This window comes from Macrosteles quadrilineatus, unplaced genomic scaffold, assembly GCF_028750875.1.
Source record: "Macrosteles quadrilineatus isolate MER2022 unplaced genomic scaffold, UCM_ALF_1.0 Scaffold_8__2_contigs__length_117827958, whole genome shotgun sequence".
Classification (NCBI taxonomy): Eukaryota; Metazoa; Arthropoda; class Insecta; order Hemiptera; family Cicadellidae; genus Macrosteles; species Macrosteles quadrilineatus.
Window position 1 is genome coordinate 19,332,399 of NW_026542601.1, and position 123,605 is coordinate 19,456,003.

Consider the following 123,605-nt stretch of genomic DNA (forward strand, 5'->3'; position numbering starts at 1 on the left):
TCTTATCAAATTTGGTACAAACGTGTAAAACTACGAGTTCGCGAACCGGTATTAATGGACCATGGGGAAAAGTGTCTTACGGTGGGTTTCATGTAGTAAAAGTTGGTTTTTCTCATTTTTGTATGAAAATTGAGAATACCTTTAATACCTAAGTCCAATAATAAATGGAAATTCGCTTAGTTTGCAGGGGGGGGGGGGGCATATAGTAGAACTCCGGTTAACCGAAACCCAGGTTTACCGAAACGGTTCCATAAAATAATACATGGCTAAAATATACGTAATGTAAAATGCTTTAGTAACTTCAGTTGTTTAGTTTAAAGCATTTTCTAACACATTGTAACATTTTAACTGAAATAAAATACTGTATTATATAGATAGACATGATATATAATCATCTTTCACTCATATTTGGGTCAAAATATGCACCTAGGTGGCGTCTCCATCTTATTTGATGATTGAAATAAAATCAAAACATAAGGAATAGCAGTGGACCAAGGACTGGCCCCTGAGACACTCCAACTTCATTATAGGTCAGACTTCACAATGAGGTGAACGATAGGGTTTTTTCAGATATACCGTCTGAATCATCTCCGACTGAGTCTAACCTATCATAAAAAACAAAACAATTAAAGTGCCAGCCCTACATTCCAAAACAAGACACACTTATGAAGGAATAACAATTGATCCATCATTTGATCATCCTTGCTCAGGTCAAAGAAAATGCCCATAGTACCGGGTGTTTCAAAATGAATAGCTGGGTTTTAACGCTTTATAACTTTTATACTATTATTAAACTTACCGCCATAAAATATGCATCAAATGAAAAAGCAGTTCAAAGAGTTTATGCCTTCCAAAGACACATCATTTAACAAAATTGATCCAGCAGAACTGTAGATTTAATTGTACAAAGTTAAAAAGTAATCTCAAATTTTTTTCACCACTAGAAATTCGGAGGTTGCTTGACATTTTTGCAAATAACTTTTAAATGGTGAGGAAATCGACCAAAGTGGAAGGTATTCCGAAAGAGAATAAAATTTCCGACAATCTACTGCTATGCATTTCATGAAAATACTCAATAAATGTGGCCTAAATTTGGCTTAAAATAAAAAAGTGTGAAACTTAATGTTTGCTATGTTTATTGTCTACATTGAAGACGGGGATTTTCAATTTTTTCATTTTTGAGGCAATTTTTGGTACCTTTCTTGAGTATTTTCAAAAAATGCATAATAGTAGATTGTAGGCAATTTTATTCTCTTTCGGTATATTACCTTCCATTTTGGTCGATTTCCTCACCATTTAAAAGTTATTTGCAAAAACATCAAGCAACCTCCGAATTTCTAGTGATGAAAAAAGTTGGAGATTACTTTTTAACTTTGTACAATTAAATCTACAGTTCTGCTGGATCGATTTTGTTAAATAATGTGTCTTTGGAAGGCATAAACTCTTTTGAGTTGCTTTTTCATATGATGCATATTTTATGGTGGTAAGTTTAATAGTATAAAATGTATAAAGCGTTAAAACCCAGCTATTCATTTTGAAACACCCGGTATATTCTCCTGAGTCCAATGAATATACTAAATTCAAGACAAGATGGAGGTTTGGTTTTTGGTGAATCCTATTACTTTTCATTTGTGATATGATTGTATTTTTATTAAGAAATCCCAATAATTTTTATACAGTATAATACCGTTGACTAATTGCTAAAGTCTAATCAATGATGTTTACTGTAAATACAGAGTGAACCACTTACCTGTGCCACCATCGTTATCTCAGAAACTATTAGATTTCGAGAAAACATTAAATTGGGAACTTTAATAATTTTTAATGACATTAAAAATAAAAATATGAATTATTATTCAACTTTTTCTAAAATGGCATTTTCCAATATGGCAGCTAACTTTGAATTTCTTAGGAAAATCCTTCCTACTATAACTTACAATTGGATAACTACTTCAGTAATCAAAGTCAATGGTAAAATGTACCATGTTTGAGCCTTGAGTGTTTCTTAAAAAATGCCGACCCTGTACAAAGCATGGGTATTCTGCTAGTACCCAAAATCAAAAAAAGGAAGGAAACCCTAAATATATTTTTGTAATACTATGGTGGCTCTATAAATGGAAAATTGCAAACAAATGTCATTATGAATTTTTAATTTTGCCTCTCGGTATTACTGTCCTAAAATTTTGCTTGAGGTCTAAAATCATAAATTAATTTTCTTGTTTACCTTGTTCAATGAGGACTACTTTATCATTCATTGTTAAAATCATGTTAAGTATCACCAGCCAAAGATTTTAAAATACTTCCAGTCAACAGCGAGACTTGTTAAATTAACCTACCCTCAAATGGTAAATTACGATCCAATGAAAAATGCTTTCCCTGTTTTAGGATGCTGGAATTTATCAACCATTCCCATTGTTCCTGAAGAAAATAATAATTTATGCTCAAGGGTTATCAACACAATTTAACAACTGGGTAGTGAAGTATTATTTATTAAACATAAAAACAGACGAGTACATGCTAACTTCGAGAGAAAACTGATAAAATTATAAATACATACTGAAATGATTAAAAATTATTTACAATGTACATAGTACACAAATATATGTACAGATTGCATTTGTAAAATGCAAATAATAAAATGTACACTTCACAGCCTTCGTATAACGATGATAGATATATACAAGAACCTCCGTCGAAAAGCTCCGGATGAAAACATAAATAAATCTAATAATCCACACTAAATAATAGTTCATCATATAGTGAAATATACTAATAAAATATGAAGCTTACAACACTGGATCATCAGTCCATAATAGTCACTTTATCACTATACACTGGTTTTTAACATTAAATCACAGATTTGCCAAATGTTCCACTGGCGGACCTTAGTTCCTTGGATGTCGGAACCTACAACTGTTGTTGCGACAGAACCCTTTCTTGAGGAAGTTGTTGCAGATAGGCATCCTGGAGTTGCCTCCGCCTCCGCCTCCCCAACTGCCATCAGCTGAAACATGAGAAAACTCTTGGTTAGAGAATCACTGTGTGGAACATGCTAAGTCAAATGTTTCACACAAGAAGGGTTGGATCTTGTTTGATAGTCTTGTTTTAAAAATGAATAGAGTTATCTAAAGTCAAAAGATAAACGATAACTTGAAAAATCAAACTAAATGAAACAAGTAAATTGGTCAAATTTGTTTAGTAAAGGAAAGTGAAAGTATTAGGCCTACTGCAATTTTAAAACAAGCACCAAATTTAATTTTAAACAAATTAACTAAAAGTAATTTAATTTGACAGTTAATTAAAAAGTATGTTTCGTTGGTGAACTAAAAAAAGGTGGAAAAACCCAGAGGATTTTAAAAAATTTCCATAAGAGAACTGATTTTTTTATGTTTATATCCTTCAATACCATTGCCATATTTCCTGTTCAAACAGATTACAAAGTTGGAAATGTTAAAAACAGTATTTAAAGTGTCTTGTTTGAATCAATTGGTCTAAGACATGCCTATTTGATCCTCGTCAAAATCAGGATAATCAAAGTAGCCCAAAGCTAGTTTTTGGACAGGATTTTTTTGTATGTACTGCTTTTATGTTTCTACAATATAAATGCCAATATTGGGTTGAATAATATCGATTGTCTAGTAGTTGGTTTAATGCCAGCATCCACATGCACCATCACCTTGTCAGCTCTACCATCACCGTAGGAATGTCCCTCTCGGGGTGTTGTGACTTACAATACTTACGATTGCGGCCGCCGCGGCCTCGCCAGTTGTTGCCTCGGTGAGGAGGTCCGTTGCTCTGGTTGTGGTGGGGAGGTGGCTGGTCTCCGTCGTTGTACCAGTTGTTTCCACCCTGCCAGCCCTGGGGGGGTCCTTGTGGCACAGGGGGTCCAGGGGGGAACGGTGGTCCCGGCATCTGAGGGAAACCACCGGGGAAGTGCATCTCCTCGGGCATGGTTGGGTTGGGTCCCATCATTGGGAATGGGCCCATCTCTGGAGTAACTCCGGGAGGAAGCATCATGGGTCCTGGTCCCATAGGCATGCCTGGTGGTCCCATCAAGGGCTGGGGCGGTCCCATCATCATATCACCTGGCATCGCCACCACCTTGCCATCTCCAGTCTTGAAACAAGAGAACAAAGTTAGGAGGGACTCCAGGTTTAAAAGGATAAACAAAGATATCAACATTATTTTATGATTCCATTTGAAGAACAGTACTTAAATTGATTGTAATACAAACCCAAAAACCACAAAGTAGGGATCTAACTTGCTGATTTATGTTTTAAAAGTCTGACTAATTATTGTATTTTTCTTTCTTTTCAAGAAAAATTTGAAAATTACACAAGAATCCAGACTTGCTAAAAAATTTCCAAATTTGTAGTATACAGCAAGGAAAAATGTATTCAAAGTTGATGGATTTTATTTTTTGAAACACATTTTTATGTAAGAATCACATGCATTACTTACAGTGTACACACATTTTTAAGGTATAAATATTTAAATCACTCTATCTATAGTTAGACTAACAGAAACAAATCACTGTCACTCACCCTCCAACAGTCATTGCCGGGCCCCATAGGTGGACCTGGAGGCATGAATGGTGCGCCAGGCCCCATTGGTGGGAAAGGACCTGGAAAGTTTGGTCCAGGTCCTGGAGCAGGGACGGGAGTAGGAGGGAAGGGTGTGGCGGGGATAACTGCTGCGGGTGCAGGGGGAGGTACAGGTAGAGGTGCAGGGCCCTTGGGTTCTGGCCAGGGAGTGGTGGTGAAGTCATTGATGGAGTCTGTACTGCCTGTGATATCTTCTAGAGGGATGCAAGCAGGGTCTGTAGTTGCGTGGATCTCAAGGTCTGGTTCAGCTGGGGCGTCTGGGATCCTACAGACATAATCATCAGTTTATAACAACACAGTAAAAACAAAATAAGTACAATAATACACAAAAAATAGTTATTTGTGCAACTAGTGAGCAATTGCACTTTGCACTCGAGTTGCACATTATATTTTTCCTACAGTTACCATAAAACAAATAAATTGGTAAAGAAACGTACCTTCACATTGCAAATCTGGAGTGAAACAAAGTAATTAGAGTGAATTGGCCGCTTTGCTTTCTCAAATCAGTGAGAGAACATGTACATTGTTAGGTAACTGTAGGAAAAAACATTGTACATTCACTACAAAATCATTTTGCTATCAATAACACTTCTCAGTGAATCCGTTTATTGAGGAAAACGGTTTAGCAATACATTGCGAAAGAAGGAATGGATTCACAACTAACCTTATGATGAACTGGTAATTTTTAAATAAATACTTTATCAATATTTGTTTCACAAAAACAGTATTCATTCACTAAAAATACAAAAATTTGATGAAGTATTTATTTTTGAAATAAATAATTTTAAGTTTAACATGTACTAATAGACCTAAATGATACTAATAAATACAATATTTTGTAGGTATCGAGTTATTTCAAACATTAAGAATTTACCTATTAAGTTATTTAACGCTTGGACAAACAAAATGCCATCAAGGGATTTTGTGGTGGAAAGGATTAACTGCAGGTTTAACAGAGGTTTTACTGACAAAAATATATGAAAATACACAAATAATAACAGAAACACATATGTAGAATTTGTGTAGATACTAGCTCCTTCTTCAGTAGAAGAGCCTTCCATCATAGACTAAGCAACACAAGCGAGTATTATTTATCTATGCTTCCATGTTCTTGTAGGTTGTGGAAGGAGAAAGAAGAACATCATCTTCCTCCTTATACTGTACAACCTACCAGAATAATACATCCATTTTTGTCAGCAAATACCCCTAAGAGGTGTGTATCTTTTGACCGTAAATATGGCTACTTACATTCTCTTGTTGAAGTATATCGCAGCAGGTACAGTCTTCTCCCTGGCGTACTGTATCTCCTTCTCCTGACTGTTCTTGCCAGGAGCCACCACAGGAGCTGCTATGTCTATGGGGATTAGAGCTCGCCACCTGGTCTTCTCTTCCATCACATCATCCACAGCTGCAACATGTTACACATTATTAAGTTTATTTAAAATATACAATAGTGTGTTATAACCTGACATCTCATCTCTATGCCAGCTGTATCGAACTTTTGCGAAATGTAACAAAGTTGAATAAGCCACTCACAGAGCTGCTGTCAAAATTCTTTTTCCTCAGTTGTGCTACTACTGTATAACATTTTCATTTGAAGTAACATAAAAGTTGCTTCAGTTTACAGTTAAGTTGTCACCTCAATTGGGCACAGAATGTGCGCGTTTGTCACAATTTAGTAACCCTGTCCGTGGAAAAATCGAACCATGAAAATTGTATTTTAAAACTCTGTTTTGTTACAAGATTCTTTTCATAACTTTTTAAAAAATAAATGAAGAACAATTATGCCCACAATTTTAAAAATGTGACTGGTTTAAGTATTTATCACATTAAATTGTAATAGTAAATAGGAGGTTTAGAGCTAATAAACAAGTGATGTATAGTAAATGGTGCAAGACACTGCACCTAATTTTTCTTAAATAATAATTTAACATTCTTATATGTATTACTTACCAAGCTTGCGAACCAATTGGAAGTTCTCCCTTTCATGCTCCCTCTCCATGAGTTTCATGTCACTGAAGTTCTTGGTGACATTGACTGAAAATACAGTAAACATATTATGACTAATCTAAATCCACATAAAAACTTACAATACCTAGGTGCTATGTATCTCCGTCAAATAGTTCAACGATAAAAGGGTTTTTGACGGAGGTACATCATAACAACTTTATTGTCTTAACATAATAGTCCAAGGGCCAGTATTTTCATAAATTCATAAATAAAGTCATCAATTCCAACATGAATTTAAGTCAAAAAACTTACATTTGTTACTTGTCGTTTACATATTTTGGGTAAATAAACTAATTCAAAAGAGCATATTTTAATAGTAGCAATTTTTTTAATATGTCAAAGTCATAATATTTTATCTCAATCAATTGAGCTCTATTTCTTGAGCTCAGAGAATACAAAACTCGTCTTTTTAAATTAAATGCCGAATTGCGCTCAAGTGACTGTCAATCTCAATAACGAATTTCAATGATCACATCACATGTAACATGATTTCTCTAATCTGTTGTCACCCATACACATAATAAGGGAAGGGACACAAACTCATTCTAACAAGGGAGAGAGAGAGAGGGGGGGGGAATTTTTTTCTATTTTTATATCTTACCTCTTTCTGTTTCATCAAGTTCAAAGTATTTGATTGTCTCCAGCGAGTCTTCCTTCCATGTGACAGACTTCTTCTGTCTCCGAGACTTTAGATGGACCAGCACTCCCTTCAGTGGTCCGTTCTGGCCAACTCTCACATTCACCTTCTCATCATCTGTGCTGGACATGGCTGCAAACACAACGGAATTGTTAAAGTTGTAAAGACTAAGTTTTGGATTAGGAAATTATTTAGTTAATCTTAATACTCTTGACTGTATGATAAATTTGTACATTGGTGAATTACTCAGAAAGATTAGCAATAGTAAATGAGAAATAAATTGAACTTACATTTCTGATCATCGCCTAAATCATCTGAGCTCTTATCAGGTTCGGCGAACTCCAAATTTTCATCATCTTTGTCTGCTTTCTCCTCTTCCATGGAGGTTTCCAAAGTATCTTGATAAAACTGTGAATACAATTTTCAATATTAATAGCGATAAATTAATGAAGTCTAGGCTGGACAAAGCAACCAACACCAATAAAATGGAACGCAGATCAATTTGACCTTACTTAGAATGCACTCATTATTTTAAAAATGGGATAAAATATCATTCGTACAGTGTTGAGACTGAAAAAGTATGAAAGTAAAACCACTATACACTACCAAAGTCAGTTGGTGGCCTGTTTGCTGCCTGAAAACCTGATTCAGTTCATTAGTTTGGACAGTATAACAACAGATGATAACTATTATGAATGTTGTGTTCTACACTGGAAACAGAATATGGAATGTAAAAAGTGCTTGTACCAACTTCCCATCTCGAGTCATCAGAAATTCATTTATATTTCTAATCCTGAGAAGTTTCTGGATAAAAGAGAGGATCTCAAAATAAGAGGCGATGCCTGTCTAATATGAGTGGTTCTACCAAACAGATTGGAAAAGGTGATGAACAATGAGGATGTTTGTGAGAAGTAGATAAAAATTGAAATTAGAAACAGAATAGTTAGGATGATAAAATACCTTAAAAGTAGGTTTGAGAGAAGAAGGACTGTCTTCAGACTTAGGAGAGTTAGAGGGGCTGCTCTTATGATCTTGGGCGTCCTTTTTGGGATCTGACGGGCCTTCCCTGCTAACACTGCCTTTTCTCTTGCGCTTTCGAGGCTCCTTCATTTTATTGGCTTCCAGCATAGCGTCCATGAAGACGTCGCTTTCTTGTAGGAACATGGCTGCAGAAAACAAGAGCGTTTAGTATACAAATTCAAAAACGTAACTTTTCTAAAAAGAATCCTGTATATAGAACTCGATATCTGAAACCCAAATAATTAAGAGTCAGTTGATCACTCCATGTGTAAGACTCCAGTGTTCCTGAAACATTGTAACACGTTCACAAGTTAATAATTATGACAAGGGGGGGAGGGGGTAGAACTTTCTCTGCTTTACAATTTTTACAAGGTATATCAAGCAACAAAATAATCACACTTATTAAATTACCAACTTAATGTTTAAAGCATAGCAAAGAATTAGGGCAACATGCATTGAAAATAATGATCAAAAAATGTTTTTACCTGTAAAAATAATAATATACTGTACCTCAAGAAGAATTTTTCTTCATACGTATTACAACACTGATTGTACAGGTTACCTTTGAACGTCATCGAATCCATGTACAATTGTATTACAAAACATTTATTACAGTAGATAGCGGAAAAAGCAAGCACGTTGTTTCTTGAATATTGCGACGGAAACCCGCCTTCTTCAGATGAGCTTAGGTTTGTCAAGTACATATAGGGAATCCTTGGAAGAATTTTGCTTAAATTGTTCTTACAAGCAAATATCACATCTTCAAAGGTTGTGAAACTGAGTATTTGTCCTCTCTTTAAAACCAGTATTCTGGTATGATGGTTTGGTTATCGTTAGACAAAGTGATTTATACCTCCCCTATCCTAATCCAATGTACCTCCTCTTTCCTATACTAAACCGATGGAGTAGTTGACAACAAACTGCCAACTGCCAGAGATGTTAACTGGACTGATGCCAAATAAATTTTAAATTGAAGCTGTTTGAGTGCATAGACACCTCCTACGACCAAATAATGTCAACTCTTACTTTGTGAATGGCAAAAACCTCTTATCGGCCTTCCCCACATTAAATAATGTGATTACTCCAATCTTATCTGTTGAAGTTGAGTTGGTTTGATGGTACAAACACTGGTGCCCACAAGGATTCGGAGGATGTATATTGAGTTCAGAGTTCAATCAGCATTATATAAACATTGTAATTCCCTCCCTCAAGATTTTTCAAGGTAGTAGACATGGATCTACACACTCTTCAAACTGCATAAGATTCATGAGCATACTATGATTTTTTCTATGGCCAACTACTAAGTTGGATATCAACCAATGTTTAATACGGTTGAAATTGCAACAATCGTATTATGTTTGTAAGTTGTAAAAATTGCTTGTGTGTGTTGATTTAAAACCAAAAGTCGCATTTTAATGGAATTTTTTTATAAAAACAAATATACAGGTTTGCTGTATCTGATGTAGCATATAATAATTGAATATTCTTACACTTGTATCAGGCAATAATGTCTTAAATAATGTATGCTATTTTAAATCGCTTGACCTATAAAATTAAACACCATTGTTTTACACCAAATTGGTTACCAGTACCAAGGATTTAGAAAGGCAATCTGTATTTAGTTGGAAAACGTAGTACGAATTCCAACCTATTGTGTAATGCCAGTAGCAGTGTCAAGCCCTAAAACTATACTAGAAGGTGCAGAAGTGGCAGAATGGAAAACACTCTGCTAATAACAGGGAGTGCCATAGCATGTCCTTATTATAACAAGTATTTTTTTTAAGTGATTTTTTTACGAAACAGGGTAATTAAAAGCTTTGGTTTATTTACAGAAAAACATCTAAGTGAAGAACTCCTTAATTTATTATTATTTAGTTTGGCTGGGAATATTTTAGGAGGGATTAAGCCTTAAACTGTAAATTTTACATATATACCTTAAGATTCTTGTTAAAGGTCATGGGCTGTTTTCTAAGAGTAGGTAATGCCAATTGGACATCGTAAACAATTGAAATTCAAAATTATTTGATATTTTTAAGTTAACTTTTTTTTAAAGAAGTTGGTGTTCTCTTTTAACCTTGCATTTACCCGTCCACATAGACAACTGCCTGTGCGTGGAACGTATCCAGCAAAGCAAGGGGTGAGCCGGTACAGTACAAAGGTGAACTGTACTGATAAAATGTTTTCGGCAGTGATCAGGATCGGAACCCACGACATCGCTGCCTTGGGCCCAAAGTCGGTGACGCTACCGACTGAGCTGTCTGGTATTCACAATTTGCAAATGGCTTTGATTGTGGTTTCACGAGGCACTTTGGTCGATGTTCATGATTGTTTTCAAGCAATCGAAACTGTTTATGATGTAGTGAATTTAATACATTTTTCTAATAGTTAAAGATTTTCTTCAGATAAGCAGTATTTTTTTAAAGAGACTAGCGTTTTCTGTGTCTGAAGGGCTCAATACAGTAGATAAATAATGTTATTTGAAGGGGGTGAAAGCATGTCTCATTGAGGTGCAATAGTATTATCATAATCAGTATTTAGCTCTACAGAAATACCTAATAAATACTTTGGCCACAATTCCAATGTTTATTTTAACAATCACCGTTTATTCGACCTGCTACATTTTGATCCCGATATTGCGCTCTAAAGGTGTGTGCCTATTGGTAAATATGGCACTGAATGATAGTGGAAAGTGAATTGTAGTAATGTCAGGCCTTATCAATATTTTACTTTCTGCAAGCACTGACCCGGGTTTGATGTCTCGAGACATCTTGATGGTTAACTAGGGGGGGTGGGGGGTGGGACGCACACTCAGTGCTGGGGTTTACCTTCCGGGCACTTACAGGTGAACTGACACCCTCTTGTAACACATTACCTCTGTCATGCTCCCGCTCACAAAATACGTTATATCTTAGTTTCAGCTGTAATCTAAATTAAACTGCAAAAATTATAGAATAGATTTTGTATCTAAATAATCTTTTTGTAAGCAATATTACAATGGTATTTATAATGACGTAAAACTATATCAAAATCTCCGTACTTTCATGAGGCTTACAACAATGAACCCTCATTTGAATCAAGCAAGTATCAATAGTTCAATCAAGATACGTCAGTTTTTATGAATGAAAACATGGCAGCCACGTAGGAAGTGTATGGCAGTATGTATGGTTCATACTTAGGTGGTTGGACTGATAAAAGACTAGTTCTGGGCACTACAGCATATGATCCAGTTGTAGTAATAAAGACCCCCTCTTAACCCTTAGACCCTTTTCCTTAACTTTATGAAATAAGAATGTTTGATTTTTTTAAAGCTTGAACTATTGATATGGATACCAATACATAACCGTCCTCTACAGACACCACTTATTTTTTTATCTACAATTTTATTGAACTTATTGCACAGATGTTTTTATGCATCTGAATCAAATCAAAACGTTCAATGCCTATAAGAAATCCGTCTTTACTTGCAAATGTGGAGTAAATAACCAATGACACCTATTTGATCAGAAGATCTTGTGTGTTGATGCTGATCAGTCATCTACCGCACATTGGCAAGCACTCAAAAAACGCTAACATTGAATGCAGAATACTTAACACCTACTATAACCACAGCACTCTTGTCAACAAAAGGTTCAAACTAATGAAAGGTTCCTTTCCTTTGGTGGCTGTATTAGCGTTACAAACACTTATGGTTGGGCCTATCTACCAATGGTATGCCTGAACTTGAAAATAATAAATCCGTTTACATTTAAACCCAGATGAGTAAACATCTTGATTTTTTGGAGACGCAACATTTGGAAACCGCTCACTAATCTAACCAATGCCAACTTTTTAGTTAAAAAACCTTTTTCCTACTTGACCACAGTGGTTTATTGGCTGTCTAGTGTACATCTAAATAGCCCTCCAATGTGCCATCAGATCAACAGGTTAGTTGTTTATGGGAAATACCCATTCTAGTTTAAGGAAAATACATTTTTAATAAGGTTAAAAAAACTCAATAAAAAGATCGTTCATGGAAGATTATTTGGTTAGTGCTACAAGTTGTATGCAAAGAATAAAACTCAGACTAATCCCCCTAGGTTTTTCTAGTATTAATTATTTCAGATTTCATTCTATGAAAATTGATATTATGGTTTTTATAGATTAAGTGGTCACTATTTCATTTCAAGCTTTATGAATCTAGATTTTTTTTTTTGTACTGCACAAACTTGTCATAGACAACAAGGAAAACCACACGACATGATCAGATTAATTATACTACTGGTCCAAATCAAGGCTTAAGTATGTCCAGTAGTTTAGTTTTAGTTATGTTTATTCAGTAATTCCAATATTGCGTCTGTCCCATGTAGGCTAGAGTTGTTTACATTTAACTTTGGCTTTGACAAACAGAGACATCTAAACACTAAACAGTCACGTAACAGTCAAGTTTAGAAAAGCAAAGCTCCCATGATTGAATAACAAAATGGCTGCAATATGAAGTCCGTCTTCTTGATCGGAGTTTGATCATTTAAGAAAAATCTACCATTTTAAAAAAGGTATGATCACCATAAAAATGTGCTTTCATTCCGAGTTATAAGTACTATTTTCTCAATAACTGTACTTAGTTTAAATTGGCTTGTTGGATTTGGCTAAAATTTATTTATAAAATGTTACTACTTTTGCTTAATACTTTAGAAAATGATGATTACAATGTCATGTTATTGTAAGATTAAATTACTTATGTCAAAATAGCTCAATACTGGATGGTGAGTCTCATTCAAAACATGTTTTGACACGTAGTGTCATCATCAGCTGTGGTACTGGTAAAGTTTTGTTTTCACCAGATGGCTTTGTCATTGTTCAATAAATTAACACATAACACGAAAACGCATTAACATTCACACCGCGGGTCAAGACATACTCCTCAAGGGTCTCTGTCCTCAAGGGCAGGGGTTTCTGTCCTCGACCCGTGGCGTGATTGTATGTTTGTTAAAGCAGGCCTGCAATGTCGCTAAGTTATACGTGTTTTAAATGTTTATATGTACGTGTTGTGTCGTTTTCGTGTTATGTGTTAATTTATTGAACAATGACAAAGCCATCTGGTGAAAACAAAACTTTACAAGTACCACAGCTGATGATGACACTATGTGTCAAAACATGTTCTGAATGAGACTCACCATCCAGTATTGAGCTATTTTGACGCAAGTAATTTAATCTTACAATTATATCTACAGCTCAGGGGCTTAACAATGAATTTAAATGTCATTTTAGTTGTCAACTAGTGTCTTACCTACTGAAAAGCCAACTTCATTAAATATTCCGGGAAATGGTTAAGAGTTATAAATAATTGGATTTACAGCTGTGTATTACCATAGAAAAATAGAATAAATATAGACTGTCAAAGGAAGGTTCCGGCGCCCACCGCTAGGTTTGCCGTGTAGTTACGGCACACACTGCTGCAGGCGAGGAGAGCAGGAGCCGTATGCGACCAGCAGACGCTGCAGCGGTGTGCGCCGTTACTACACGGCAAACCTAGCGGTGGACGCCGGAACTTATGCTAACCGCAGCACAGCTGACGGGTCTATATTTATTCTATTTGTCTATGGTTTTACTAGAGTCAGTCATTATTTTCCATTTTTGTTTAAGCAAATCTGTATATGGCTTGTTATTGCCTTCTCCCACTTTTGTGTAAACTTCTTTGTAGACTAGCTTATATGTTTTTTACTCTATAAAGAGTAAATATTGAAATGCTTATGTGTTCTTTTAGTGCCCTGGCACATCATTACAAGAGTTATCGTTAGTGTTTCCATCAGCAGAATATATCTAGTATTGAGAAAACAGAGTCTTATCTGTCTACACAATCCAAACAGCTTCAGTTGAAAGGATGCCAGGGACTGTCTTCAAAGGATTCTCATCAAGCAGCCTCTCTAAGCCTCTGCTTCACGGACCCCAGGATTTCTCTCACTCTCTCTCACCACTCAGCTCAGGAGCTCTTCTCTTCAGGCCTTAAAAACTAACTCAAAATAATGCATTGAGTCAATAACACAAAACAATTTTAGACATTGCTATGAGATTTTAATATCACTAATCGACCTAATTTAAAATTCAAAAAAAGGATATTAATTAACAATTTTGTTTTACTATAAAAGTGTGGTTTTTAGGGTAAAAAAACCAGTGAGAAGTCCTTTTTATGATTTCTATATAAAAATGACTTATAGCTTGGGTTTAAAACAGGCTAAATCTTGATTTAATCTGGCTAATATGCGAGGCATTGCCTTTACTACACTTTTAGCAATAAATATTTATCAATACAATAGACATAAAAGTTTTAATTTTGCAAGCAATTCGGTAGTTTTTTAACACAGTGAGACAGAAGCAGGTTTTAGAATGCAAATAAAAACACCCTTCGAGATTAAATTAAGTCCCAACCAGGCCTACACATGTTATCATGGACACTATACAGGGTGTCCCGCAATTACAGGACAAAACTCTGGGATATGGTTCTATGGGTCAAAATAACTAGAAAATCAAGGGCATTTATTTCATCGCTTCGTTTATCAGATATCCGCTGTTTTTTATATATTTTACATTAACACTTTTATCTTTTAATTCTTTGAACCGATCTTTATGAAGCTTGGTATGAATGTTGAGGTGGAAGTGTTATGCCTGCAGAATACTATCGCCGAATGTAGGCAAAATAAGACGAGCGTGATAGTGTACTCGGTGTGCATATAAAATTTAAATTTAAAATATAATACTGCTTAAGAAAGAAAGAAAAAACGTTTAACAAAAAGTAAGCGTCAGCGTTTATGTTGCACAAAGTTTGGTGCTAATTTTTTGCTGATAATACGCAATATTGGGTTCGACATAGTTCGACCGAAGTTAACCGATAGTGTACTGGTAGCATTGTAAAAAAACTTCGTCCAATTCAAAATTACAGCTATTTAAATTCTTATAATTTTAATTACATAAAAGGTTGACGAAAAACGTCAAGAACAATTTTAATCAGCACTTAAATTTATTGTATCAAACCACATAAAATTTAAAAAGATCAAATGAAAAATAGCTGTAAGATTATGATTTTCAGTTGTAAAATAAGGAAAAATTAGATGCAACCTGACTGGCTTGGCGTTATTCTACAAAGTTTTACAAACAGATATTTCTAATTTTTGTAATATTTCTTCAGCTATTTATTATTTGATTTTTTTAAACTTGGTGTTGTTTGATAAGGAATTTGAAATGTTAAATGAAAGTGTTCTTAACATTGTATCATAAAATCAGACATCTTTTTAGGAACTTCAATTATAAAAAAGTAACATGGGTCTCTTTTAACGTTAACATAATACAAAATTTCACAAAGATTGGTTGGAACAATCCAAAGATAATTGGGTTTAATTAAAAAATGTAAATTGGAGAGGATAACTTATCTTGTAAACTTGGAAAAAATGTCACTCTTTAATTTTGATTTTCACAGATGGAACAATTTTCTGGCTTCCTATAGGACACCCTGCATATGTTTTCAGTTTTTCACAATAAATATCGTAAATTAAGTTCAGCGGCAAGGTCACTTTATGAGCTATAAATGACACACTGCCAGATCAAATAACTTGATTAGTGGAAAAAAAAAATTAAAAAAAAAAACTTGTAAAGTGCTTATGACACGCAAGCTTTAAAACTTGACAAACATTAGTCAAGCGATTGATCATAATATTATTTTCAGTTATGTTATAACGTTCAGTAAACATCGATGTCGCAACATTGGGGGATTTAATGACGTCACGTGACTAGGCGACGTGTCGTCATGACCTCACAAAGACGTCGATGACCTAGGGACAGCTCGGTGGAGTAGGCTGTCCAAAGTTGTGCTCGATCTGATAAGAAAGCATTAAATCCTCCAAGATATTGTTTTGTTCCTTTTTTTATGTTTTACAGAGATAAATCATTAAAACAAATATCTAATGGCCCCTAATTTAAGTTGGAATCAACTATCAAAATAAGCTACAGTTAAGTTGTTGAAGATAGCCAAATAAAGTATAGATATGTAGGGACCAATAGCAGCAATTGCTGTCCTTCACCTCCGTTGTAATTTGGCCTTAACCGTTCCCTATGCTATGCACTATTCCTAAATGTACTCTCCTTTGTAATTTGCACTTCGTAGTCGCGGTCTTCCCCTAACATGATACATTTCAACCTTGCATTACTTTCCAACCTAAAAACGGAATACTAAAATTAATAAACAAACAAAATATCAAATGTTTACATCAGCTGGTATATTCAAAGAGCTACAGAAAACTGTAGGAGTACTCTTCCATTAGAAAATGACAGGATCTTTGACGCCTGTGTGACAGGACAGGTGTAATTTTTATCACTTTCTGATATTTTCCCCCAACATCCTTGGCCAAGCTTTAAAATTAATCATCAACAGCCATGCTACATTTTTCCTAGCTCGAGATATTTTGTTGGGACCGATTCGCCTACGGAATATATAGATACATAGATAGTATAAATACATAGATTTTAGATAAATTCAAAATATCAGTATTATGAACAATGGATGATATCAGTAAACATTGAACAGAACACCGGGCGACCTGTCAGCAATAGTCAGCATCTTTTTATTTGGATAATAGAACACGAACTGGCGAGTGGCGACAAAATGGCTGGCATGGCAACCGCGATCATCGATTTAGCATCGAGATTCGAGATTCAACTAAACACTACCGAATGAGACCGCCGAGTCCATCGGATCGTCGACACGATAGTCCAACATGAATCGTTCCTATCATTTATTTCTATCTATTGGCATTTCTTTAGAAGTTGTTTGCTTACACATGGGAACTTAAATTGGAACGTTCAAAGTTTTCAAAACATTGCATAAAGGGAATGAAAAATCCAAACAATATAACTCGCCTAAATGAGTAGATACGCACAAGTATGTACGTTAATTTGGTTTTCACATTAAGGATAAAAAATAAGTTAACATAGATTCGTACCAAATCCATCCTCAAGGTTTTGGTCTGATGTAGATACTAATCAATTCCTAATGGCCAATACATTTCTTTCAACTATAGCTTCGTATGTAGAAACTACTATATATTTATTTTAACTTATTAGGTTAAATAATTGAAAGATATTCATATCAACACAAAAAATAAATTGAAATAATTATTTGCAAGCGTTGTTTTCAATAAATAGCTGTTTTGTTTGACAAATGGGTTTTTTAGATGTTTAGCTTCGTTATTTGGCCTTTGCATATGGATACAGTACTTGGGAGAATCAGGGTCGAACATAGAGCGATCTATAACCATGTTCTGTTGATAAAATTAATTAATTCATTTATAATTTCTAATATTAAAGCGTAGTTCAACTGTACACCAATTGGCATAGTACTGGTCACTCTATTACAATATTATGCAAGCAATGGGTAATGTATATGTAAGTTAGCGCTTCATTTGTAGTATCGATGGAGGACAGGCTTACGTACGCACACGCTAACTCACAAGCGCACGCTAGAACATACGAAAGACACTATTTTTATCCGCTCTCGCTCTGTTTCTTTTCCAATACCAATCAAAATAAAGTTTCCATTTTATATACGAAGGCCTACTTACTGTGGTCATAAAGATATTTGTAAGCGAAATTTTGGAAAATTTTAATTTACATGTATTAGGCCTACCTACCTTACTAAGAACGGTAAAAGTTATTTAAATAGTTAAATTTTAATTGCAATTATTTAGTATGCTTCAATATTTTATTGATAGTTTCCTAACACAGTGGACATAAAAGTTTATTTCTTAACTAAGCATTTTGTTAAAGATATAATTTAACCACGGAACTGGCTAAAGAAATTGCAGGAGTAAGCGTGTGCACGTATACGTACTCCATTCCACGTTTACTGTGCAATAAAGGTTTGTTGCAGCCATGCAGGTTGCATCAACCGTCCTCACGATCCTCGCGAAGGCGCTAGAGAAACATCTAATTTATGCAACTTTTTGAAAATTTACTTTTGTATGATCGAACCTAGTATAACTTACACAAAAATGTGTAAAAGATAAAATTATTGAGGAGTAATTCATGGATGCTGATGTTTTTAGAAAGGCTGGTGTAGCTGAGACAGCATTCATACGGTAAACGAGGAAAGGAGTGAAGGAACTCGTCCTGACCTTGACCTCCATCGCTAGTTAGAAATGTACAAAATTAAGCCGAGCTAAACAGAAAGATGAGTTGGGACTGACTAGCTCTGAAATGCATGTCATCATTTCATAAAATATCTATTTTAAGTTACTATCATCACTTTTTTTTAAATAACACTATAATTAAGTCATATTTTTAAAATTATATTTTAAGAAACGGTATTATAAAAAATACCGCTTTGTTTTTTTAAATTTTCCCTGGAAGGGAAAAGGCCCAACATTATATTAGTCCAGCTATAAAGCTGTTGGTTCCATATTTGGAAGCCAAGCTATACGTTAAGGCTAATATAAGTAATAAGACGGGTCAAGGAAAACTCCTGGAAATAAATTTGCAGCCTTTATTTAGAAGATTAAATACATCATACAAACACAATTGTATACGATCACTCCATAAAGCCTTCAAAGTGTGTTCATTACTTAAATTACAAAGACAAAAATACATAAAATTAACTTACCAATACTATCAATCCATTAGCTGCTTTAAAACATTAAATTGTTATGTTAATTCTACCACCAAGATATTTCTCTGGGACCTCAACGAAGAATCAACAGCTAATTCCTACATTTATAAACGTCTACATTGCACCACCACGTCTTTTAACCTAATTACTAACCAACTTTTGGATTATTATTATTGTACTAACTAATCCAAACTACATTTAAATCTAAAAAAAACTTCAAATAACCGCTTAGCTTTGGATTATTTTGATAGCCTTACAAGTTAGTCTGTTTCAACGTTTCTAAATTTTAATTTTGGAACCCGAAAAAGCTGATTATGGGTTTAACTTGGGTGTTTTATTTTGCAAAACGCTGGTTTTATCAACATCTAGTCTACTTAACATTGGTTTCACCTAATGTTGTGATGTTAAAATAATCTAAAAGCTAATTGAAACTATATCGGACACAAAATAAAAGTTACCCACTTGATATAAAATTAAGCTCAAGTATCACAAAAACGCTTAAACATCACTTTTGGTTATCTAATAACAGTTAAAGCATTTGAGAAGCAAGCACGGGCAGTTTTAACGCCCAGCTAACCTAACAAGGATCCACAACAATAGGTAACCTGTAGATTGTTGGGGAACAGAAGGTTGGGGGAGAGAGGGGAGGATGTCACATAGCCACAAGTATCGAGTGATGTCAGTAGACTTGTTACCGTCACTAGGGACGACCGAGAGACCACAACCACAGACAATGGAAACATTAAAGTATTATATTGTCTGTGCCACAACCGTAATTACGTAACTACAACAATACGCAGGAGAAAGCTACACAGAGAGTATAAGCTATGAGAATATTTAAATGTTTAAGATTCTATGAAGGAAAATGCCGATTTTTCTACAAGGACTCTTTAAGGATACATTTTAACCATTTGAGCCCACAACTGTTGGACATTAAAATATTTATTTAATTAGTCGACTGTTCCTCCTCCGGATGCACGAGAAAACATTTGTATGAGAATCGATGGTTTTAAGTGATAGAATGGAGCGATGATAACATTATAATTATTTATTATTTTGATTATAATTTATTGTTATAATATGATTATATTATAATCGTGCCCGAAGCCCAAAGATTCATATCATTATGGCCAAAGTTGTTTTGTCAACGAATCCAATATATTAACTGCACAAAAAAACGCGTTTTTTGATCACAAATTGGTCATTTTAGTAGAGTTCGGTCCCACAAGGGATCGATCACAAATTGGTCATTTTAGAGAGCTCGGTCCCACAAGGGATCGGTACTGGGCTAATCTCCTAGTAGCTAATCATATTTTTATTTTAACCAAAATCGAAAAATTTCACGTGAGTAGGATTTAGGTTGCCTTAAAATCCACAAAATAACATACAGAATACTGGATATTTTACCTTAAACGAATTATTTGTTTTCGTAGTTTATTCACCAAGACGACTGGTTAGATAATCGATTTGTAGCCTTTTAAATGCCATTAATGTACAAATGTAGTCTAGCAGCAAAGTGGGTGAAGTGGCATGATTGCGTTGACACTTGCTGGGTCAACAACGCGGACGTTGATGAGTGGGTTCGCTATTTATAGCATCGGCCACGTCTGCAACAGCTGACTGTTGAGTCATTGGCATAGAAACTGCGTCAACAACCTTCAGTCGGATCACAGAGAACTTATCTGTGGTCGGATATGTTCTAGCTATTATAATTAGAAAAAGTGTTGACGCACTATAAATTGTAGCCTATAAGTACCAGTATATAAATGTATATGTATTCGTCGGATATTATTTAATTATAAGAACTGCAGCTTGGTTCGAGTTTGCTTTTATTGTCCCTAACTGGGTCAATATCACATTACGATTTTTACCACACGAGAAGCTTGAGAGAAAACTTATTCACGCATTATTGCAAAATTTACCATGGATTTATTTATTCCCTTTCTATTTGGGTTAACCCCTTTTATCATTTATTCAGTTTGAAATAAACCAAAGATAACGGTTCAATTAGCCGATTACATTACACCTGGCTGGAAACCCCCTTAGTCGTATTATTATACACTAGCTGAGTCCTTATTCTTTTTAAGATTGGACTAATATTAACTGAGAAATGACAATTATAGTGATACACGTGACCGCTGGAGGTTAGTTGCAGTGCATTCAGAGATATGCCAAAAGTCTGCCACAACAATGCGACTGTCTCCGCCCTAGATTATTTCAAACAATAATAAAATATTACATAGCCCTTAAAGTATTGTTTTATCAATTACCTACCATTAGGATGGCTTAAAAGTTGCACACTTTTTTACTGTCATTAAAATTCACAAAACGCACCCCAACTTTATCAGCTGTGGGAAAGTCAAGTATTCGTTTACAAACTAATCAGCTGATTTTATTGTTGCATGAGAATGTTATTATTTATTCAATGAATTCAGTGTAACACTGAATCTGCTATATGTCAGTTAACATTCGTCCAGTCATAAAAAATGTGTCAATCGAATTGTAATTAAATAGCCTTGAAAACGTAATCCTTGTAAAACTTATGTGAAATCAACGGTATTTGTGTCATTTATTAAACGAAATTGTAAATGGCCTCCATTTTGTTTTATGAATTTGGAAAATTGTCATAATTGTTTCTAGCTCTTTCTAGTTCTCATAAATTTAATGTTAGTGCTAAGTTTCAATTTATTTCGTATATTAAACAACTTCGAGGTTGCGGGTAAAAGGAGAGGCCATTGTACATTCGACGCATTTGGCAATGCCCTCGTGAGGTTGACAGGCGCAGTTCGTGCATCCCTAAATAATATTGTGGAATACCTCATCAAAAATACGTCACATTGTATAACGTCAACTTGCCACAGATCCAATATCAGGCCAACCTATCATTCAGTACAGTTGTATTTTTGAATTAGGCGGCATCGGGTGCTCTAATCTTGCGATTTCAGCCAAATATCGGTTCAACGATAGTCACGTGATGGCCCACTTTGGTCACATGACCATGTGACGTCATTGGCAGTCGCAAAATAGCACAGCACAGCACAAACCCAACTGATAAGCGCAAAGCGGTTGGCAAGTCGCAAGATAGCACAGCACAGCACAAACCCAACTGATAAGCGCCAAGCGGTTGGCAACCTTTGATAGTAAATTCGTCACCCATGGCTAGATTACGTGACGTTGACTCCAGGCCCAAGGTCGAGCCAACCATCTGTCTCGGCAATAGTTGATTCTCAATTGCGCACAAACATTTCCGATTACTGTATATCTTGTTCCTTGTCACATGAGATTGTTTTATCTATGGGATGGGCTAGTCATTTTTTCTAAGGAGATATAATTCTTCCAGCCCTTTGATTTGATAAACTTGTGTTGAGCCTCGGTAACTAGAAAATTGATTCTCCTTGAAATTGTATTAACCTTTGTTGTAGGACTTTTATCTATCATTACTAAACCCGGTTTTTGTTGGATTCAAGTAACTTATGACTAACATTCTTCAATCCATACCTAGTTGACATTCAGCCTTTTGAGTTGATTTTTGGCAGTAGCTTCCCCAACTTGAAAATAGTGAAGAGTTAAATAAATTAAACCCATCCTGTAAGATTCGAGGGAATAAGGGACTCTTCTTAATCCATCTGATATTTTTAGCAACATTTATCTTCAGTAGACTTAGTTTCCAATTCAGCCTGTAACATACCATGTTTGGCAATGCTTCTATTTCATATTAATTATTTTCTATCTCGTATGCCATGCATCTTGTATTTTGTTGTTAAGTTTTAATCTACCAACCTCACACTTGGCTATTGTCAATTGTAAATTTAAAAACTTGTTTTTATATTTCATAGAATTGGTTTTGAGTCGATTTATTACTTGTTTCGATTGATCCTTGTAATATTAATATATGCTGACAAATATACCTTAGTTTACTCCATTAACCCCTCTTTTAAGACGTTAGTACCAGGGGACTGAGCAGGTTGTGGTTGATTGGGTTTAATCGTTAAAACAATATCGTAAACGTGCTTTTTATCATTTACAACCAACATTTTTATTACGATCGCTGAAATAATGACTCTGTAATGTAAAATAATTCAATAAAACAAAAATAAGATACACTTTAATGATCTTCCTAAGTTTTGAGTGATACTCGCACAGAATGTTTCTCCCCTCTTGTCATTGAACCCCGTTGTTTGACTTTCACGCTCACGCACCAGATAAAATATGACGTAAACTTAATCATATTAGTTTCAAAATTGCTTGTAATGACGATTTTTCGCGTTATCGCTACTACTTGAAAAGAAATTGAGAGTCTGTCTGTTTTTCCATTGGGATTTCATATACGGTAATAGTTTGATGCCAATTAAATCCCCAGATATGTAATTAGTTTACTTGGAATGCCTCGGTACTCCGGGAATTAAGTGTTGGTGGTATAGGGCAAAGTAAAATAATCAGTATTTGATCGAAACTATTTTCCTCTAAATATCAAGTAATCTTCAGTGTAATCTTAGCTCTAAAGTTACAAGAGATGTTTTTCCCCTTTGTACTGTATTTCGTAACTTGCTAGTATACTGTGGATGGCTTGTTATAAAAACATATGACAACTCTTTTGTTTACTTTTTCCTTGTTATTTTGTTCAACCAGTTACTTGGTACCCATAAATAGGATACTGGATGGATTGCGCCATCCAGCATTCAGATAATATAAATACAGTACTAATGACTGGCTTATTTTATGTTCGTAATTAGAGTTTCGTTAGCAATTATTTATCTTCAAGTAAAAGATGTGTCCTTAGACTGTTAGCATCTTGGTGCACACGTTTTGTTATTATAACTTTGTTTACCAGTGTTTCCCAAACAACACCTCTATAGCTTATGGAATCTTACTTTGCAAGTCTTATTTTGACAATAGTATATTTCACCAGTTGAGCTTTAAGTGACTCTTTTCAACCCAAGCGTTTCACGGTCCAGGCGAAGCCAAGGTCGGAAAAGGAGCTAACGTTGAACGGACACTTTTTGCCTGTGTGATGAACTATATATTTGTCATGCTACACCATTATTTGAACAAACTATGTTACAAAACTAAGATAGTTATCATTTAAAGATAACTTCTCAAAACTACTTTTAACTTGTTTGTAATTTAATTTGCTAATGGAAACAAGCAGCTGTGTTGTAATAAGTGATTCAGCAGTTTGGTCTATTACAAATGTGTTAAGAGTAGCATCGATATGTCGAACTACTGTATTTAAAATTAAGGCAAAAATGAGCTAAAACCGATATACTTTTGATACATGCAATTGTGTTCAATCGAAATTTAAAATTGAGTTGGCAACAGCTGATTTTAACACCATAGGTGCTAAAAACAATTTTACTTCCTAGAGAATAAAAATGCTACTTTAGACTCGCAATGCATTATTTAAAAATGGCTATTTTGGCTGCTTTAAAGTATGACAAAAAATATTTTTCCCAGTTTTGTTTAATCATCTGTCAAGCAAAGCTGAGGAAAGTAGGCATGCAGGTTACCTGCTTCTGTTAGTATTGCAAGTTACCTGAAGTAGGTAACCTGCCTGCCTTCTGTAAAATCAGCTTCGGAGTAGATTTTAGGTGATATAGTGAATGGAAATGAATCAATTGTTACGATATGGTTTATTATCTTCTTTTTGCATTTGAGGCCAACTAATATTAATTTGTTTCTCTCGAGTCCCACGTCATAAAGACACAAACCATGACATTTCTAATAAATGTATGGATTATGATTTTATGTTTATTCCACAAACTGGGAAAATGCCAATTATTATTATTGCTGCTTCAGCCAGATCTCAATTGGTAAACGATGGATATTGGAGGAGCAGTTTTCTATTCGTTTCATTACGTCATTACGGCATGGCTCAACTCTCAGATCTGACCGATTCAGTATTCAACCCTAATTTAATAGTTCGCTTGTTAATCACACAAAAATTAAATTTCATATTCTGTTCTAAGAAGGTGCCAATTATAAACAAATGAAAATTCTGTTTGTAACTTGATTTATATTTACCTTCAGGAAACCTTTGTAAATATAAGATTCAAACGACTTATCATTTCTTATTCGGGCTTGTGACAAGGAAAAGGAAGTAGGGAATGGTTCAGTTGGCTTTACGACACCACAACCATTTAGTACATTTACAAGTTTATGAGTTATAAATATTAACTAAGGTAGAAATAAATGTGTTGTGCTCGCCTGAAGAGATTTCTCCTGAAGTCAGTACAGCCTGCTTGTGCCATCCACTTCCCTGTAGTTCTTGGTCCCCACCAGCAGTGAAGGTGTTACTACTTACCTTGCCTGACTAGTTCAACAATTAATATTTACAGAATACAACTATCTGACACATGCAAGTTGAAACCCAAAACTGTCCTGCTGAATAATGATGAAGAATGTATTATTCCAAGAAAAGTTTAGATAGCCTGAAATTCTCTTAAACATTATTTTTACTCAAGAGTCAAATTTTACCAATGTAATGCAAAAAGATGTTGAGAAGATTTTACTTAATAGCATAGTAACTGCTTAATGCAAAAGTGTGTTTACTTTAGTATAACCCTAAAATGGTGACCATAAATTATTTCAACAAACATAAAAAAATTACTTGCAGAATTTTTAAATTTAAAAAATCTCTTAATGTCACATTTTTGTTATTTACGAGGGTCAATTTTTAAGCAAGGGTCGTTTGTGTGTGAATCTTCTCAGTTCGCAACAAGATCTCTCTCTGACATCATTTGGGAATAGAATGGCGCCATTTGCAGCTTTGTATCTCCATTCATACTTGGCTTAAAATGCCTACATTATGGTCGCCATATCATAAAAAAGGATAAAGTAGCTGAAGAGTACACTTTCCTCTGTGTTAGGAACATTTCTTTAAATCATTGAATCTGTAGACGCATGCAAAATAAGGTCAGTGATATGTGTTTTGACTGCAAAAACATATCTGCTGCAGACATTCGTCTTCAGATGACTAAACTTCATGGCCCAAATGCAACAAATGAGTGTTAAGTGTAGAAATGGGATAGGAAGATTAAAAATGGGTGTGAAAATGTTCATTTCAGGACTGGTGTTTTTGGTGAAGACCACAAAGAAAAAGGTTTTAACGGTAATTTTTACACTACCTGACCCATTTGCTCACTTTACCTTTACTAATTGCATTTGAGCTATAACCTTCAGTCATCTGGCGATGAAAGTCAGCATAAAATGTGTTTCTTGTCAAAAAACATATCAATGACCTTATCTTGCACTAAGTGGGAGCTGCAATAGTTTAAAAAATTGTCTTAAGATACAGTGAAGCATTCATGTCAGCTACAGGGATGCAAATGGCACCGTTCTGTTCACAAATGATGCCAGTAAGAAGCGAGGAGCCTTGTTCTGGCGTATCATGCTAACTAAGAAGCTAAACACACAAGCAGCCCTTACTTTAAAAACTACCGTCGTATTACTTCTCAGCTTTGAACTTATACCAAACAAATTAAAATTTGATGCCAGTATTATGGAAACATGTAAATTATCAAGCATACAATAGCAGCGTGCAATAAAAAAAAAAATCTATGGAACATGGAAGGTATATAAGAATTATTTTTCTAATAGGGCAAAACACTCAAGAAATTACAAACATACCCCCACTCAATGATGTCCTTTGCATAATGTATTGTTGCATTATTTGATAAAAATATTTCATAAAGATAATTTTAAGTAACACAAAACGTATATGGACAGAGTTAACTAACTGTCCTCAAACCAAATACTTAGTACCCCTTTTACCTCGACCACAACTGGTATATCACAAGGAATATATTTTGGAGAAAAATTTAGTTGGAATGGGGAATTGTATTACCCATTTGACTAGTGGTACTCTACATACTCAAATGTGTACTACTGATGTTCTCACATATTGTTTAACCGCCCGATTGTATAAACTTTAATAGTAGTATCCCAAACAATACTTGAAGAAAATGCTTCACAGATTAAAAAACCAGTAAAAACTTATGATTAAAAATTTTTGTTATACATTTTTGTTGCCACGCCATTTGTGAGAAAACGTACAGCCCAATGTTTTCCCCTACATTTTTATGGATCATATATTGAACTTTGAGCTCATCCTAAGGGAAAATTGTCTCAATATTTTATAGTCTGAAAAAACGTAAGGTCCCAATTTTAAGCTTTCTACAGAATTTATAAACCAATAGTGGCCCAGATAAAATAAGACACCCCAATTATCAAATACAAAGATAGGCCTATTGTTTGATCTAATTTGAACTTTTAAATGCATCTATTTGTAATCTAGTGTATAATTTAATTATTAAATGAAGCATTGTAGCATTTAAGCACACATAATTACTATTACAAATATTCTGAATTTCAACGAGTGACTGATTTAACTTAAGTATCTGATCATTAACTTCATTAGCATTATTAAACATTGTGTCAGAAAAGTTAGCAATAATAATTGTAAGAAGTGGTTAAACAACAATGTTGTCATGCAATAATACTGCAAAGAACATATTATTATATGGAATAGCAGCTATGAATTGGTTTACTGGTGCAGGTGTTTCTTACCTTACACGCCCAACTCCAGCTCAGTCTTGAATCCACAGGCAGAACCATCTTGCCACGATGAATTATAGAAACGAGATTCCAAAAAGCACGACTTATCACACCACAAAGGATAAAAGTTGAACAAATGTTTAACATGACAAAATATTCATACAAAAAGGTGGATTGTAAAGCAGAGAAAGTAAGGGAGGGAGTCACCACAGATACTCTGAAGAATATCCGCTGACCCTGAAAATAACTAACATACAATATGTTAATAAATTGCAATATAAATTATCAATTATGAAGTTCCACATGAATAAACAAAAATTAATTAAAAGGTACTCAAACAGGTAGTCGTCGCTCATATAGTAGATGTATACCGGCAAAAAGACATGGAAAGTTAAACCTCTAATATTCTGAAAACGGTAAAATTAATTAATAATTTACTACTGTATATGCAAACAGATAGAATAAGGTTTTTCTTGCATTTTTTGGGGGTAGGCCTGAATAAAAGAATCATTAGCATTTCCCCCCATTAAAATCTTGAAAATTAATGTTTTACTTTTGGCATATCAAAAGAAACGCTGAATCTTATAAACACGACAGTAAAAATGTATAGCAAGGACAACCTGTATCTTGAAATTATATGAAGATTAACGAGGTTTAAGTAACAAATAAAGTTGAATGTGTAGAGAAAACTATTGATCAACTTACGCTTCGGTTTGGGAGGTATAAGTTTGATGCCACCGGATTTCTCTACAGGTTTCTTTTCTTCTTGAGGAGAGTCTGGTTTGAGTTTCTTCTCTGGAAGATGAGGTTCAGGGGGAGGTGACATCCTTTTTCCTATCTTCTTCTCTGGCAATACTAGAGGTCCAGGAAACAGAGGTGGAGGTGGTTTCTTGTTAACAGGCCTGGGAGGAGGTGGTTTCACTTCTTCTTCCAAACCTGTCGATCTAAACTTTGAGTTGTAAGTTTTAACTGTTTTTGGCTTTTCACCTTGAGCTGCTGCTTTTCTATCTACACCAATTGTGAAGTTTTTCTCTAATCGCTTTGTTTCAGGCTTTTTTACATCGTAGCCTTTTTTGACATCAACTTTGCCATCACTATTGTCTTCTTTAAGAGTACGATTCTTCTCCTCTGACTGTTTTTCTTCCTTGCTAGAAGATGTTTTCTTTGGAATCTTCCCCAGTTTACTTATGGGTGGAGCAATTAGCTTTTTTATAGATTCCTTTTCTTTCTCAGTCAAAGAATCATCATCATCCAGAACGTTTTTTTCTTTTACATCATTCTTTTCACTTTTAGGATCTTTTTTATCTTTAATAGATGGAGGTTGTTTTTTGTTTTTTAAACTCAAACTTAATTTTCCTTTTTGTTTGAGATTACTTGAAGACTCGTCTGACTTTTTACTGCGAGCTACATCACTTTCTGCACTCAAACCTTCTTTTGACATTTTTGGGCTATTTGAGGATTTTTTCGAGGTTGGTTTTACCTTGGGAGACTCATTTTTTTCTTTCTTCCCAGCTAGTTTTGTATTTTCTTTTAGCTTATTGGGCTTACTATGACTACTGGAAGCACTGTCAGTGCTGTCTCGCTCTTTCTTGGCTGCATTACTGACTTTGGCAGGTTTCTTGTTGGCTTGTTTGCTAGTTTTATTCAACTGTGGCTTCTTCTTCAGTTTAACTGGCTTTATTTCATCATAATCCTCATCATCATCATCATCGTTTACAGATACATCCGCAGGCTCTTCTTCATCCTGATTGACATCATCTGAACTTGTTGGTGTACTACAACCTTCATCTACCGCTTCAGTGCTGGATCTTCCCCCACTAATCTTGGCCAACACCTTTTCACCATCCCTAATAGTTATTTTGTACACTGGCAGATGACCTTCACTACCATTCTCCTGCTGCACTGCAGTGTTTTCTTCAGTGTCTGTGGTTGTGGCAGTAGCAGCTGTTGTTGGTAAGGAAGGATCATTGTCACCTCTTACAACTCTTAACCATTGTTCCACTAGTTGGCACGCAAGAAGTCTCACGTCTGGAAACAAAACACGAATATATATAGCATACAAATGTGATAAAAAAGTAGGTATTACCTTTTAAATATTGTCTCGTATTAAAGTAACAAACACTACACACCTATAGAAACTGGATGGCCTACATCATAGGGAGACAAGCCTAACATTATTCAAACAAAATTAGTTAGGCCAGTGTATTTTTATAAATTTTTATTTTCAAGAAACTACTACCGAAATAAAATCATGTTTATTATTTTTAATGTAAAGAGTTTTACTTTTTTGCAAAGTGGTTGTCTGAATAAAATTAAGATAGTTGAAGTTGCAATTTTATGATATGGGTAGGGGAAATCATTAATATCACACACTCTATGATTGACGTTTGTCAAGTTAAGCTTGTAAGGGACAGTTAAAAGATAAGTTGATTAAAAAAAACAATCTACAATCGATAGAACTTACTTTCATCTGTGGTAGTGTCTTTGGAGAGAGTTTTTATCAGTTTTGGACAAGCATTGGTTTTCAGCCTATCTATGTCAACTGGGCAAATTAACAACAGCTCCACCAACTCTTGAACTAATGGCCAGTTTTTAGCAACCACTCCATCTGACAACCATGTATATGTCAAATCCCAACCACCAGCAGACATAAACCTGAAACAAACAAAAAAGCTGTAGCATTGAAATGTAAATGAGTTTAGCTTTTGATTGATATTGATCATTACACCTGTCCACACTTTGCACAACCCTGTAAGTAAAAACACAAGCAAAGTAACACATATTGCACCAACAGTAATTAATAAATAAACCATAGTTTTACATTTTGTATTCCTTTAGTCAAAAGTATTTTTATTTTAATTATAAAAATCATGATATTTATAACCATTAATTACAATATATATTAATTATTTGTAATGCCTTACTAAATAATAACAAAAAAATCACAACATAACAACCGGAATATATGTTCTATATTGCAATTTATTCGTCGAAGATAAGCAATTTTTGTATATACCGAAGTTAAAGTTAAGCTATATTTCTAAACAATGTGAATAAACCAAAAAAGTAAGAATAACTTGGTCCAAGTTAATAGCTTGAGTTTAACTTCAGCTATAAAACGGAGCTCCACTGTGTCCATCTCACGTCTACGCGACGGAGATCTCGCCACGTGTAGTTTGCATAAAATGTTGGTGCCTTAACGCGGGAATCCTGTCGCGGGTTTCATGCTCGAGTGTGGGCCTAAGTTAAATTTTGACACTGTTCTATCAATAAAAAAATACGTATTCTTAGATAAACTATGTCTGACTAGAAAATTCCAGAAATTTAATTTGTATTTTTTCATTTGGTATACACCATACAGGGTGAGTTTTAATTGTCCCCCCCCCCTAACTTTTTTCAACATTTTTTCAAATATCAATCCCAGATCACTTCCAAACATTGTTGGGTAGTAAGTACTTCATTTTGACAAAGTGGTCATTTCCGGCCGACATCTTGGATCCGCCATATTGGATGCAAAATATTTTTCTCAAATGTAAAGGTGGGGTTGTGACCCATTATTTCTAACTAGATTTTTACCCTGATTACAATACCGCAAACACTTAAAAATCTTGATCCATTCCAAAGTTATGAGGGCTTTTTAAAACTTTATTTTTAGCCCATATTTTAACATTGTGCATCTACAAACTAAGACCATAATCTCAAAATAGTGTTAGATGAAGATAAGTATACACTACCAGTAATTGTCGACCTATTTTCACTTGGTTATGACTGATGTATTTTTTCCGGCCGCCATCTTGGATCCGCCATTTTGAAATGTGATAAATTATTTTAAATATGAAGGGGGTGTTGTGACCCATCATTTCGAACTACTTTTTTAAGCTTAACTCAATGCCTCAATCCGTTTTTTGTTATCAACTTTTATTTATGAAATATTGCAACTTTTTTGTTAAAAATGTCAATATTTCAAAATCAAAATATGAAAATGAAAAACAGTTTGCGGCATTGAATTTAGCTTAAAAAAGTAGTTCGAAATTATGGGTCACAACACCCTCTTCATATTTAAAATAATTTATCACATTTCAAAATGGCGGATCCAAGATGGCGGCCGGAAAAAATACATCAGTCATAACCAAAAGTGATAATAGGTCAACAATGACTGGTAGTGTATACTTATCTTTAACTAGCACTATTTTGAGATTTTGGTCTTAGTTTGTACATGCACAATGTTAAAATGGGCTAAAAATAAAGTTTTATATTTGAAAACATGTAGAAAAAAGTTGGGGGGGGGACAATTAAAACTCACCCTGTATATACAAGAAACACAGTGTGAATAAATATAGAAATATAGCCTATACAACAACAAAAAAATGCAATGATTTAAAGCTTAGGTAACATTTAATACCCCCACCGCAGCAAACCAGCAGACTAAGTGAATTCCCATTTGCCTAATTTGATTTACATTAAAATGACTCCTTAAAAATATAACATTTATTCCCTACTAGCTGAGCACCCGTCCATCGTACGGGGTTGGCGTATAAGTATAAAATGCTTATTGCAATTATACTCGTGCAATGGGAGGGTAAATAGTACAGCTACCATAGCTATAATGTTCTACCACTGACCCTAAACTTAATAAAAATAATGAAATTCTCATTTTTCACAGCTTTTTGTTGCTAGTTGGTTTAAATAAGATGTTGTCATAAATGCAAAAAGATTCTTAGTGCTGCACCCTGTTGGTAATCCTTATAGCTTTTTAATGGTTTATCATAGAACCATAAGGTTGAAAACAGTCATTTATGAGTAGGGCAGCAAGGTTAGAAACAGTTGTTCGTGAGTAGGGCAGCAAGGTTGGAAATAGTCATTCGTGAGTAGGGCAGAAAGGTTGGAAACAGTCATTTGTGAGTAGGGCAGGGCAGCAAGGTTGAAAACAGTCATTTGTGAGTAGAGCAAAAAGGTTGGAAATAGTCATTCGTGAGTAGGGCAGGAAGGTTGGAAACAGTCTGTCAAACAGTCATTCGTGAGTAGAGCAAAAAGGTTGGAAACAGTCATTCGCGAGTAGAGCAAAAAGGTTGGAAACAGTCATTCGTGAGTAGAGCAAAAAGGTTGGAAACAGTCATTCGTGAGTAGAGCAAACAGGTAGGAAACAGACATTCGTGAGTAGAGCAAACAGGTAGGAAACATTCATTCGTGAGTAGAGCAAACAGGTAGGAAACATTCATTCCTGAGTAGGGCAGGAAGGTTTGTAACAGTCTGTAATACAGTCATTCGTGAGTAGGGCAGAGAGATTGGAAACAGTCATTCATGAGTAGGGCAGCAAGGTTGGAAACAGTCATTCGTGAGTAGGGCAGAGGGGTTGGAAACAGTCTGTAAAACAGTCATTCGTGAGTAGGGCAGCAAGCTTGAAAACAGTCATTCGTGAGCAGAGCTAAAAGATTGGAAAGTCATTTGTGAGTAGAGCAAAAAGATTGGAAACAGTCATTCGTGAGTAGAGCAAAAAGATTGGAAACAGTCATTCATGAGTGGGGCAGAAAGGTTGGAAACAGTCATTAATGGGTAGGGCAAAGAGGTTGGAAACGAACATTCGTGAGTAGGGTAGAAAGAAATATATATGCGAATACGAGCATGAAGTTGCAAAATTAATTAGTACTCTTTCCCCTCACAAAAGTACAGGTGATGAGTTCCTTTCTGCAGCTATTATTCAAAATATATGTGACGAGATCACTCCAGTTTTAACAGAATTGTTCAATTTAAGTATTGCTAGCGGTTGTTTCCCTGACATCTTAAAAATTGCCACAGTAGTTCCCATATTTAAGAAAGGAGGTAAGTGTAACGAAGAGAACTACCGTCCAATATCACTGCTTCCTGTGCTTTCAAAATTACTAGAAAAATTAGTTAAAAATAGACTCACTGGATTTTTAGATAACAATAGATTTTTTTCGCCAAATCAGTTTGGATTTAGAGAAGGCCTTAGTACTGAGTTAGCACTTCAACATTTTTTGACAAATATTTACGGAAACTTAAATAGCACAACTCATAATAAAACAGCTGGTTTGTTCTTAGATATTAGTAAGGCATTTGATACTATCATGTTTTGCTCTTGAAAAAACTTGAATCAGCAGGGATAAGAGGTGTACCACTTTCATGGTTTAGGTCATATCAATATTAATAGTATTAATAGTCAAAGGTCATATCTTTCTGGGAGGAGGCAGCTAGTTAAAATTAAGAAGAGCAAAAGTAGTATCCAAAGAATTAACTTCGGTGTTCCCCAAGGATCAGTCCTTGGTCCTATTTTATTTTAAATTTTTGTCAACGACTTGTGCAATGGTCTTTTGAATGGGCGCCTAACAGCGTTTGCTGATGATACAGCATTATCATACTGTGCAAGCACTTTAGATGAGCTTCATCACATAATGCAGGATGATCTACATAAAATATCACTTTGTTTCAGATGCAACAAACTTTGTCTAAATGTTTCCAAAACAATCTTTATTAATTTTTCTTTATCCCAGTCATTTTAATGTACCTTTAATTTTCCATAAAACAGATTGTAATAAAACTAGTTGCTTATGTGATTCTATAAAACAATGTAATGTTACCAAATATCTAGGTGTACTTTTGGATGAAAATCTATCATGGAAGATGCATGTAAATAATTTAAAGAACTCATTACGTTACTCCCTTAGATCTTTTTTCACCTCAAATATTGCTGTCCTCTTCCCATCTTAAAACAGGTTTACTACAACTCTTTAATAAATTCTAAGCTTGAATATGGAATTTCTTTGTATGGAGGTGCCTGTGTCAAATTTAAAATCTTTAATAACTTTACAGAAGAAATTTGTCAGATTAATATGTAATGTAAACTTTTATTCTCATTCTCTACCTTTATTTGTAAGTCATAATATCCTTCCCTTCAGATATTTACATATTTTTCAAGTATTGACTATATTTTTCAAATTAAGTGGTAATGCAGGACCAACAGTTGATAACATTCACAATTATTCAACCAGACAAACTGCACATAACATTCTACGTTTACCCAAACCAAACTGTACCCTGTTTAAGAAGTATTTTATTTATTTATCAATAAAAATTTTTAATGTCATTCCTGTTGTAAAGCAGAGTAGGTCATTTAGTGTTTTTAAGAAAACTTTGAAAAAGTGGCTTTTAACCAAGTCATATGATGAAATAGGACAGTTGTATTCTTAATAATATTAGTAAGTCATGTCTAGCTCTAAGTATTTACTTTATCTTTGTGAGTATCTGTATTTCAGAGTCTGGGTTTTCATTGTTTCCTTAAATTTCTTAAAATGTTCTCATTATTATAGTTACATACTTTTCGTTTTACTTCCTATTGGTGAATTTTGTTTTCTTTGTTGTCTTTTCCACAAAAGTTATTGGACTAAAGGTAAATTTAAATTATAATTCATTTTGTTACCCTTTTCAGAGAAATTTTTGTTATTGTTAAGTATTAGTTGAGACTCCCGCCCACACACAGAAGTTTTAATCTTCTATGGGTGTGTATATTTCTACGCAAGTAAAAGTAAACTTTTATTTAATTAATTAACAATAAGTTTTGATTAGGACATTGTAAAATAATTTGTTTTTATAGATCTTTGTAATTTTATTGTGTTACTTGTGGAGAAATACAGATTTATTATTATTTTATTATTAATACAGTACAAGGTTTAACACAGTCAAACTTGAGTAGCCTATGTGTAGAAGGTTGTACACAGTCATCCTGAGTACGCCATTTATACACATTTTATTAACATTTAATTAGAAAATATAGGTTGTGTGCCCAAGATTCCCAAATTCTGTAAGAAAACAGTATCAGTGGATAAGTTTTCTCAATTGACTGTACTTTTACACCTTCCAGAATTTATACCCTCAGCAACTGATCCGTGACAATTAAGTCTTAGGACAACTTTATGACTTTAAAACAAAAAGAGACACAAGAGTACCTTGATAGCAGTCTCATAGGTATTATAAAATAAGAATTGTTGTCAAAATTGACTTCTTATCGAGATTTGCAATAACATGTGATTAGGGGAAAATAATTTCAAGGAGATTTGAAATAACCCCTGTTATCTAGGATGACTTCTTATTGAGGGTCTTGTTATCGGGGTTCTACTGTATCACAACAAAATTTGGCATATCATTACAGTAGACCCCCTCTTAACCGACCCTAATGGGACCGGACCTATGTGGGATAACTTAAAAGGTCGGTTAAAACAGGCAATCCCTAAAATCATAACATAATGAAGTGCTATTCATTTGGAATTATATAATCATTAATTTTTAATTTGTCATACTTGCATCATTTATAAAATAAACTACTCGTATCTCCTTTTTCGTATTGATAGAAAAGTCACAAATAAACACAAACCACAGTTAAGTCAAAAAAGCCTACTTTCAGTGGAATATAGTATAGTACTAGGCAAGAGTTAATAAAAAAATCCTGTTTTAATAACTTTAGTACTGAAATGTATAAATTGATGCTTTCCAAATCCATCGTAATACAGTACAGAACCTATTGTCGAAATTAAAGATACAAGCAACCATATTGTTAAAAGAGAGGATTATTGTTAGGTTATTTATAGCCTCTCACTGGTGGCTCGAGGCACAAAAACTATCTTGACCTTGGAGTTGTTAATACCCCTTCCCTGCCCTCCCTACAAGTTGGTTGTTTGTTTACTCCAGGGATAAGATTATCAGTTCTCAAAATCGCTTTTTACGCCACACAGATAACAAATCAGATCAGATTTGCTCGCACTACGAACGATAATGACAAACTGACAATATGCCATATTTTTTGTGATCAATACAGAATAACCTATTCTTAGTCATATCCTGTGGAGACAAGCGTATGGTTCAGTTCTCATCGCCCAGCATGGGAGCGGAAATGCCGAGATTCCTAGAAAGCGGCGGTTAACCCTCCGAGTGTTATTTGTCGCTGCAGCGACACAACACACTTTGTGTAGTGTTTTCTGTCGCTGCAGCGACTCACAAACACTGTTTACGGCGAAGGCTCTATGACTGACAAAATCGGATTGAACTGGATCGAGTTAGGTATCGTTCTTTTCGTTAGATTCTAAGCTTTCTCCAGAGGTCTGTCTCTAAGCGCTTTATGTTCTCCGAGCCGATCGTAATTGTAGCAGACAGCTGACGTGCGTATTTGTAAACAGCTAGGTTACCCTTGGACCGATGACTGATGTGTTTTATTACGTTTATCATTGTTTTAGTGTTAAAAATCAAAAGTAGTGATATACGTGGTGCATTATAAGAAGATTTAAGTGATTTTGAAGGGCTGGTTGATGATCCTGAAGAAGTAGGTAGATAGTATATTGATGTAAATTATCAGCCAGATTCCTAGCTATGGTTAGGCTATGCATTCTTAGCTAAACGCTATGTACTGAAATCTGTTTTTTGCCCATAACTTATTTATTTGCAAATCTACTTCCTTATATTATTGTATATTTGTAATCCTCATAAAATTTAGAACAAAGTGGCTATTTTCAAATATTTATAGGCCTATAATTTATACAGTTTCATTGAGCGCAAACTTATTTTTATTTTTTTTTTCCAAAATATTTTTTTTACCTAAAACATTTTTTTGAAACAAATGTTCCTTATGTTCTATGGATAATATTGAAGCCCATGATTTTCCAAACAAAATGGTATATAGAACAGTATAATTAACATTGTTTTCAAGCTTCTCAGATCCGTTTTAATAAAACCTTGCAAATGAGCAAAAAATAGGCAGACACTAAGGCCAAAACAAGGGACACTCGGAGGGTTAAACCGAACTGCTCTCAAAGCAAGGTCAGTTAAAACAAACTGTATTATTTTACGATCGAAGGCGGATAATCTGATTATCGGTTAAGAGGTGGTCTACTGTATTAGTAATAGTGAGCCACTTTTTATGTACATGGTGATCAGATGTGACCCACCTGTATTGGGGACGGCCCATGGGGGTAGGTTGAAAATCTAAGGAAAGTATAGGTTGATATGTGCATCAATAATAATATGCCAAATTTGATTGTGTGTGGTATCTCTTTACGTTCTTAAGTGGTCGTCTTAAGGATTAATTGTCACACTGTATCAAAACAGCACAAGCATGCAATCATTAGAAAAACTTATGGATAATCGTTCAAAAAGTTTTAAGCACAAAAAAAGAAAAACGTATGGAAAATCAATGATAAGAATGTAAAGGTTAACGAATAGTTATAAATAAAAAAAATAATGAAACAGCTGGCTTGTATTCAATATTTAAAATGTGATTAAACACATCCCTTTAACCCTACGTTGCTCGCACCTAATACATTTTCTTTAACCCTCCAACTGGTATAAGTCGCGATCGCGACTCAATTACGTCACGTGATTACTGGTAAGATCGCGATCGCGACCCATTTGCAAGCGTTATGTAAAACACAATTTACTCCGTTATTTTACGTTTAATATCTATGTATTTTATATAGTATTAAAGAGCAAACACTGAGCAATCTAGTCATCATATGTTTAGTTGCATTTGTTGAAAAAAAAGAATGTTGGCAAGCCTGTATTTCAGATGATTGTTTGTGTTCGCTTGCGTCGTCTAGTCTGCTGCATTTTGTTGTTAACCCTTTACTTTGAATGCTTTAAAATGAATATTTTAGTGAGTTGTGGTTAGTTTTTAACTTAAAATGAGTGAACTAAGTAATTCTAGTGCAATTAGGGCCTGTTTGAATGATGCTGAACCAATATCTGACCTACAAAGTGATGTATTCAGTGAAAATGAAAATGAAATTGATGACAGTGATGTGGGTTCTGATGTGTATGATTCTGACATATCTTTGACTGATTTTTCATCTGGGAGTGGGGAATTATACTTTCCAAACAGTGAAGATGAGAACTCAGATACATCTATTACAGATTTTGATCTTCCAAGACCTAGGCCTAGGCCTAATGAAGTAGGCTTGCGTAGGCCTTTGCCAAGTTCTCCAGAACACCCAGATCCAGATGACCCTCCTATCCCTGAGGTAAATAACCCTTTGAACCAACCTAATTATACTCTGCCAGGGCCTAGGATTAGCTCGGGTGTACACTGGGTTAGGGTTTACCCACCTGAACAAATGTTTGACGTCACAGAAAAATTTCAGGTACGTAATCCAGGTCCTCGAAATCTTCCTCCCCGGAATAGCAACCCTATTACATATTTCTATCTTTTCTTTACTAATGTTATCTGGGGTATGATGGTGAGGGAAACAAATGCTTATGCAAGCAGACAAATAGAATCAGCTATAAATGGAGGTACATTGACGCCAAACAGTAGACTAAGAAGGTGGAAAGAAACCTCTATCAAGGAAATGAAGCGTTTTATGGCCCTTCTTATAAATATGGGTCTGAATTACAAACAGAACATTGAAAATTATTGGTCAACTGTTAGATCTCGGAGATTACCTTTTTTTCCTGATAATATGAGCCTAGTAAGATTTCAGGCACTGAGATCAATGTTCCATCTTAGCTCTCTACAGTATATACCAAAAGGACAGCTCGGACATGATCCATGGTTCAAAGTGCGACATTTCTATGAGCTAATGAATGGATATTTTAAAGTTTATTTTATTCCAAACCAGAACATTTCATTAGATGAGTCTATGATAGGGATGAAGAATAGGTGTACATTTATAAAATATATGCCTAACAAAAGACATGCCCGCTTCGGTATAAAAAAATTTGAAGTGTGCGATAGTGACACCGGGTACGTACTTCATTCTGAGCTGTACAGTGGTAAAGACTTCCTTGAAAATACAAATCCTGATATTGCATTTACAGAAAAGGTAGTTTTACACCTACTAAATAAATGCTACTTACTCAATAAAGGATATCATCTGTACACAGATAATTACTACACTAAATTACCTCTTGCCAAAAAGTTACTTCAAAATGAAACTTACATTACCGGTACCGTCAACAAGCGGTCAAAAGAACTCTCCAAAAGTGTTTTAGATGCTAAATTACAACCTGAGACATCAATCTATTTTAGAAAGCAAGGAGTTCTGCTTGTTGGCTACAAACAAAAGAAAAAACGCAAGCCTGTTTACCTTATAACAACTGGATTCCCCGCAGATGACCGTGTAGTAAAAAGTAAAAAAAGTGGAATAGAGGCTATAAAACCATCCCTAATAAATGAGTACAACCTTCATATGGGTGGTGTGGACAGCAAAGATAAGTCTATATATCACAGCACCTGTACAAGAGCTACAAAAAAATATTGGAAGAAGATCTTTGAAAATTTTTTGGACATGGCTCTCCTAAACAGTTATATTTTGTACCTGAAAAATACTGACCAGCCTATGACACGATACAACTATATGGTTAGCATCGTTGAAAGTTTATCAAGTGATGTTGCAGTGCCTAACCCAAGAGCTCAGATACCAGACGTTGGTCCTGGAGGAGATGCAGGACCCTCTGCGTCCCATGTATTGACGAGATTGCCTGGAGTACAACTCAGGATGTGTGTTGTGTGTTCCACTCCACAAAAAAAGTCCAGGAGTCATTTTTGGTGCCCTGCATGTAACTCAGGAGTGCACCCAGGCTGTTTTCACAAGTTGGAGCACTTTTGGAGAGCACCCAAGAGGGGTAAGAGAGCAAGGGAAAATAACGCTAACGATTCTGACTAGAATTCTTCTTGTAAACGGTTAGCTCCTTTGTCCAAAGTTGATTCTAAGACTTGTATTTTTTATTTTGTAAATAATTTCAATTCACATATAGGCCTAAAACACAATATTTTTATGGAGAAATGAAGTGAGAAGCCTGGGGCAGTGGTTTCCAGCACAGGTCCAGCAGGTCTTGTGTTTGTGCGGAAAAAGTGCTTCGTGTTTTTGTCACATATTTGCTTTATAGACTTTTTTTTTATATATAAACTAGCAAGTGTTATACATAGTTGGAAAGACAATGAAACTGTGAGCATTTTGGCTATCTTATTTTTTGATATAAGACATATTTGACCAGAGATAATATACTAAAAGAAGAAGAAACATTTTTTTTTTCAATATTGCTGTACCCACATAGGAGGAATACCTGTTAACATACTTGTAAGTACACCATTAAAACTATTATTTTTGAATAGGTTATTTCTTTCTGAAAAAATCTATATATAATATGTATGTTTTTTGTACCATTTTATATGTTTAATGTGGTATTTACTAAATGTTTGCGCGGTGGTCAAAAAAACCTTACCAGTACGGGAAATTTTAATGACCAGTTGGAGGGTTAAAGATTTTTTTTTAGTACATTAGACATATATTTTCCCCCTAATTTTTATTTGACTTTAATACATATTTCACATCGTCTAAGTATTTCTTGATTAGATAAAAAAGTTGTAATACCATACAATTTCTTGTATCCTTTACACATACAGTGTGACCATGCCAGTGTAAAATTGAATTGCGACCAGAGCCACTGAATGTAATATTGAACCCAACGTTTTCTTTCCTGGGTAAAATCAGATTTATTTATTTCTATATTTAATCGATTTACTTAATTTTTGTATGATATAACAGAGATATATCACATAAAAACGAGTCCGGTCCCGTTTTTATTTTGAGATACCGGTAAATAACAAAAAAACAACAGGACCGGTCGCACTGTATCTATCAGATAAAACAGAGCAAAACAAGGCATGTGTGCACGGGACGACGCTTACAGCAATACTAGGTGTGTGGGAAGAGGGGAGGAAACAGCACACTGTCCAAGACCGGTTTTGGAGCGAGAACACGAAAATTTGAGGGAATTTTTCATGTTGCGGTATCTAATAGATAAGGTACGACCGACAGAGGGTTAATTGAGGTTCCTGCCCTTAGAAGAAGGTTTATTGAAAAAACTGAGAGCCTATTTTACGGAGAAGTTTCACATCCTTTCATTCAAGTATGCGGTTGATAAGTGTGCGGCTTATGGTTTTCTCTAAAGTTTGTAATCCTTGTTATCTTTAATATAGATTCTGTAATGTGGCAAGGGTGCTATCAATGTTTTAGTGTTCAGGTAAAGTAAGGCCAACCACACACAGAACTGGGCGGGACAGGGCACGACGAGACGCCTCACTTGTCCTGTTGTGCTGCTATCACACACAGAATGAGGCAAGGCACGTCAATTAAAACTTTTAGCCCCCATAAACCTGAAAAGTAAGCTGATTTTAAAATTCAAGTTTATACGGGTCAAAATTTGAATAAAGTACGATTCTAAGTAGTGATTACAAAAAATATTTATTAATAGTTATTCTAATGACAATTGCACTTTTTAATACTGGTAACCTATAGAACACCACAAAATATGTAGAAAGCACTAATAGATATATATGTCAATGGTAGAGATAGTTTTATACTGAAAATTCTCGTTTTGTGTAACAGAGGTCACACTAAGATAAATCTTAATTACATGATGAAAAAAATGGGAAACCCAATGTATTTTTTATTTTTTATTGCTCAAATATACTGTTGTTAAATATATTACAGCCCTGTTTCTTTTGTTTTACCTATATCTTCATAAAAGCTTAGAAAAGATGTAATTATTTTCCAAATACGAGTTTTACACAGGTTTTTTAACCTCATAATGTGTGTATACGATTTTATAGTCATGAAAATCATTGTGTACTAATTTAAAATCAAACTAAATTGAAAAAATATAACAATTTATACATATTTACACTGTACGTATTTTAAAAATATAAATTAAAAATGTGACATTCTGTTACATGTGTGTGACCTCCGTTACATGTGTATGACCTCTGTTACATGTGTGTGACATCCGTTACAGAGATGAATCAGAATCTCACACTATGACATAAAGAACAACTATATCTTAATATTTAATATGTCCATAGGCATCAAAAGAAGATTGAAATAATGAAAAAAAGAATATGCTAATAATAACAGTTCAAACTAATACAAGTAGGTTAGTCTTCCAACTAAACGTTAGAAAAAATTTTCTTTATTTTCTCCATCTCTTTTTTTTCTATTTGGTAATGGCGTTGTGACACTGGATAAGGTGGTTTGGTCACACACATTAACCCAGCAATGGTAACTTCCTGTTTGTCTTCAGGTGTAGGCCAGAAGAATTTATTGCCACTTTTGGACATAAACGCTACCACCAATATATCTCCTTCTTTCTTCTCCTCCACAACTCCTAAAATTAAAAAAAAATTCAAATTATTTAGGGCAAACAATAATTTTTACCAAAAAGCAATGAATTATTTAAATTTTTGAATGATTTTTGGCCTACTGTTATAAGATTAATGTAAACAAAATTATAAAAAGAATGTAAAAAATTTGTTGATTTTTTAAATTGAGTTTAAATTTTAGTTACCTGGATACCAGTCGTTGTCATAAATGACACAAACCCAGCTTCCCACATCAATGCGTCTTGTACGACATAAATTGTCTTCTTGTGGGTCATCCAAATTGTTTTCCAAGCTGGGACCATTAGTTGTATCCAATAGATTGTCTTCTTGTGGGCCATCCAAATTGTTTTCCAACGTGGGATCATTAGTCTCAAGTGCATGTACTGTTAATTTGGCTAAGAAAAAGTATTTTAATAATCTATTGGGAAGATGGTCTTAAAATTATGCCTGTTTATTAAAAATACATTGCTTAACAAAGAATGTTGTTTGATGTTCTTACATTTTTGTCTTTTTAATTAAAAGTCAAGTTTCAATTTATAAACAAGTGGACCTAAATTGTCCTGTTGCCCAATCAATTTATTTACATTAAATTTTTGAAACACAAGTTCCATTAAATCACACTTCCAACAATCTTTTGTAAATAATGGGTTATAAGTTAAATAAATTGATTTATTATTGGCAAATATGTGTTTTTAATAACTTACAAACTAATGTTAGTTAGTTAAGAAAAGCAAAATAAATTAGTGATAAAGTAAAAGGATACAATGATTTTCAACGATGTGGTATGGAGGATTGTGCGGATGATGCTTACAAGCCTTGTTGAAGGCACAGGTAAAGCAACTAAGCCTTCTGAGAAAGATTTTGCATGGTTCGTCTTTCCATGTAGCTTGTTGAATCTGACTAATGCCAACAACAGCCTGAAGCTTTTCAGGCCTTTTCAAATACATCTCATCAATGTCTGTAGATTTAATCTTTATTAGATTTACCTTACTGCAAGTTTTGCTTACACACTTTATAAATGAGTCTACATCTGTTACATCATTGCCACATTTCACCATGAGATCTGCACTTCTTTTCACCACTCCACCGATTCCATCGGCAGAGCCTTTGCCGTGCCCACTAATGGAAAAATTCCATGTCATGGATTTCAAATTTGGTACATACTCCTTTATTCTAGACATGAAAAATATATTGAACCTATTTTTGTATTGTGATGACGGTCCATCACTTAATACATGTAAAGTGTCAATTTCAGGGCTTTTGTTTATTTTATCAAACAATGGCAAAAGATGAGCCCAGACAGCATGTGCCTTGTGATCAGTGTTGTCGGTTATGGTACAAAGTGATTCCAATTTATTTTTGGAGTACATAACTACTGTGTGGAGTGACAGTTGCTGTTTTGAACCTCCAAAGTGGCAGCTTTGGATTTCTTTATAAGACTTGCATAAATAGTTTTCAGAGAAATCAATGTGGAGCAAACACTCGTTTTCTTTAAGTGATTTCTTAAGTGTGTCCATGGCATTGTATTGGTGTGTTATTTTAGATAAATGTACTTTGTAAAGATCTAGCTGTTCTTGTAGCTTCATTGCTAGTTCAGAAACAGTGCATTGAACTTCCTCTTTGATACTCACCCTCATCAGTTTAGGATTTTTGTCAGAAATCGGTTTTGTAATCTGTTTCCACTGCAAGTAATTTACTTCAGATTGATCAATATTTGAAGTCTTTATCCTGCTTGACTCACATCTCGTGCAAACACCTGACATGCAATCTAGGGATTTCTTGTTACACACTGTCTCTTCAACTAATTCATCTAATGATTTTGTCACAATCTTTGTTTGAATACATTTTTCATGTACAAGGATGACATTGCTGCAAATTATACATGCACATGTATCAAGATCGTTCAATTTTGGGAATACAACCCAAAATGGCCTCAGTTTTAAAAATGTACTGTAACAAACTTTATTGTTTGGATGTTCTTCATTGAATTTTTTGTGTAAACCTTTAGCTGTATCTAGTAGAAGTCTTTTTTGTTTTTTAACTTTGCGTCTTGTAATGCAATCTTTTTTACCAGGGAGTTGTTTACTGTTAATGTCCTGGCAGTAAAATCTTCTGACTAAATAGATTGTATTACGAGGCAATCTTCTTTTATGCTCTTGCTTAGTTTTTCCAATTCTCCTATAAGCTTTGTAGCTTCCAACTAGATTTTTGGCCTTATTTATTAGTTTTCTTTTCCTTAGTAAAGGCGTTGAAACCATGGCGTTGAATTCACTAATTTCTGCTTTGCTTTTAAGGGTGTTTTTCTTTTGAATTAAACCTTCCTCGATTGTTTCTAAATAAACCAGCCGCCTTTTTACTGGAGTAGGTACTTTTCTGTTATTTGCCAGTTGTGTTATTTTTTTCGTTGGGGATGGGGATTTGGTCACAGAGTTTTTATATCTTTGAAATCTTTTCTTATATCTTTCTGCTTTTCTCTGTGCAGATGCGAGCTGTTTTTGTGTTGAAAGTAGGTCTCTATAAACCTTAATGGTTTTTTTCGATTTTTTCCTCAGTTCTCTTTTTTTTGCACTGTGACTCTTTAAACTGTTGTTTGATATATTATTTAAGGATTCATTTTGGATATCACACTGTATAACAGCCTCATTTTGCCCATTCTGAAGTTTTTTTCTTTCTCTGCAGCGTTTTACTCTTTCTCTAACTAATTTTCTGTCTCTTCTTTTTTCCCTTTCATTCATATCTTTTCTCAACTTCCAGGTACCAGCCTCTTTTCTTTTCAATTTATACTGCTTGTCATACTCTCTCTTTTTTTCCAGTTGTTCTTCGGTAAGCTTTGCTCTATGTTTTCTCTGTCTCTCCCTTTCTTTCAAACGTTTCTCCTCTAATGCCTTTTCACTTAGCTTAGTTCTGGGTTTATTGTTTGATTTTTTAATCGCCTGTTTTGAACTAACCGAATTTTTTACTGTAGCAGGCTTAATTGGCCTTTTACTTTTATCGTTAACTTGTGAACAACTAGGCTTCACCAAGTTCAAATTATCTGGAGGGGTACTGGTGGTACATATTTTCTTTGGTGTTTGCACAGCTTTAGTAGAACCAGTTTTAGTTACTTCTAAATTATCTGGAGCTGCAGTACTTGAAGTATTTATAGGCGTACTAGAAGTCATTGGTCTAGAAAGTAAACCTCGGTCATGTTCCAACACACGTCTTCTTTTAATTTCCGCGTATTTTCGTCTTTGAAATTCGGCATTCTTTTTCTTTCGTATTGCAGATTTTTCTAATTCAATTTTTTTTCTACGGACCAAAGCCTCTTCTCTATCTTTTTTCAATCTTTCTTTCAACAGAAGATCTTCATCTCTTCCATCCATGGTCTGGAAAATTAAAGAATTTGTTTTCTAGCAAAGGCCTACTTAATGTCATTACAAGAGGACAATAGGATTAAAAAAGCCTAACTGAATCTTTAGTAAAAAATACTTGTAATAATTCTACACCATGACATATTTTTAGCCATATTAGCCATCTAAAATTATTTAAAAAAAACGTTTAACTCAAATTATATTTATGATTATAAGTTTAACTTTTCATGAATGCAAACATTAAGCTATTAAATCAAGGCTTTATCATAAATTTAATAAATAGGCTCAGGCCTAATTAATGTAGACCTAACTAATGTAGAGAGTAAATAAAAAAAACTAAAAAAGTAATAAAGCAAACCCCTTCCCCTATCTTTAATAAAAATTACAACACATAAAATCATTATTTTTCAAAAAACCCATATCAACTAATTTCACAACTGCAACAAGTACTAAATAGTCCTAACTCAATTTAGATGCAAACATTAAGCTATTAAATCAAGGCTTTATCATAAATTTAATAAATAGGCTCAGGCCTAATTAATGTAAACCTAACTAATGTAGAGAGTAAATAAAAAAAACTAAAAAAGTAATAAAGCAAACCCCTTCCCCTATCTTTAATAAAAATTAAAACACATAAAATCATGATTTTTCAAAAACCCATATCAATTAATTTCACAACTGCAACAAGAACTAAATAGTCCTAACTCAATTTAGATGCAAACATTAAGCTATTAAATCAAGGCTTTATCATAAATTTAATAAATAGGCTCAGGCCTACTTAATGTAGACCTAACTAATGTAGAGAGTAAATAAAAAAAAAACTAAAAAAGTAATAAGTTAAAGCAAACCCCTTCCCCTATCTTTAATAAAAATTAAAACACATAAAATCATTATTTTTCAAAAACCCATATCAACTAATTTCACAACTGCAACAAGAACTAAATAGTCCTAACTCAATTTAGATTGGATAAAAAAGTGGAAAGCAGTTCTAGAAATTTGCTGGTTGCAATGAAAACTCACGCATAATTTGGTCTTTTTCCCGGTTGGAGGCAACCCTGCATCATCATTATTTTCATCAAAACATTGTTTACTAATTCATTATATTATATTCCATGTCAAAATCGAAAATAATAAACCAACAAATATATCACCAACAAGATCAAAACGTATATCAATCAAATGAATCAGCGGTCACAAAATGTATCGGATGTCACGTTTAATTGTGCATCATTCGTGACCGGCGATTCACAGACCGGCGTTACAATTTCATACGTCGTGTCTGCTAACCTCAAAATGGCGGATGCTATCGCTAGAGGCAAGTCGGCATTTGGAACCGGGCCGTATTACGCAAAACTTAAACTAGTACGATGCATTGTGATTTATATTTTATTGACAATTAGTCATGTACCGTTGTTACACTTATAAATTATACATAACAGTTTCAACTAACAAAATTACTTACCTCCAAGTCCAAATTATCTTGAGAGCACAAACTACTAGCATTATTGCTGCTCATCGCCATGACACTTCTGTTTTAACGCCGATTTCCGCCGCTACTCGCGCTAGTCTCGCTGTGCGATGTGAAACAGACTTCACTACCGCCGTTACCGCTGATGTTAGGGACACGACTTTTAACTCAGTTTGGCGTTTAATGAGTATTATTTCATCCGTAATATGCACGTATTAGCCATCTTTCGTTATTAGAGATGATAATAAAATGTTTTATATTCACTTTTCTCATTGGTAAAAGTATTTAATTCGTCTCTTTAATGGTAAAACTCGTTCGGGGGACGTGTGACCGTCGTTACTTTGGCCACTATTTTCTCAGTTTAGTTCCAAAACCTCTTAATATTTAACAAATAAACTGTATATACAGTAATATTAAGGCCTAAACTTCCAAAATAAAAGGTTTTTAGCAATAGGTAAAGTGAGCAACATTTTTTTATTACTAAGGGACTGTTATTGTACCCAATTCAAATTTTGACCCATACTTGGGAGCAGAATAGAAATCAAAATTAAAACAGTTATACCTCCATAGGAGCAGTTTTTGAACCCTTAAGGTATGTATGTTGGTCCTGACCTCTCTTTCTTTAGTAACAATATCAAGAAAAAGTATTAGTTATTGAAATACGGCAGTAAACACTGTCATTACATTACATTGTTACAATCATACATGTAAATCGTATCAGTTGTAAAATAATCCATATCAAAATTAGCTCGTGAGAGAATTGATCACGTGACACGCATGCGCAGAAAGTTCTGCCCAGGATCGACTTGTCTCAGGGCATAATTTTGGACAGCTTCGCATTTTGCATGCGCTCAGGGGCGTCTTTTTGACGTGCAATTTCAGTCACACAAGACACCCCAGGGCAAAATGCCCTGTCATGCCTCGCCCCGCCCGGTTCTGTGAGTGGCCAGCCTAAGAAGTGTCAGCCTTGTGCAGGCAGTATTCAGCCAGACAAAAAGCTTTTGCACACAACAACCTTTTAAGTAACCATACTATGCAACCAAACCCAACCAAAACCTAACGATTAGTTCCTCCATTAACACCTCCACTGACAATTTAAAATTTTAAAGTAAAAAATAAAAAATTTAAGTTAGGCCTAATTCAAAGTTAAAAACCGTTTTGCTAACCATCATATGACGTGTCACTAATCATGACCACAGACCAAGTGACGCACATATGCGACAGACAGCCCTCTGTAGACCACTGCAGAGAATCAGGGCCTTCAAATTGATTGTTACGAAGATATTAGCTTTTTAATAACATTGCACCATTGCAAATATGCGACGTCAGTCTATGGGTAGAAACCTGCCGTCGCATATGTGCGTCGCTGGTCCATATGAATGAAAATTGTAGTACTATTGCGGTAGCAAACGTGTTAGGCCAGTTAACACAGGTAGAGCCCGGAGTGTTGGTAGAGTAACTCTACTCATGTAAACATTCTTCACTAGTGTCTTAGTAGCTAGCCGGTAGAGCTTAACCTGGTTCACACGGGTAGAGGTGTTGGGAATTTCTAGTAGAGCTACTTTCTTGTCCATTCTACCAATTTTAAGCAAGCGACTGTTCACACATAGTAGAGTGTTAATGATAGTTTGTGAACTGTGTGTCTAAAATAAGTCTTCAAAACCAATCGCAAGACAGTGTCAATCTAAACTAGAAACTCCACTCTACTGCCGACAAATCAAGTTTACACAAGTATAGTGTACAGAAGTGACAATTTTGCCAGTAGAGGGGGAAGTAGAGTAGAGCATGCTGCTAGTAACTATACTCTAGATGCTAGTGAATGTTTACATGAGTAGAGTTCCTCGACTAAAAACTCTACTCTACCAACAACTAGACCCGTGTGAACTAACTCGTAACTGAACAAAGCGAAGTTAAGGACTAAGCCTACCACCAACATGCTGCTAGTAACTATACTCTACCTAATAGCTACTATACTACCTACTAGACGCTAGTGAATGTTAAGGTGAGTAGAGTTCCTCGACCAAAAATTCTACTCTTCCAACAACTCTACCCGTGTAAACCACGCTAAACTAAACAAAGCATATATGTAGTATTATTTTGATCGGAGTCCCGCTAATCCAACCACCTTGTTGCGGTATAAAAAGGTACTTTGTTTGAAGTTCATTGTTGGTGATGGTGAGTTAATGTTGTTCAAAGGTTTATTGCGGACATTTTCCATCACGAAAGTAAAAAACAATACACAACGTTTCGGGATCTATGTTTTTCACCTGAAGACGGGATCAGATTCCAGATCCCGAAACGTTGTGTATTGTTTTTTACTTTCGTGATGGAAAATATCAGTAAACCTTTGAACAAAAATAAAAAGGTAACTGCACTTATCATTAAAACAAAGCTATGTGCTCTGAAATTCCACCAATTCATATAACTTTATTCATTTGAGTACAATACATAAATACAGGAATGGCGTCAAGAGTAATTTAATAAATACAGGGTGTCCACCAGGCCAACCAGAAAAAATTCACGAGTAATTTATGAGTACAAAAAAAAATCCAGGTAGTTCAGTTCGTACTTCTCATGCTAAAATTTCCAACGTGTTTTGCGCCAACTCTCGCAATGCTGTTTTAGCACTAACACAGCTCGCTATTATCGGAAAGAGCATTCTCAGTTAAAGAAAAAAATTTATGATTACCGGTACGGCGGTACAGTAATATTGCCTGACACAAGTATTCAATTTTTATAAATTACTGATTAAATAATCTGAATATTTAAAACTAATCCTTAAACATGCAATTTATCAATAACTTCTTAAATATTGTGATTTGTCGATACCAAAATTTTTTGAATCTCTGTACAGACACCTGAAAAATAGATTCTTAATACTGATGATTTCAATTTTACCAAATTTTATATCAAGGTTATATCGTGATCATCTAACACTGTCGTAGGAACACCATCATCGTTTTCTGCGATAACTGAAAAATCCCGAATATCTCACTCAGTAACAGAAACATCACCACTGTGTTTTGTGGTCGTGACAAAATTCTGATAATTTTCAGCGGAAATGGAAACATTATAATCGTCTTCCGCGGTCACGGAAACGTCATCGTCTGCTCTCACGGTTACGGAAACGTCATCGTCGTCTCCCGCGATCACGGAAACGTCATCCTCGTCTCCCGCGGTCACGGAAACGTCATCGTGTGTCCCGCAGTAACGAAAACGTCATCGTGTGTCCCGCAGTAACGAAAACGTCATCGTCGTCTCCCGCGGTCACGGAAACGTCATCGTCGTCTCCCGCGGTCACGGAAACGTCATCGTCGTCTCCCGCGGTAACGGAAACGTCATCGTAATCTCCCGCGGTAACGGAAACGTCATCGTAATCTCCCGCGGTAACGAAAACATCATCGTCGTCTCCCGCGGTCACGGAAACGTCATCGTCATCTCCCGCGGTCACGGAAACGTCATCGTCTGCTCCCGCGGTCACGCAAACGTCATCGTCTGCTCCCGCGGTCACGGAAACGTCATCGTCGTCTTCCGTGGTCACGGATCCGTCATCGTCATCATGCGCGATCGCGGCAAAATCACTAACAAATCCCACAGCTGTTTGGACATCATCGTCGTCTCCCGTGGTCACGGGAACGTCATCTTCATTTGCAATCGTGGCAAATTCAAAATTCCCGGTAAAATACGAAATTCATGCATAATTCCCCTGTAAAAAACTAACTTAACTAAAATACTCATTATTATTATGCATGACATAACAATATACCATCAATATTAATAGGTTTTCAGCTTAAATAAAGTAATACAAACAGTCCAATATAAAAGTCTTTACATTGAAAATCTATATAATTAATACGCTACATGAAACTTTGTCGGTTGAACTCCTCCGCCATTTCTTAACCGATTTTATCCATTGACGTCTCATTGGAAAGAGCGTGTCGTGTAGATTTGCAAACTGGACTTACATTTTTGAAAAAGTCCCTTGGGCTCTGCCCCAGTGGCTTTGAAAGTTCCCATGTTATCCTTATGGAGATCATCATTGTTTACATTTTGATCAGCTGTATAATTTAATTGCTGATATTTATTTTTCAATTCAATGAAACGCATTGAGTATATTTATTTACAATTTGAGTTTGTGTCAACATAATCCCCAAGACGGAACGATAAATACACAAATTTAAGATACAACCATACTAAGGTTGTATCTTAAATTTGTGTATTTATCGTTGTTTTGTGTCACTTCGACGGATCGTGTTAGTATGATTGTAACTTTTTAATGCCTCCGACGCTACGGCAACGAAACGGTCAGGAGGCGTATTGTGATAGCGCCGCAGCTACAGAACAGTGGCGCGTAATAGGCTGAACTCGTCCACAGTCAGTACCTGACCCTGGGCAACCTCAACTATTAGATTACAAATGCGCCCTTAACACTACCCCAAAACGACTTTTCATTTTCAATTGGCCCTCTAGCAATGACCTGTTTTGCCTGTACAGCGATTTGTACAGCATTTTGTACAGCATTTTGAGAAGGAGAAAACCGGCCGGAACGCTTTAGGTTTATCAATAACGAAGATAAACATGGACAACCTTATATGGATATAAGTCAGGAAATGTTTGTAGAAAACATTAAAAATCAATATAATATGATGCAATATTTACAGGAAATGTTGATTACTGTTATATACATCGTGAGTATCTCCATGAGTTACACACTGGTAATCTTTGAGTTGACTCTTTTAAACTTATTGCAAATATGACTGTTATTTGTTTTGAAATAACTCCTGTAATACTTTGCAATTGCTCGAATTCGAGCAACATGTACACTAGTCTAAATTAAAATAGTAAATAAAATTATTTTAAAACCAAAAGTTTCAATTTATATGAAATAAAACAATAACTTATAGGAATAAAACTCTTCAAATGAGTACATAGCCTTATTGATAAGAAACTTTTTCAAGTTTGATTTAAATTTATTTTTTTCTTCAAAAGTTGGGATTTAGTCTTTATTTTTTTGTTATAAATTTTTCATGTTATTTTCATGTATGAATTTTTATGATGCTGCCACGATTGCACAAGACGACGATGACGTTTCCGTGACCGCAGGAAACGATGATGATGTTCTACACGGCCGAAGGAATCGTGACAGCGGGAGTCGATGATGATGTCTATACGGCCACAGGAAATGTTGCTGCAATTGTGGAATACGAAAATTACGTTTTTGTGACTGCAGGAGTTAACGACGATGACTAAATGGTCGGGGGAGATAATCTAATCAAAATGTTGTCGCGATCGCGGAAGACGACGATCACGTTTTTATGACCGCAGGAGAAAATAAACTGCTAGGTTATTTATTTACAAAAAAAAACTATAGCATCTCAGCAGATGCACGGACAGAGTTTTGTCATGTCTGCTGATTCCACAGACCAATTAAAAATTATAATATTATAGTGTATGGGTTTCAAAATGGAGTGGATTTTAATAAAGCTGTGATAACAGTTTTTGAACTTGTATGAACAAGAACAGGTAAGATATTTGGAATACACTGGGACATGAATACCAAAATAAAAGATAGTAACTCGGCATAAGTGTATAAAGCATGGAAACAAATTCAATTGTCTGGTGGATTTTTTAATCAACAGACATCCAAACGTGCAAATTCTCTGATGGCTCAACCTAAAAAAAACCGTTGTGAAAACGAGGCTTAATTAATGAACTCACGCTACCTACAGCGAGACTATCAGGAATAATTCTCGCTGAGAACATTGCTATCTCTTAGCTTATCTTCCGTGAGGATTAAATATTTTTATCCCGGGGAACAGTTAGTTTTATATTATAGTTTAGTATTACTGTAGAACCTCAATAATGTAGCAATAGCAATTTTGATTATTCTTTTTGTTGGGTTTTTGGAGGAATGTACACATTTGTAACACTTCTGTTAAAATAATTTACTTTTCATTTCTCGTATTCGGCTGCAAGTTTATTCGAAATCTTACAAAATCCAGTAGAACCTCAAAAGTTCAACACTTTGTGGACTTAAAGGATGTCGGTTTTAACAGCTGAGCTGATCCTTCAGTGCAAAAAAATTGTGATTGATTTCTTGCGATCGCGGGAACATCCGTGGTGAGTTCCAGCGATCGCTACAAAATCACTGTAACACATGTAATGTCTTTTGATCGCGGCAACGTCCGTTTAACTTCCCGGTGATCATGTCAACACCTTTGATTATTTCTCACAATCGCAGCAATAACTATGATAATAGACTGCAAAAGTAACAACTCCTCTGACTATTTTTTTGCAATCGCTGCCAAATTTGAGATTACCTTGCAATGGCAGCGAAATTTGTGATGATTTCCCGCAATGAATCGTGGTAATATCAGTAGATGACTGCACGTTATTGAGGCAATGCACGTCATATTACATGCGATCGAGTAATAGCTTGCCACGATTGTGATTCTCAACTAAGTAATGCAAAACAAAACAAAATCGGTGATTTCGTGCAGATTTTTGGCGATTATTTTTTTTACCCTCCTGATGTTGGGTCATTTTGTGTGGTTTTTGTCAAATTTTGGGCATTTTGCCACAATGTTTTTTTTTATAACAAATCCTACTTTGTAACTATATTTATATCCTAGTTATATATTTTTTCTTTTCATCTAAATAGGCCTACATTATTATTCAGCATAAAAATTGGGTTTTGGTAACTATTTTAGGATAAAAAAAGTACTTAGAAAGATAAAATCTACGAAATAAAAATTTGAAAAATGTTTGTGTCCCTACTAGTAATTGTGACTAAATTAAACATCCTAAATAGCCATTTACTTCTAAATATTATAACAAATATTAACTTTTGTATGGTTGTTAACTTTATTTTTAGGATAGCCATAGCCATAAACATACATGGCCTATTACAATGACTTTACTGCCATTTACCTTCAAAACATCATGCTGCAAACACAACAAACCGTAAAGTTAAAGTTAGTCATTATTTATTTTTTTGTACATCTTAAGACACAATCTAAATCTAATATATAAAATTCTCGTGTCACAGTGTTTGTCTGCAAACTCCTCCGGAACGACTTCACCGTTCGTTATGAAATTTGGTGTGTAAATTCTGTAGGTATGCGAATCGGACGTAAACTATTTCCCGTTTCGAAATTCTTAAAAGGGCTCCGCCCCAGTGGCTCTGGAGTTTCCCATGTTAACCTTATGAGAAATGGAATTAATGAATCTTAACAGCTGTTTCAATTAAACAAGTTGGTTCTGTTCTATGATGTTCAATAGCATTAAAGTTACAAGGATTACCAACAGGGTGCAGCACTATTATTTCTTTTACATTTATGACAACAGCTAATTTGCAACCAAAAGGTGAGTGAGCGGAACGAACTTCAACCTGGAGGCGAGTTAGCGTAGCGAACGAGCTCCAACCCAAAGGTGAGTGAGCGTAGCGAACGAACTTCAACCTGGAGGCGAGTTAGCGCAGCGAACGAGCTAACCTGAAGGCAAGTGAGCGCAGCGAACGAGCTCCAACCTAAAGGTGAGTGAGCGTAGCGAACGAGCTCCAACCCAAAGGTGAGTGAGCATAGCGAACGAACTTCAACCAGGACGTGATTGAGCGATGCGAACGAGATCATCTTGAAAATTAAACGTAACGGTACTTTCTTTCCATCGGTCTGTCTTAGGGGAAACCTATAACTTAGGCGATACGAAGTTCGCCGGGTCAGCTAGTAGATAAAAATAAATTTTAGTAAAGATAAAAAAAAACTAAAACATTGTGTTTTTCTCATTTGGAAACAGAAAAACTAAAGTAAACTTATGAAACATACACCACAGGGGAAACAGATGACACCAGGAGCCACTTTTTTCTGGTTTTTTTAAAGTGATATAGATCCAGTCCAAAATGGACTGGAATTGACTGAGTTAAAAGGCAATATGTCTGCACTACCATCGATGCATCGACGCTTGACACCCCAGAGCACGACATTAACATCAATGAATCAATGTTTGACACTGAAAGGGTTAAACATTAAAATTTTTTGGTTTTTTTTAAAAATTCACGCACAATCAACGGATTTTTTTCCCGGTCATCAAAATTCACGTACAGTTCTCGGTTTTCCCGGTTTCCAGGTCAGCTGGACATGCTGGTGTGTATACTAGTTTCCAGATTGGATGGAGACCATGTTACTGCATTTTCGAACGAGTTATCAATTCAAACAGGTCTGGAGCCAATTAGTTTTAAACAGTGGTGTATTCAGGGACGGTTTAAAGGGTTAGCAAAGTCGCGTAGGGCGACAAACAAAAAGGGCGACTAAGCGCTCTCCAGTGATCAGTAATAGAAAGAGCCTAGAGGCATTGAATATATAGCACAATTAACATCTCCCTCGTAGACATTTAAGTCGCCTTCCGCGATTGTGGCTTCTAGTTTTATCTTTGTGAACTATAACTGACTTTTTAAGTGTTCTCTGTAGGCTCATAAGGTTTCTCTTATTATAGTGTTATGTTCTAAATGCTAGAGGGTTGAATGTTGATTTACAGCTCCAAATAGTAGGACTTTATGAGTAGGCCTAAGAAGTTTTAAGATAAAACGTACATTGTACGATAGGACCCTTGCACATACCCCCACTACTGGATTTATTGCTATTCCCAAACAACAATATCCACCACGAATGAATAATGACAAATGGACTCCTCTGTCGTCTGTCTGACACCACCTGTCATCTACTTGGACTCATCCGGCAGATATTTGCAGGTTTCGGATGTTCTTAAGCATTTAAATTTACTCGTATTTTTAAATGAATCCAAATAGAACCCTTACTATATACCAATAATATTACCAACTGGCGATCGTTGACCAGATGTCTGGATTGATCTTGTCAGATAAAATTTACTTTTAAAAATTAAATAAACTAATATTTACAATATTTACACTCCATGGCGGCCAGATTTGTACTCAAAAGTCCATTGCAGTAGTAAAGTATTCTTCGATAGAATAGAAACACTTCCTACTCAGCCATTATTTTAGTTTGACTTTAAAAGGTTCAAGATAAGTTTAGCAGGGGGGGGGGCACCGGAATGTTGTTCGATACATATAAAAATAAGATGTTAAGAGGCCCCTTGATTCTGCTTTTAGCAGGATAATAATGATAAATGTCTTAAGAATTTGATACTGTTGATGACTAGTGCGACTGGTTGAATCAGATCGCCAAAAACTTATTTTCATAAACCGTCTTGTAAATGTTTACAGTTTAAGTAATTGAACAGAGAAATTTATGAGGCATGTTTTATTAAATATGTAGGCTTTAAAGAACCAACACATGAAACACTTATCTAGAAGTTACTTAGCACTAATGTTAACGTATATAAAATCTAAAACAAGAGTAGAAGAAGTACAACTTACATGATCAGTAAATCAGTTTCCGTGGCTTTCAGGATTGATACGTAAATACACTTGCTCACTAGCTTCTTTGAGAACTTGGTCATCAAGCTGGAACAAAGTTAAACATTAGAGAAAATTTCAAGATAAATATCAAGATATACAACCAAACAAGTGAAAATTCTACCACAACGGTAGCCTATACACTGCACAATAATATATTTGTTATTGTAGGTAATAATAATGTTTTTATAATATATTTAATCAGTTTTTTCCCTTTGTGCTACTGCTTGTGTGTACTGGCAATTAGGCGATATAAAACCGAGAATTATTTCGTTTATTACGGTAATTGTACTTGTGTTAAACCATTAAGAAACATGCATAGTGTGTTAAAAAAGTCCGGGAACAGCCTAATATTTTTTAACCAACATAGATATGGTGGTAAAGTTTTTGTTTTTGTCTAGCCCACCAGGAGTAAAAAGAAAATCTTTAATGTAAGCATAGAATGGTATATGCACATCAAATTAAAGGTCTTTACTAGTAAAATACAATGCCGCAAATTTGAACTCATACGGACAACCGAGTCAAAAATGACAGCTATTCAAAGATGTATTGAATTTGCATTACTATTATAAGCTACCTCCTCAGGGAGGCGCCCGCTATAAGTAGGAAGAAAATTATAAACATATGCATTGGTCGATATGTAGGCCTACATCAAATTAAAGGTCTTAAATTAGTAGAATACAATGCAACAAATTTGAGTTCAAAATAACAACTGAGTAAAAAGTGTCAGCCGTTCAAAGATTCAAAATGGAAGGTTCAACATATCTTTGAATGGCTGCTATTTTTGACTCAGTTGAACGTTTGAGTTCAAATTTGCTGCATTGTATTTTACTAGGGAAAGGCCTTTAATTTAATGTGCATATCAACCTATGCTTACGTTAAAGATTTTCTTCTTGCACCTTATGGGCCGTCCCAATGGTTGAAGAATATGTCATAGACTATGTGTAGGCCTAAATATTTTATTAAAAATGTACCAAACATAATATTCAGGCAGATTTTTTCTAATTTAAATACATTTTGTTTCATCACTCTAAAATTCATAGTTTCCGAGCTATAAAAGTTAGGCTTACGGTAACGAAAATCCTAAGAACAAAAATGATGCCATAAAAGTAAAAAAATATTTTTTTTTATCACTAGTGAATTCGCCATTTATGTAGGAATCTAGGGGAAAATATTAATCATCATGTAGGGTTAGGAATAGGCTAGAACACTTATCAGATTTGAACTAGCTCACTTAGCTGAGACGGCTTGTTGGAACCCCATTTCTCACCCATAAATCATTCATCTATAAGTATAAGAGGATGTTTGTATATATATATATATATATTTGGCAGTGATAAACTCAGACACCGCTGAACCGATTGCCACGAAACTTGGTAAATACATGTGGAATTTCATGGAATAGGTTTATACACCATCAATTTCGTGATCCGTCCAATCGGCTCCGCCCCAGTGGCTCTGGAGTTTCCCATGTTAACCTTATGAGAAATGGAATTAATGAATCTTAACAGCTGTTTCAATTTAACAAGTTGGTTCTGTTCTATGATGTTCAATAAGCATTAAAGTTACAAGGATTACCAACAGGGTGCAGCACTATTATTTCTTTTACACTTATGACAACAGCTAATTTGCAACCAAAAGGTGAGTGAGCATAGCGAACGAACTTCAACCTGGAGGCGAGTTAGCGTAGTGAACGAGCTAACCTGAAGGCAAGTGAGCGTAGCGAACGAGCTAACCTGAAGGCAAGTGAGCGCAGCGAACGAGCTCTAACCTAAAGGTGAGTGAGCATAGCGAACGAGCTGCAACCTAAAGGTGAGTGAGCGTAGCTAACGAACTTCAACCAGGACATGATTGAGCCATGCGAACGAGATCATCTTGAAAATTAAGAAGTTAAACGGGTTAAAGCCCGCGGGTTACAGCTAGTAATCTTATAAATTTACTTTTACAAGGATAGAACTCTGCCTAGCCAAAAATATTTGCAACATAAAATTAGAAATGATAAATCTACATGTTTCTGGTTGAAAGTTTGTTTCCAACTTGAAAATGAGAAATCTCAACTACTTCATTTTTCACTGTTCCAAAGTCATACATGCTCTTTGTTTAGTTGTCATTGATGATTATTTTGTGACATCCCGAGTTTTCCCAGTCGCAATGTTAAGTATATGTGTCCTTTCAGTGGATAGTATTAGTGATTAAGGTATTGGGTAGAATAACGTAATAGTATGGATACATATGTGCTTTGTTTAGTTGTCACCTGTGCACTGCAACTGCCTACTGTGCATAACTTATAGGCATTTAACCCTGTCATACAAGGAGGCCTAATTGAATTTTTATTATAATTTAATTGAAAACAATGTAATAAGTTTAACGATATTCAGCCCAAGAGTTTGAGGCTAAGTAAATAGTTTTCATTGGCCAAACTGCTTAAAAAGAAGTTAAAAAAAAAATAATGCAAAAACTGTTCAATTGAACATGTAGTTGAGAACTATGATGTGATAAAGCACAATTGTTTTACCTTATAGATTATATTCAGTAGGTAGGCCAACTATTTTCAGTAATCTGGCACACTATCGATACATGATTATAGAATGTTGACATTCTTACACACAATTACACACAATTACAATTGTATTATCTAAAACTTAAATTGTTGAAGCTTTCTTACCTAGCGAGTCTTTGAACTTCATCTTTGCTCTTTATCCCTCCTTTTGGGGACAGGAGCACGCTCAAACATCTGAGCAGTTGTTGAGGATCGATTCGCGGCTGAAACAACAAAAGACTGGTTACTATATTACTCAATAAAACTATTTTAACTTATCTCTCTTTGTTTAGTGGCGGCCAAGTTGACAGCAATAGGAGATAGACTGAAAAAGATTTAGCGTACAGTTAAAACAAATGTTCCTGTAATAAATAGGCCTAAAATGACTTGCAGAAAATAGCATTTTTCAGGATTAGGTAATATAACAAATCTCAATGCCTCAATTCTACAGGAAAACTACACCTAACATAAATTTTGCCACAACAAAGAAATTACAAAACAAAATCCGCAGCATCAAAAACGGAAAATATAATAATTTTTCACTACCCATGTTATCACCTTAAAACTTTTTCACTTTATTAAAAAGTCACAAGAACTAATCGATGAGCATTACTACAAAACGCGTAGACCTACTAACTTAACCATTGGAAAAATACCCCTGCTGCGACGACCCTGCGAATTTAATTCCCTGATAGGATACATTCGCCTGATAGGATTTTCACAAATTTTTTAATAATGTCAGGGGATGTTTCCATCTCAATTGGAAATAAATTTATTTTCTATTTAAATAAGATTAGCTTTAAAGAGTAGGCCTACACAGGTTTGATGCTACAGAGAGAGAGAGAGTAATAAAGTTTATTATTATTATTATTTGCCTTTTAACCTCTTCATATGGTTAGTTGAGAAATTTCAAAAATTTATGTTGTGATCGTAAAAATCCATTTTTATCCCATAGTCCGCTAACGCTGGTTCGCAAACTCGTTCCAATAAACGTAGGTTTACAAGTTTGCATAAAATTCAGTCAAAATCGGAAAGTTTTCATCACTTGAGTTACCGTGTTAACGGAACACAGAACAAATGTCATATTATGATATTATTCAATAGAAAAAATTACAAAAAGGGTGATAGGAATTAATTTTTTTATTTTCCTAGGATGCTAGGCATGAGCCTGGGATTGTTTTCACATTACTTCAGGCTAGACCTAGGGGTTGCGGCTAAAACCATAAGATAAAATCCATTGGTGATTAACTGAAGTCCCGGGCTCTAACCACTAGACCAGCTCGCTCCCCATGTTACAATAGATATAACTTGATACTATACATCCTGTTAAGAGTAGTTTTGGTAAAACGAGCAGTAAATAGCCTTCAAACAGTTTTTTCTGACCTTTTTTTATAGATTTTTGTTGCATTTTTTTTATACAACAAATTTATGCTCCCAGCATAGTCTATGTTTTATTTACTTTATATTATAGGATCACTTGTAAACATTTAATTATGATTGGTCAACCATGGCAGGATGGGAAAAATCACAACGTTAACTAACACATCAATGTAACCGAGCAGAACTTGCAAATGCTTATTTCACAATTCTAGACAACTGATCAAAAAAAAATTCAATTTAGCACAGCTAAGTTGTTATGTAGCTAACTGAATTGTTTGTTCTAAATTGTATAAAATTGTGTTTATGGAATTGGGTAAGATTACACAACCTTTTCTGTATCAACCTAAACTTTGTCCCTGGATTTTTAAAGTATGGATATAACAATAGTTTTTTCAAAATTTTTCTTGGAAAAAGTAGGAAAACTAAAATTTATATAAGTACTGAATTATTTTGATATTTTGTTTACAAATTTAATTTGCTTGTAAATAATAGTTAACTGTTTAAATGTCTTTCTCAAAAAAATGCACATCTTATTACCACCAAATTCTTCATCTGGTCAATGGGTAAAATTCTGTGGGTGAAATTGCGGCGGTAACATTCCAACCCGAAAACACTAGGTTTTATAATTTAATTTGTTCTGATTGAATTCACAACCGTGAAAATATATGTTTAATTCCACCTTAAATTTATGTTTTGGAACTCAAAATGTTCGCAGGCGGAATTTGATCCCCATGGTAGTGACAGTCAGATTTCCCCTGACAAAATTCCGCTACCCCATTTAAAAAATAAGGACAAAACTGTTGGATTGAATGCCTTACAGGAAGAAAAAGAACCACGAAAGAGGAATATCCCAGACTAAGGAATATTTAATTTAGTTGCATGGTCGAGACGATGTGGAAGTCAAAACATGCCTGTTGGTTTGTTTGAAGGAAGGCAAAGCATATGCAAAAGAACTTGACATCTTAACATTCCTTTTCCACTTTAGTTATGTATATTTCCAGGTCTAACCATGAGACCCAGGCCCACTTTTATAAACGGGCAGACTGGGCATATGCCCAGGGGCGCCAGAGGTTTGGGGGCGCTCACCGGGTGTCCCCCAACCACTGCCTGCCCACACTAGGAAAAAAGGGGGCGCTGCTTTTGTGTTTGCCCAGGGCTCCACTGACCCTTAACGCGGCCCTGATGAGACCAACAGGTAATAGCGGGTATCGGAAATTAGCTGAAATGTAATCTTACCGAATAAGTAAGGTTATTACTATAAATTAGGCTAATCAGTGGTTTGTAATTAAATTTCAGATAAGTAGCTTTGATTTTTTTTTTTCATTGAGTAATAAAACCAGGACATACTCAATGGACTTCATGGACATAATTTAACTTTCTCCATGTTGAAAATAATTATGATTACTTAATGTTAAAAGAGGACTTTTTTTTATTAATTATTTTACTCATATTAGGGCCTACCAGTACTTTAAAGCCTTTTTAGGTAGGCCTACTATCAAAGAAATATATTGCCATCCAAACTAAATAAGTTACGTTAGTTATTAAACCCTAGGAAATCTAAGAGTTAATTTTTAGTGGCATAAAAAGGTTGTTTTTTTATAATTGAAAAATGAGTTTAATTAATTGAAAAACTTATTTTCTTTGACTCACCGTTACGGCCAGTTTAAAGTTGTTATTTTCTCGATTTCAATTATAATATACAATAATGATTAACTGATTTGATATTTTCTTTTCATGAATTGATGTGTTAGAGAATTGAAACAATTCACTTATCACAATCATTTATATCTGAATGTGCTGCTGATAACAGCTTGGTATTACATAAAAAACTAATAACTTACATCATCTTAATCATGTAGGACTATTGTGGAAATAATGTGTTTATAAATGTCATAAGTTGGGAAGATTTTTTTTTTAATACCTTATTCATGTTTTGGTCCTTTTACTTGATTGCCTTTAAGAAGTTTTTTAGCATACTCAATGCCAAGCATTGACTCTAAATTAACTCTTAGATTTCCTAGGGTTTAATAACTAGTGGTAACTTATTTAGTTTGGATGGCAATATATTTCTTTGATAGTACCTAAAAAGGCTTTAAAGTACTGGTTGCATACTCAATGATTATCCTAATGTTTAGAAAGAAAACAGCATTGCTCATACAATGATAAGAAAGTTAAAAGTGGTTTTCATAAAATCTTGGAATCAGTAAATAAGTTTCCTTATCAATCTAATCATGCTAACAAGTTTTGTAAACTTGTAAGAGCAAACTGATTTTATAACGCAAGTAAATGCTTTATGTTTGGTGCTTTTTAAAGAAACCTCAATTTGTCATTGAGAGATATATTTGCTTACATTATTTACCATAACCTGCTGTTTCATGCATATTTTTATGAACAAATGATGCCAACTAGTTAATTTCCCTAAACTTATTGATTTTTTTTCTTTTTCGGTTATAGGCCACATAATATAGGCTGTACTGATTGTCTGAAATTTGTAGGGTCTGCAATAAGCTGTGGTTCAATTAATATCTGCCATTTTAGTGCAAGATGCAACTACAAAGATTTCCTCACACATCTCTTATGATCCTGAACATACATCCGGGTTGATTTTAAAATCCCAAATCTAGATTTATCATAAAAGTTACGGTAATTTATTTGTTGTGATAGAATTCTCAATCTCTTTGTTCAATGTTTACTTCAATTAATTTATTTTGAGGGATAAATTGTTGACAGCTCAACACTTAGTATCCGAACTAGGAAAAATTCAACAAGCCCTAGGGCAAAGTGAGAGATCCTCACTAGGATTTCTCAGAGCGCCAATTGGTTTGCATCAATGTTCCCTCAGGGCTGCTGGTGATCACTGGGGGTTCTGGAAAACTAGGGAAAAGGAAGGACCGGGAGCACTCCCCGGCGAAAAATTTGAAAGTAATAGCCTAAACCCATGATTTTGAGCTACTGTACCTGAAACAAATTTTCTTTAAGCATAACCAAGAAGCCCGCAGGTAGAAATGGCATTAAATAATTAACAAAAATAAATTAAAAGAAAGATTGTCAGATTCATACTTAATTAGGAAACATAATAGATGTTTATCAAGTATTTTGTTATTTTTTCATAGAATGTTTTCATAACTCTAAAATTTTCAATCATGCCTCTGGATTGCTTATATAGGCCTATTAATTGATATTTTAAGGCCCTGCTTTAGCAATCCTATTTTAATGGTCCAAAATTAATTTCGGATCTGAACGTCCATCATCAGAGTCTAGTAGACAAAATGTTTGCTATAGTAGAATCCACCTGTTGGGTTTCGTAGCAAGTTTCACAACATTTAAGACAATACAAGTCATAGTAGACACGAAAAAAGTGAAACAATTAGGGTTAAAAACCATGGTTTTCATACAGAAACGTTAGATAACCCCAAATAACCTTGCGTAATAATTAGTTAGTACCTATGAAAACCATGGTTTTTAACCCTAATTGTTTTACTTTTTTTGTGTTGACTATGGCTTGTATTGTCTTAAATATTGAGAAACTTTCTACGAAACCCAACGGGTGGATCCTACCAAAGAAAAAATTTGGTCTACTAGACTCCGACTGATGGACCTTCGGGTCCGAAATTAATTTTGGATCAATAAAATGGGATTGCTAAGGTAAGGCCTCATAATATAAATTTCTAAAATGTTTTCATTTCAGTCTGAACTTCCAAAATTATTTTCAAATTATATATTTTGTATTTTTGCATCTTTCAATTGTTCCAAAAGATCCTAAGGAACATTGTACGTATGTTAAGGTAGAATAGACCCATTTTTAAATTAATATTAATTACTTTTAGATCATTGTTTATAATTTAACATGTTTTCTGTGGAGTTCTCAATAGGTTGGCTCTTGTGCAAGGGTACATCTGCTAGCTACCTTGCTTAGAAACTTGAAAAAATATAGAATTCTGAACTGTCACATAAACCATCTTTAGGTTTACAACCATCAGTAGGCAACTGTAAACCTAGACTCATGATCACTGGCAACTGATCACAAATGCATGAGAATTTTTAAGATTATGCCTTTAATTTCCATTTAATAGCTGGTGCCAAGAACAAGTTCACACAATTGCTCTGTGTATCTATTTGGTGACCATAACCAATCATTCTTTGAATGTTTCAACAGACTGGTTAGAACTATATATACAAATCATTTTGTTTTGCTCCCTATTTTAGCCATCTAAAAATGTCTACTCTCCGAGGAAATTTGCACTGCGCTTGAAACTAATTGGTTTGTGTTTCTCCAAGAGAAAACAGTATACACAATTAGAGTAGTCTTACTGTATCAAGTAATACTGTATTATGTACTGTATTATGTACAAGTAATACAGTACGGTAGAGGTTAATATGCAGGCTATGAAACGTTGCATGTACTGTTACTGTAGGTTGTATAGTAATGCAACTAAGACTGGCAGCAAATGATGGCAGTGCAAAGAATTTTCAAAGGCTATTGAGTAAACTTGCGTTGAGTAGCCTTAAGACTATTGGTGGCGCTTCAACAATAGAAGTAGAGGGGGGCAAAAAACACCCATAAGACACAGAGTTGTGTTACAAGCAGACATTGCATAGATTTTTCAATTTATGCCCCTAAATGTGCCCCCCTAATCGCTGCCACTTCTTATATCAAGACTAATGTTTTAGGGATGCTGATATTTCTCCCAAACACTACAGCATCTTGTACAGTAGGTAGTTGACTGACCTTGGTGGGATTTTTCTGAAAAAAAGGATCCTTTATTAAAATACAACATGTTTTAAAACCTCTTATCAAGGTGCGAGATTTAAATAGTTAATTTAAACGTGTTTATCATTCCAGTTTTGCTTTAGTTCCATAGTTTTTTTTTCTTTTTTTCAATTTAAGAATCCAAGTTTTTGATAGCTGTTTTGGTATTAAATTTAGCAACGAGTACAAAAACTGGACTTTTTCATTATGTTCAAGCCTTATAAAAATAAAAAAGTGAATAGGCCTAATTCAGAATCTGTCTTCACGTTTTTTTTTATCACTTGCACTATAGCTTTAAGTTAGTGTTGTTAGCCTACAGTATAAATATTATAGTAAAATGTACGGTATCGTAAAGGGTATTAAAAAAATTGGAGTAGAGAGGTGTTTGGAGAGGCTAATTCATTTTTCGAATGATCAGATATTAACATAAAATCGCCGTATTTCTTTGGTGTTTTTAATTAGAATCTCTCAATCTTGGCATAAAACAGTGGAATAATTTGAGCTGGAATTTGTAGAAGCTTTAATATACTGTGAGTTAATGCCCCCGTGATTTGTTATCAGTAACTTTAGTTACTAAACAGAGAGCAATAAAGTATAGCTCTCTCAGCATTGAGCATACAGTAGGTACTTAACTTAGTTTTATTATGTGCAATATCTAATCGTATGTACAAAGTCGTTTCATTGAAAATGTCTAACAGTATATACAGTTCCCTCAAAAAGAGTGTTTAGGCTAAGTTATTTGTAATCTACCAGAATGTTTGATCAGTGAAATGCAAATAAAACACCTTATTTGAGAGAAAAGTAGGCCTACAGAGATATCTTTAATGACAGACTTTGTACATACATTTGGAACATGTGATTGGATATCACACATTATCAAAAGTCTTTGGATTAATGACTCAGGAAAAACAACAAAACAGTACAAAATTACTTAAGTTAATAAATTAAAAGACGAAATCACAAGTTACGAGTTTGTTCACATAAGTTTGAAACTAGTTTTTTTTTCTGACATTGACATTGCTATGTAGCTAAAATCAAAAAGCTATCCAAAACGCCTCATAGGCTACTTACAAAAAAAAACAATGACCACTGATGTCACTGAGACAAAGTGAAGTTATGAGTATAGAGTATATAGTCTACACATAACCTCACTTTGTATATACATGTAGGTATGTAGGACTACCTACATGACAGCACCATATCACCGTGTCGGTGTCATTAAGTTTCGCTCAAAGTGTCCGCTCTTATAAGATGTATGGCGATAAGTTAGATTTGAATTTATAGTGTCTTTGGTGGCAATTTCGGTACTGTAACATACGTTTCAGATGACCGTTGTCTAATTGGATAATCGGTGCTGTACTTATTAAAAATCACCATGTGCAGGGTTGTTTTTAACCCTTTGAGTGCCAACGTCCGGGGAACCGGACGTTTTTAAAACAAGCCAAAAGTGCCGACGTCCGGCCGACCGGATGTTTTTAGAACGAGCCAAAAGTGCCAACGTCCGGCTGACCGGACGTTTCGTAATGATCGAACAGTTGTCATAACAACCGAATGGATACTCGGATTCTTTAAACCCATATATTAACATCGAGTCGAAAGTTACTAGATGCGATAAGTTACATCGATTTTCGTTGGTCGAAATATCAAAAATTCGATTTTTACGAAATTTTAACCTAAAAATCGCCAGATCGCGCTCGGCATTTTAAGCGCCCGGGAAAAATCATCGGCATTTTTTGAGCGTTACTTTTATTTCACGCCTGGCACTCTAAGGGTTAAGATTGAGATTAAGATCAAAACCGGTAGGCCTAGCTGCTCACTACAAAAATTTAGGATCACAGACTGAATCAGGTAATTTTAACTTAAATACCGTACAACTTTAATGTTCAAGAAGCGATCCTGGGCCAAGGAACATCAAGATAAATTTTAATCGAAAGACAGTCTTAAGTTATGTCACTTTATTTGTGTAACTTTGAAAATAATCATTTTAATTGTAAGAATCATGGATTTTAACTTAGTCATTTGTTAAATTAATAATTAACTAAAGTAAATTGACAAGAAAAACGTAACGTTTCATAAAATAGTTTGGAACCAGGCCTATCTTATCTAGTTCAATGGGCCTAAGAAAACAATTATCTCCCAAGAATATTAAGTTTTAAAACACCTAAGTTTTAAAGTTGTGTAAACTTAACTTAACTTTAAACTCAACTTTTGTAAATTGTTTAGAATAACTTAACTTGTTAAGTTAACTTATTATTTTAATTATTAATAACTTAAGGTTTTTATGCCTAAGTTAATTTAGCCTATGGAATTTTAAAGCGGTTTACAGTTAAGTTAACAATAGGCCAAATAAGTTTAAATTGATAAAGCAGTAAGTAGCCTATAGGAAAAAAGAACGTCCTCCCTTGCTCCAATCCCCAAGTAAAATTATTACGCAAGGATACGCGTCCAGAAACCGAACGTGGATTAAGTGCCCGGCAGTGATGTCACCCGGTTGTGGGGGCCCGGAACACCATTAACACAACCATAGCCTACGATATACTGCCATCGGTGTTCGTGGTTTAGTGGATAACTCAGAGTTAGTCAGTAACTTGGGCTGATGTTCAAGAGGTACTTAGATCGAATCCCATCAGTGTTAACTTTTTGTCAAAGACTTTGCTTAACTTAGGCTAGTTAGAATGCCATTTCTCCTCAACTGTACGTCTTTTGTTAGAATTTGAGGCATTAACTTGTTTTATTTTATGAACAGAAGTTAACCTCCAATCGATTTTTTTATTAGCCTATCAGCAAGTTTGGTTACTTAGGCCCTAGTTATGTAACACTAGGTTATGACTGCCACTGCCGGACGCCTAATCCACGTACGGGCCCTGATTCAACATAGACCTAGGCCCAAGGGCTGAAAACTAACCTAGCCTAAATAGACTTTAGGCTTACGTAACATATAAGTTAACTTAAGTTAGGTATAGGCCTATTTATAATAGACTAGGCTTAATTACTACTAGGCTATACCAGTACAACTAACTTAAATTATTTAGGCCTATTTTGTATGAAAAAGTTTCGATGAGTCACGTCCTGCGCTTTCTCCAAGTAGGCTACACTAAACCTAAGGACAGTGAAGGTCATTTTAAGTGGCACTCGTAGGCTATTTTAAAATAATATAAAGCATGCCTTTAAGTGGCAACTAGCCCAACCTTACCCATATATAAAGAATATAATGTTCGTTTTCGACTAGAAATCACAACTTACCATATTTTTAGAAGAAATCTTTAGTCTAATTTATCTCATTTATTTTGAGAAGTGAAGGCATCCAATATGGCGATCGATATAGCCCTAGTCATCTAAGTTAGGTAACAAGAACAAAGTCACACTGAATTGAGGTCCGACTAAATTACTATTTAATTTCTAGAACGTATGTCAAGAATTACGTTAATTGTAGTCAAAAGACAAATAAAACACGCGTTTCGAATTAAACGCAGGACCAGAGAGAGCAACCTTGCTAAATGACCATCAATATGGCCTTGCTTTGAAACGAAATCGAATACGCTAGTCCGGAATTACGGGCGATACAAGTAAAACGTCCCTATTAGTTAAGTGTTAGGGATTGCTCAATTATACTAGATCATTAAAAGGTTTTATCTTAAACCAATGTTTTATAATGCTAAAGTTGTATACGCATCTAGTAGTCCGACAATCTACTCAAACAAACGAAACCGTCGTAAGCTGAAAGCTAGCTGCTGCAGCTGCAAACGAAGAAGACGACGGAATGAAGAAGAAGAAATTAGGGCGTTGGCTTTACCTACGTGACGTGGAAGTGACAAGGTAGACGAGTCCAATTAGAGGAGTCAACTATAGAAGTAGTATAGAAAACAAACTATAATAAAATTATTGAACTTAAATGGAAGTCCAACAAAAATCATTTGAAATGATTCAGTGTTTAAGGGAATTTGGAAGTATCCATCAATCAATCAATCAATCAATCATTAAGATGGGGACGCCACTTAGGTGCGTATTTTAACCCAAATATGAGTGAAGGATGAGTGTCAGTGTAGAATGGTGTGTGATGATCTGTGTAGCTTTGTTACTGACTAAGATCAGCTGTTTCATTAGCCAGGATTATTTATTTAAAGCCCAATGATCAGGAACAGCTGGGTCCAGTTTCGAACCATCAAAAAGCTACGGACTTTTCTCAGGATCGAACTGGCAACCTTTCGATTAGTAGGCGAGCACTATAACCACTCAGCTACCCAACTACTCAGTCAACTGAATTTGTAAAATTCCCAATCAGTTCAGCCGATTCAGCCTTGGTCTCCTTTAAACTTAAGTAATGATGTATTAGAGGAGGCGCTATAGTTCAGCTGAAAAAACCATTTTCTTTTGAATTAAAACGGCTTTGTGTAAAACAAAGTTAATAGAGGTTTTTGAATTCATGGGTTCTTGTTCTTGGGATTGGTGCTGAACAGGAACCTGTTTCCTTGCCAATATTGACACTATTTTTGGGAATATTTCTCCTCCACCAACTTCCTAAAATTTGTAAAATCTAATGTCCTTAAGACAGCTTCTTTTAGCTCTTTGAGCATCCTGACATCATGTTTTTAATTTTATTTATGGGTTTTGCAAGCGTGGTGTTCTTTTCTATGCATGGAGTGTTGCAGGAACAAACAAATTATGTATGTACACAATCTTACTCTTCCACTATTGTTTTACGGCCAACAACGATTTAGATTAACATTGTTTTACTCAAGCAAACAGTTTACATAATCAAACGGGAAATTTTACAAAATCTTTGACTAATTATGGAATGTAGATCATCCGAATAAAAGCAAATACAGGGTGGCTGAAAAGTAACTTAATTGCACCCCCCCCCCTTAACCTTTGAACCCTGTATGTTAAAAAATCAACTCATAATTGGAAATATTTTTCATCGGGTATTAGGTTTTAACATGTCAACACTAATGTGGACCCTCCATCTCGTTCATGAGTAATTTATTCAGTGTGGCTGCCAATTTGCGGGGGTGATCACTGGGATTGTATCCCTTTTTTGGAATTTTACCCCAGAGCAGAGAAGAGATCTGATCAAACTGGATCACATAACCGTGAAAAGATACGTTTAGTTACACCTTTAATCTACTTATATTGTGTTGTGTAACTCAAAAGTTCGCGGATGTAATTTTACCCCAATTGCTGTGGTGTCAGATTTATCTCTCTGCTCTTTGCTCTAGGGGTAAAATTTCAGGGGGATAAAATTCCGCGACTCGATTTTTGGACCATGAAATCTGCTTGACAGACTCGTAAAAGTGAAACCTTCGCACATACCATCGAATTTTCAAAATTTTTCTCACGTTTATTTGTAGAGACGTGTTTTGTGGTTTACCAAGGGTGAAGGTTCTTTTTAGCGAATTTCCCTATAGGGAAGTAGCTATTACCGTAGGTCTCATGGTAAGACCTAGGCCCGGGATCAATTTACTTGTTTATTTTGATGTCCCCAGAGGCCAAAAACACCATTCGTTCAAATATATATATATATATATATATGTCCATCCGCACGATAACTTGAGTAATTTTGTCCGATTTAGATAAAATATGGTTTGAAGGTGTAAGGCGGGATAAACTTGAATGAGTTCGCGAACCAGCATCATCGGACCATGGGACCCCGTTCCCGGGGGTTTAACGGGGGGTTTTATGGGGTAAAAATGGGTTTTTCTCATTTTTTACCCTTAAAACACACAATTTATCAATTTTTCTCCAGACCTTTTTAAAGAGCTTAAAAAAACAAATAATTTAGTATACCTATCAAAGTGTTTTTGTACGATAATTGGTTATGGAGAAAATTCAAAAAAATTGTTAATTTAACATTAACATGTTATTCTTATGGAGAATATTATAATATGTTGTAGTTAGCTTGTTTAAGGATACATTTTGATCAAACTTGGCGTTTTCATTTATTTCATACTAAGCTATTGATATTTTAATAAAAAAACACACTTTATTAGTTTCCCTGTAGTAGCTAACCTAGGTACTCGTTAAAAATAAATGTTAATTTAATAGATTAATAATAAAAAATCAATCCAGGCAAATGGAAATTCGCTAAGTCGGCAGGTTTGCTGCAGCGGGGGTATTTCCTTCCACCATGGGGAGGTTCCAGGTCCGCGGGTTCTTATCGCTGCCCCTTCTAACTCTATACAATACCATATTACCATAGATAAAACATTCACAATACTAACATGAAACCATGATACACACTTATATTTCTTGAATTATTGGACATTTTTGCTTTCATAGGCTGCACCAGATAGACTAGCCAATAACCAACACAAAAGGGAGTATGTTTTATTTTATTTACATTCCAACGGCAAAGACCATTACAAAAATGATTACGATACTTAAATCTTAAATTAATAATTAAATATGCATTTATATAATTCAATAAATATATATTAACAGGAAAACAGATAAATATATAAATAAACATTTTAAGAGATCAACAAGACAAGAAACACAACTTAATTTACATGCACATTGATTAATAAATATTCTAACCTATCTATATAACAAATGTAATAACCTACAATACATTTTGTTGCTGGCGCAGGGAAGTCAACCGGACCGTAGCCTTCCTTCGAAAAGTCCTCGTGGTGTCTCCGAAGAAGTCGATACTGGCCCTCAAAGTGTTTCCAAGACGAAGAAATCTTGCAAGAGGAGCGTGATACTCGTATTGGCTACTGAAGTGCCTCCTTGCCAAACAGATCCTGCGAACGGGTTCCAGAAGGCACACGAAGGTCCACTTCGGCAAGTAAAGCAGGGCAGTCAATTTGGCCATTGAGAAGTTTGTGGAAGAAAACAACGTCTGCCACACAGCGTCTCAAGTGTAGATCTAGCAGGTTTAAATTGTTTAGGAAGACGGCCACTGGGACTTCACGGTACTGCATGCCTTGACGGGCACCGAGAAATCTGATCTATGGTTTTATCTATGGTCTATGGCTTCACTAAAAATCATAAATCCTTAGGACACACACTCATGAAACAAGCTGAAGAATAAACAATGAGACAATAAATTAAACTACTGTCTAATCAATTCTGCCATCACTTGGACTTCCAACTTTGTCTAGTTAATAATTTTTATTTTTTTATGTAGGTAGACCTAAGAGGCAAATATTTATATATATATATATATATATATATCATTATTTAATACTCATATTACCTACCAAAATAAAATATTAAATTACCATTAATTGATAACCCTTTAAGCCATTTAATGAGGCTATGATTATGAAAAGCTACTCAACTTTAAAGGAGTAAGCTTAGACGCTGTATGGTTAAAATATTAAACTGACCTTTTTGATAAAACTAACAAATAAATAATAGTTTGTTGTCGTCTGCTGTTTGTTAGGATAGGCCAAGCCTATTACCGCTAGTAGTTCTAAGTAAATTCTTATTAGTTAAATTAAATTAGAACCATACAATTTAGTACAATCTTTTCAATAAAATATTTTTTTTAATAAGTATGGTGATTTGGTGGGTCAAGAGGCTGGTAAAATATTTATAGGTCCGAAAACCAGAGACGGAATGGTTAATAGTCCTATCAGGTTAGAATTGATCTATATTACAAGGTAGGCCTAGGCTTATGGTTGCCTTACTGTTATATAGCCTAAATAAAAAATTACATGCTTGTACAACTGGTTTATTTTGTAGGCTAAAAGGGTAGGCCTAGACTTCTGTATCTGTCGTCAAAAACAACCGAATGAAAATATCGATCACTATATCGATTATTCAATATATTGATTGTTTCATCCTATATATAGAATAATTGGTATTTTCTTTCAGTTGTTTTTGACAACAGATACAGAAGTCTACCCGGCTAAAACTTTAAGATTAGCCTTTAAGTAAGAATTTGATTAGGCTATGAGATGTTTTTATCCTATGTGTTTTGCATGCCAATGGATTTTTTTTATTAAAGGGAACGGGCCAACCTCTGGTCTTGTTACAATCTCACTTTGACCTTGTTATTGGATATCATAATTAATTTATAGCCAATGAAAAATAGCATCTGGGTCTGGAAACTATCTTGCTTGGAATCTGACCATCAACCTTCAGCTTTGAAGGCGAGCACTATAACCACTTGGCTACCCAGATTGGAAATAAATTGCTGTTAATTAAGTAATTAGGTTAGGCCTAATAAATTTATACCCCTTAACTTAAGTTAACTTATAACCTTAGGCCTACAACTCGACACAGCAGGACCCGACTGGGATGCAGATTTTTTGTAAGTTAGGGGTACAGTACTTAGTACTTAGTCAGTCCTGGAACAAAGCAGAAAGAGAAACAAATAATATGACGTTTTGATTCCTCCAATGCAGAGCACGTAAGCTCAATTCAATGTTTGTTATTCCCCTACATAAGTTACTCAAAGTTTGTGAATACAACTTTTAAATTAAAAGATCTATTAATTTAAGGAAAATGAAACATAATGAAAACATGAAAATTATTGAAAAAAGAAATAAAGGTCTTTGAATTACCTTATTGCAATTTTAAACACAAGTTGTAATCTCGTTATTTATTCTTTAAAAATACACACCTCTAAATGCGGCTTAGAGTGGAAACCTTGCACCAGAACAGTGCCTAATTTACAAATTTGTAGGTATTGTAGCTTAAAAGGTGTTGCAAGTAATTATTTGCTCAACTCAGTTTATATGTTTATGATTTGTTTCAGAACATGCTCTTTCTGCAAGTTTGCCGAAGGTGCAAAGCATTCTTTATTCCCCAAGTTCATCAAATATACTTCGCCACAGCCCACAACATAGCACATTCAAAAATAAATGGAGAAATTCTTAAAAAAATGGGTAGGTATTTATGGTGCATTATACAAACTTGCCTATTATTTGAAAATTCTAATTTCAAAACATTTGTACCTAACTAAAAAAAATCTGCCACAGTAAAATAAACCTGCAGATTAAGCAAATTTTTTTCTGTCAGTTTAGATTTTTACTGGATTACATCCTTGAAGCTGAACTTTGTTCGAGGCAAATTAATAGTTTAGACTAGAGCAGCCAAATATTATTATTACCGATTGAGATGGAGACACCACTTAGGTGCATATTTTAAGGTGCATATTCTACTGTAACGCAAATATGAGTAAAGGATGGAGTGTAGATAAGTGTGATGATCTGTGTAGCTTTGTTACTGAATAATATCAGCTTTTTCTTTAGCTACGATCATTTATTTTTCAAGCCCAATGATCAGGAACAGCTGGGTCCAGTTTCGAACTATCATAAAGCTACTGACTTTTCTCAGAATCGTATAACCACTTAGCTACCCAATAGTAAAACATATCAATATAGGCAATATGATATAGCAATATGAATAGTAGCCTATTCATTTAAACCTAAAATCTCTTTATTTGCCAATGTGTAAATAAAATATTAAATACTCACCTAGAGTTGTAGTTGGCTTTAAACTTGTTTATATACTGTATGAATAATTATAATATTTTCTTTGTATATTGTTGCTTTGTTGCTTGCAAAATTATAACAATTTTGAGTTGTGTTGCAATATGTGGCTGCAGCTTAAATCCTGGTTTGTGTTATGCGATGATAATAGCCTGCAAGTATTTGTCTGAAACATGTAACTTCTAAGAACCATGGCCAGAAATCCAGACAGAATCGTTTGAAAACAATTCCTGGTATGCACATCTACAATCTAGCAAGCATTATTTAAAATTGCATTTCAACTCATTTTGTTGTGTCTGAGAAACTTTGAAAACACTTGAAAACTGGATAAAATATTCCGCAAACTTTCTACTTTTTTTGGTATTTTTAGGGTACAAAAAAGGTGATTTTAAGAGAGTTCTACCCAAGAAGAGAACCATTCGTGAGTTAAATCTTGAAAAAGTTGTGAACAAGCTACATGTGAGTAGTTCTAGTAGCAGTAAAACTTAGTTAAGTTATTTTGTAGTTGGAAAAAATCCAAATATAGAAAACTTGTTTTCATAAACAATTTTAATTTTATCAAAAGATTGTTGACAAGTTTCTGTGATTTCACTGTTTTACTGTTTTTTGTCTTTCTCTCTATAGCTTATAAACCTAAGTTGAAAAGATTGGACTGTGGGAATCAAAGCAATCGTTATGTTTCTTATAACTAAAACCATTTTAATTTTGACAAATACCAATGTATTTTCTTCTGGTATTTCAGGTCAGTAAACTCAGTAAAGAATCCAAAAAGTGATGGGTCGATGCAAAGTGTAGCAAGCATTAGAATTACTCCCCACCCCTTCACATCATTACAGTACTTTAGAAGAAATTATTGTGAAGTCGGGAACGATTTTACTTTCTTAAGCTGATATCTGTAGGCCTATAGTTCTGGTATTTATTTTAAGTAGGCTACCTAATGTGTTTTGGTAGACCTAAATCCAAACAAAAAGAACAATAATTGAAGAAGAAAAGAAAGAGGAAGAGTTAAAACGTATTAAGAAATATGTAACAGTCCGAGAGGCTAGCATCCCAACACAAATCACGTCATTTTCGGCTCGAAGTGGAATGCTAGCATCCTAGTATAACCGTACCCTTTGTTCTTTGTTTGTATTATTAAATTTCAAGAAACGATATTATTTATGTTTTGATTACGACTATAATTCAGTTCTTTTTCCGTTTCTAGGAGTTAGGATTCACACATGAAGATATTCGAAAGCAGCCCAAAATTATGTGGTTACATCCCTTCTTGATTGATCACCGATACAATATTCTTGAAGAGAGTGGTATGACAAAGAAACTTATAACCTTGGAAAAAATAAGGAAGTAAGTGGAGTTTTAAAATCTTAAACTGTATGCACAAAATAATAACAAATTATGTTTTGCTCAGTTTTTAAAACAAATGTTCAAAGTGTGTCCTTTAAAAATGTAATAATTGTTGTCCTCAAAATAAGAGCAGTAGTATTGAAATTTATACGATAGTTTTATATTCATATGTGGAACCCTAATAACAGTCAGACTGGCCTAAGATACTTAATGTACCTGGAGCAGGACGGAAAGGAAGAATACTTTACTATCTCATAAACGTTTTTAATATTAACAAAGCTACAACACTGATGACATGGTCATGATTACAGCTCAGCTCACCTAAACAAAAACAATATCTTAGTCCTTCATGATTTAAAAAAAAATTTGGAAGAGAAGAGGTAGATTATGGCAAAAAGTAAACTATTTCAAAAACACTAACATTGCTTCTCGAGCTATTAAGACATAATATAAGTCCAAGAGATTAAAATCTCCTCTTTTACTAAAATTGAATATGATTTGAAATTGAATTGATACACACTGTTTTTCCTACTCTAATCAATCCTCTTTGTTTCAGGTTTCCACGGTTAAACTCTACTTCAGTTCAAACCCTGAAACAATCCTGTCTAATTAGTCAAGAGACTGACATAGCTCATAATATTTTGGGGTTTTCTGATCTTCCTAGGGAACTGTACCCACCAAAGACAAATGATAGAGAATTGTTTGGATATGTACAGGTAACGTTGTAAGGTTTTAGGTTGCGGAAGTAGGCCTACCGTTTAAAAAACCCTAAAAACATTAAACAATAATATCCCGTTTCTGCTTTTGAAATAAGAATTCTTATGTTAAGTGTTGTGCTCAATAAGCTTTTAGCTATTTTGGAAAGGGGTGGTTATATAAATTGTCTGGATTTTAACAATATGCTGCAAACAGACGGACAGTAAATTAAATTACTTCACAACATATCCCGTGTTTTTGGTAAACTAACGGTAATAACTGTTCGTTTTCATTCATCCCTGCAAATTTTTATTTTTTGCCAGTCCCAAAGGGTTTGTCACACAACACAACTTGATTTAGCAAACAGCTTACGTAAAAAAAAGGATTTGCACATGTTTATAATGAAAAACTATGATTAAATTTCAATTAATCAACTAAACCAATGAATACAAAGCCCTTTAAGAAGCAAAATGCTTATGGAGAATAGTCAGACAGGAATCTTGCCGCCAAAGTGAGCTTAGCGTGGCCGCTGCTAGGATCGCTTGCGTGGCAGCCACGCAAGCGATCCTAGCAGCGGCCACGCTAAGCTCACTTTGGCGGCAAGATTCCTGTCTGACTATTCTCCATAAGCATTTTGCTTCTAAGCTGATTATTTGTTCATTCCGGTATGTTTTTTCCTTCGTGATGGCATTATTAATGTTATTCTTAGGTTGTCGGTTACTCATCACTAGAATAAATTAATCACAATTTACTAAAAAATGTCGAGGTATATTTCAAGTTTACATCAAAACTCATCTTCAGCCTCTAGTAACAACATATCTAACAAAAAACCACTAAGTGGTAACACTTCCCCCGCCAAGTCAGCAACCCAAAAAAGACAATAAATCGCCACTTTTCCGCCAAGTAAAACAATGTAATATATGTAAGTTTGGCAACTTGGCGGCAGACTTTTGCTTGTTTTTTTTCATTAAAGTTACGTTGGTGGATAATTTCACAAATCAACTTCTCTAATTAATTAGTCCAACTAAGTATAATAATTTCGAGGTAATCAGTAAATATAAAACCATCACTATTATGATTTTATGAAATGTGACACAAATAAGGTCAAATTTTGTAAAATAAGCTCTCATCTAGCAATGTACTATTGGGAGAGATACTTGCTCAATGAAACTAATTTTATGGTATTTTTTAAAGTGATCAAGCAAAAGTCTGCCGCCAAGTGGCCAAACTTACATACATTACATTGTTTTACTTGGCGGAAAAGTGGCGATTTATTGTCTTTTTTGGGTTGCTGACTTGGCGGGGGAAGTGTTACCACTTAGTGGTTTTTTGTTAGATTGTATTTATTTTTGTAGAAAATTAACAGTTAAAATAAAAATCCTCTTTTCTCTTATATATAGACCAGGGCACAACTACACATAAAATGCATTGGTGTTACATAAGTGTTCCGATAATTAAACCCGTATATCTAAAGACTAGTGTAAATTGAGCCCTTATTAGAGAAGTAAAAATGTAATCAAACAGATTAGGTTTGTTAGAGATAGCATAAGGCAAAACAAATATTGAAAAACTCATTTTTATCCTAAATTTACATATCACTTTTTACATTCACTTTTTTGCTTGTTTAACATACGTAGACGGATTTTCCCGATTGTTTTATTTGTTTTAGTGTATCAAAACATAAAACTAACCTTATTTAGTTAAATAAATTTTGGCAATATTATGAAGAAACAATGTTAAAACTAACCTTAGTACTAGTACTAAGTTTCAAGTTCCTAGGTTTCATATGTTTTGATAAGTAGTATTAAACTGTTAAAAATGACGAGCTGCTGTACCAGTGTACCATCGGTACACTGCATTTTTCAATGGAAAGTATCGGGGAATATCACTGCTCTAAGTAATTTTATATAGTAAGTAGCTCAAATCATTCGGTATACCTGAAAAAAATACTTTATAAAAGTTTTAAAATATTTTTTCAGCTGATCCTATGAATTTCTCTAACATTTTAAATTAATTGAGATTTAATCGCAGCTGATCCTTCTTTTGTTTTGATTTTAATCCCATGTTATTTAAATGGGCCAAAATCGTACTTTGAGGGCTTGCCAAGGGTTTATGGGTCAACGCACCGACTTGTGACCCTCAAAAGGCACATCTACACGCTAAGGGCTTTCAAACAACATAAAAAACATTAAAATTGAGCCAGTGGTTTGGGCTGTAGGTCCGTCAACATTTAAGGAGAAGAAGGAGAACACGGAAGATTTGTGAATTTTCAAACTAGTTTTTCTTGGCTCAAACACAACCTTTTTTTTAAATTCTTTTTTTTATTTTGCCAAGAATGATTGCCCCTATCCAGTGGATGAACAATTATTTTAATAGCTTTTGTTTCTTCAGAGCTATAGACGAGTAAAAAAGCCACTTTGTCACGTCATGTATATATACACTGCAGCAGCTGTGTACCGCTGGGGGACTTGGCGGGGCGGAACGCTGCCGCGTTCCTTAATCAAGTAAATAAACTATGATTTATAATGTTTGTTTATAAATTAATTAACATACTAGTGTACCTGTTGCTCGAATTCGAGCAATTGCGAAGCATTACATGCGACTCAAAGATTATAGAAATACTCTCAATCTACATAACAGTTAGATATAATCAAAATCTTTTGTAAATATCTCATCTTTTTCAAAAAAGCTGATCTTGTTTTTTTAGTGTTTTTAGTGTAAGAAAAAAACTTTTTTTCTGTTTCTTCTACTTGGTTGTGTTCTATGACTTTTTCTATGTTTACTTTGTTTGCAAATCGGTTATTTAAATGATTGCTCCAGAAATGTAGCACAGTGTTAATACAGTTTTATTCTTAGCCTATCTCAAATTGTCTAGGATTTCTCGCTCTTTTCCATTGTAATAATTACACCAACCCAAGTTTCGTCTACAGATGCAATATGCCAAAGAATATCACCTACGTACAATCTCCAAGAAGTGGTAAAAAAAGGCAGAAACCAACCCATACAATGGATATAAGTTCACTCCATAAGAAATAATTTTAAAAGTTACTGTGATATTAGGATTTTCCACTGATTTGGTAATAGAACATTATATTGCAAAACATGACACGATGCAGAAGAAAATCAATTTTAAAATCAGAAAAATCCATTGCAAATACTGTACTTCATTTTGACAAATTCAATAAATCACAATTTAAATATTAACAGCTGTTTCATTAAAAAGTAGTGTAGAATTATGCATATGGTCGTAATGTAAACAAATCTGAAGAGGCAACTTTTAAAGGCTTCTGGGGCAGAGCCCCAAGGGAATTTACCTCTTTCCTCTTTTGATGGCTCATCTACAGACCAAGACCTTTCTTTAGAGACCCCTACCAAGTTTCTACGCCCAGCCGTTCTCTCAAATTAGCTGTGACAAAACCCCCGTTTTCCTCCATAAGAATAACATAGGGTGGGAATTTAAAGGCCACGGGGGCAGAGCCCCAAGGGAATTCACCATGTTTCTCTTTTGATGGCTCATCTACAGACCAAGACCTTTCTTTAGACACCTCTACCGAGTTTCTACGCCCAGCCATTCTCTCAAAATAGCTGTGACAAAGAAAAACAGTTTCAAATTAATATATAGATGTTTGAATTATTTTAAAATTAAGTTAGTAGGAAAAAAATGTTTATACCTTTAATTTGAGAAGAGGTTGAGAACAAAATTAAAATTGGAAAAACAATAATAAATTAACTGTGACATCTACATAATATATACATATAAAAATGTTTTTCCTACTAACTTAATTTTAAAATAATTCAAACATATGTTAATTAATTAATTTATAAACAAACATTATAAATCATAGTTTATTTACTTGATATGTTGTTACTAGAGGCTGAAGATGAGTTTTGATGTAAACTTTAAATATACCTCGACATTTTTTAGTAAATTGTGATTAATTTATTTTAGTGATGAGTAACCGACAACCTAAGAATAACACTGATTATTTGTCTCACTCAGTCAGCTGACTTGGCCGCGCGCTCCCTATAGTCTACCTAGCGGCCACTGTGGGAAATATCTCCGAAATTCTAATATTCCCAGACAGAATTTTTTACAAAGGCTTGTTCTGATTTTGTATTCATCATCTGTTTTGTAAGTTTTGTATTCATTGACTAAACGTACTTTTACAGACGAAAGCTCTTCAAATTTATTTGTCATGGAAGCTGGGGCTTAGTGTTGAAGAAGTGAAAAATAAATACGTGTCTCATGAAAACATGTATCAGAAGAGCATCAGGTTGGTAATGAGAAGCTACGACACACTGATCCATTGCTTCAAGTTACCTGTGCATAAGGTAAGAAATATTATGGATTTGAAGTGCCTTAATTAAGTTAAAACTTCTTGAGCAGCTGATCAACTGATATGAATGTGGTTAGGCCTAATTTTAAATAAGATATTTGTATGTATGAAATGGTCTTCTTTCATTCTCATACGCGGCTTCGGAGCGTACTCCTAGTTACTTACCTATTCATGTCATACTCTTTTGTATACAGCAAGTTAGGTTTATCATATCTATTGTTAAATTTTTTAGGCCTTTGTTTTATGCTTTGTTGTTGCCTAACTAAGAGTGTTAGATCATAAAATTAATTTTTAGAAATTTAGTTATCATTTGACTAGGCATTAAATTTTAGTTCATTAAATATATGTAATTTTTTATGGTAACAACAATTTAAGTTTTTGCAATTTTTCCACTAATATCTTGTTTCCTTTGACCGGTGTATTTGTACCTAAGTACCTTTATTTTTGGAAATCATCCTCTTCGGTCAAATAGTCCAGCCAACACCACGCCGTACTAATCACAGTAGTGATGGTCAAAACCAAAAATTTAGAATCTCAAAACCGAAACCAAAACCTTTTTACTTAGCTGGTTACAAAGGCAAAGGTACCGGTAACACAAAAATACAGGTAATAAATAAAATGTAAAGTATGCTATCAAAACTGAAAGAGATCGACTCCTGACCCTGACATAACATGAATAAAATATGTGACTGATAATCTTTTAAAAAACCATAATTTTTTATGAACAACCAACAATAAAATAAATTAAATTCCTAACACCAACATAAACATGAATATTGGATTAGTTTGAACATTTAGTGGTCATAATTTCTTTGTGTTTAGTAAATATTGATATGAAACTGAATCGTACGTCATTCAGCTATAATATTTAAGATGCCTTTTGAAGTTCAGAATACAATTTACTTTTTTTATTACTGTTAATGGTTATATGTTTGCTCTATTGCTACGAGCTTGTGTGTGGAAACAGTGTTAAAAACAATAATAATGACATTAACAAATGTCAGCAAGGTTTCAAAAATATACCTGCCAAAGTCTTCAATTTCGAAACTTTTGAATCTTGAAACTCAGGTATCGAATCTCAAAACCGAAACTTTTCCAAAGTTTTGATGGTTTTGAGATTTGAGATTCGGTTTTGACACATCACTAAATCACAGTGCTAAAAGCGACAGTGGTATCATAGGGAACTACTAAGTTCATCCCCACAGTTCCCTCACGCCCAAACAATCTTCCACTTTTTTTAACTTGAACATTTGAGTATTGAGGTAAAACTCATGAAAATTTTACAAACCGTTTTACAGGTCAGACAGAATATTTTTGTATTGGCATGTCATCCTGAAAACTTTTTGGAAATACAAAAGTGTTTACCAAAGTTGGGAGATGCCTCAATTGAGAGTATTGCTTGTACCAATCCAAAGATTTTGATGCGACCGGTGAAGAAAATGATGAAAATAGTAAAAATCATGAGGGTAAGTTACTTAAGAATAATATATTTTATACTACTACATACAAACCCCCCATGACATATATATGTATAGGCCTATAAATATATGTATTCAGCAACCATGCGATGTCTAACTATTGTTAGACGGTTATTTGAAGGATTTTAAGGTAGCTATTGAAAAATATCGATATAATTTAAAATGTTATTGATATTTTTCCATGAACGAATATTAAATTTATGGAGATTCCATAAAGTAAGTTATGTTAAGGATACATACAATGTTTATAAGGCTTGACTAAGGCTCCTTTCAGTGCTTTTGTTACAACCCTCGTAAAACTGTCATTCGTAATCTTGGTGTCTGTCTACCACGTTTTTATATTTAACCTTATCTTTTTCCAGCCTAAATATGTTGTTATGAATGTTACAACCTTTTTCTATATTTGGGGAGCGATGCTGGTCTAGTGGTTACAGCGCAGGACTTCGGTCCCGGGTTCAAATCCCGCCAAATCACAAATGGATTTTATTTAAGCTCTAATGCTGCAATCCCTAGGTCTAGCCTGAAGTATTGTGAAAAACGATTCTGGGCTTGTGCCTTAGACAAAAAAATCAGCAATTATTAACAAGCCCATACCATGCTTAGTTCCAACAACATTAATTTTTACTGTCTTACAACCGTCATTGGGTCTCTTTTAATAAATACCAGCCGCAATACCCGGCTTTGCCCAGGTACCAATAACTATTATACAATAATGGTTATAGAATCAGTTTGTCTGTTTCTTGAAACGTATTTAAACCAGCCCTCTAAACCAGCTGTATACAATCAAACCTCCTTGCGTCACAGCAACGGAAGCTTAGTGGAGACATTAGTTTATAGACAACCCTAACATTTCTTCAAATCAACTTTAACAGGCTCCATTTCATGTTTCTGTGTAGAACTACAATGTGCCAGACCAAGGGTTCATCTACTACTCCAACATACTGACCCTGTCACCTGACACAGTACAAGAGAGGGCAGCTGCACTCTACGCAGATCCTGTTATCAACCCGTTCTTCTGCAGCCCTCGGATTGCCTTCTTGATAGCCCGTTATCATATCTCCATGTCCCGCTACCAGTTGCTGACATCCATGAAGTGGAGGTGTTTGTCCCTATCTTTGCTCACTAACGTAGAGGACCAATTTCAAAAGTAGGTGTTTCCATACATTTATGCATGTATTGTAAATTTTTATGAATTTATAAAAGACCAGCTTCATAATTCATAACTTAATTTTTGAGTAGTTACGGAAGTACAGTAGAACCCCGGTTAACCGAAATAAAAGGGGAAGAGCCGTTTCGGATAGCAAATTTTTTGGTTAACCCATCATCAGGGACGTAACTAGGCTATTCAGCACCCGGGGCAAACACCTATTTTGGCGCCCCCCCCTCAATTGGACTGACACTAATTCCTTAACAAATCTTCTTAAAAAATGTGGGGTGTGTCCATCGGTACAATACATTATAATACTATTTAGATCTTAAAATGCTTAACCTCAAGTTAAAAGTACTAAGGCCTAGTTATATGTGGTAAATAATTGAATACAGTACGGTACATATTTTTAAAGGCAAATAGTTTAATTGAAAACGAAATCATTCACGAAAATAATATTGCTAGTAACACGCAAAGAAACAGCACCGCAACCACATTGTCCACATTTCGTGTCCTGAACCACTGATTACGAGTAGAATGAAGTATTTTTATTTATTTATTACATGCACGGCAAATGCCATTTTACAAGAGAGCTTAGTTGACATTGATTGTCAACTGACATTGAGTATGAACTGTTGTCAACTACACTAGTGCACAATATACACAGTTAGTCAAGGTCAGACGTGTTGTATCGATGGGTCAGACCAGCAAGCGAGCGTCGATGTTTTAGTGTTGTGTTTGTGTGTGTGTGTGTATTGACCGGTGTGAGCGGAGGGGTAGTTGGTTGCCGGGAGAGGGGTGGAAGTGTTCTGTCGCCGCACCGGCGCCGTCCTAGTGACTCTTCGACGACAGACAACGCAGTATGCTCATCCTCATACTCGCTCCGTACAAGTTCATACGGACCGTTAACATGATTCGTAAACAGTATAATAACAGTCAGATAGCATTCATCATTTCACTTTGTACTTTTTTAGATTTATATAAAAATAAAAAATATATTGATTTTCTTTTGCAAGACGGATTAAAAATATTTTCAACAATTTTTGTTTGAAAAAATCTGTGCCTGTTTTGGCACCCCCAACAACTGGCACCCGGGGCTCATGCCCCGCGTGCCCCCCCCCCTAGTTACGTCCCTGCCCATCATATGCTAAATATAACCTATGTATTACCACGGCAAGTTGGAAAAATTAATTTAAAACCACGTCTATATAATACAGTATTTTATTTCAGCTACCTACAGAAATGTTACAATGGGGGTTAGAAAATACTTGAAACTAAACAACAACTGAAGTTACTAAAGCATTTTACATTACGTATTACTTATATTTTAGCCCTGTATTATTTTATGGAACCGTTTCGGTTAACCTGAATTTGGTTAACCGGGGTTCTACTGTACAACATGGTTAGCAAACTTCAAAACTTCATATAGATGTAGTTGACTGGTCATATAATTCCATGAAAAGCCGGGTTTTCCTAGTTGCGGAAGTGGAGAGCGGAGAGAGGAACACGGAGAACGGACTCCACTTGTCTTAGGTAATTTAATGTTACTGTTTTCCTAGAAGCAAAGAGGAACACCATGTTAATATCTTTTCCGCTCTCCACGTTCCTCTCTCCGCTTCCGCGCCTAGGAAAACCCAGCTTAAGTCTTACAACAATATAATTGTTTTATTTTATATTTTACATTCCAAAACTAAAAATGGAATCTCAAAACTCAAATCTTACTCGCCTGCTTAAAGTTACAAATAATATAATACAATAATAATTAAATGTTTACTACAGTACCATGTAATCTAAACTGAAAGAAATTGGACTCCTGACGAAGTCCAATGAAGTTGAGTGGGTGAAGTTGAGTTGAAGCACTTTCAAATAGTCTGTAATGTCATGTTAAAGTTAAAGATGAAACATATATATGGGCATTATTAACTTTGTGTTATTGTTCAGTTCTATTATTTGTGTTTCCAAGTTCTGTTCTTTTAAGATATTATAGTAAATTTCAACACAGATCTTGAGGTTTCTCAATAGTTGCTGTTCTTGGTGAACTCACAACCCTGAAATAATAACATCAAACATCAATCCAATCAACAATCAATTCAAACATTTCGTGGTTAATATTTATTTGTATTTGGTAGTATTAATATTTATATACTTTGATAGTCATTCTGTTACAGTTAAGAATCTTGAAACTTTACCAACTTTTTTGTGTTGTCATAAGATTTGGTTGTGACACATTAGGCCGTCGATACACGGGAAGACTGTTTTCCAACGGAAATCGGCAACTAGTTGGACAAATTAGTCACCAGCGTCCCGAGGTGTTAGTTAGGTGGGACAGTGCACACGGTGCAACTGCGATGCGACCAGTTGAGGACCAGTCGGCGATCAGTTGTTAAGCAACCGGACCTGCCGGTTGCTAGGTGATTTCAGTCGCCTGGTTTGAACAACTTTTCGCATATTTGTATTGCGCTTTTCAAGGATCGGGCATACCAACTGCGATAACTCTTCGTAAGTACTTTTTGACATCCTGTTCATAGACTGAAATTTTGCGTCTGTTTCTTTTAATGCAGTGACAGCTACAAAGAGCCTAAATTTAATATTTGTATGTACCCAATACCTTCTACATTCTTGATTGTCTATAAAACACCAGGGCTTCTTAATCACTACCACTCATTTCAAACACCATACACAGTACACAGTATCGTTATAACAAAATTAGAACTCATTTACTGTCTCAACTCAACTACAGTCGCGCCCGTGTGCGGATTTAACCAACGCAACTGCAATCGTAATCGCGTCACAAAAAAGTTGGTTCAACTTTAGTTGGGTTTCAGTCTTCCCGTGTGTCGACCGCCTTACTAGCATGCAGTCCATCCAAATGTGATGGATGCGTATGAACTGTCACTGTCATTATCTGTTATTGTTTCAGACGCATCAATTTGGGCCAAGATGATAGTAGTAAAGGTTCAGACATGTTGTATTATCTCAAGATGCATTTGGGATATGAAATAAAAGAGATAAAGAATCAAATCATGCTGCATCCCTTCTTCTTCTTACTTCCACTCACACTAATCGCTGACACTCTTCAGTATCTGTTGGCCAATGGTGGTGTTAGCAAAGCAGACATCTTCAAAGCTTTACCAATTGTGCTATATCCAAAGTAAGTGAAATAAAGAAATAAAATCACATAATACAATTTTTTGGGGTTTGAATTTTGTTTACGTACCTGATAAAATTAGTTTCCAGGGACTAATCTATATAAATAAAATTAGAGTTTTGTCTGTACATTGCTCAGAATTATATATTTTTAGTTTATTTTTACGTCTTTTACATTAAATAAGCAGAAACGAGTCTTATCTCAATTTCTGTCTGTCTGTCTGTCTTTCCCTCTGTCTGTAACACTCAAGGTGGCATTTTACGCTATCTTCTCCTGGAAAACGAGAGTACCTATCAAGATCCAAGTAATTTTAATGTATTCACTGGATTGGCGAGATTGTCTTTAGCCATTAAAATATGGCCTCACTACTTTGTAAATAATATAACGAACGTTCAAAAATGTAGTTTTGTGCGATTTATGTCAAGTTTTCGTCCAATTTTTATTGCATAATCATCTATGAAATAACGAACAGCTGTTCGGATCAAGATTATTTTTCCTAGCTGTCACTGATATGTTTACAAATACCGCAACCTTTTTCAATCACGTTTTGAATGCAAATCCCAACAAAGTGAGATTAAAAATGTTTTTCTTACATAACAGATTTGATTAATCGAAAATGCAATAATATAGTGTAATAGTGTAACCGTAAATGAAATTAAATAACTAGGCATCATCCAGTTCAGGAACCAGAGATTCTTTGTGTATAAATTGTTCTTGAGTTTTGATAACCAGAAAGAAGACCTTGAATCAGTGTTGTATACGGCTGGGAAACTTAAATTTAATAATGATTGTCGCCAATAGCTTAGAAACATGGTTTCCACTCATTGACGGCACTTCAATGGCGGTTGTGTAAAGTGTAAAGTAAAAAATCACAACTGCAGTGGGTGATTGTAACAGAGGTTTACGGATGATGCTAAACTCGCTTTTCTAATGTGTTATTTTCTGTTCCTACCATTGACTATATATATATAGTGAATAGTACCTACTCACCGTGTGATGCAATCGCTGGACCATACAGCCAATAGGCCCGTAGCCCATCTCTTGGGTACGTACGCCTACCCAATTATTCATAACAACCTTTTCGACAATGATCCTTGATACCAGTACTTTTCCCTAGAATACACGGCCTACCTGCTTAAAATTACAAACGTCCAAAAACCCAACGTTATAACGCATTTTAGTAAAACATTTATTCAGCAAACCATCATGAATTGTTTAAACGCTTTACATTGTTTATGTATCAATAGTTCGTGGCCTATTTTGGTAATTTTTATTATAAATTACCAATCTAAATCGTCTATCTAGTACTTCATTTCATATAGTAAGCCGTCATTTCGGGTCATCATCGGTTCAAGCAAATATAAATTGTTATGATGAAATTTGATGACATTAACAAAGATTTCAGATACAAATTTTATAAGTACTTTGTTATGCTTAAAGCGTAGCAAATTCCCTAATTAAGTTCTGTATTTTTGTGTGTATGTCTGTTGGTAACGCATTAATGTCCTTATTTCTCAGTGTTTCACGGAAAGGACAAAAGCACCTTTATAATGAAAATGTCAACCCGAATAAAGTGTTAAATTGTGAGGTTGAGGTAGTACCTTAAATACTTTTAACCATTGTGGAAGGTAACTTTCAGTTATAGGCCTTTTTAATCTTAATTATATTATATGAGGATGATTCAATAAGTCCTTAGAAAATTATATAAACATCGCCACTTCGCTCTTAGTATTGCAAATGGTTTGTTTACAGCAAACTTCACTATTTAGTCAACATCTGACAAAGTTTCTGTCAAATTCATCAGCTGATTTTATTTGTATTGTTCATTTTATGAACAAACATCTGTGCATTTTGAAAAATAGAAAAAAAGTGAGTTCCAAGCGGTTATAAAACACTAGCTGTACCCGCGGGCTTTGCCCCGTTTAATTTCACAAGTATTCGCATGGCTCAATCACGTCCTGGTTGAAGTTCGTTCGCTACGCTCACTCACCTTTACGTTGGAGCTCGTTCGCTGCGCTCACTTGCCTTCAGGTTAGCTCGCTTGCTACGCTAACTCGCCTCCAGGTTGAAGTTCGTTCGCTACGCTCACTCACCTTTTGGTTGCAAATTAGCTGTGTTGTCGTGGATAAAAAAAATAATAGTGCTGCACCCTGTTGGTAATCCTTGTAACTTTAATGCTATTGAACATCATAGAACAGAATCAACTTGTTTAATTGAAACAGCTGTTAAGATTCATTAATTCCTTTTAAATATGAAAAATAATAAGGTTAACATGGGAAACTCCAGAGCCACTGGGGCGGAGCCAGAAAGCCCGATCAGAATAAAAACTACTTAGTTTTCCTATTTAATGCCCAAAGAATCGGTGTACCGAATTTCAGCCTCCTAGGTAAATGGGAAGTGGGAGAATTAGTGATGAGTGAGTGAGTGTGTCAGTGAGGGCTTTGCCTTTTATATATTTAGATTCACATTTGAAAGATTTAAAACCCAAAGTGATCAAAGCTGAGTTTGATTAAGTTCATGGCACATCTGCTTATATAGTTTCAACTGTTTACAACTGAGTGAGTTTATACGTGGCCGTATTTTCTATTTCTCACTTTTGCAGCTGGTGTATTTTTATTTTAGCAATTTAGATGAGAATATGGATTTTTATATTACTAAGTTGGTTAAACTATACAGTAGACACTTTGAGTGCTGTCAATGCAAGGATAGCGAATTTTGAAGAGTCAAAAGGGCTATAATTAGGTATTTGACCATCCACCAAACAAATCTCAGTGGTAGAGACTTGAGCTAAAAAAACCTCCATACGGTCACCACTGGCTTGTCCATATTACTAATACCTCAATGGTACTTAACTATCTTTCTTTTTCGATCCCTGCACAGACCAGCAGGTCCATGGTAATATAACAGTTTAAGTTTCAAAAAAGAAATTAGCTTGACTATATAGTGGTTTAAATTACCTTGTTACTGTCACCATGAAATTAGCTTGACTATTATAGATAATATCTACTTACGTATGACGTATGCCAGTAGGTGTCAATTATTAATACTTGAATTATGCTGTACATGTTTCAAGCCTAAATACGGCTCATCTTCAGCAGCATTTTTCTATGTACAATTTTTCACATCGAAAGATGATTGTCGACTATATACAGACCACATATACACACACACACAGAACGTTTTAGCATGCTATTTTTATTTACACGTGTTTTTGTAGCGTACGCTCGTTGAGATAATACCCGACCGGACGACATTTGTAGGCCTACTAATGTCGTCCGGTCGGGTATTATCTCAACGAGCGTACGCTACAAAAACACGTGTAAATAAAAATAGCATGCTAAAACGTTCTGTGTGTGTGTGTATATGTGGTCTGTATATAGTCGACAATCATCTTTCGATGTGAAAAATTGTACATAGAAAAATGCTGCTGAAGATGAGCCGTATTTAGGCTTGAAACATGTACAGCATAATTCAAGTTTTAATAATTGACACCTACTGGCATACGTGATACGTAAGTAGATATTATCTATAATAGCATATTAAAGGTGTCAAGGCTGATTAATTTGATATTAGCTTGACTTCAGCGGATTGCCCACTAAGTACCAAACACGTTTCAAACCCTTATTCATCACAATTATACTTATAACAATACCGCATGTACTGTGCTTTACTGTTTAATTTATCCGAGGTGTACTATTTGTGTAGAGAGAAGGTTGCAAGATGGCTGAAGCAGGTACACTCCCAGCCAGAAGTTGAACACTTGCGAGATGAGGAGGGTAAGGTTCCATCCTCTGTGGTACTACAGCTAGTCTTGTACTACATGGAACGTCCCCATCACTTCAGCGGCCACGGAGTCTGGTCAGAACAAGATTTTGGCAATGTACCAAGTGTGCAATAAAACTGTATTAGTACAAATGTTCTTGTTTATCTCCAACTATACTCTTGTAGTTTTAATCACGGAGAAGTGAGTACAAAGGATGCTTATTAACCGGGCGCTATCAGCTCTAGTATGTTGTACCGGAAATATACCTATGACAAGCACTTTGCAGAAATTCCTATCACACAGGCCACATGGTCCTCCTACACTGTGAGCTTTTTGCATGATGGCGAGGAAGTGGTGTTGGACATTGTCGTAGACACCACTTAGGTGAACCATTGAGTGTTTCCTATGTACCTTACTTCTCTGTGTTCCATCCTTTGAAATTTGATACAACTAGACATTTCATCCACATGTTAAAGTTGTCACCAGTTTTTTAATCAAAATTGTCGTATTTGATATGAGCCGACAGATTGAGTTGATTTAAATGACTAATTTTTGTCAAATATAGGCCTACAAACCTTTTTAATACTTCAAACTTGTGGAACAACTTATTATGAGCTCTAACAATTTGTTATAACCCATCAAATATGTCAGCAACTAGCGCATTCTGTGACTGGCTCACAAAACTATGATGTTTTTATAAAAAATTGGCGACAGCTTGTATACCAGGACCAGCTGTCACCAATGGGAGGGATGTCTTTTGCTCAGTATCCAATAGTCATTATTGCCAACCCAACACTTGCAAGTTTAACTTATGTTTTCTCAGTTACATGTAGTAGTACGTGTCCATGTGTGGAATCTTGCTTACTCCATAATATAAGTGCTTCACTGGTACAGCCCATCTGTTTTTATGTGATTCCTGACTGGTGTACAAGTAATTTTGTTTGTAATATATTTTTATTTATAAGTGTAAATACTGTTGTCATAAATGTATACAGAATGTGTAAGAAAGGACAAGTGGCCTTTTGCCTGTTGAAATAATGGCTTTTCATTTAAACATTCAATATAAGCTAGTTTGTTTTCCTGTTCCTAAATAAATTCATCCAAGACCACATTAGGACTTAACAAAAAAAGTAAATCCTAGATTTTTTATTGACAGTTAATTTACCTCTTATATGAAAATTCAAAATAATGAGATGCAGAATGTTCTTAAATAAATACTTCTTGTCAATATTCCCCGTGGGAAGAGCAACTGTTTCAGATTTAGAGCTTGTTTTTTGTTTTATGACAATCATACCATGAACATGTTTAATTCTTTTTCTTTAAGTAAGTTTTCCTAAATAAAGTCAACAAGAACCCAAAACTGAGCAGTACACCTTTAGCTTGACATTAATATATTATTACCCATGTGCGTCCATCAATATGGGCAATCGAAGGAATTGAATGCCAGAAACGGCATGAGCTCTGTGGGCCTAGGTCACACGTTGACCTGAACTGAAGTAATGTGACAAACAATCCCAGGTCTGTGTCCAATGTCCAACAAACAGAGTAGAGGGGGTTTTTAGTGAGTGGTCTGGAGTCTCACACTACAGGCTGGCCACCTGTGTGCGTAACAGCATTTTTACCAACTCTCCTTTAAAAAAAAATCAATATGAACAAGGGGGGCCCGAGTCCCCCTTAGAGACCATATGTAACAAAATGTTTGTACATTTAAAAATTATTCAATAAACACTAAATTTACAATACACAGGCACATTTAGTTTTGTTTTAATCATTTGAAAATAATGAAAATCAAACATTTTGTGAATACATTTAGACATTTTCAGGGAGAGGATGCCTGGACCCCCTTTTCCTGGTGGTTATTCTTATCCCCCAGTCGCCTTTATGGAACAATTGGATGGACGCCCATGATCCTACCACACAAAAATTAACACAAGTTTTTTTTAATTATGAATGCATTTCTTTAGCTTAGAAAGTAAACCTAAAAAAGGGAAATAATAATAAAACATGTTCTTAATTAGGTGTAAATGCACTGCTAAAGAATTATTTTTAACATATACATTGGTTTTACAAATTTACACTGTCAACTAATTGTTAGTCTGTAGCTCTTATTCAGGGGCTTTACTGAGGTAGAATAGATCTTAAGAAAGCATAAGTAAATTTAATTTCAAAAGTTGAATGTATTGTTAAGCATGTTCTGTAGTTCTTGAGTTAGGTTACTAGAAAAAGAGTTTTAGGATAAAAAAATCACATTATGGCGGTACAAAATATTTATTATGAACAGTAGCGTGAAATGTATCAATCAAAATAGTCCTCAATATCAATATCAGGATTCAGAAGATCTTCACCAAAGTCAGTCAAGTCGAGTTGATTCAAAATCAGGTTTTCACACATCTCCTCCAAGTCTGTTTCGCCAATGAGTACAGCTCCCTGCATTCGTCCATTCTTCATTACACATTTGACATATTCAACTCCTTTTGTGATCCTGAGTAAAACCTCATAGTTATTAGCCAAAGTCTGACCATTGAACAAACCCAGCAAAACTACTTTGTAGCCGAAAAATTTTGTTACATGGGAAAACATCTCGAAACAAAAGTCTTGATAGAATTGCTCCTCTTTGAGAGCAGCAGACATTGCCTTGGCAGCGTACGTCCCCATTTGTCTTGCCTGAGTCCATAAACGCATTTGGAACCAATGAGGAGCTCTGTCCCAAGAAGCATGGCAGACGTCTCCAGCAGCGAAAATATCAGGTAAATTGGTTTCCATTTTCCAGTCAACCTTTATTCCACCATCCTCAGCCTTGTCAAAAACTCGGTTGCATTTCATATCAAAATTACAACAAGGAACAACTCCTGTTGCAGAAACAATGAAATCACATCCATAGATTTGACCATTTGTTAGTTTGACAAAGGTTTGCCATCTTTCTTGGTCAGACTTATCAACAAGGTTTTTGGCTTCTTCAGGGCTCAAAACTGAATCCACTTCAGACTTGTATTCTATAACAACTTTAGTGTCACTTCTGAGTGATCCCTGCAACTTGTATTTAGAATGCCAATCAGGTCCTAGAGCAGCGCCTGATTTTTCTAAATGACTTTTATCATCTTCTACTGTATACTTCATTCGTTTCACAATTGGTGGGGTATCACTTACATCTTGCTTTAAAAGTCTGTCTTGAAAAAATTCAGCTGCGACTGGATCAATAAAGTTTGCTGATATATGTTCATCTTTTATTACCCAAATCAATTCAACACCAGTTAGTTCGTAAATGATTTCAGTTGCAATCCCACCGTTTCCAACAACCACAATCCTGGAAGAATCTTGTACCCGGTCCTGAAAGTCCTTGACTGACTCTGTGTCCCTTATACCGACAATATTTTTACTTTCACCGGGAATAAGTTTAGGTGAAGCGCCACTACACAAACACAGTTTCTTGTACTTCAATTCCACTCCACTTTTTAGAAACACAAGGTGTTTGATAGAATCAAATCCGGTGACAAAATCTTTGACAACCGTAACAGAAGGGTTACTTTGAGATAGTGTATCGGCTTCTCTTTCTTCAATGTCAAATCTAGTCAACATTTTGGTGAGGGGAACTAAGTTCGTAACGGCTTTAATTAATGGGCTAGCTGTTATCAAAGCAATCTTAGAATCTAAACAAAGAAACGCAAGCGATTCAGCGCACGATACACCAGCAATACCACCGCCTACAATAACAAAATCAAACTCTTCCATATTTACAAGTTTCCTACGATCCTTTTTGTTTTACTGACTTTTTAATGTTTCCTTACTGACGTATTCTGAGTAGTCATATTCATGAAATGGTAGGTCAAATGTGATCAAGCCTAAGTCTTTAGCTTGCAGTATGGCTACCAACAATTCATTGTGGCGATGCTGACACAGGCCAGTGGTTCTGAAACAAAACCAAAAATAAAAATAGAAGTAGTTAAGAAAAGAAGTTTGAACAACAATACAACACTTTCTAGCTACAAAATAACCACCACAGGGGTAAACAGGATAGCTAGAAACTATGTTTTAGTGTATGTTCGTATACCAGTTCAGTGATTGCAAAGACATAAAGGGTTACAGAAATAAGGTTGAAAATACACTACTGTATTATTACAAAACTGGTTAAAACTAATATAGATTAAGTAAACAATATTTTTTTTTAGTAATTGATTTTTGTCAGCAAGTTTGATCACTATCTTTCATTGTGTTTCACTAAAGAAAAGGTTAAGGGGACAATATAAAAAAAACTTGAAACTAAATGAAAATGCAGCAGCCAAGAATGGGCAAGTTCTTGTATAAAATAGTGAAAAAGAGAGATAGGAAGCATTAAGACAGTTTGACAGAATAATTTCCCCTCATTCCCTGTATGCTCAAAACCACTTGTGGTACAAAAAAAAAACCACCTACGTTAAACAACTTGTTAAATCAATGCTAAACCTTCTTCCCCTTATAACTAGTTACAACTTCTTATTACAAACACTTTGTTACAGTACGATCTCACTAAGTCAGCCCCCTTTACTTGGGATCTCCGGATAACCGAGACAAGATTAAACATAATTATAAATTAGGCCTAATACAAAATACACAGTTGGGTAGTGCTATTGCTTTATACCATCAGATAATAGAGCATTAACCGCATTTAATTGTACTGACTGTGCATCGTATACATCAGTGCAGCGCTTTGCCCTGTGTAGTGAGTAATTGTCATTGTTTTTATTTTGTTGTGATGCGTAAATATCTATTGGTAAAGTGTGTCTCTCAATAATAAGGTAAATTATCGTGAGAATTTGTTTTTGAATGTTTTTTGCTCTTTGTCAGGCTAACACTGATTCCTGTTGTGTCGTATTAGCCATGGTCTCGAATGGTCTGACTTAATGAGGTAGTACTGTACAAGTATCAAACAAATTGAAATTAGTAAGTTATCTACAAACCTGTATGATAATGTTTCTCCAGTATGAGGGGATATGAACTGTTTGAGAAGGTTGATGTTTTTGGGGTGCAACACTAAGTATTCATCCCGGCAAATAGGGCAAGGGTTCCCAGTTGTGATTTGGTTTTGTCTCTGAAATCAGAATCAATTAAGTGATAGTTGATGTTAAAACTGGTCAAATCATTCTTTGAAATAAATGGAGAAAATAATCGCTTCATGAGAACTTTTACGTAGTTTTTTTTAAATTTGGAGCCTTGTAAACTCAAAAATTGTCACCCCTTTCACAACATGATTGCTGAAGTTGGGGCAAAATCAAACAGGTAATGGCCCAATGATTTATTTAGCCTATATCAATTATTTATATCATGATCTGTGGATGCGATACTCCCTGGTGTGGATTTACGTCCGCACTAGTAAGTACTACGACTATCCGCAGTACTATCCTGATGATTAGACCAATTTGTAAGTTATAAGGCTAAAATGTGGTTCGGATTCCACTATAAACTGTAGGTTCCTTGGTTGGTATTGGCTGTACGGGCTATTAATTAACAGTCCTATATAAGGAACATGATGGCCTTAAGTTAGTCAGTTACAAGATTGTGCCACTCATCCTACGTCCTACACTCATCACCATTCACATCTGGCTTAAAATAATACCTACCTTCGTATGGTCGCAATTTCAATAAAAGTATATAGTATCAATGATGGAAAAATGTCTACCCTGTTGAAATTAAATCTTGAATATATTTTCAGTTTACATTTTGAGTACGGTAATAATCATTTTAATATAATAGCATTGACTATTGGATACTGAAGTTGTATTAATAAATAGCTTGGAAACAAAAAAAAATAATTGAATTAACTTACTATGCAACGCTTCCTGGTTTTCTTTGGAGGAATTGAACCTTTATGGTTTCTTCGGTAGTGGGTCCAAACGGGGTCTTCGCCATAAGTTGTTTTGTATGCTGAAAAAATATAGTATCCAATGTAAAAAGAAAAACGTACAGCCTGTACATTCAATACTGTTAATTAACTTTTGGAATACCAATTTAAATACAGACTACAGAGTTTTTCTTATTATAGGCTGTCACGATTGTGACAGAAATTATATTTTATTTTCATATGTTATAAGGAAATAGAATTGAATGTGAGTACAAATCCTGGAAAACTAGAAGAAACCGGTTTTCTTAGTTCAAGTCGATGCCAGCATTGGTAACTGCAAACGCGCAGTCTGGTGGCAAGTGTTCGAGACTAGGCTGAGGGTAGCGATGATTCATAATTTGGAGGAGAACCACGTTGTTTCAATCTCATTTTGCGTAGTTGTGGCCGACAGTCAACTTGTTCCCTCGATTTGGAGGGTTCAAGTCCCAGAGAAACATCGTCGGAGAGTACACCATCGCCTATCTGCTGTCTGGAGGAGCCTGGACCAGTATCACCTTCTTGGGGGCCTGACAACCATCTGGGGACTATCAGTTTGCAAACCATGGACGTCTTCTCACCAGTAGACTGTCTCCGGCTCAGATCATCTCACTGAAGCTCCACCAAGGATTGAAGACAGCATCCGTGAAGTGATGAGTACCCTTCACCATGTTACACATCAATATTTTCAAGTTTAATGATTAGGCCTATATTCGTGTTGTAAAGTAGGAAAGTATGGACTTTGGAGAGGACAAGAAGTTTTAGGGGGATTTTTATATATAAGGTTTGATCGATCAAAGAAAGGGGAGGGCAAAATAAAGGGGGGGGGGGTTAGTAATGATTGTAATGTTTATTTTGGTTAAGTGAAGATATTAATTTTGTTAATTTTCTAAGGTCAATATCATACTGAACAATTGTTAGTTTTAAGAGTTTATTTCATTATATTGGATTTTTACTGGAATAATAAGACTTCTTATTTCAGCATGCCCTTCTTGCCTCCTTTCACAGCACGTTATACTTGATTTTAAATTTAAGACACTTAGGTGTGTCAGATGCGCCACTCTGCTAATCAAGTTCGTGTTTGTGGGAGGTGGAGAGAGAAGCATGATGAAATAGAGATTTTAAAGGTTTTTGAGTCAAGTAAATAAATCATGGGTTTCAATGTTGATCTGCTCCACAAAGATGAGCTGTTGTACGAGTTGCAATGGCGGGGTTTCCCTGTTACTGTAAATAATACTGTAACTATCTTGAGAAAACAACTTAGGAAGGCTTTGAAGGATAATGTACCGACGAAATGGGAAAATTTAACTGTGTTAAGGGTAACAATAGAACTAGACAATTGTCGAGAGAAGGTTGAAGAATTTCGGGAATTACTCGCGAGTGTTGAAGAGATTAAGGAGGCGGTCGGTATTCATAGGTTGAAAGAGCGAGTCAGTCATTTGAGGCGACGTTTGGGTAATTTGCTCGAAAACGGGAATATTCGTTTGCCAGATCAATCGCGAAGCCAGGTTTCAGAATGGGTCAATGAGTCCAATCAGTGGGAAAAGGCACTGCGTAAAGGTTTAGATAGGTTAGACCAGACCGTAGTTGAAGCTAGTTTGAGAAAGTTAAGTGAAACACATGAAGTTGAGGAGAATGGTATCGAGTCGGATAGTATAGATTATAGTAAGGATGTTTTTGAGCCAGAAAGTGCGCAAGCGATGGGTAATTTGGATAAGAACCAAACAGAAAACAATGTTTCTGGGTCTAATGTAGAGATAAGCAATTTGGGTATTGATAAGAGGTTGCATACATCTTCTACTTCTGAGTTGTTTACAAAACTAACAAATCCACTTGAAAAAATCATACGTGAAATCCCTTCTAATGTTAATGGCTTGGACCACAATAAGTTATTAGCTTTACTCAATGTAGTAAATAAGTTGAAAAAGTGTGGTAAACTTAATGATTCACAGGTGTTAGAGGTTGTAGCTAGTCATGTAAGCGAACCATTGTTGGGTAGAATAAATACGCACATCCAATGTGGGTCAAATGTAAGCTCTGTGCATAGTGCCTTACTAAGGTACTTCATTCCACAGGGTTTATATGAGAAGCTAAAACGTGACCTGGTACATAGACCCCAGGGTCCAGACGAACCTCTTGCCATGTATGTGTGTGAGGTAAGGAACAACGCGGAGTTGTTAAAATGTGATTACTCAGAACGTGAACTGATTGACGTAATTATCGTAGGAATAAATCCGAGGGACAGAAATAAATTAGTTTTCCAGGAATTTCCTAAAAGTTTACAAGATTTGGAAAAAATGTGTATGGTAATTAAGAATGTTGAGTATAATGACTGGGAAAGGGAACAGATAAGAGGGAGAAGGAATCAGTTTGGCGGTAATAATTCTGGTCGTGGTTATGTAAATAATGTAAATACAACTAATGGAAGAGAAGGCGGGAGTAATCAGATGGAACCACGATTATGTCACTACTGTTCTAAACCCGGTCATTTCATAAGGGATTGTTGGAAACGAGGTAGGGACATTAGGGGAGGTTACACTAGGGGAGGTCACACAAGTGGCGGGTCAAACAGGGATGACGTTGGGAGTAGGCCTACAGGGACCAACAATCAGGGAAACTAGTGAGAGGGAAGAGTGCCTTCCATAAAACAGGGGACTTTAATAAAAAGAAATTTAAGAAAACATTCAATAACAGTTTATGTAATTTAGATGTTAAGAAACATGTTAAAAATGAGAAAAATCAGGTAAAGAAATTAGAGAGAAAGATTAAGAATAGGCGTTGGTTCAAAACGAAAAGAGGTATTCATAACTTGCCAGTAGTAAATGTACATTTTAGTAACAATATGGTACAGTGTGCATTGTTAGATTCGGGGAGCTCTATAAACATTATAGGTAAGAATGTTTATGATAAGCTGGAATCTAAAAGGCTAGTGATAAGCAGGTCTAACGATAAGGTTAACTGTGTCACCGCTACAAGTGAATCCGTAAACTTATTAGGTAAATGCATTGTGAAAGTAAAAATCCAAAATAAGTCATGGCCCGTGCAGTTTTTTATTGCCGAGAAAATAACCTGGGATGTAATATTAGGAGTTAGGTTCATGGAGAAAACTGGACTAGTTTTAAATCTAAGAGAAAATAAAGGTTATTTTTCATTTGATATGGACAATATTTTCAATTTGAATGTAAACGAAAGTAACAAGGTGAAAGCTGTCAGTTGTGGTGGTTTAGAGTTAAAGATTGGGCGGTTAAATCTCAAGGACCGAATTGAAAGTTTAGTAGAACGCAATCCACAGGTTTTTACAAATGAAATAGGAAAGGCTTTAGATTTTGAATGTGAAATAAAGTTAAAGGACACTTCTCCTGTAAAGATAAGACCCTATCCTGTTTCCCCGCCAAACATGAAAATCATGCGAGACATAACAGATTCGTTATTAAAGCAAGGTATTATTGAACCAAGTTTGTCAAACTATTCATCACCTAGTTTCCTAGTTAGTAAAGGGGAGGGGAAAGGTCATAGGTTGGTGACAAATTATAAAGAACTGAATTCAAAGATTGAGCCTATCGTGCACCCTATAGGAGAATTGCAAGGGTCATTTAACTATCTTAGCGGAGCTTCAATTTACACTGTGCTAGATTTAAACAATTCGTATTATCAGGTGCCCTTAGATCCTAAAAGTAGGCACCTAACTGCGTTCTCCACTCCTTACTCACTTTACCAATACCGCCGTTGTCCCTATGGACTACACCTTGGATCTGGGTTATTGTCAAGTTATCTAGATAGAGTCTTTGGAGACTTAAAATTCAAGTCTGTAATATCGTTTGTTGACGATATAGTGGTTTTCTCTAAAGATCCAGAGGAACATATGGAACATTTAACGGAAGTTGTAAATAGGTTATCAAAAGCTAATTTGACTATTAATCCAAGTAAGGTGCTGTTTGCTGCGGAGGAAATAAGTTTCCTAGGACACCGGGTTTCCCACAACACATTGAAAGTTGACCCAGATAGGACAAACGCTATTAGGGAGTATAAGAGTCCGACATCTGTGAAAAACCTAAGCAGGTTTATTGGAATGATAAATTTTTACTCGAGGTTCATTGAAAATTATGCAATATTATGTGCCCCGTTGAATGAGTTACGAAAGAAAAATGCTAAGTTTATATGGACGGACGAATGTGAAGCTAATTTTCAAAAGTTGAAGGAATTAATCAGTAACCCTCCCGTGTTAAGATTACCAAACTATGACATGCCCTTTATACTGCAAACAGATGCGAGCCAAGTAGGTTTGGCGTCAGTGTTATTGCAAGAGATCGATGGTGTTAGATTTCCAGTACATTATTACTCTAAGAAGTTTACAAAGCAGGAACTAAACCTTACTGTTTACGAAAAGGAAGCATTAGCAGTTGTACTGTCGATTCAAAAGTTTAGGAGTTACCTGGAAGTTATGCCATTTTATTTAGAGACGGACAATCAAAGTTTATCTTGGGTTTTATCACACCACAATAAGTTAGGTAAATTGGGGCGCTGGACAGAGTTAATATTGGGGTTACCTTTCAAAGTAAAGCACATTAAAGGTAAGGATAATAAGATTGCGGATTGCTTGTCTAGGATGTTTGAGGGATATCCCAATATTGAAGTTGAAAGTGAGATGTCAGATGATAAGATAAATGAGTTGGTAAATAACCTGAGTTGTGTAATGAATAAGGAAATCAGCCTTAATAATGTAATTAATAACTTAACGGAGTATCCAGCAGCCTTTACTGACATACGTGAGCACCAAAGAAAAGATGAAAACCTTTCAAAGATTATAGGTCAGATACAGAATGGTGATAAGGTGTCACCATACACGATGAGTCAGGGAGTAGTATTATTCAAACCACCTAATAAAGTAAAAGGTCGGATTGTAGTTCCGGAAGCAATGAAAGATATGGTGTTACATTATTTTCACAACAGCGTTAGCACAGGGTGTCATTTAGGTATTTCTAAGACAGCGAATAAGATAAAGCATATATTTTTCTGGGAAAGGATGTTAGATGACATAAGAAATTATGTAAGAAAGTGTGAGGAGTGCTCTAGATCTAAACAATGTCAGCGTACGTATCATGGAGAAATAGTAGATTACCAAGCTTCAAAACCTATGAGTAAACTGTATATTGACATTGCAGGTAGTTTCCCGAGGAGTAAGATAGGCAATAGTATGTTGTTAGTGGTAGTAGATGATTTCACTAAGTATGTCTGGTTAGTTCCATTAAGAGATGCAAAAACACGCAATATTGTTAAGGCATTGGAAACACAGGTTTTTAAACATGTAGGAACACCTGAGATGATTGTTTGTGATAATGCTGCTTACTTTAGAGGAAATGAGTTTAAGAATTTCTGTTTCAAATATGGTGTGAAATTACACAGGATTGTGGCGTATAATGCAAAGTCGAATAAGAGCGAGCGCTACATAAAAACTGTAAAAGGTAGCATGGTAGCTCTACATCACGATTGTCATGACAGCTGGGATAGTAATTTGCATTATGTACAGTTAGCAATAAATACTGCTGTAAATGATGTAACCAAACACACGGCATTTGAACTTATGTACAACTTTGAGCCAAATTGTAGTTTGTCGACATTGTGGAAGGTAAAGGAGTTACTCGGTGATGCAACTGATAAGGGAGGAATAAAGGCCAAGTTTAGTACTGCGATAAGAAATCTAAGGCTTGCTCACGCTAAAACCAAGGAACGGAGATTAGTAAAAGAAGGTAGTAAACATCCATTTAAGTTGTTTGACGAAGTGTATGTAAGGCTTCACCATATTAGTAACAAGGCAGCCAAATTCCAAGCAAAACTTGCATACAAATGGTCCGAAAAGTTTAGGATTATCCATTTCTTGACACCTGTAACCGTGTTATTGCAAAAAGTATCAGATTTTAAAATCATTCAAAGAGCGCACCTTGATCAATTAAAGATGGTATGATTAAAGTAGGGCAATTGTGATGACATGAGATAAGAAATGATTATATGTACATAGTAACTTAGTAGATTTCTGTGAATATTTGTTGTGAAGCCTGAATAATAACGTGGTATTGAACGCCTAAGTGGAAGGTTATCAGCGAAGCCTGAATTAATGACACAATTAATTAATTGATATGGAACGCGAAGCTTGACACTTTAGAGCGAAGCATGACGAGATTATTGTTAGGAACGCAGAATAGACTGGAATCCGATAGTAAACGTTAACAATCAGTAAAAGTGAAAGAATTTATACATCTAAAATATAAAATGATATAATTGAATTTTACTACAATACGATTGGAATTTTTGCTTATCACTCGGACGCGAGTGAATGAAGCAACAAAGGTCTTATCTCTTCTTCACGCACAGTCTGTAAGAAGGAAGTTACATGGCCAGGTTTCTTTCTTCATAACAGTGTAAAGAAGACCAATATGTGTGTGTAGTATTTATAATTATGCAAATTTGGAAAATTATTAGAAAAAGGTAGAATTAAGCGTATGTAATTAAAATTATAACATTTCTTATGCCATGTTGATGTTAGATATTAAACAATGTATATAAAATAGGCGCCTATTTAAAAATGTTGTGTTTTCAGTGATGTGTTTTAAACAAATGTAATATTTCTTGTATTATATTGTAAATAGATATGTGTTAGTTTATAAGTAATTTTGAGACCTATGAGAAGGAAGTAATGAGTATATTGGTATTCATCAATTCATGTTATGAGATAGTATGGTTAGCAATGTAATCCAGGCTACTAACATGAAATTTTAAATGAACTGAAAGTTTGACAATTGTATCAAATAATTGAGTAAAATGTTGAGTAATGAAAGGGGAGGAGATGTAAGCAACCTGAAATAAGCGCGCGGCGAGAACGCGACCTTGATAGTTGGGTCAGATGTTTGATAAGAGATAATGCAAGCGGAAAGGTTTGTTTACTTTTCAACGTCTGTGATTATAGGTCGTCGAACCGTGTTGTTTGAAGGGTTTATGGTGTGGATTATGACACCGAGAAAAAAAATGGAGAAAACAAAAAAAATGCGTTTTATTTTGATTTGCAAAACAATATTTTTTGTTTGAAAGGGGAGATTTGTCACGATTGTGACAGAAATTATATTTTATTTTCATATGTTATAAGGAAATAGAATTGAATGTGAGTACAAATCCTGGAAAACTAGAAGAAACCGGTTTTCTTAGTTCAAGTCGATGCCAGCATTGGTAACTGCAAACGCGCAGTCTGGTGGCAAGTGTTCGAGACTAGGCTGAGGGTAGCGATGATTCATAATTTGGAGGAGAACCACGTTGTTTCAATCTCATTTTGCGTAGTTGTGGCCGACAGTCAACTTGTTCCCTCGATTTGGAGGGTTCAAGTCCCAGAGAAACATCGTCGGAGAGTACACCATCGCCTATCTGCTGTCTGGAGGAGCCTGGACCAGTATCACCTTCTTGGGGGCCTGACAACCATCTGGGGACTATCAGTTTGCAAACCATGGACGTCTTCTCACCAGTAGACTGTCTCCGGCTCAGATCATCTCACTGAAGCTCCACCAAGGATTGAAGACAGCATCCGTGAAGTGATGAGTACCCTTCACCATGTTACACATCAATATTTTCAAGTTTAATGATTAGGCCTATATTCGTGTTGTAAAGTAGGAAAGTATGGACTTTGGAGAGGACAAGAAGTTTTAGGGGGATTTTTATATATAAGGTTTGATCGATCAAAGAAAGGGGAGGGCAAAATAAAGGGGGGGGGGGGTTAGTAATGATTGTAATGTTTATTTTGGTTAAGTGAAGATATTAATTTTGTTAATTTTCTAAGGTCAATATCATACTGAACAATTGTTAGTTTTAAGAGTTTATTTCATTATATTGGATTTTTACTGGAATAATAAGACTTCTTATTTCAGCATGCCCTTCTTGCCTCCTTTCACAGCACGTTATACTTGATTTTAAATTTAAGACACTTAGGTGTGTCAAGGCTAATATCAAAAAATATATTTTTGTTGCCACCGCATGGAAATAATCACATTGTCGAACCTGTTAACGGTATGCAATAGTTATTTGTGCAACTAGTGAGCAAAGGGAGCAATTGACTCACTCAAGAGAAATATTTACTCACGAGCCGTAGGCGAGTGAGGAATGGTTTCTCGAGTGAGGCAATAGCACTTTGCACTCGAGTTGCACATTATATTTTTCCTACAGTTACCATAAAACAAATAAATGACACACGCCCTAGCCTTCTCGGCTATCTGTGCTTGAAGAATGAGGAGTCAAAAACCGGTATTTAAGCTGTCGCCACCGATTGCGAACAGATAGCGCTACAGATGGTTGTTCAATGCGTTACTAGGTAGCAGCACCAGTTAGTCACGGACTATTTAGATGAAATCTTTTAGTTTAAACACAACAGTGATCATAAATGTGTTCCTGAGACTTTGCTGCAAAACATTAGTTTCCCTAAAATGGCTATATTACGATAACCTCGTCCAACTAAATCAAGGTTAAATTCAATATTACATTGTAAACTATATGTCTTTTGATTTTATGAGATTTTGGTTTCAAATAATGCTATCAGAACATAAAAACTTATAGGAAAGCCAGAAAAATTACAACAAAAACTAAGTTTTATTTAATGTTTACTACAAGTACCGGGATTTATCTTTCTTATATAATTTTCTTATTGTGTTATTATTCAAAATTAGCCTAATTAATAAAATAGTGACAACATGACAGTTAAAATTCAACAACAGGTAATGGAATTAAAAGGCAAACAAAAAAGTCTTACAAAATATGAATTATTGGCCTAGCACTGAAAGGGTTAAAGCCTAAATATCATTTTTCTCAAGCTTTGCGATACCCAGATAGGTTCTGACTAAAAACACGTGTCTGTCCTTGGACTTTCCAACTAGGCCTATACAAATTCTACACGTAGACCATGAATTCTACATCGTCCCTACAAGTGTGCACTGTGCAAATTTTAACAAGCAAAACCATGAAAAAATGAATTACTGGCATTTATTAACCCCGATAAAGTTTTATTGGAGACTTATTACAGAAAATGGGACTATTACAGTGAATATAGATGTGAAGATGCTTGAGAATGTGTATGTGCCTAAAATTAAAGAAATTAACTTCAGGAACTTGTCGTTCAACAGGATAGAGCAAAGTAGCTGTAAGGGCATCGATGGCTCAGTTGTGAGATCATTTTTTCAGAACATCTTTATTTCATGGTAGAGCTAAGTGAAATATAATCAACCCATCAAAATTGACAGGTTCAACTCTATTATTTACAGCCCAATTTGTAGGGTTTTTCACAATTGAGTAGGTAATGTACCAGTAGGAATTTTGGAATAAATAACACTCTGAATTAGATTCGGAAATCTCATTATTGTTCTAATAATAAGTTTCAATGTACATGTAGGCCTACATACCTGAGCTTTGTAAGTACTGTATGCTAACATCTACAGGAATGACCTTCGATCTATCCTTGGCTGAGTCAACTATTTTCTTAGCCTGGTCATCACTTTCTTCTGACTTTTCTTCACAATATGTGCGGATTGGCAGATTTCTTATCTGACTTAGCAGAGAGGAGTGTACAACCTAAAAAAAATATTTTATTACAACTATACCTTTACAGCTGTGTTAACGGGTGGTCCATAAATAACAGATAGTTTTCAAACAGCTGTTAGGCCTACTCAGCTGTTATCATGCGTAACATTTTTATTGTTGCAGCACAACAACAGCAACGAGATGATATGACCCAACGATATGAGCAACGACATAATCGAGATATATCCCTAGATTATGTCTGATTTTTGATAAAAGACTCTTGCAGGTTACTGAAGGTGAAATACTCCTCGAGCGTCTAGTGTCTGAAGAAGCTCATTTCCACTTGTGTGTCAACACACAGAATTGTCATTACTGGCCAATATAAAATGTTCAAAGAACTCTTCCAAAGGCCTTTGTAGTTAGGTAATTGCTTGCTGTGGTGTAGCACTGTTTGAATAATTGGACCTTATTTTGTTGAAATACAGAATGGGGAAACGATTACTATGACTAAAGAACAATACAGGACATCAATCATTCAGGACTTCCATAAGCAATCTAAAGAACAGCAACATTGTCACGATAAAATCTGTGCTGTTAGTCCTAGTATGTACCTATACAGACAGCTGACAGCAAAATTATATTTGGCCTATTTAAATAGCAACTACTAATCTAATTTGGAATTACAGCAACACACAATCAATTAGAGTTGAAAGTCAAGGAATTGCCATCTCCTGTTCCCGATATTGAATGTATTTTTTTGAGTCTCCAGATAAACCCTCATATAAATATGCTTATTGTAACCTCTTACATACCCCCACAAAGACCATCGGCTGATTATGATCGCTTTTGTGAAGGTGTTGATGAGATCTTATCAACCGGGCCCAACTTCTTCATGTGTCTCCTCCTTGGTGACTTCAACCTGCCGCATGTAGACTGGACTGCTAATATAATTATGCCATCTTGTAACTCCTCTAGAAGACTGATAGACTTGGCAACTCTACATTCCCTTTATCAAGTTAACAATGTGCCTAATGCCAGGGGAGTCACTCTTGATCTGGTCTTTTCCTCGTCTAGTTCTACTAAAGTCTCACATGCATTGGACAATATTCTAACTCTTGAAGATACTCACCACCCAGCTTTATCTATCGATCTAAATGTGGATACCTTTGCCGATCAAAAAAGCACACTTTATGTCCCTGATTTCAACAGATGTGATCTTGATATGATATATCAGAGTCTCCTCAACAAATTGGGCACAGTCTACTATAGGATCCCAGGAATGCAAGACAGTATCTTCAGCTGGTTCTTGGAAACTATCAGATCTACAGTTCTACAGTTCACACCTATGAAGAAACTTGGGGCCACACGTTTTCCATGTTGGTTCAATGCCGAGTTGAAGAAACTAGTCGTGCTCAAGAAGTCACTTCATGCTCGGTACAAATATTCATTGCTACGCGCCGACTACGAGGAGTTCAGTAGAGCTAGAGCCAGGTGCAAAATACTTGCTGACAAATGCTTCTCTGATTATGTTGCCCATATAAACTCTTCTGTGCCTAGTAACCCAAAAATCTTCTGGAGCTTTGTAAACAAAATGAAGCGTGATAGAGACTCGGCATGCAGTTATACATTCAATGGACAGCATGCGTCTGATCCAGCTGAAACATGTAATCTATTCGCAAACTATTTCTCTTCTGTATATAGACAACCTTCAACTCCACCACCAGTGTATTCATTCGACACTCATCTCAACATTTCATCTTGCGTCTTATCCCCTGAAGATGTCTTGAAGAAACTGAAGTCACTGGATCCTCACAAAGGAATCGGGCCTGATGAAATACCTCCATCCGTTCTAAAACACTGTAGCGAACTCATTGCTCCCCAGCTAACTGTTCTTTACAATGACAGCTTAGCATCTGGTGTATTTCCTGCTGAATTTAAAATGGGCTTCGTAGTACCAATACACAAGTCTGCGTCTAAAGAGGAAGTAAAAAACTATAGACCCATTGTGATTCAGCCTGCACTCGCAAAAATCTTTGAGAGTCTCCTTCTTGATGCAATTAGTTTTCCCTTCAAGAGCTTGTTAAGTGTGGCTCAGCATGGTTTTATGCAGGGTAGATCTACAAACACTAATCTTCTTATTTTGCAACATCACATAATCACAGCATATTCATCCAAGGAGCAACTAGATTGTATCTATATTGACTTTAGTAAAGCATTCGACTGCATCAGCCACGACCATCTTTTGGCAAAATTAAAAGGGTATGGCATAGTCGGAAGCCTTTTGCGATGGTTTGAATCATATCTTAAAGACCGCACCTTAGCTGTCAAGTTTGCAGGAGCCAAGTCAATCCCTTTCCCTGCGGTTTCTGGAGTCCCCCAGGGTTCTCATCTGGGTCCATTTCTTTTCAATATATTTGTTAACGATGTTGTGGATAGTATCGACTCTCAGTGCTTGCTGTTTGCTGACGATATCAAGGTTTTCAAGTGTATAAAATCTCAGGCAGACTGTTCCACCCTTCAACAATGTTTGCACTCAATCGACAATTGGTGCCTGGATAACAGCATGGATATCAATGTTTCAAAGTCTGCAGTGGTATCTTATCACCGTACCGAGCAGCGTATTGACTTCTACTACACGATGAATAATGCCATCCTGCCACGGAAGAGTGCCATACGAGACCTAGGAGTTTTAATGTCATACGATTTAAACCCAGACCTGCACATAAATACAATCTGCAATAAAGCCTCTAAAGCTCTAGGTTTTGTCATTAGATGTGGTAGATACGGACTTGATGTTAATGCTCTGAGAACTCTTTACATGACTCAGGTTAGGCCTGTGCTGGAATATGGCAGCTTGATATGGAATCCACATCAAATCAGCCACATATCAAGAGTAGAAAAAATTCAGAATCGCTTTCTTCGCTCTATTGGCGTCAAGTTGGGCCATGAATTCTATACAGTGCCGATTGAAGATATTCGCATCGATATGGGCCTTCCTCGACTGAGTGACCGTAGACAATCTGCAGACCTGTCTTTCCTCTGGAAGTTGTTGAACGGCGAAGTTGATGCTCCAGAAATACTTCGCCTAATTAATTTCCACGTTCCTCGACACTTCAGGCACATTCAACTCTTCAACAAAGCTTCTTTTTCTACAAACTACGCCTTCCACAGTACAATTCCACGGCTTCACAGAATTGGAAATCAAGCATGCCAACATGTTGACGTGTTCACCTGCAAACTGAAAGCCATAAAAAATATCATCGTTTAAGTTGTTTTTGTTATTGTTTTTTGTTGATGAGAAATTGTCCTGAGATCACTGTCCGGAATTTGCACCTGTTTGTTGTTTGCACATTCAGATAAATTTGTATTGTACTGTTAAAATTTTTCACTTAGTTTACGTCACTGTTATTAATTGTTGTCATTTTTTTTCTTTTTTTTCTTGTCTGTCAAATATATTTATATTTTTGCTTGTTATTGTTATTATATTGAAATATTTATCAATTGTTATCAGTTTTGGTAATCGTATTTTTCTCTAAAAATGTTTATGCTTGTTAACTAGGATTTATAATACGCATGATCCAATTTTTGTTAAAGCATTTTTGGACAATCCTGTTGGTGTCATTTTTTCATGTTAGCAATCTTTTTTTTCAGCAAGATGAATCTGAATCTGACTTATATATATTTATAAATATTTTATTGTATTGCCCTCATGTATTATCGATTGTAAAAATGGTGTTTACCGTATGATAAATAAATAAATTGGGTGTGTTGCTAGCCTAGTGCTTAGCGTCTCGGACTTCGGTGCGGGAGGGACGGGTTCAATCCCGGGCACATCCATAATACTTTAGTGGGTTTGGACCGCTTTCCCTTAAAAGTGTTGTAAAATTCATTACTGTACAAAAATGCCACTGGCGTAGATACGAGAGAAAAAAAAGAAAAAAACACACTAGGGTGACCTACAAGGGGTTGGGATCCTAGACTTTAGTAAGAGAGGGATGAGTGTAATTCCTTCCTCCATTTTCACTAAAATGAAATAGCTCCCCCACTTTCTCTTAAAAGCGTTTGTAATACCTAGGCCTACATCGAAAAACACACTTGGGTAGGGGTACACAAAATTTGGGGCCTTATTATAATTTTACATAGGTAAAGTAAAGTTATACACACAGGCCTCAAAATTACTGGTGAAACCTACCGATAGCCCCACAATTCATTGCACAATTTGGTTTTGGGACAAATGGACCATTATAATGTAAGAGAGGATAAGAAAAGAGCACTTACTGCGGCCCCACAGTTGCCAATTGGATTAATTTTAGAGTTTGCGATAGCCAGCCTTCCAAAATGTAACTTGTTGAATCGTATTAAAATACGAAGAACCGACATAGCAAAAACCGACTATCTACTGTATAGGTTAGGAAACAACAACTTCGTAAAATATCTGAAGGGTAGATCCTTTATTTTATTTAAGCAGTGCTGGCAGGTATTGTCAAAACATGAAGGACAGTAAAACTGTAGTAAAATAACCACTCTAAATACACCTGATTAAGAAAGAAACTCACTACTTCAAAGAAGATAGTGCTAGGCGACTCTTATAAGTTATAATTATAAAACAAAACAAGAACAACAACAACACTCAACCAACACTCCACTCAACATAGGAAGAGAAGAGAACAAGACAATGGCAGAACGGCACTCGGCAGACGACGACGATGACGACCCAGGTTAGCCAACCCACCAACCTAGCCCAGCCGTTCGAACAATACTTCGAAGTTCGAATGGCGAAGGCGAGGCGAAGGAAGGAAGTATTTGTTTTGTTTAAATTCCTTTTTTGATTTACTTGCCATGTAACTCTACTGATATTTAACAATGCTACTGCTATTGATTTTATTATACTCTACCACTAGTGACAGCAAAAGCTTAATTGTTATTACACTATACTACAATAGTATTAATGATTTAAACAATCTTTATCAAATAATATTTCTATTATTATTAATTTTCATCATTAATATTATAATGTAAATTTATTTAATTTATCACAACTGCTTAGTCCTTGTAGACGATAGAATCCTACTCACTTGACGGCGAGACCTCCCAGAGCTGCAGGAAATGAGCCTAAGATAGAGAAAAAGAAGACACGAGTGTCTCTTGAAAACGAGGGAGGTGGATAATTTACCTGGTGCTGGTGAAGTGTTTCCTACTTGGTTTCTTGGTCGATCGTATAATGAAGTATCAATAGTAAGTGTCATAAACGTAATTAACGTATTGGCTGAAGGTGGTAAAACCCTCTATGCTGATCTTTAATAGGCTTGCATTGTTCAAATCATCCTGACGAAAAATTTTTTTTTTTTTTGGAGCAGTGGTTAATCGTATAGGCAGCTAGAGAGTATTTTACGATCGACTCAATTTTTCCTAGAAGCATTATTTAACTACCATGTCCATTCCGGGGGTAAAATTCCGGTGTTAGATAGGGAATGAAAAACGCTAAATCAAAGTTTTCTTGACATTTTTTATAAAATTAGCTGTTTTTTTTATAATTTAAGTTAAAAAATAAAATTGCCGCCATTTTATTTTAAGTTGAATAAGATGAATATTTTTTATAACAAATGTCTCTTCTACCTTAACATACATACCAAGTTTCATAAATATCGGTTGAAATTACCTAAAAATAAAAATGTTTATGTAAAAATACAAAATGGCGAATACCTGGTTAACGAAGTGATTTTTGGAAAACATGTTATTCTTGATTTTCTCTTTATTTTGACCGAAGGAATAGTATTTTTGTGAAAAAAACATATAGGGAGTAATTTGAAGCTCCTGGTAAAAGAACAGACAATAAATTAATGAAAAAGGCAATTGCAGCGGGTTTTAAACACCCAATTATATCGGACAAAGCGGACAAACAGCTCTAGTTCTTGTATAATTTTCTACATTTTTATATAATTTTCTATATTAGTAGTATGGCTTACTCTGTCCAACGTCGAAAAATCTTCATCTGCCAGATTACGGAATGTTCTGCTATCACGTTTCTTTTTCAAGTCTCCATAATTATTATCCAGCAGAAAATTCAGGGATAGCGGGGTCGAAATATACCAAAAGACGTTTCACACATCTTTACAATCAAGCTATACTTCGTAATCTACAAAGAAATCAAAAAGTTAAACCCAAATAAAAATGACTCATCTCTAACGCTACGAGTTACGCAACTCTCGTGTTCGTACTATTTGGCCAAGTTTTTAACTGTAAATATTTTAATGTTTCGCATGTATTTCGTGTTATGTGTCCTAAATGTGCTGACGACTCCATCCACGGATGAGAAGGCCGTATTTTAACGTTCATATACAACCTGAAGATGTACTCGTTTAGCAGTACGAAACGGCCGTAGTTAACTTAAGGATCAATTGACGCAACACCTTTTATACTTCCAAATAAAAAGTTGGGAAGTTTTTATTTTCTAAATATTTGTAATACTTTCCTTATTCGTCACCACCTCGGGGACAATTAAAGCTAACTCCAGAAGTACTTCCTTGGACTGAGTCTTTGTGGAGTGTCAGTAATTAACGAGTTGCGTGGCTCGTGGCGGAAGCCATGCTCTGATGGACACGGGCCTCAGGAGGTGGAGGCAGTACAGTACCTTACTGGAGTACAGGAGTACAGTACAGTACAGTATAGTACAGTGTGTGCGTGTACGTGTGTGTGTGGATACGGTGTATACTGGAAGTCGCCTGGTTGTACTCGCGAGGTGAGTTTTAGAATAGGCTATCAGTGGATTTTTTGACATACACAAAATTCTAATGTGTGGAAAAAACGATCCAAATCTTAAAGTTTTGGGGATGTGCCGGGAATCCAACCCGAGCCTCCCGCGCCGAGGTCCACTACGCTGATCACTACGTTCAAACAGCCGTGGCACCTGACGGATTAGGAGACCCCATGTAAACCCTTGGGCTTGGGGTCTCCTAATCCCTCAGGTGCCTCGGCTGTTTGAACGCACTGTAGATTAGCACACGATCTTTCGGTTTGGGTGTGAGTGTAAAATTGGATATTGCACTGACATCACTAACACGTTTCAAAATTATTTTTTGAAACGTGTTATCATGATTAGGTCTAATTTTTTACTAAAAATATCATTGTTGTGGTATGCAATACAATATTATCAGCAAATAAATACACACTTTTTGGTTTGGACGCTAGCGTTAAATTGAATCTGATAATGGTATGCTAATATCACTGGCTAACACCAGCCTGAGGAGATAGCTGGTGTAGTAATAGAGCAAGGGGCAACTTCTCCCGGAGGACTTTTGCCAATTACCAATGGTGGTTAGCTATTGGTAATGCCACAACTCCCTGCATAGCATGAAGTAATTATGGGCCAAGCGTCCTAGGATTTAAAGATGTTGCTTAAACACTTATACACTGACATGTGAAACAATACTTTGGAGTATTTCCCAACATATAACCATTGATTTTGTAACATATTGCCATTTAGAGTTTTAATTTATGGCTACGACATAGTGGAATAATACAAAAATAAAATTGCCATACAAGATCACTCAAGAGTGTAAGCCCATGTGCTTGCGTGCACCAACAATCAAAAATCAAGTTCATTTTACAACAGTTGACGCTGCTTATTTTATCTCAAATAGTAGTATGTTCTTGTAGTTGTGAAAATAAGTTCTCATTATGTCTATTCACGACATTAAAATGGAATATTTATTTATCAGTGAACACTGAAAACATGTGTAGCCTATTTTCTCTTAATAGTTGTAAAAACTTAAGAAAACGGGAATCATTGATCAGTTTCACTCACCAGAAACTGATCAGCTTTTGCACTTCTTTATCACAAGAGTTTAGCATTTTGTTTGTTTGAAAATCCTCTCGAAAAAATATCTGGTTAACAGGATAAATTATAATAAACGATTTTTAAATTGTTGCCCTTGAAAAAATTATGCCATAATCATGACTAGGTTGTTCCACCGATTTCTACAGAATATATTTTTATAGACTAGGCTATAACTTAGCAAACAAAAACAGGAGCATTCGGCTCTCCCCAGCTGCATCGTAATGTGTTTTGAAATCTACGACTCAATTATATTTTGATCGACGAATTATCTGAGAAATACTAGATCAAAACTAGGAAACTAAAAAACATATAAGTTTGAGTCTATACTGTCTATTAATAAATTAGTCGAATTTTAAACATTATTATTTAAATAACCCTCCTACTGCAAATTGAGTTTCTTTAAAGAACTCTGTCTGTAACTTTAAATTAAGAGATTTTTACAGATACATATTCGGTTAACAATATTCAATGATTGCACCCTCAATAAATTACCCCATACATAAATAACAAGGGATATTATGGCTTTACTTGGTATACGCTATACGTATCCAGTATATACATTAATGTACAGTAATTAAAACGTTTACGTTACCTTTTGTAAAGGGACAAAAACTGACAAAATATTCCTATTCTCGTCTTTGGCCATTCATAAGGTAGGTATTGCGTTACTTGCGGGAATTCAAAAAAGTGGTGGCGTTTTTATTTGGATTCGATTACTCTTGGACATAAAATTTTACCAGAAATCTTGGCCAGATTTGGCAATCCAGGCAGAAATAATCCTGTATGGATCGATATGATTAGCAGATGTAATTTTATTAAGAATTACCCCAAGTAGCACAAATATGTATATAATACGTATAATTTACCTACCGGCATGGTATAGCTTTTGTATACAATCTGTATAGAAATGTATACAATACAGATTGTATCTGTAAATATGTCCCACCTAAATATGTATTATTTGCATATTGTATAAGGATCCAACTACAGATATGATACATATTATACATCTGTATATAATCTGTAAATTTTGATAGAAATTGATGCATACCTTAAATGTATAAAATACATATTTTATACATAGATGATACATATTTGATGCCATATTAATAAAAAGTGGCTCAAAATACAATTGTCATAAAAATCAATATATAAAATTATATACATTGATTTTTACTAACAGTTTTCTTTGAAGGCATTTGTTATGGGAGGTGAACTATGTGTCATGAGGGTTGGTGTGTTGTATGATGGTAAAACAATATTTTAAGTCTTCATTAGAAATATGTGTTTTGTGATTTGTCAGGTAAATACCTAATTGATCTAGTTTAGGGACAACCTACTGCTGTTCAGTAGTTTCATCTGAAGCAGGCCCGTAGGACCTCGGGGTACGGATCACATCCGAAGCTCCTAAGGTGAACCAGAGGGGCCCTAGTGAAAGTCTAGAAGGGGAAAGAGCACCTATTACAGTTACTACATCATTACAATACAGTATGCAAAATGAAATGTCTTATTGTTGGTGTAGGCTAGCTATCAGCATTTATTTTCATATCATAATTAAACCAAAGAATGAGAGAATTATGCAATTTTTGTAGACTTCCTTAAAAATGGTAGCAGCCACAAAAAAACAAATGATTTTACCTTTAAAGAATATGTGTTTTAATGAAGTAGGGAAGATAAAGAATATGGCAACTACCTTAACAAATATTAGACCAAGACAGCTTTAAATTTTTTTAATTATCGTACATTGAAGATTATTTGAGAAATACTTATTAAATTACCTTGTTGAGAATAGGTACCACTTAACAAGCATTTTGGATAGTGCATTTATTTGCATAAAAAAGTAAATAATAATATGTTTATTATATTAGTGTTTCTATTACCAAGCATTATTCAGCTGATAATAATTAATAGTAATAACTAGCTTGAATGTTAAGAAGATTAAGTTGAAATAGTTAAGAAAAATAACCTATTATTAATAATAATACAGTATGATTATAACAACTGGAAGTGTAAAAAAAAATACTAACTCACTTCTCACAACTGATGAATAATTTCTAGTTTTTTTAACTGAATCTTATTCTTACATGAAAATGTTGTTTTTTAGCTTTCCATTTTCCCTGTTGTTTATTTAATGTGAGAAAACAAGAAGGCTAGGCTCAACAAATAATAATAGATTTTGTAGTAACTTTTAAGACCTATTCTAAATTGTGCACAAAAAATACTTGCACAATAAAAAAACAAAAAATAAATGCACAAAAATACAAAAAATGAGTAAATTTGTTCAGATGTAATCACAAGTACCCTAATACATTCAAGTATAAAAGTTGTTTTTATAAAATTGTTTCTGTTGTTTATTAACACACTTTTTAAAGGAACATATAAATGAAACAATGAAGAAATGTCAAGAAAAAACTATTTAATTGATCATCTGCGGTAGGCCTAAATTTTTATTTTTGACATAAATCCTTGTTCCTGCTTGGCGTAACCATTCGCTGGTTTTTTTCTCAAACGTTGTGAGATCGAATGAGGACGGGTGTTGTTGACGAACTACACCTGAAACAAAATTCACACTTGTGTCAATGTCTGTATTCCTGTGTATAAGGTAATATTAGGGTACGCACAAGATTCACGCTTAGAGCAACATATCTTTTGGTAATCAATCCTTTGTTTTCTTGATGGCAAAACTTAGATTAATTCATTTTTAACGTTTTCATTTTTAACATTTTTTTTAACACGTTTAGTGCTGACTACATCAATTGATGTAGTCGCGACACGAGCGGCCTACATCAATTGATGTAGTTGCGCAACCCCCACTACATTAGTTCAGTATGCGCTCAGCCATTGCCGGGGAACGTTAAAATCGTTGCTAGCCCGTAGCTTAGAATGTAAGCTTTATTTTGGTGTAGGTTGGTACTAAAATTTCCCGTAAAATCCCGTCTGACAATGCTTTTGTACCGGTTTTAGGGATTTTCTCTCTTCAAGCCATATTACAAAGCCACTGACTACTGATCCAGGCAGTGCTGCTACCTTTGGGTGTTTTAGGGAACTACGTTCAATCTCGGGGTAACGTAGTACAATCGCCGCTGCTCTTTTGTTTTTCGTCAGATTGAAATATTTGAATGCCAATTGCGTTTGCTGTTGGTACGGCACCGCGCCGGGGCTTCGCCGCCATTGGCGAGCGCTTGTTGGAATGCCTGCCGCACTGAACGTGTTAAGCAAAATCGTTTCTTTTTGAGCTAAACTAACAAGTTGCAATCAAGAAATCAAAGTATTGAAGAGGTTTAAAGAGTACAGTGCAGAAAAAAAGGATAGGTACGGTACATTCTACAGACAAAAAATGTGTGTAACATCATAAATTAATATCATATAGCCTATGATAATTAATTATAAGATGATAAATTAATATAATTAAAATCCATTGATCTAGCCCCTGAACCTTTTTATTGACTAATAATTGTTACGTAACTTTACGCCATACTGCTAAAAACGTATGTAAAGAATAACAAGATGTTTCGCCAGAATGGCATTTTCAAGTGGGGGTATGAAGTAATGTAGGCTACTGTATGACGTATATGTACATACCAATTATTAGTTAAATAATAAAACTTATGATGGTAAAAACAGGGTTAAAAAATAAATTACTTACTTTGGTTGAGTTGACTTTATAGAAAAATAAATAAATGTCAAATATAGGCCTATCATTGAAAGAATAAATAAAAGTAACATTATAAACCAAATGTTAAAAACTTACAGCAAATCAACTGCACCGATGCAGAGTTCTGCAGACTCCACTTCTTTCCTCCTCTTCCTTCCCAACTAAATTCTCTCGCAAGCTCATTTTTGAATAGTCTTACAAGGATCCGTCTTGTTGAGTCCTCAACACTGGCCCCGCCAACCGTGCGAAGATAACTGACCTGAAACACATTATAAAAATGCTTAACTCTTCAACCTCTATTACTATTATATTAGTTTAACAAGTCTGGTGTTTTATAAAAAGCTTTTTTGTTTAAAAGTACGGTATGTTATTATTTTCAACAAGGATGGCAGAAAAGTTTAAGTTTACAAATCTGTTTGTAAGAAGCTTAGATTATAGGACCTTCATTTATAATAAACTAGTGTAGGCCTAGCCTACATGTTGCTCGAAATCGGGCAAATGCAAAGAAGTAAAGTAGTGTATTTGGGCCCAGCATTTAGAAAAAGAAACGTTCGAGATTCCATACATTATTTAGCACAAACTTATTTTTTGGGCCCCCCTCTTATGAGTTATTTTTAGACCACCGATTCAACATAGTGAATCGCCCTCCCCCTCCCCCCAGAGCTATTTTAGGACCACCGATACAATGATCAAACAGATTAATCATAAAAAGAGTGGTACCCTAAACAAATTAGTGGGTCTCTCTGCCCACCGCCCCCCCCCCCCCCCCAGCTCCCGGGCACCCCGCATTGCCGGCCCTTCTGTTACGCCACTGAAAATCAACGGGCAAATTATATTTTATACACAGTTGACTGTGAGTTCAATTCTTAAGTTTTTCCCTTAGCAGGTTCAGTCCCAGCCGTCACACTCCTCTGTATTTTTAGGTTAAGTTATATCTACACTCGGGGGTAAGTTCAGGCCCGCGGTCAGTTATGTGATACGCTATGGGCCCAAGTCATAGTTGCGCTCATAGCCCCCCCCCCACCCTGCCGACATTGATTTGAATTATAAAATGAATATAGACATTTTATGAGTTGCTCGCGCATCTGCAATATAGGCCTAACAAATATAAGAACACTCATTGTGTTTACTTTTGATTGTTAATTTAATTACCCGCTTAGTAACTAAAAACGTAAACCATCAATTAAAGTTTAACTGTTACTTAGATACCGTACACACTTATATTTCCAATGGTGCGTTCTTAAAAGTAAAATTGGTTTAGTTGTAAAAAAGTGTGAATTTAAACATAGTTTTAATTTATATAAGTTATAATTGCAAACATTTAAAACTCCAAAAAGTCAATACCGTAAAATGGCTGGTTTTTTCTACATTTTTTTTTCGGCCAACTCGTCAATAACTTAACATCATCAAAGTTCATTTTCAGATTTACCTACATCACTTTCTGTACACATCATCATTTAGGCCTAAATGATTTTAATGACAGTAAAAACTAGGCTACTTATTTTAGGCACTTTTTGTAACACTTTTACCGTACTAATCTTTTATGTCGCCCTCTTTCTAAACTCACTGCCACTTGGTTTTTTGCTCATTTCACAGAAAAAGGGTGTGATATTACAACGTAAAATAACATTCTTCAAACGTAAATAAAATCATAAGCAAAAACACGGCCAGTATCTTTACTTGCTAACAAATTGATACTGTAATAAGTTTCTCGCCATTTGACAAAAGCAACTGACATTGAGTATAATGAAAAAAGGACATCTATACTTATTTAATACGCAAGCAGGATTTTTGTGACAATTACTCCTCCGAAACTACTGAACCGATTGACATGTTTTTGGTGTCATTGGAAAGAGCGTAACGTGAAGTTGTGCAGGAAACTTTCTTTTTAGGGAAATAATTAGAGAGTGAGGCCCTGGGGCCCTTTAAAGTTTCGTATTTCTCCATAAGATTAACATGGGAAACAAATGTTTTGAAACTCCAGCTGTTGTCAGAAATTAAATATTAATAATTGGTCTCCATGGAAGCATTAGAAAATTCACAATGTTTACATTTGCTTTGACATTTAAATGTAAACAACCAGAACTGTCAAATGCCTATTTCAAAATTTCATACAGCTGACCCAAAAAAATAAAACAACTATGTGGTAGGTTTATTTAATCTTAAACTATATGATCGATTATTTAATAAATATATTTCAATGATTATGAAACAGATTTTTCCCGCTGCGAAGCAAAAATTAATAGTGAGAAGAAGAACATATGTTAATTGTAAACAGTAAATGTGTAAATTATCTATGTTGTATTAAAAATGTGTATAGTTTTGGATGTTGGTTTGTGTTTAATGATATAAGGTATTAGTTATTGATTTTTTTTATTTTAAGGATTTGGCATATGAGTAAGCCTATGATAAATAACACCATTTCAGAGTTCTCCGAGTTTTTGCCTAACTCTGTCGTGTAGAGTTTAAAGTAGCCTACACCTTATTGTCTACAAATTGGCTAAATAACTTAGGTACGGTACTTTATAAAAGCTGACAGCCTTTTTACGATGTCTTAAATTGTAAGCCTTTTCCCACCCATGGACAGTTTGATTATTAAAAATTAACCCTTTAAACTGGAATAGGACTGTTATGTAAGTTGTGAGTATTTCCATTAGTTAATAATCTTTTAGTTGACTCTTTTAAAATCATCGAAAATTATGACTGTTATTAGTTTTTAAACAAGTTATTTGTTTATAAATAACTCCTGTCGGCCTGCTTCTTTTCAATTGCTCGATTTCGAGCAACATGTACACTAGTAACAAATTAATAGCCTACAAATAAAGACAGACGACTAAGTATAGTTAATGATAGGCCTAATACGCAAACAGTGGCAGTGATGAGTCATGAGTGGAAGACGAAGTGAGGAGGTTTCAGATATTTTCCAATTAGTGTCTGTTACTAGCGCACCCAACAAAACAAAAAAAAAACTCTTGCGCCCCTGGACCAGGGCCCATTTTTAACCACGGTACTGGGTAAGTTAAAACTTTCATCCCTAGATCTTAGAAAGACAGCTGTGATGTCATAGGCATATTTGATATACATTTTGATAGCGTTGTTACCCTTCAAAGTGCCATCTATAAATAAATCGTACCCTAGGCTATTATGTGCCAAGCCTTGATAAAAATTACTCTTGACTTATGCAAACTTTCGTTCAAGTTTATTACTAAACGTAGCTGCGATGTTGTTTCATAAGTTAGACCTAAGTTAATCGTAAACAAAAAAAAAACATACCGGTAGCTAAACCTAACCTAACCATAACCTACTGATCGCAAATGCGGCACCTTAAGTTATTTGTTTGACATTTCCTTTCGATAGTTTTGAAGGACGTAGGCCTAGTTATAAAGCTGCAGCCTTCTGGGGTTACAGTTCCGCAGAGAACCTGCGATCTTCTAAGTTATCAGATCAATAACGATTTATCAATATTTTCATAAATATTAACATAGGCCTAGGCCTAAGTTTAGGCCTAGTTAACTTTAATATTGCATTGACTTTAATTTTCCCAGTTAGCTTATACATTAAGTTATAGGCCTAAGAGGCTAACTTTATGTTTTCTTTTGTTGCTTTTTCATTAAATAGGTTAGGCTATATTTTGCTAGTAAGTTACCGTCTCAGGCTATATTTTGTTTGTGGTTAAATATGCTTATAGGCTAAGTTAGTTAATGTCGATAGAAACGTAGGCAAAACAAATCATAGGTCAATTTGATGTTTACATTGGGAAGAAGAATAAACATTTAATTTAACTTACCAAAGATATTTATTATTAAGTCATCCATCTATTCACAGATCACAGGTTCTCTTCGGAACTGTAAGTTAAGTTACCCCCTTCTGGTCTTAAAATATTCATCTGCCTACAAGACTAGGCCTGAATTCTAACATAAACTTACCAATGAACATCATTTTTAGTCTTAACTGTAAGTTAGGCCTAGGCTAACTTATGACAGGTTCTAAGTAACTTAGGCATAAGTTTAGCTACGGTAGGCCTATTTGTTAAGTAGACCTAGGCCTTGCTTGTCTCCAAGCTAAATTAGTTCAGACCAAGGACATATTGCAATGAATTAGGTCTAGGTTATCTCCTGAAGTTGGCTTCCTTAGTTTTGTAAATTACAGCCTAATTTTTCCCTAAAGAGCCTCCGTAGAGTTTTTAAGGGGTTAGGAAGGCTAACTTAATTTGTAACCTATTTCCACTTACAAAGTATTTAAATTAGATTACCACCATTCGAGTTATTAACAAAACATATGCTAAATCTCTTAATAACTTACAATAACGATAATAATTAATTTGTGTAACTTACCTTAGGCCATAACTCAAGTTAGTCGAATCGCCACTGAAGTTAAAAAGTCGAAGATGTAACGCAAATCTTAAAGAATATAAAGTAAAAAGTAACTAATAGACCTAATTAATAAGTAAATAATAACAAAACAACGAATTCTTCACGTGTAACACTGAAAATCAGAAGTAGATGCTCTAGTCTAAACACAGCCACAAGGACAACGTTTGTTGTGAGTTGTGAGACAAAGACATTAAGACAAACAAAAACAATATGGCGGTGGCGGATCGGATGCTGACCCCCGCTGTTTTGCTCCCATAATGCATCAGCGAACATCGTCGAACCTAAGAAAACGCAGAGACTCGGGTATCTCGCGCGGCAGAATATTTTGTTCATCATCTATGAATATTATACTACAGTATGTGTTACAAATACATTTTACACAGGATGTTGAAAAAATGCAGAGAAATAAATACAACACTACAATTTTTTTCGTATTTTTCTATTGATATAAAATACATATATTATCTGTGTCATCAATACCTTTACTTATTTTACTGCATTCTCGAAAGTTAATTTATGCCCTCAAAACAACATTTAGGTGAAAATTTACACTTTGTTTCTTCATTTTACAGTATTTTATGCAAAATTTATTTTGGATGAAACCGTATTTTCATATTGGTATATAATATGTATATTATCTGTATCATTAATACATATACGCTGGTTATACCTTAATCCCGAATATTTACGTATTATATACATTGCTTGCTACATGGGACCTGCTTTGAGAGAAGTTCAAGAGTAGTTTTCACCATACCTTATAAGGTATGTTTCCTTGGATTTCGCATTGTATACATAAATGCATCTTAACAAGGTGAAGTGTACTCTGAATGTCCAGCACTTTTAACCAAGCCAAATTGAAATAATAAATTATTAAAAACCATAGCGTCCTTTATGCCCCATCAACTATTATGATAAAAATAGTATTTTGACTATAGCATCTAATTTTGACATTCCATCCCCATGTTTAATTTGGCACCAGTTTTTAATAAAAATCATTGTAGTTGATTTGAGCCACCAATAAAAGAATGTGCTTGTGTAAATTATTGATCTCTTTCAAATTCACAAACTGTTTTACCAAGACAAGTCAAACTGATGGAATTACTTATTGTGAGCCATAGCAATCGGCATGACTCATCAACTATGTTAGCAACCAAAAATAAGGTTGAATAGAATACTAAACATTTCATCCCCGTGTTAAACTTGTCACCAGGATTTAAATCAAAATCGTCGTAGTTTATGTGGGCCACCGATTGATTGTGCTGATCTAAATTACAAATTCCAATCGAACACACGAACTTAATTGACTTCGCTAAAAGAAAGTCCGTGTATTCGACAGGAATTAGTGATTTAGATACGCGCAATCTGTCGGTGGCTCACATCAACTACGACGATTTTGATTAAACAACTGCACCTAATCGACACCACTCACCACTTTAACATAGGAATCAATAAC

The 123,605-nt window shown here is 35.1% G+C and overlaps 4 protein-coding genes and 1 long non-coding RNA gene across 9 annotated transcripts; 1 reads left to right on the plus strand and 4 right to left on the minus strand.

Moving 5' to 3' along the window:
* Positions 1–2,473: 2,473 nt before the first annotated feature.
* Positions 2,474–69,255, minus strand: LOC129001345 (serine/threonine-protein phosphatase 1 regulatory subunit 10-like). 4 transcript variants are annotated; one of them, XM_054428626.1, is made up of 14 exons: positions 68,775–69,255; positions 65,511–65,525; positions 59,528–59,625; positions 56,824–56,910; positions 29,919–30,109; positions 28,160–29,482; positions 8,212–8,417; positions 7,542–7,659; positions 7,216–7,383; positions 6,558–6,641; positions 5,853–6,012; positions 4,545–4,869; positions 3,741–4,116; positions 2,474–3,004 (listed from the first exon to the last, which is right to left on the minus strand). In XM_054428626.1, the coding sequence occupies exons 1-14, from the start codon at positions 68,775–68,777 to the stop codon at positions 2,886–2,888; spliced, it is 3,273 nt and encodes a 1,090-aa protein (XP_054284601.1). In that variant the 5' UTR covers positions 68,778–69,255; the 3' UTR covers positions 2,474–2,885. The 4 variants fall into 4 exon arrangements, with proteins under 4 accessions (XP_054284601.1, XP_054284600.1, XP_054284602.1 ...); XM_054428625.1 differs by having other exon boundaries at positions 3,732–4,116; XM_054428627.1 differs by lacking the exon at positions 65,511–65,525 and having other exon boundaries at positions 3,732–4,116.
* Positions 69,256–72,923: 3,668 nt separating this feature from the next.
* Positions 72,924–91,030, plus strand: LOC128999945 (transcription termination factor 5, mitochondrial). 2 transcript variants are annotated; one of them, XM_054426737.1, is made up of 10 exons: positions 72,924–73,138; positions 74,239–74,368; positions 75,345–75,433; positions 76,179–76,318; positions 76,875–77,034; positions 81,185–81,346; positions 82,650–82,817; positions 83,726–83,976; positions 86,897–87,127; positions 90,830–91,030. In XM_054426737.1, the coding sequence occupies exons 2-10, from the start codon at positions 74,242–74,244 to the stop codon at positions 91,020–91,022; spliced, it is 1,521 nt and encodes a 506-aa protein (XP_054282712.1). In that variant the 5' UTR covers positions 72,924–73,138; positions 74,239–74,241; the 3' UTR covers positions 91,023–91,030. The 2 variants fall into 2 exon arrangements, with proteins under 2 accessions (XP_054282712.1, XP_054282713.1); XM_054426738.1 differs by having other exon boundaries at positions 72,924–73,114.
* A 2,106-nt stretch (positions 91,031–93,136) lies between these two features.
* LOC128999948 (pyridine nucleotide-disulfide oxidoreductase domain-containing protein 1) lies at positions 93,137–94,616 on the minus strand. Its single transcript, XM_054426739.1, has one exon. The coding sequence runs from the start codon at positions 94,614–94,616 to the stop codon at positions 93,183–93,185; it is 1,434 nt and encodes a 477-aa protein (XP_054282714.1). The 3' UTR covers positions 93,137–93,182.
* A 30-nt stretch (positions 94,617–94,646) lies between these two features.
* Positions 94,647–110,901, minus strand: LOC128999949 (28S ribosomal protein S18b, mitochondrial). Its single transcript, XM_054426740.1, has 5 exons — positions 110,563–110,901; positions 106,167–106,335; positions 96,688–96,785; positions 95,822–95,952; positions 94,647–94,794 (listed from the first exon to the last, which is right to left on the minus strand). Exons 1-5 carry the CDS (start codon positions 110,662–110,664, stop codon positions 94,647–94,649), a joined length of 648 nt encoding a protein of 215 aa, XP_054282715.1. The 5' UTR covers positions 110,665–110,901.
* Positions 110,902–116,517: 5,616 nt separating this feature from the next.
* On the minus strand, positions 116,518–118,326 carry LOC129001604 (uncharacterized). The gene is made up of 2 exons (XR_008491474.1): positions 117,873–118,326; positions 116,518–116,674 (listed from the first exon to the last, which is right to left on the minus strand). It is a non-coding gene; the product is annotated as an uncharacterized LOC129001604 (long non-coding RNA).
* Between the last annotated feature and the right edge of the window lie 5,279 nt (positions 118,327–123,605).

What these genes read in the sequence shown, in the direction of transcription:
- LOC129001345 (XM_054428625.1), bottom strand. An exon ending in GAAGTTCAAAGACTCGCTAG is followed by an intron (nt 56,911 to 59,527) that starts GTAAGAAAGCTT and finishes ACTTTGTTCCAG; the next exon opens with CTTGATGACCAAGTTCTCAA. An exon ending in CGGCCGCAATCGTAAGTATT is followed by an intron (nt 3,005 to 3,731) that starts GTAAGTCACAAC and finishes CTCATGTTTCAG; the next exon opens with CTGATGGCAGTTGGGGAGGC.
- LOC128999945 (XM_054426737.1), top strand. Translation starts at nt 74,242, where the DNA reads ATGCTCTTTCTGCAAGTTTGCCGAAGGTGCAAAGCATTCTTTATTCCC. An exon ending in ACCTTGGAAAAAATAAGGAA is followed by an intron (nt 76,319 to 76,874) that starts GTAAGTGGAGTT and finishes TCTTTGTTTCAG; the next exon opens with GTTTCCACGGTTAAACTCTA. An exon ending in TCAAGTTACCTGTGCATAAG is followed by an intron (nt 81,347 to 82,649) that starts GTAAGAAATATT and finishes ACCGTTTTACAG; the next exon opens with GTCAGACAGAATATTTTTGT.
- LOC128999948 (XM_054426739.1), bottom strand. Translation starts at nt 94,616, where the DNA reads ATGGAAGAGTTTGATTTTGTTATTGTAGGCGGTGGTATTGCTGGTGTA.
- LOC128999949 (XM_054426740.1), bottom strand. Translation starts at nt 110,664, where the DNA reads ATGTCGGTTCTTCGTATTTTAATACGATTCAACAAGTTACATTTTGGA. An exon ending in TTGGCAACTGTGGGGCCGCA is followed by an intron (nt 106,336 to 110,562) that starts GTAAGTGCTCTT and finishes TATTTTTTTTAG; the next exon opens with GTTGTACACTCCTCTCTGCT. An exon ending in ACAGTACTTACAAAGCTCAG is followed by an intron (nt 96,786 to 106,166) that starts GTATGTAGGCCT and finishes ATATTTTTTCAG; the next exon opens with CATACAAAACAACTTATGGC.